At 37.5% G+C, this 105,341-nt stretch overlaps 2 protein-coding genes and 1 pseudogene across 6 annotated transcripts; all 3 read right to left on the reverse strand.

Moving 5' to 3' along the window:
- Positions 1 to 1,081: 1,081 nt before the first annotated feature.
- On the reverse strand, positions 1,082 to 21,977 carry LOC115424712 (nuclear body protein SP140-like protein). Of its 5 annotated transcripts, XM_030142115.1 has the most exons (17): positions 21,480 to 21,614; positions 20,888 to 20,924; positions 13,438 to 13,612; positions 13,128 to 13,352; positions 12,909 to 13,028; positions 9,502 to 9,635; positions 9,366 to 9,407; positions 9,215 to 9,251; positions 8,862 to 8,945; positions 8,592 to 8,720; positions 8,361 to 8,503; positions 7,085 to 7,153; positions 6,536 to 6,663; positions 3,692 to 3,806; positions 3,538 to 3,612; positions 1,456 to 1,599; positions 1,082 to 1,331 (listed from the first exon to the last, which is right to left on the reverse strand). In XM_030142115.1, exons 2-17 carry the CDS (start codon positions 20,900 to 20,902, stop codon positions 1,230 to 1,232), a joined length of 1,737 nt encoding a protein of 578 aa, XP_029997975.1. In that variant the 5' UTR covers positions 20,903 to 20,924; positions 21,480 to 21,614; the 3' UTR covers positions 1,082 to 1,229. The 5 variants fall into 5 exon arrangements, with proteins under 5 accessions (XP_029997975.1, XP_029997973.1, XP_029997971.1 ...); XM_030142113.1 differs by lacking the exon at positions 20,888 to 20,924 and having other exon boundaries at positions 8,862 to 8,936; positions 21,480 to 21,977; XM_030142111.1 differs by lacking the exon at positions 20,888 to 20,924 and having other exon boundaries at positions 21,480 to 21,975.
- A 7,103-nt stretch (positions 21,978 to 29,080) lies between these two features.
- On the reverse strand, positions 29,081 to 54,395 carry LOC115424711 (nuclear body protein SP140-like protein). The gene is given in 18 exon segments (XM_030142110.1): positions 29,081 to 29,382; positions 29,507 to 29,650; positions 31,413 to 31,487; positions 31,567 to 31,681; positions 34,250 to 34,383; positions 34,805 to 34,873; positions 36,046 to 36,185; positions 36,277 to 36,405; positions 36,547 to 36,630; positions 36,901 to 36,937; positions 37,052 to 37,093; positions 37,188 to 37,321; positions 38,343 to 38,462; positions 38,562 to 38,792; positions 38,880 to 39,054; positions 54,254 to 54,294; positions 54,297 to 54,356; positions 54,359 to 54,395. Coding segments are annotated over 18 exon segments (1,869 nt in total). The 3' UTR covers positions 29,081 to 29,280.
- A 13,651-nt stretch (positions 54,396 to 68,046) lies between these two features.
- LOC115424845 (extracellular serine/threonine protein kinase FAM20C-like) lies at positions 68,047 to 82,357 on the reverse strand (annotated as a pseudogene).
- Between the last annotated feature and the right edge of the window lie 22,984 nt (positions 82,358 to 105,341).

The raw sequence follows: 105,341 nt of genomic DNA on the forward strand, positions 1-105,341 counted from the left end.
TGATCTACATGAAGGAAAGAATATACAGGGTACCCCAATTTACCTATGCCCACAACCATCAGATAAATACAATAAAACTGTGCCTAATCTGGTCCTACCCTTAAAACAGAACTCAAACAAAAACCTGACTCCTATCTAAAAAAAAAAAAAAAGAAAAAATTAACCAAAAGATAAATACAGAAGTGGAACCAACCCTATAACCTGATGTGTCTAGACAATAGTGATCTACATGAAGGAAAGAATATACAGGGTACCCCAATTTACCTATGCCCACAACCTCACTCCTCAAATGACTGACATTAACTCAGAGTGTGACAAGCTGAACACAACGACCAGCAGCTCCGACAGACAGAAACAGAAACCCATCACTGCAAGCATGGTCCTTTTATAGGAGGGCCCTAGGATGTGATTGGCCACCACCACTTTCCACAGGTACAGGCCAATCAGTCTGATGTTACCTGGAGAGCAGACAGATTAGGGGAGAGAAAGGACCAGGAGGGAAAAACACCCACAAACACCCCTGCACTGCATTACTGCCTGGCATGTAACAAATACATAAGAGGAAAGTGAGATAATAACAGTGAGCAGAAGTAACTCTTACTATGAACACTGTACTAATTCATAAGACCTGCTGAATATTACGAACAATGTAAATGCTCATACGTAACCTTCACATTCTGCTGCTCAAATGAGTTTCCATAGGACACGACCATCACAAAATGACACATCCAGTTCATTAACAATAGTACCAATATAAAAAAAAAATGCAAATAATGTTAGAAGTGTGACTCAGGAGATAAAGTTCACTTGTCTCTTTGTTATTTTACATTATAGATAGAAAAGAAACATAAAAACTCAACCATAAAGCTGTGACAGTAGTTCCCACTTGATTTTCAATAATATTTCAAGGACTCACCACATATAAGCATTAACCCCACCCCCCATCTCTGTCTGCCTCACAACATTCTTCTTCTCTTCCTGTCCCCCTCCCACAACCAAATCCACTGGAAAAGTTCCACCACATGTACTGTGTTTATAATGTCTTATGTATGTGCTTGCATTATCTCCACTGGAATTTTTTCAAAGGATTTGTGTTGGGTGCATGCGCACGCAGCGACCGGCAGTGAGTGAAAGCTTGCTGCAAAACAAATCTGCCCAAGGGTACAAATAAAGTCACCTTGAACCTTGAACTATTTCCTCTCATCTTCCAAGTGTGAAAACTGAAGTCTCTATGAGTCAGCGGTCTCTTCTTGGATCTTGAAAGCGTTCTCAAATTCTCTGTCAAAAAACTCCTTCACGGTGACACCCATGGCAGTGAATTCAGGATTATCCTGCAAAAGAAGACAACAGTCCTAGTCACTAGTCACACATAAATGAGATCTCCTAAAACTCAGACATTTCACTCATGATAAACTGCTCAGTTTGACGTGTACAAATTGAATAAGATGGTCTTACTCGGTTGTATGAAGCACAGTTGGTGAAAATGAGGTGGACATCAGACACAAAGTCTCCAACAGTTTGGTACTGTTTCTCCTGGAGTTTTTCTGCTACACGTCCAAACCACATGGGAGTCGTGACCACAGTGGTTTGGTCGCTCAGCTGTGTGTGATGAGAAGAAACGACTGACATGCTCAACACCTGTGCACTGAAATGATTTTTAACAAATGTGTGTACTATTTGCATAAGTTTAGCCCATGAAGACCCAGAGGTACTTTTGTGGCACTTCCCAAATGTTTTTTGTTCTCTATATTTAACCTTTCTTAAGTGATTTATCACCATTTATTGCCCCGCCCCCTGAAGGGGAGGCAAGGGGTATTATTTTTGGTTCAGTTTGTTTGTTTCTTTGCTTGTTTGTTAACACTACAGCAGCAAAACTATTGGTTGCATTCATACCAAACTGGGTTTATAGATTGTCAGTGACTCAGAATAGATCTGACTATATTTTGGGAACAGTAGGTCAAAGTTAAAATTTTTTTTTAATGAATTTTTAAAATGTGTTTTTTCCCATTTACTTATAATGGGTGACAATTCACATTTGTAGCAGCAAAACTATTGGTTGCATTCATACCAAATTGGGTTTATAGATTGCCAGTGACCCAGTATACATGTGATTACATTTTGGGAAAAGTAGGTCAAAGTTCAAAAAATTTTCTTAATGAATTTTTAAAATCTTTTTCTTTTCCATTTACTTATAATGGGTGGAATTTCAAATGTCTGTAGCAGCAAAACTATTAGCTGAATTCAAACCAATTTGGGTTTATACATTGCCAGTGACTCAGAACAGATGTGGCTACATTTTGGGAAGAGTAGGTCAAAGTTCCAATTTTTAATGAATTTTTAAAATCTTTTTTTCCTCCTATTTACTTATAATGAGCAAAATTTCAAATGTCTATGAAAACATCAATTTTGTTTCAATACACTTCAAACTTGGCACATATATAGAGGCAACTGATATGCGGACATCAGTACATGCATAGACATGATAACAACTGGATCGATGCCAAAATAAGCTACAATACTTGCAGAGGACTGGATTTGTTGTGCCTCGCACCACTTGTTATAATATTACCCTCTGTATTTTGAGTTTTGTTTTTTTCAGTTAAAATCAAGTATTTTCTGATATTTAATTTACTGACCTTGTAGATGTTCATAAAAGCTCAGTTTAAGGTTGAGGGCTTTTATCTCAAAAACAAAGAAAACTGAAGAAAAAATTACTTTTTCAGTAAAGATATCAATAACAGAATGTAAAAACAAGTGTCTCCAACCAGTCATTTTTCAAACTCTATGGATTTTATTGGTGAATCAGTGTTGTAGAAGATGACGGTGTTTCTATGTTCACTACTTAGCCTCTGAACTAGCCTGGCCAGCCATCCGGTGTTCTCAGTGTATTCAATACTGAGAAAACAGTCTGGAATTGGGCCGGTCGCTGTGAAATCTGCACGATCTATTCTATCCTGAACCAATCACAAGTCTGGGGGGCGGGTGTTTCACAATGCATCATACGAACCGACTTCTTTCTGTCATGAGACAAAGTCAGTTCCAAGTCCGCAAATCTCTTTACAACTGTTGGCGGTTGTTTACTTGATTCAAAAATAAGGATGGAATTACAGATTACATCCTGTATTCTTAAATTTCTCTGACAAAAGTGTCATGTCCGTCTTATCTGTGATTGGTTTACTCTGCGCCTGTTAGTCCCGCCTTCATATTTGGATTGAAGCCCCGCGATTACAGGTAGATTTCTCATTGAGAAAGACGGATAGCTGGCTAGGCTACCTCTGAAGGTCCAAATGGGTCAGTTCTGATGACCATGAAAAGATGACAAACTGCAATTTACACCAATTATTTACATGCATTGATAGAATTAGTGGATCAACAGGAATTAAATATTTTATATCAGTAGATGCTTTTGGCCAAAGGTGGATGTTTGGGTCTTTATGGGTTAAAGCTACTATAACTAAATATGTGTTTTATTTGCAGTAAACTGAATTCTAGTTCTTATTTTTATCATGTGACTGAGAACTGCAGAGGGATACTCACATAAAGGGTTGGGTTTGTTGCAAATATCTGTTGCTGATCAGTATTGTAGAGATACAGGAGAAGATACTGGCATTGCTGTTGAAGTCAGAAAACAGGCATGAAGGACAGCAGCTCAGATATTAAACAGACAGAAGGACTGACACACTGAACTCACCTGCATGTGTTCTGATATATTACAGGACAAAGCAGCTGCTGTAGTTTCCATGGAGGAGAAGGACTCTTTATATTTTGTGAAAACACAAAACGTGCACGCCCAAAGACTTTCATCCCTGCACACAAGAAGATCAGTGATTCCCATTCAGTAATAGACTAATTTGGTCCAACACTGTCTTGTAACAAACCAAAAATATTACAATGACAGGACTTATTCTTAACAATTTAGAGCAAAGCCTCACCCTGTTTATCATTTATTCACATTCTAACTGTACTAACACAGGGATGCATTTTCAGAAAAGCACTTATGGTGTTAGAACTTAATAAATCCAACAAAAAAAATAAGTAACATATTTTATGATACACTGATATGTCTATATGATAGAAAAGAACATAGACAATGTAAAAAATAAAAATAAAAACGTGGAATACTTGCAGAGTTAGAAAGGTACAAAGCTGCATGCAGTGTTGCATTCAGGTACACCTTGTAAGAATATGATTAACTCTAAAGAATCACAAGTGTTTGCTCCTGGAGGATTCTGTTGGGTCTCTGTAAACTTGATTTGATTCTGATTTGACTTGATAAAGCACTTTGTGACTCTGTCTGTGAAAAGTGGTCTATAAATAAAATTTACTTACTTACTTCAACTGACTTAAATACACTCCTTACAATGACTAATGAGGCAACACACACTGTAAAGTACCCTACATATGATATTAAATACAGTCATTAACCCATAAAGACTCAAACATCCACCACAGACCAAAAGCATCTACTGATCTAAAATGTTTAATACCTGTTGAACCACTAATCCAGTGGTTCTCAAACTTTTTACAGTGGACTACCCCCTGAAATATGTATTTTTAGCCAAGTACCCCCAAGTCTCGCTTCAGCATGTTTGATTGAAGTAAATTAGGCAAAATTTGTTCCAGTGCCAAAGGTGTCTGTTTTAATTTTCAAAACTTTGTTACCAAACAACACATATTTAACTGTAATATATCAGATAAAATTTACCTAGGTGGTCAAAAGAGTGGCCATTTTTGTCAAAAAAAAAAGTTGTAAGAAATGCATAGAACTGTGTTGAAATAATGCTAATACATTTGTGCACAGACTACTGATATTATTTGACAGTGGAAGCTATATTTTCAGAAATATTGGATTTTGAATAGCACGTGTATGTGTAAACTTTTGCTGGTGGACGGACGTGACATTACCCATGATGCTCTGGTCAGTACCAGTACTTTATTAGGAATAAACTTATATACTTACTATTGCTAATTCTCCTCTTATTCATAAATGTTAGTATTGTGGATCTAAAACAATAACAGCTGACACAAAAGCACAAAATGTGGCAGTGGACGGATGTGACATGGTTGTTGTGAATCCCATCATACTGATGCTCGGCAGCCATGTCACTGTTTCCACAAATGATCCCTGTGCAAAAACTAGTATCAGAATTATTTATTGTATAGTTTATCATCATACTAAAGAGTAAATAACAATATAGAATTATTATTTCTTTATAAAAATGCTTATTATTAGAAAACTGTTGATTTAAAAACTGACGTGTGACATTCTTAATGTATGTATTGGTGTAACATAAGCAGGATGGATCAGCACCATACTCCATATTGAACCTGTAAAAATAAAACATGTGATATGTAGGATATAATCTTGTAAAAAATTGGGGAATCTAAAAGAATAGAATATTTGTTTTTCAGGTGAATTCAGTTCAAATATAACTTGGCCATTTGTGACATGAAAATATAGCATTAATTGTGATGAAATTGGACATTTTTGAGCTGAAAACATAGTTCATATGAGCATCAACATGTTGCAACAGAGCTGAAATCCTGTAAATTTGCATTAATTGCATTTACCAGCACAAAGTTGCTTCGGGGATTCACTTATATTGATTTCTTATGCACAAAGACAAATAATACCTCTAAGCAAATTTTAGCCAATATAAAAAATAAATCTTTTAAGTAAATTTTGTCTGCAAAATATAAACTGAAAAGTGCCCTCTTTCATTGAGAAGAAAAAATAAATAAATTGGTCATTAATTAATAAATGAACCTTTCATCAACAAAAAATAGTTACTTAGCTACTCAAATAAACTCATTTTTATTAATATAAAATAGAAATGTTCCTGAAATGTTACCAAAGCTTAAAGAAGATGATTGACAAAAGTATTATATGAATGTATTTATTGTGTTTTCTATTTCATTAATTGTCATTATTTATTTTGTATTCAGTACATGATGAGTTATTTAATGTATTTTTCCAAAAAAAATTTGAAGTACCCCCTGGGCTTCTTCCAAGTACCCCTGGGGGTATGTGTATCCCATTTTGGGAACCCCAGTACTAATCTTATCAATAAATGTGAATAATTGGTGTAAATACAGTTCGTCATCTTTTCATGGTCATCAGATATGACCTATTTGCATGTTCAGAGGCTCTGTAGTGAATGTGGAAACACTGTCATCTTCTACAACACTGATTCACCAGTAAAACCCATGGAGTTGGATCAATGACAGTGGATGGACACATTTGGTTTATGTTCAGTTAATGATATATTTACTGAAAACGTCACATTTTCTTCAGTTTTCTCTATTTTTGTTTAATAACCTTCTACTGTATTCTTAGTAATTATGAACATCTACATAATCAGTAAATTAAATGTTAGAAAACACCTGATTTTCACTGAAAAATGCAAAATACAGAGGATAATATTCTAATAAATGGTGATAAATCACTTACACACAGTCGATGTCTGAGGGAAACACAAGTAATACATATAAAACAGTACATATGAATAAAAGAAAAGTATTAATTGGTGCTTACTCTAAAATGGCGTCCTCCACATGAGGCAGGTGACACGTCTGGTGAAAGGAGCGAGGGCAGTAATCACACTCCACCAGCTTTCCTTCACTTCTACAGATCCAACACTCATCATCATTTTTCTGGTTATCCTGCAAAAACATACATGTATTTTGACTTTTATTAATTTCCGTTACAATTTTACATTTTATTTGAGGTCTTTTACTCACAGTAATGTGCAGTAATGTATGTATTCCACTCGGTTTTGACATCTGGTTGCTACATCTCCTACCTCCTGACCTCATATTGCTACAATAATGAAAATTACTGTGATGCATTTAACTTGAAGTACTTTTCTTGTACTTCAGTGTAATACTTAGCTGTTCAGATTTCGGCTAAACGCTTGTACTTTTATAATTATTGATAAATGTATGCATGCTCCTATTGTTGAAAAATTTGTACCAATAATTTTGTTCAGTCCAAATAAATCTTCATACCATTAAATTACCATTTTTTTTGCATACTGTTTGACAGTGTAGTTTACTATTTCATGTTAAAGACCAACACACTTACCAGGTCTTCAGAATCTGGTGCACACAGTCTGCAGTCACAAAACAGGGAATGACATGACAAGATGTTCTTCTGAAATAAACACATTTACAGAGTCTTTCTATTAGTTTTAAAGCTGCCGTCACAAATCCGGTTTCTCTCTCATGACATCCTTTGCATTTGACCTAACTTGTGTCTTTATGTGTTTTTTTCTGTCTCCATCTGAGTCTTTCTATGTCCTCTGATGATCCCCTGATGATCTTAACAGGGTTATGTTGAGTCAGGCTTAGTAGAAAACATGCATGACAAAATGGGAGTGTGACAGTCAGAAGAAAAACTACTACTAATAAAATACTACATTAAAACTCATCTCTGTGACTCTAAGTATTCCACTACAAGTACCTCAGATTGATGGAATTTATTAATAATAATAATAATAATAATAATAAGTGATGCCAGGCACAAAAAAACGTCCCTCACATGCGTTGTAGGTTATTTTGGCATCGATCCAGCTGATGTTATCATGTCTATGCGTGTGCTGATGTCAGCAAATCCATTGCCTCTATATATTTGGCAAGTCTGAAGTAAACTGAAACAAAATTGATGTTTTTATAGACATTTGAAATTTCGCCCATTACAAGTAAATGGGAGAAAAAAAAAGATTTAAAACAATTCATAAAATATTTTAACTTTGACCTACTGTTCCCAAAATGTAATCAGATCTACTGTGGGTCACTGGCAATCTATAAACCCAATTTGGAATGAATTCAACCAATAGTTTTGCTGCTAGAGTGTTAACAAACAAAGAAACAAACTAGAAAAGCACTCTGAGAGCCAAGACCTCCACCAGGGCAGATCAGTCTCCCCCCCGATCATCACAAAAATTTTATCATTTGTTCCTTGTGCCAGTATCAACATTTCCTGAAAATTTCACCAAAATCCGTCCATAATTTTTTGAGTTATCTTGCTAACAAACGAACAGACAAACACACAAACAAACCAACAAACAAGCCCAGATGAAAACACAACCTCCTTGGTGGAGGTAACAAACAAACACACAAACAGAAAGAAAAACAATACCCCTTGCCTCCCCTTTGAGGGGGCGGAGTAATAATAATAATAATAATAATAATAATGATGATGATGTGGGTGAGCTAAAGCTAAACGCTATCTTACTTCATCAAGCACTAAATAGCTCCATATGTGTGAAACTTATTTACTATTTCACTATTTTTCTGTCAAGCCATTTCATCACAACCTAGTCAGTACACACATATAACATCACCCAGACCATAGTTACCTCTATGAGATCACCAAGTGGTTTTCCTTCACATGTGATGTCTTTCTTCCAGGACACATCCGTCTCACACAACACCTCCTTCACAAAGTCCACTGGGGTCATCCAGCTCTTCTCAGTGCGAATACACTTCCCCAAGATCCCTGCTGGTGAAGAAAGGTTTAGAAAACATACATCTCCACAACTTCAGTGAATGCAGCTACTTTGTTACATGAAGTAGTGGCAGAAAGTTACCGGACACAAAACGCTTTTTGTGTAATGTTGCAGCTACATCTCCACATGTGACTTTGAACACTGTCTTGTGAACGTCTTCCCTGTCGTCTGACTGTTCCTCAGTCTGTTCTCCAGCGTCGTCTTCTTCCTCTGGAATCGACAGAAGGAAGTCATGTTTCTCTACATCAAACTGATGAGGATCTGAGTCAAATGACCACTGCTACCGTAACTTCTGTTGTTATTGGTAAAAACAAGTTTCAGTCTTAAATTCTACTTTATATAAAGCAGCACCTGTGGTGTTTGTGGAACTCTGTCTGTCACTTGATGAATCCTGCTCTTCCTCATCAAAGTCATCATCACCCTCACCTGCAGACACTACAAAAACATTAACTATAGCAACACTTTCTTTTACAGTCATATCATATCATTTCATACATTATAACGTATGATGCACATTCTTCCTATGAGAAATTCTAATGTTTCATCACTGTATTTGATGTAACGGAGTTTCTTCTAATAGTCACAGGAATTCCTTGTTCACATATTAGCTATAAAATATATTTTACTCATATTTCTGGGCTTTCATAAGAAACAGTATTTGCAGAATTGTTGAAGATCTTTAGCCTTGTCTGAAATGAACAAACCTGTGGGGACCCGATCAGACAAGAGTGACTTCTTTGCCTGGCAGGAAGAAAAACGATACAACTCTTTAGTAATTTGAAATAATCATATTTAGTAAAAGGGAAGATATATTTAGACAGAATTTAATCATTTTGACCAAAATTTTGTGTTTACCTTTGTACTCCGTTTATAGCTCTTTACTTTCAGGTGCCCTTCCTGCAGGAAGAAACAGACAGAATGTAATTAAAGAAAACCTTTGTGAAGTTATGTTGTGAATCAAGCTGTGTCACATATTAAAATGTAAGATGACCTGTATAAGTTTTCCCAGCGTAGTTCCCTTACAGCGGATACTCAGCTTCCAATTTCTACAGCTCGCCTTCCCTGCAAACTTCTCAAACTCACCAGGAGTGTACCACTGTTTTTCCACCACAATGCACTTCTCCCCTGAAACATGCAGACAAATGGGAAAGTACTTATTAGGGACCGAGCCGAAAGGTAAGGCCCTCTCACACAGTGAGAGGCCTTGCCTGCAAGCAAGGCCCTATTGTTTTTCGTTCGTTATGATATTATTATTATTATTCACACACCACTTTGACCTTGATTTTGACCCCCTAAACATGCTCGAAAACTCACCAAATTTGGCACACATGTCAGGCCTGGCGAAAAATTTGATAAAATGAAAAAATTAACCCAGTAGGTGCCAAAATGGGCTCTCTAGCGCCACCTATGTGAAAAAAAAACGGAAACAGGCCTAGTGGCCAGTAGGAATGTTGTAGAGACATGAAACCACTGCCATAATATTTGTTGGATCAAGCACTACAAATGATACACAGATGCCTCTATCCTAACTCCAACAGGAAGTTCGCAATTTGCCTCCGATGACACCGTTTGTCGTATTGACTTCTAAATAGCGCCAAAAGATACAGTGAAATGTCCTTAATAAAACGATTTCAACCTTTTCCATAACTGTCTTAGTTTTTTTTTTTAGAAGCCTGCAAAGTTGCGATGTTTGGAACTCATTTTTCACTTTGGAGTTTTTCCCCACATGTGACATATCTACGCGTTCACGGGACTCAGCACAACTCTCACATCCAAAAATTTTTGAGATAGGATGTACAGTTATTGATTTATAACAATTTGTTTCTTTTCATACTTTTTCCACTTTAGATTGCCATTTGACCCCCTTCACATGCTCCAAAACTCACCAAATTTGCCACGTATGTCATGGCTGGTGAACACTTTCATACAATATCAAAATTAACCCCTTGCGTGCCAAAATGGACTCTGTAGCGCCACCTATGTACTAAAAAACACACAAAATCGGCCCTAGCGGCCAGTAGGAATGTCACAGAAACATGAAACAAATGCCAAAATGTTGGTCTGATTGAGCCGACAAATCATACACTGACACTCATGAGCTAACTCCAACAGGAAGTTGGCAATCTGCCTTTGAAAGTTACTCTACGTTTCTGCAATTACTACTCAGTCATTCCAGACTTTTGAATAAAAAGTTATACCTCACTCAATTCCCACAAGTCTGCAGAATCCAAAAGTGAAAGAATTTTTCAGATACGACCTACGGTTATGGAATTATGGCGATTTTTTGAAGACTATATTTACTTTCACTTTTAACAATGACAAAGTCCCTATAAAACTCTTCCTGGTGCACAGATGTATGTGTCTGTCCTTAGTGCAGTGGTTCATGTAGCTGCCTATGGAACAAGAGGGCATGGGTTCAAGTCCCAGACAATCCAAACTTTTTTTTTTTTTCTTTCTCCATCTTAAAACAGGTTTTATTGCATTGTGTTTTGGATATTGGAAATTTTGCACACATTCAAAAGTACACGGAGTACATTTTTTCAAAATAAAACCCCAAATACCAATAATACAAAATTTCTATTACATAACTTCTTTTCATTTTTATGATCAAACGCTCAACTGTTTGTACAATGTTTCTTCATTCAAAAGTACTCTTTCTCACAGACACACATGCTCACACAATAGGGTTTTTCCAAAATAAAAGCCTTAAATGTGGTAAATCATCACTTTAATGCTCAATTATTCATACAATTTCAATTCATTTTTCTAACTGATTCTTTCTCTCACATACAAAACAAATGCACATACACACAGTAGGGTTTCCAAAATAAAAGTCTCATTTTAAAGGTGATGGTGGTTTCAGCAGAGGGTCGCTGGTGTTCTGTACAGATGTAAGGAGGACGGACACTAAAGGGTGGGAACTGGTATGGGGACGGAGAGGTGTGAGTGGAGCTGAGATGTGGACGGTCATGGGAGGCGGATAGCGGGGGAGGCGGATCGCCCGGTGCGAGGTCCCGCCCAATGCTGCTTGCAGCTTTAATTTGTCTTTTGTTTTTCTCAGTAGTTTCCTTTCTTTTTATCACAGTGACAACACCCTGCCTTCACCTAGTGGTAGCTTACGAGGGCTGTTCAATAAGTTCATGGCCTCCCCCAGAAATACTGGTTGTTATAATACAGGATGTTACATTCTTTCGTGATGGGATAGTGATGCTTGAACATCGATGGACCAAGTGCATTGCTGTAAATGGAGATTATGTTGAAAAATAAAATATAAATTATCAGTCTGTGTTGTTCTGTTCTGGGTGAGGCCATGAACTTATTGAACAGCCCTCGTAGATAGCAGGGTTCCTACAGGTTTCTACAAGTTAAATTTATGACTTTTTAAAGACCTTTTTAAGACTACTTAGTACAGAATTCACAGTGTATTTCACACCCATACTGGCAAAAATTTGACTCCTAGAATTTAGGAAAATGTATTGATTTACTCCAATGACTTGATTCCCACCGTTCTGAGTCATTTCTCACTGGGGGCTGTAAAGAGCGATAATTGGTTTCCAATTTCAATATTAATTGTCAGGTTGGAACGGGTGGAACTGAGTAGACTAAAGTTACTTTCTTTGCAGCTTGGACACATTTACCAGACACATTTAAACACAATACTGCCAACAGGTTTATGGCAACATATGAAGATAATTTTGTGTCTTTATTATGCAAGCAAAGGGGAAAGGGGAAAAAAGGCAAACAAAAAATATAATTTTGAAACAAAAAAATCCAGATTTCAAAATAAAAATGAAGGTTTCAAAATTTTTAAGCTTCACAAAATCAATTGTGTTCTCATTTTCTTTCATTTCAAATCCGAAAACTTCTGCTTGCAGGTAAAAATGTTTTGTCATTTTAAAAGTTTAATTTGCAAGTCCAAAGGTCTTGCAGGTCTAAATCTTTTGCAAATAAAGGAGTTTTGATTGCAAGTTCAAGTGGTACTTACTTCAGGGTCAAAATCGTTTGCGAGTAGAAAAGTTTTGCATGTCAAAATCTTCTGCAAAGCAAAAACTTTTGTATGCAAGTTCAACTGAATGTGATGGGAGGGATCTACATGAGCAGAAGGGGTGGATTTCTATTGGTAGCTTGCTACAGACTGACAGTATGGCAGGTGCCTGGTCCTCCTGCCCACTTGAACATGGTAAGCAACATAACTTAACCTGTTTTTAAGCTATGAAAACCAAAAGCACATTTGGAAATTCAAGACTTTGAAGACTTTTTAAGACCCCACAGGAACCCTGAGATAGGCTCCAGCACCCCCCTGACCCCCTCATGGAATAAATATGGATGAAAAAGTGGACAGTAACAACTTCAAAATACGTTACATGAGTCATTTCATGTTCCTTTTCGTCCTCTGACCTTTCGCCAGTCTCTGTCTGTTGAGAAACCCCTCCTTGTCTCCACAGGTCACCGGGATCTGGTTTTTGAAGATGCCCCATGTCCAGATGTTCCCCTTCTCTCCCCTCTTAAGTGGAGACGCTGGACATTTAAAAGGCATTTAGAATTCAACCATGACACAGTCGTCTATGAATTAGTGAAGTATTACAGTAACTAAAGCATAAGTTAGAGCTGACTCACAGAAGCATAATTTCTTTGACTTTTTCTTTTGAGTCGCCTGACCAGACGGACCAGCCTGCTCTTCATCATCATCCTCTTCACCTACACCCCTCGTTTTCTTTTTCTTCTTCTTTTTTACTGAGTTTCCTTTTCCATTCTCCTCTTCTGAAGGCTCCTTCCTTTTTCTTTTCTCTGTCTCTTCCTTTTCCAATTTCTCAGGTAGATTTGGCTCGAACTGGAAAGACCCTGAAATTGAATTCAAATCCAGTAAAATTACAAAAAATACAAGAGAGTCGAGTGGAGAATACTAGCAGTTTCTTTTGGGCCTTACCATCTAGAAGGCTGATGTGTAGCTTTTGTAGGGTGACGTATTGGTTACGGATGCTGTCCTTAAAGACGCACTTCCAGAACAGGCCAATGTGGTCTGATCGCTCTCTTTCCAACCAGTCCAGAAGGTCATACATGCCGTTCTTCATGTTAGCTTTACTCCTCATGCGACTTACTTTCTGCACACACACAAGGATTGATACTGTTGTAAATTAACTGTTCAAAAAATACACAAATATGTTCATGAAAAGTCTGATTGCAGCTTTTTTCATCCTGTGTCCTTGATTGACATGTTTCATCCAGTCTGAAAGGTTTGAGACTGAGCTTTTTAAACCAGACTAAGGTTGCACCAATCCAATATTAGGATCGGATATCAGCCCCAATATCAACATTTTAGCTGGATCGAGGATCTGTAAAAGCAACCAATCTATAAGACCGAACTTTCCCCTTAAAGGGGTCATACTTTGCTAAATCCACTTTTATTAGTCTTTGGTACATTTATTTGTGTACCTGGACCCTAATAGTTCAAAAAAGTTTGAATTTGAACCTTCCAGGTGCTGCAAAACTATCATTATTTGATATTTTATTTTGGCAAAAATTGAGTGGATTTCTACAACCCGTCTAAATTCCTTCTTGATTTGTTACATTTTTAAATTTTTTTTTTTTTATTTTATGGGCTTAGCTGGCTGACAGGGAGCTGTCTGTACCGATAAGGCAGCAGCTGACACCAACTGTACTCCCAGTCATCATTGCCCATTTTTCTAACACCTTTGCTTGTGTATCCTCTTTTATTTGGACATTTTACCAGGGAGTATCTCACACTACTTTTTTTTTTTGCTACTTGTCTTGTCCAGTGTTCTAACAGTAGAATGGTAGTCTGGTTCCTTTTGGTGCTGAACAAATTTGCTTTGCCAAGGGTAACTTCATAAAGTATATGAAGCGCCCTTTGATATTCTACTGTGTTTATTATGAGTTTTGTTGAACCACATTTCGATGCCAGACCTGACATGGGGGGTGGGGGTGGGGGGGTAGAAGAAGGGGAGAGAACAAGAGAGAAGAAGGTGGCGAAGACCCTCACAAGAAAGTATCAACAATACAAACAGCAACAACCATGGAGACAATTATAATGGTGACAATAACTACAACCAGAACTGAGTAAACTGGGCAGAAGAGAGAGAAAAAAACAAAACAAACAAAACTACAAACCCCCCCCCCCCAAAAAAAAAAAAAAAACACAACAATGAGATACATAAGACCTATGAAATGAAGAATATAAGAAAGCATGAACAAAATGTCGTATACCACATTCGCACAAATTATACCTATAACAAATAATACCAGAAACAAATCCACACAACATCAGTTGTTCACATTCATCTGCTGTGACAGAGTGAACCAGGCAAACTGACTGAGGTGAAGAACACAGACATGCAACCGCAACCGCACTCCCTCCAAGGATCAGGGACCGACCAAGAAGGCCCCAAGGCCCGGCCATCCAGCAGACACCACAGAGAGGGGCGATCCAGCCCCCCCCCCGAGAGGCAACAGTGTGCCCGCCCCGAAGATGGTCGAGGGAGGTCCCCACCAGAGGCCCCACAGCAGCTGAGCACAGGCCCCAGGAGGCCAGGGACGCCAGGCGATCTATAAGACCGGCGATCTATAAGACCGAACTTTCCCCTTAAAGGGGTCTTACTTTGCTAAACCCACTTTTATTAGTCTTTGGTACATTTATTTGTGTATCTGGACCCTAATAGTTCAAAAAGTTTGAATTTGAACCTTCCAGGTGCTGCAAAACTATCATTATTTGATATTTTATTTTGGCAAAAATTGAGTGGATTTCTACAACCCGTTTCAATTCCTTCTTGATTCGTTACATTTTATAACTAGTTATGTCACGACATTTGCACATATAAGGTCAAGACTTCCAAATGACATTTCTTTGAGTACGCCATAATTGTTTGTCAGCAGCAGCGGTTGTAGTCCATACTGAAAACTTATCCAAACTTTGAGCCGATTACCTAAAATGTTCAGTTGTTGGTTGAACGGGACAGAGCACCCTGTCTGTCTCCTCTGACCTCCTCTCTGCTTCTCCTCTTCTCTGACCTTTTCTCTCCTAATTTTCTCTTCTATTTACGCCCCAGCGAACACATGTTATGGACTTGACTTCTTCCCTGGAGTTTCTGTGCTTTATCGCCTCACAGGTTTTCCCAGGATTGTCACAGGTTTTCCATGGACCAATTCTGGACCTGCTGCTGTGGTCCTTCTTCTCTCCTGCCTTCATCGTCATCACTCACTTATCCATATAGTTGTGATAGTGTTTATTATATAGTTCCACAGATGGTAGAAGTTTCTATTATTTGTACTAACTGTTGTAGTAGTAGTAGTACATCCACTGTTAATACTTGTTATGTAGTAGTACTATTAACAGTCATGGTCCTTTGTTCTGGTCTCTGGTAATTATACTAACACCAGCTGATCTACTTTTGACAGTTCTGGTTCAGTTATCTGTGCATCAACTGCATCCATGTGTCTCCCCCTACTTCCCCTCTCCCCCAGTCTCTCTCTCTCTCTCTCTGTCTCTCTCTCTTTTTCTCCTCCTTTACTCTCTCTCTTTAACCCTAACTGGTAAAGGCAGACGTCCATCCTCCAGCAGTCTGGGTCTGCTCCAGGTTTCTGCTCAGAACACTGAGTGGTGGACTAGACTGGCAGCATTTCCACATTCTGTTCAGCCACCAATATTTAACTCATTTAATTTCCACAAGCTTTGTATTTTGATAATTCGGAAAATGGACCAAAAGAGAAGCAACAACAAGTGGACGGACGATGAAGAAATTCAGACAGACTTTGAATCGCTGACACGAAATGAGCGAGTAAAAGCTGTCTGAGCCAAATATAAGACACAAGCCTAAAGAAATATGAGAAAAGCTGAAGAAATTTGTGCAGGATTAAAAGAAACTAAAGGACCACAACGGTCGCAGTGGATCTGACTGTCGAACAAACCAATGGTATGTATATGACAGAAATATTCACTGTTTAGTTGGTTCATGCTGCAATAGTATCAGAGGCACATCAGCTGTTTAGTCAGAAGTGAAGTCCAGTTAACCTAATACTAACTGGTCAACAGTCTGACACTAAACCTAAATCACAGAACTGGATGTATTCGTGTTGTCGCTGTTTGCTGAACACTGATTTATTCTGTATGTTTGTGATTTCCACCTGAAATGGACCGGACGGACTCTCCTCTTTTTCTGAACCTGTGGCTTGTTTGTGTCCTGGTCCAACATCTACTGCTGTTTACAACAGCCCAGGTCAGACAGGTCACATCATAGTAGTAGGAATCTGTCATCATGTGTTCTGTGATTCATTTTAGCATTTTATTACTTTTCCAGTAAGAAAGTGAAAAAGGGACCGGGACCATTGAGTTCCAGACTGGCTGTCCTGGACCAGCTGGACCAGACCCTGGTCCAAAAGCCTGAACCTTTCACACATGTGTTTATTTCCCTTTTAATCTCAAGGCACCTTTGTTTTGTTTCAATTTTTAATAATAAAAAAAGCCTAATATTGCTTGTTCATTTACAAGACATAAAAATATGAGTAGAGTATAAGTACTTTTATCTAGGGCTGCTCCGATACCGAAACCAGTATCGGATATCGGCTCCGATACTCAGTGTGTGTACTCGTACTCGTAAAAGTAATCCGATACAAATGCACCGATACCACTTATGGCCGTGTGACATTCCCAGTTCAGTGCAGCAGGTACGAGGAGGAGGAATAATGTGTGTGGAGTGTGAAGAGTGTGGAGATTTTTCAAAATAAGCGACGGTGATAAAAGTAACGCTGACTGACAGTAATGTTACAGACACAGACAGATACGAAAACAGCATTCTGACCGTCCTCTGCGTACATTCCATCCATTTACTAGGTGCTGGCGGAGACAGAGAATACCACCGGGAGTACGAAGCGGTGCGGACTGCCGCCTGTGGAAGTGAAAACGAAACTTATCCCTCATTTCTCTTTTCTCTACCTGCTGAAGCTAAACTTTTAAACCTTACCAGTGAAAACGCTGCAACATCAGTATCACATTAGTGTTACCTCTGTCGTCTCCATGTTTGTTATTACTGACTTTCTTCTTCTTCTTCATTAAACTTTCCTCTTCTTCGTGGTATTTGTCCAGTTTGGTTAATTCAGAGCGGCGCCCCCTGGTGGATTAATTGACAAACGCTCATTCGAACACATTAAATGTCAGTAGCAGCACTTGGTTCCAGTCAGAATGATGACAACGACAATAAAGCACATTTACAAAAAGAACTAAGAACTGTAATGGGATTATTAAGTACTCGTATCGGTACTCGTTATCGGCAAGTACTCAAATGTAAGTACTCGTACTCGTACTCGGTCTGGAAAAAAGTGGTATCGGTGCATCCCTACTTTTATCAGTAATATGCAGTCAAATTCAATGCAAGCATTTGAGTAAATCTGTCTGACTTTAGGGTTGAACCTGGACTATATCTATAAACAATAGAAATGAAACAGAACCATCCATCACACTTAAAGTTAGACCTGATTTAGTTTAAGGAAAGACAAGATGAAAATACATGTTCTACCATTTTGAAATACAAATTAAGGATATGTAATGATGGTTAACTTCATTTAAAATGTTTTCCAGATGGATTAAGTGATTCAACAACCAGTAAAATGTTAAACCCAAACTGTCCACTTCAGTACTGTGTTATTTTATTACACTAAAGGTTAGTTTGTGAATGGACATGACCTGGACTACAGGTTCTTTTACTGCTCCCTCATACATCATCAACCTGATTTGAATAAACTACCCTGAACTTCCGGGTGTGGTGGAAACGCAGTTACCAGGAACTCTTTTACCCCAAAAAGTTCCTGGTAAATAAGTTCCTGGTAAATAAGTTCCTGGTAATAAAGTTCCTGGGCCTTTTGGTGGAAAAGGGTCTATTATCATAATGTAATTGGACTTTTTTCACTGGTATTATTTTACTGGTCCGGCCCACTTGAGATCATATTGGGGTGAATGTGGCCCCTGAACTAAAATGAGTTTGACACCCCTGTTCTATGGTAAAACCGAGACCTGGGTGAGTACATTTCGTTCTAACATGCAGGGCCGGACTGAGACTCATTTTCAGCCCTGGAGTTTCATACCTCAGACCGGCCCACTTTACATCACGACCTATTATTATTAAAATCATGGAATTATAACCTTATATGTTAGGTCTACACACTGTTCTGCAAAGCCTTCTAATTCAGTGTATTTTCTAAAATATTTCCAATTCAGTGCAAGTAAAGGTTGCTTCACAATGTGGATTTATTTCAACAGTGAGTGCACGTAGACATCTCCAACATTATTATTCCTCACAACACAACAATAACAGAATCTATATTTTTGTTCTTATAAGTGTTAACATTTTTCAAACCTTTAAAATGTTTGAAATGAAATGAAAGAATATAAAAAAAAATATTAAATTAAAAAAAAAAAAAAATAATAATAAAAAAAAAAAAAAAGCTTGCTGCACTTTCTAATAACTATTATTTTTGTATCCTCTGCAACAAAAGATTTCCATCACAACTTACTTGCGGTTTGTTCCATCGATGCTATTAAAAACTTTTGGTATAGTGATTTTAGGGGTTTGATGAGGATGATAAGAAAAAACTGTCTGTATATCCTGTGACTGAGGGCGAGCAGAGGAACCAAAGCTAACAACAGACTCCTCTTCATCTGTCTCATTTGTGCCTAGTGGTTCAGGGTTGTGCTGCTGAGCTGCTCCTCTGTCATCAGTAGACTCTGCTCTCCCTTTCACACTTCCTTCAGTTTCTCTAGACTCACCTGTATCACAATAAAAAATAATATCTACAGACATTTGGACTTACTTTACTAATTAAGATATTTACATTGGCAAAATATGCAGCTTTATTTAATATTACTTTGTGCTATTGCCTTTCAGTTGTGGGCTTTGTGTATTTACTGTCTCACTTTTAATAATAAAAAATAAAATAGGTCAGGACTATCATTTGGGTCTAGAAAGTGGTTTTACTGGAACTAATGCTTGTTCACACAGTCTGTTCCAACAGCTCACCTTTTCCTTCCATCCTGACAGGAACAATCCCCTCATCACTACTGCCTCCTGGCTCTGCTTCTGACACTAAAGCACATTTTAAAAATGCTCAGAATTCTCAGCACAAATCTTCTATTTTCAAAGCCTTGGTGTCAGTTTCATTCATGTAGTGCTGAATCATCTAGTATCTCAGAGCACCTTTCATACTGAACAGGCCTACACCATACTCTTCATTGGAGCCTATTTATTCTAATCCTCTTCCCTCCATGAGCAGTCCTACCTGCCTACTCTGGACTTGTGGGCTCATGGCTGGTGCTGAATGTTCTTTCTGACTCTGAGGAGCTACAAGACAAAGTTTCCCAGTTCTGTGGCGTCGCATCATACTATTATTTAACCTTTGTCTTGTGTTAGCTTTCTGTTACCATCTCTTATGTTAACAGGTCAGTTTTGACCCATGTCTTAAATCAGCTGTAAAATACACTAAAAACTATTATCTATCATCCAGTTTGTTTCTCATCTCTTGGTTACCTTGTTAGGCTTCCTTATCCATGAAAATATTGGTTTTAATATTTTTGGTATGGGCCTCTGGGCCTTTTTTTTTGTCAGTATACCCCTCCATGTGCTCTTTGCAAGTCACCAACTCTAAACTGAATTGACCTCACATGTCTGGACAGGCCTGCCGTAGCTTGTTTTGTTTTTGTGCAGGTATACTGGATAACAAGGCAAAATGAGAATCCCCAAAAATTCACATGATTGGGAGAGGAGCTGGCTGTCAGTGTGTTGGCTGACAGTGCACTTATGATTTCAGTTTTGGCTCTAATTATTGCTTTATAATCTTATTTTTTATAACTGGGTCAAAACCGACCCTAACAGCACAAAGGTCATAATTTCAACCAGAGCATTTCATAATTTGGTGAAAAAAAAAGTTTGTATTATTTTGTTAAAATAGAGGTTCCTGACAAAGTCAAAAAGCCTTGATGAAATAAACAAATTTTATGTGGTTCATTTATGCATTTAAAACCTAAAATGGGTCAGTGGCGACCCTAACACCAGAGGAAGGTTAAACTGCATGACGTTATGTTCCACACCACAATGCCACACAATTCACTGACTCGATAATTAACTAACTTGAAAGGTGGTTCATCGTCCTCATTAGTTGTTTCCAACCGGAGGTCGTTTTTGTGACAAAGTTGCAGATTTTGTCACATTTGGATGCGTTTGCTTCCAGAGCTTTCCTCCTTTTAATTCTTCCTTCTCCACAACACCCTTGCTCTTTCTATTATCCATGTTTCAAACAGCAAACACAGCTGACCATCCACAGCCTACAGAGCACAGATGGTATATGCTCCACAGCTACAGTACACAGCTACTAACCGTATGCACGGACATGTTAGGCCAGGTCACGGTGCGTCTGCAAAAAAAGAAGAAAACAAACAGTTTGCTTGTAGATGGGGTGTGGCCCAGGAACAGCGGCTGCAGATTACGTGATCAACTCAGTGCTATGACTGAACACCGGCCCCCCAAAAATAAATAAATAAAATATTAAATACATATTTAAAGTGAACTCCAGCCCTCGCGGCCCAAATATTATACCGGCCCACCAGGAATTGTCCCGGTCCTCCCGATTAGCCAGTCCGGGCCTGCATGTACCACTGACTGAACCACAACAAAGCTGAGTCTGATTCTGATTCTATGTCTTTCCTACTTTTTGTAATTTCTCAACATAATGTGGTGGACTATACCATGGAAACTGTCCACTGATGTCATCTTGAAGAATTCTTCACTATCATTTCAGTTTTAATGAAACCATGTCGTTACTTTGGCTTTTACGCATGTGTGCGTAATGAAGGCGCACCTTCTCCACTTTCCCACTGGTGCGTTTTTCATTACGATGCATATTTATGTGAGGAGGAGGAAGAGGAGGAAGAGGAGGGTAGTGTACTGCGTGTCTCCTGTAGACCCCCACCTTGTATCGGTCCTCTGGGATGAGGTTGTGATCCCTCAGCTGGTTCAGGAGGATTTGCGGGTTCTCCATCAGGGACATCTCTGTTTTGTGGCGGTGGAAAAAGCGCAGCAGCTCCTCATGTTCCACGGATTCCATCCCGACCCAGTGTAGGTTGTTACAGTAAAACAGACCCAGTGGCAAACTAAAACCTCTGCAAATACTGATCCACAGTACCGTTCACACTACTGCCCACAGTGGAGTACTTCAGGGGCTGCTTCCTGCTCCTGTTCTGCACCAGGGTCCTTCAGTGCAGTTGGAACCTCTGCAGACTACATGCAAAGGCCCATATGTGAGCTCTATTAGGGCAGAAAAGAAAATCAATAAAATTCAAACAGATTCGCAAAATCCCCGGAAAACTTCTCAGGTGTGTTCAGAGCTATTTTTGGTGAAGTGCTTCCTGGGATCCTCCCCTAGTGACGTTTGGAAAGTGAAACTCAAACTTCTATGTGCCAGTTGTCCATTTTTTTGGTGTGATATCCATCTTTTTTTTTTTTTTTTTAACCCTTTCATGCAGGAATTATGAGAACCTTAGTCGAGATTTTTTTTCCCTGAGTGTTTTTATTTCTCTTTAGGCATGAAAAAACAATGCAATTGAATTTTTGTAATAAACCTGTTTTTTTTTATGAAGGTAGATTTGTTTCTTTATTGCTTTAACAAAAAAAAAAAAAAAAAAAAAAAAAAAAGTGTTTGAATGAAAAAAAAAATTACAACCCAAAAATTTGCATTTGAACACTTTTTTTCTTTAAAGATAATTTTTTTTTATTTATTTGTTTATTTTTTTTAATGGAAAGATTTTTTGGTTAAAGCAATAAAGAAACAAATCTACCTTCATAATTTTTTGTGGAGTCCAAAAATGTCCACTCTGCTGGACACCATGTGTTTAATTTTTGAAGGAAGGAATGCAATATCAGAAAGTGATATACTGTGTAAAAACTATAAAATCAAAACATTTTTAATGCAGCTCTGATGTTTTCTCACATTTTATCATATTCCCAATTTTTATTAGCAATTGATTTACACTCAAACATGTCACTGCAGATCAGGTCTATCAAGTAAAGTAGTAAAGTAAAGTAGTGGTTTTCCCCTGTAAGTCACTTTGGAAAAAAGCGTCTGCCAAATGCGTAAACATAAACATAAAGCAAAGTTATAGTAATGGTATGAATGTCAGTGTATGGGATGGTGCACAAGTGTCCACTGTGTTGGCTGATATGGAACTAAAACAACAAAACCCATGAATATATTAGAGAACAGATGTAGAATAACTGTCCACTGTAGTGACCAGTTTGCATGAAAGGGTTAAATAGAAAGCTGGATATTTCTTTTAACTTCAAAATTGAAGATATTTTATTTGGTTTCTTTATTACTGATTTGCCAATTCGGAAATTGTTTATTCTTAATCTCATTTCCTTATTAGCTAAATTTCATGTACATACAATCAAATTTGCCAGTCAGAAACCCAGCTTTGTGGTCTTTAAATCTTATTTGAAATCCTATTTAGACACACTTAACTTTTGCACTAACCCTAAAGCTGTGAAGACTAAAGCCTTATGTGACGAATTTAAGTTGTAATTTATTTATTTTTATTTTATTATTTTATTTTATTATTTTTTTTGTTTGTTGTTTTTTCTCTTCTTGTTTATTCCTTTACTTTTATTTTATTTAATTTTCTTACCTATTTATGTAATTGTATTTAATTTCTTCCTGCCTCACCTGGAGCATTATGTTTTTTTCTCCATGCCATGTTCTGGCCTATGTGTATACGGTATTTTGTAAATAAAGTATGAAAAAAAAAAAAAGTGTCAGTTGGTGATGGGACTTTTGGCTCTTTGAAGGGAGCCATTCAATCAGGAGCCATTCAAAGACTGGCTCTTCTATGTTTTTTACATTATTTTGAAACACCAATGTTTTAATGACTAAATAGGCTACATGTGATGATTGACAGTACATTTTAAAGGTGTTTAATTGGCACGGCTGCAAATATGATCTTACCGTAAAAAAGAATAGTTAGTTCAAATGTGTGGCTAAATCCATGACATGAGAGGTGACATTAGGCAAATGCTGGAATTTGACAAAAAACATCACGGTACATTATGTGGACTAGTCTGTAGCCTAAAACTGAAGAAGAAAATAAAACATTTTCTTATGAAATAAAAGTTTTTTCTCCTCAAAACAAGAATAAATGTGTGTAAACATACGGAAAAAATTGCACAAACCACAACAGTGATTAATAACTGCAGTTACACTACTTAAATACCACATCAGGGGTTCTCTCACTTCTACTTTGTATATAAAGATAAGGGATTGTACAGGGTGAGTCAGAAAAAACGCTCTTTCCATTTAAAGAAATTGTACTGCTAAAACGGAAACACTGATTTTTCTTTTGACCATACAGTCATATTGATGTGGTTATTGAGCATGTCAGGTGATGTAGTCATAGATTTATTGCATTGCATAAGAGAGAGAAGGTCCATTGTTTATTGGGCACTGAAATACCTGCCAACACAATGTATGCCACAGTGAACAAACTTGAAATTGACAACAATTACAGGTGTCGGGGCTTTGCTTTCACACTCAGGACATAGGCCTACATGACAGTGCCCAGGGAGTTTTCAACATGGCAAGACCACAGTTTACGGATGTGCAGAGAGCTTTCATGGTGACAAAATTCTGCGAAACTGGTAGCGTCCAAGAAACCATCCGGCAGTTTCAAGACCGCTTCCCTGATGTCCGTGCCCCAGCTGCCTCATCAGTGAGGAGAAATGTGATCAAGTATCGCCTAACTGGTACCAGCAGAAACCTTAATAAAGAAAGGTCAGGGACGACGAACACGAATGGCGAGAAGAGCTGTGTTAGAGATGCGACAACGAGCACAGATTTGCATCAATCTGAATGGTAGCCAGGTTGAAGGTCGTGCCGGACGACTTCGTTGAGACAAAACATTTTGATGGCGAGTAAACATGCTGTAATGGTTGACAATTTCCATTTCATTCACGGTGGCATAAACTGTGTTGGCAGATATTTTGGTGCACAATAAACAATGGACATTCCCTCTGTTATGCTATGCCATAAATCAATGATTCAATCGCCAGACATGCTCAATAACCACATCAATATGACTGTATAATCAAAAGAAAAATAAGCATTTCCATTTCAGTGGTACAATTTCTTTAAATGAAAAGAGCGTTTTTTCTGACTCACCCTGTAGAAAAACAAATAATATAAATAATGTTTTTACATCTTTTGAACATTATAAAAAGCTGTATATGTGTAACTCCGGCAACATGAACAACACTATATGTAAATACTAGACAGCTGCACAATGCACAAATATCTTCAAACGGTTGTTCTTCAAAGTTTTTCTGCTCGAACATTCTCCTCCTGCCCAATGCCTCCCCAGTGACACTAAACTGACAGGCAATCGGACACTCCCTCCTTAAAAAAAAAAAAAAAAAAAAAAGTACGGGTCTTTACAAAGACTCGGTTCCCATCGTTCATTTCAAAGAGCCGTTCAAAAGATTCGATTCGTTCATGAACGTCACATCACTAGTGTCAGTTCTGGTCAGCTGCAGCAGGGGGCAAGAGTGGACCAAACATCCTCAGTTTACACTTACACTTTACAACTATCTATTTATTTATTTACTCTAGAGTTCCCTGCAGACGCACCCATGCACACACTGAACCACTGAACACGTGTCGACTTCTAAAGGGGTTTTTCACTACATGTACATTTAACCTTTCTTGTCTGATTTATCATCATGTATTACAGTTTTTCCCAATTGCTAAAACACAAAAGCCAATTCTCTAAACCAAATGACCAGTCCTCTAAACACATTCAATAAAAGTAGCCCCTGTTTGCCAAAACCATAAACACATTTCACATGAAGACACAGTTCACAAAACACATCCTCCTTTTTTCATAAATCTAAACACACTGTCTTGCTAAAACAAAGGTTGCAAAAAACTCTGCTCAAATTCTCAAATTAAAGACTCGTGATGCAAAATACTTGCCACAGTCGGCAAAATTTGAACACAATGAACACACCTGGCTTCATTCATTAAACACAACGACTCAAAATTGTAGATACTTGTTGCAAATGATGTGATTACACCTGTAAAAGCCAGTTCAGAGTGCATAGTTTACTGAAGGTTCAAACAAACACAGTGGACAGAGTCAGAGGAAGAGGAGCTTCAGTGAGAGGAGGAAGAGGAGCAGGCCCGGGAGGGAGAGGAGGACAAACTCACACCACCATTACAGACGAGATGTGAGCAACAGTCATTGATCATGTCATTGTCCATGGCATAACAATGACTGAAGCAGGACTAAGAGCTGGTCCAAACCTGAGTAGGTTCTCAGTGGACCACCATTATCTGTGCATTCAGAGAACACAACAGGTATTGGACTGTATTGCTGTGTTGGTCACTGCAATACATTTTTACAGTATAGTGGAGTACAACTGGTTTCATCTCAGTTGTTATATTGCAGAGCATGTCCATTGATGCTTCTACTGATGTAGATGCATGTTTTTTACAGTAGAGTACATACCAGTCAGTACTGGAATGCATGTTTGTTTCTCTAGAGTTGAAAGAATGCCACATGGAGGTGGAAGGTATATGACCGCCAACCTTACACAAGAGAGAACCTTCTCAGGGCTATGGACCTGGCCTGTGCTAACGTGCCCGTGGAGGCCTTCCGAGGCTGGATCCGCCACGCCAAGGTGTTTTTCCCACGTTGCCTGGCAAGGGCCAATATTGCCTGTGATGTAGATGAGGTCCTGTGGCCTGACCCAGTGCAACGACATAATGCTGCATAATATGTGTGTGTGTGTGTGTGTGTGTGTGTGTGTGTGTGTGATAAACACTGTAAATAAAAAATATCACACCCTGAACATTGTTTTCAGTGAGTATTGTTGTGTGTACTGGATCCTCTGTACTGTTTGCATAGAGTTGTGATCCAGTACAGTAGTGTACAGACTGTGTTTTCTGTAGATTTCCATACTGTTCATATGAAACACACATCTATGAAGGCCCAATACTTTACAGTGATATATTCTGAGAACAGATGCTGTAAGGTTTCTAAAAATATGCTTTGGTAGTGTGGAAAAAAGAACATTCTCACACACTGAACACTGTGTTTTCAGTTGTTTTTTTTGTAGTGTGTAATGATGTGTATAGTGTTTAAATTTTTGCAGGCTTTGAGCAGCTGTTTTGGAGTGAAAGTTTGAATTTTGAAGAGAGAAGGTGTAGTTTTGTTTATGTAGCTTTAGAAAAGTGTGCTGTGTTTAGAGTTTTGGAAAAATGGAGGAAAATTTTATGAAATGTGTTTTAGCAGTTGAGAAAAACTGTAACATACTGACAAAAATATTTAAAGTGAAACAGGGTACTACATAAATCCTGGTCACAAAGAACTCACTACTAACATAATCACATAATATCATAATAATAACGTAATCACATCATTTGCAACAAGTGTCTTCAATTTTGAGTCGTGTTTAATGAATGAAGCCAGGTGTGTTCACTGTGTTCAAATTTTGCTGACTGTGGCAAGTATTTTGCATCACGAGTCTAATTTGAGAATTTGAGCAGAGTTTTTTTGCAACTTGTGTTTTAGCAAGACAAAATGTGTTTAGATTGATGAAAAAAGGAGGACTGTTTTTGTGAATTGTGTCTTCATGTGAAATGTGTTTATGGTTTTAGCAAACGGGGGCTACTTTTATTAAAATGTGTTTATAGGACTGGTCATTTGGTTTAGAGAAATGGCTTTTGTGTTTTAGCAATTGGGAAAAACTGTAACAATTTTATTCCTCGGTTTATCAGTTTATCATGTACACATGTGCATTACAATTGCACAAAACATGTAGTAACAGGCAGAATATTGGTAAAATTAAATTTACTTTTCTTAAGACATTTCTGTTTGTTCATATTTGTTCAGGTTATTCACATTTTTTGTAAATGTATAGTTTGGTAATGTAAATATTTTGATGTAATTTAATTTTTTTACACCAAAAAACAAAGAGAAAATTTGGGATTGTCATTATTTATAGGTTATTATGATAATATTTTACTGGTCTGACCCACTTAAAATGTAATTAGACTGTATGTGTCTGTACGTGGAACCTGAAATAAAAGGATTTTGACACCATTGATTGTGAATATCTTCAGTGTAATTTTTGCATTTCACAAATTCATTCCGTGGGCCAGACTGGACCCTTTGGTGGGCCGGATTTGGCCCCCGGGCTGCATGTTTGACACCTGTGCTACAGGGGATGATGCTCTTTATCAACTGTGCAAAACTGGGAAGCTGAATTCAAGAGGGGTAGGAAGAACGAGGGAGGGGTGAAAAAGCAAGCACTTTCATCAAGTGTCTGTAGTACTACTTTTCAAAGTCCTAAATTATTTATCCAATGTGGGTTTATCTGGAAGGAAACCATGCAGTTAGTATCAGGAAAGATTGAATTTAATGTATGCTAAGTTTCATTGCTGTGGAATAACTTCTTCTTAGTCAGGCTATGAACTTTTCAGCCCCCCCTCCCCCTCGTACATCATTGTCATTTTACTTCCATGCATCCATTTATTTGTACATCTTATTCATGTCTTTATGCTTATTTGTATATACTTGTACTAAACCTGTGTTTGTGGAGACCTGGTATCGCCACAGCAAATCAGCTGATTCCATGTGACTTTGTCTCCTGCATCTTCTTGCACACTAACACCTGCACCACATCCATAAATCTGGTCTTTGCCTCCTCCCTGATAGCTCCATCTTCACTATATTCTCTTCTCTTCTTTCTCCTCTGCACATGTCTGAAACTAATTCCATCTGGCCTCTCTCAAAACATCCAACCTGAGCTGTCCCTCTGATGTGCTCGTTCCTAATCCTGTCCATCCTTGTCAGTCCCAAAGAAGATATCGTGTTCAGCTCTGCCTTCTGTCTTTTCATCAGTGCAGTCGTCTCTGAACTGTACAAACATCATTACTGCAAAACATTTTTGCCTTTTAAAAAACCTTATGAATGAAATCTACCAACTAAAACACTTTATTTTAAGACACTTTTCCACAATCAATACATAAGAGAAAAGTGAGATAACAGTAAGCAGAAGTAACTCTTGCTATGAATACTGTGCTAATTCAGAAGACCTGCTGAATATTACGTGCAATGTAAATGCTCATACATAACATTCATTCTGCTGCTCAAGTGAGTTTCCATAGGATTCAACCATCACAAAATGGCACATCCAGTTCATTAACAATGGTACCAATACATTTCGAAATACATTTTTTTAAAAAAAGTACAAATAATGCTAGAAGTGTGACTTAGGAGATAAAGTTCACTGTCTCTTCTTTGTTATTTTACATTAGATAGAAAAGAAACATGTCATAAAAATAGGACCGATGGCCCTGTAGCTTACCGACACTTCCTATCTCTTATAATGGGGAAATTTTTCAAAGTCGCATCCAATCCAGAATCAGAGCCGGATCCAAATAATTTCACTAACTTTTGTTGACATCATCATAAAGAAGCTGTGTACCAAGTTTGAAGTCAGTTGGAACTGTAGTTTCAGAGAAGAAGACGATTGAAAGTTTTGTAACGGACGACAGACGACGACAACAGATGCTGCCGCCGCCGCCAGAGGCCACATGACGACAATAGCTTACAGCCTATCGGCCGGTAAGCTAAGAACTCAACCATAAAGCTGTGAAGGTAGTTCCCACTAGATTTTCAATAATATTTCCTATCATCTTCCAAGTCTGAAAACTGAAGTCTCTATGAGTCAGCGGTCTCTTCTTGGATCTTGAAAGCATTCTTAAATTCTCTGTCAAAAACCTCCTTCACGGTGACACCCATGGCAGTGAATTCAGGATTATCCTGCAAAAGAAGACAACAGTCCTAGTCACTAGTCACACATAAATGAGATCTCCTAAAACTCAGACATTTCACTCATGATAAACTGCTCAGTTTGACGTGTACAAATTGAATAAGATGGTCTTACTCGGTTGTATGAAGCACAGTTGGTGAAAATGAGGTGGACATCAGACACAAAGTCTCCAACAGTTTGGTACTGTTTCTCCTGGAGTTTTTCTGCTACACGACCAAACCACATGGGAGTCGTGACCACAGTGGTGTAGTCACTCAGCTGTGTGTGATGAGAAGAAACGACTGACATGCTCAACACCTGTGCACTGAAATGATTTTTAACAAATGTGTGTACTATTTGCATAAGTTTAGCCCATGAAGACCCAGAGGTACTTTTGTGGCACTTCCCAAATGTTTTTTTTTCTCTATATTTAACCTTTCTTAAGTGATTTATCACCATTTATTGCCCCGCCCCCTGAAGGGGAGGCAAGGGGTATTGTTTTTGGTTCAGTTTGTTTGTTTCTTTGCTTGTTTGTTAACACTACAGCAGCAAAACTATTGGTTGCATTCATACCAAACTGGGTTTGTAGATTGCCAGTGACCCAGTATACATGTGATTACATTTTGGGAAAAGTAGGTCAAAGTTCAATTTTTTTTAATGAATTTTTAAAATCTTTTTCTTTTCCATTTACTTATAATGGGTGGAATTTCAAATGTCTGTAGCAGCAAAACTATTAGCTGAATTCAAACCAATTTGGGTTTATAGATTGCCAGTGACTCAGAATAGATGTGATTATATTTTGGGAAGAGTAGGTCAAAGTTCAAATTATTTATTTATTTATTTTAATCTTTTTCTTCCTCCTATTTACTTATAATAGGCAAAATTTCAAATGTCTATGAAAACATCAATTTTGTTTCAATTCACTTCAAACTTGGCACATACTTAGAGGCAATTGATATGCTGACATCAGTGCACGCATAGACATGATAACAACTGGATCGATGCCAAAATAAGCTACAATACTTGCAGGGGACTGGATTTGTTGTGCCTGGCACCACTTATTATAATATTATCCTCTGTATTTTGCATTTTGTTTTTTTTCAGTGAACATCAAGTATTTTCTGATATTTAATTTACTGACCTTGTAGATGTTCATAAAAGCTCAGTTTAAGGTTGAGGGATATTATCTCAAAAACAAAGAACACGGAAGAAAAAACTTTTTCAGTAAAGATATCAATAACAGAATGTAAAAACAAGTGTCTCCAACCACTGTCATTTTTCAAACTCTATGGATTTTATTGGTGAATCAGTGTTGTAGAAGATGACGGTGTTTCTATGTTCACTACTTAGCCTCTGACCTAGCCTGGCCAGCCATCCAGTTTTCTCAGTGTATTCAATACTGAGAAAACAGTCTGGAATTGGGCCGGTCGCTGTGAAATCTGCACGATCTATTCTATCCTGAACCAATCACAAGTCTGGGGGGCGGGAGTTTCACAATGCATCATATGAACTGACTTCTTTTTGTCATGAGACAAAGTCAGTTCCAAGTCTGCAAATCTCTTTACAACTGTTGGTGGTTGTTTACTTGATTCAAAAATAAGGATGGAATTACAGATTACATCCTGTATTCTTAAATTTCTCTGACAAAAGTGTCACGTCCGCCTTATCTGTGATTGGTTTACTCGGCGCCTGTTAGTCCCGCCTTCATATTTGGATTGAAGCCCTGCGATTCCAGGTGGATTTCTCATTGAGAAAGATGGATAGCTGGCTAGGCTACCTCTGAACGTCCAAATGGGTCAGTTCTGATGACCATGAAAAGATGACAAACTGCAATTTACACCAATTATTTACATGCATTGATAGAATTAGTGGATCAACAGGAATTAAATATTTTATATCAGTAGAGGCTTTTGGCCAAAGGTGGATGTTTGGGTCTTTATGGGTTAAAGCTACTATAACCAAATATGTGTTTTATTTGCAGTAAACTGAATTCTAGTTCCTATTTTTATCATGTGACTGAGAGCTGCAGAGGGATACTCACATAAAGGGTTGGGTTTGTTGCAAATATCTGTTGCTGATCAGTATTGTAGAGATACAGGAGAAGATACTGGCATTGCTGTTGAAGTCAGAAAACAGGCATGAAGGACAGCAGCTCAGATATTAAACAGACAGAAGGACTGACACACTGAACTCACCAGCATGTGTTCTGATATATTACAGGACAAAGCAGCTGCTGTAGTTTCCACAGAGGAGAAGAGCTCTTTAGTGTTTGTGAAAACACAAAATGTGCACATCCAAGGTCTATCATCCCTGCACACAAGAAGATCAGTGATTCCCATTCAGTAATAGACTAATTTGGTCCAACACTGTCTTGTAACAAACCAAAAATATTACAATGACAGGACTTATTCTTAACAATTTAGAGCAAAGCCTCACCCTGTTTATCATTTACTCACATTCTAACTGTACTAACACAGGGATGCATTTTCAGAAAAGCACTTATGGTGTTAGAACTTAATAAATCCAACAAAAAAATTAAGTAACATATTTTATGATACACTGATATGTCTATATGATAGAAAAGAACATAGACAATGTAAAAAAAAACAAACAAAAAAAACATGCGGAGTACTCGCAGAGTTATAATATACAAAGCTGCATGCAGTGTTGCATTCAGGTACACCTTGTAAGAATATGATTAACTCTATAGAATCACTTCAGCTGACTTAAATACACTCCTTACAATGACCAATGAGGCAACACACACTGTAAAATACCCTACATGTTATAAAATACAGTCATTAACCCATAAAGACCCAAACATCCATCGCAAACCAAAGGCATCTACTGATCTAAAATGTTTAATACCTGTTGAACCACTGATCCAGTGGTTCTCAAACTTTTTACAGTGGAGTACCCCCTGAAATATGTATTTTTAGCCAAGTACCCCCAAGTCTCACTTCAGCATGTTTGATTGAAGTAAATTAGGCTAAATTTGTTCCTGTGCCAAAGGTATCTGTTTTTATTTTCAAAACTTTGTTATCAAACAACACATATTTAACTGTAATATATAAAAAATACATTTTTAAAATAAATTTTGTCTGCAAAATATAAACTGAAAAGTGCCCTCTTTCATTGAGAAGAAAAGTAAATAAATTGGTCATTAATTAATAAATGAACCTTCCATCAACAAAAATAATTACTTAGCTACTCAAATAAACTCATTTTTATTAATATAAAATAGAAATGTTCTTAAAATGTTACCAAAGCTTAAACAAGATGATTGACAAAACTATTATATGAATGTATTTATTGTGTGTTGTATTTCATTAATTGTCATTATTTATTTTGGAATCAGTACATGATCACTTATGTAATGTATTTTTCCAAAAAAATTTCAAGTACCCCCAGGGCTTCTTCCAAGTACCCCTGGGGGTATGCGTACCCCACTTTGGGAACCCCTGTAGTAATCCTATCAATAAATGTGAATAATTGGTGTAAGTACAGTGTGTCATCTTTTCATGGTCATCAGATATGACCCATTTGGACATTCAGAGGCTCTGTAGTAGGGATGTAAATTATCGATTATGTAAGTAATGATCAACTGATAAGTGGCGATTTTCCTGAGAACCTGAATTTCTTTTTCAATACGGTCTAGAAGAATAAGAGCTAAATACTGTTTATACACATCATGATAAAAACATGTCATATTCCTTAATGATTGATTTATTGAACCATTGGATACAGTCAGTGTTTCCTGTAGAATTCATCTGTTGGTGTGTAATGGGGGGTTGCATGCACATGCGTTTCGTCGGGGGGGGGGGGGGTACTCACACACGCGCAGTACGGCCGGGGGATGCGTGTGTGTTGGTTGGTAACCGCGCATGTGCCTGCATCACTTTCCATCCAACTTCTAATACTATGGGGGTACGGGGCAGCCCGTGCCCCCGCAAAAATGAAAGTGAAACTTTTCGCTCATTTATCTTTTTCTCCTGAAGCTTCGCAAATGCTCGACATACCTGTTGCCCGAATCAGGAGCCTGGAGGATGTTTTCAACTTCTGTCTTACTACCGTGGACTAGACCAGCCTCCAGGGAAAACGTTCTGATACTGACCCCACATTTGTGCGTGTATTTACTCGGGGGTGCACTGCTCCCACAAACAGACGGGCTGGTCTGTGTTTGTCTCCACCTTGTCCATAAAGACATTCTAACTCATCAACACCATGATCCGGTTTGATGACCGGCTATCCCAGCCGCGGCGCCGCAGCGCGGACACACCATCAGCCTTCGAACAGGTGTGGACGGGCGGAAAAGGGCAATTAAGCGACAATTAATAATTTAATTGAGCAAATTCTTATCGACAATTAATCATTAGTCGATTAATTGTTTACATCCCTACTCCGTAGTGAACGTGGAAACACTGTCATCTTCTACAGCATTGATTGACCTGTAAAACCCACAGAGCTGGATCAATGACAGTGGATGGAGACACTTGGTTTACGTTCACTTAATGATATCTTTACTGAAAAAGTCACATTTTCTTTAGTTTTCTCTATTTTTGTTTAATAACCCTCTACTGTATTCTTAGCAATTATGAACATCTACATAATCGGTAAATTAAATATTAGAAAACACCTGATTTTCACTGAAAAATGCAAAATACAGAGGATAATATTCTAATAAATGGTGATAAATCACTTAAGAAAGGTTAAATAGAGAGAAAAATTCATTAGGGGACTGTCATAAAAGTACCAGTGGGTCTTTATGGGCTAAATAAAATATTAATGGTACAGATACAGTCGATGTCTGAGGGAAACACAAGTAATACATATAAAACAGTACATATGAATAAAAGAAAAGTATTAATTGGTGCTTACTCTAAAATGGCGTCCTCCACATGAGGCAGGTGACACGTCTGGTGAAAGGAGCGAGGGCAGTAATCACACTGCACCAGCTCTGCTTCTTCTTCACTTCTACAGATCCAACACTCATCATCGTTTTTCTGGTTATCCTGCAAAAACGTACAAGCATTTTGACTCTTATTAATTTCCGTTATAATTTTTCATTTTATTTGAGGTCTTTTACTCACAGTAATGTGCAGTAATGTGTGTATTCCACTCAGTTTTGACATCTGGTTGCTACATCTCCTACCTCCTGACCTCATATTACTACAATAATGAAAATTACTGTGATACATTTAACTTGAAGTACTTTTCTTGTACTTCAGTGTAATACTTAGCTGTTCAGATTTCAGCTAAACATTTGTACTCTTACAATTATTGATAAATGTATGCATGCTCCTGTTGTTGAAAAATTTGTACCAATAATTTTGTTCAGTCCAAATAAATCTTCATACCATTCAATTACCATTTTTTTTGCATACTGTTTGACAGTGTAGTTTACTATTTCACGTTAAAGACCAACACACTTACCAGGTCTTCAGAATCTGGTGCACACAGTCTGCAGGTGCACAACAGGGAATGACATGACAAGATGTTCTTCTGAAATAAACACATTTACAGAGTCTTTCTATTAGTTTTAAAGCTGCCGTCACAAATCCGGTTTCTCTCTCATGACATCCTTTGCATTTGACCTAACTTGTGTCTTTATGTGTTTTTTTCTGTCTCCATCTGAGCCTTTCTATGTCCTCTGATGATCCCCTGATGATCTTAACAGGGTTATGTTGAGTCAGGCTTAGTAGAAAACATGCATGACAAAATGGGAGTGTGACAGTCAGAAGAAAAACTACTACTAATAAAACATTACATTAAAACTCATCTCTATGACTCTAAGTATTCCACTACAAGTACCTCAGATTGATGGAATTTAATAATTCCACAAAAAAAGGCACAAAAAAACGTCCCTCACATGCGTTGTAGGTTATTTTGGCATCGATCCAGCTGATGTTATCATGTATATGCGTGTGCTGATGTCAGCATATCAATTGCCTCTATATATTTGGCAAGTCTGAAGTAAATTGAAACAAAATTGATGTTTTTATAGGCATTTGAAATTTCAAACATTATAAGTAAATGGGAGAAAAAAAAAGATTTAAAACAATTCATAAAAAATTTAAACTTTGACCTACTGTTCCCAAAATGTAATCAGATCTACTGTGGGTCACTGGCAATCTATAAACCCAATTTGGAATGAATTCAACCAATAGTTTTGCTGCTAGAGTGTTAACAAACAAAGAAACAAACTAGAAAAGCACTCTGAGAGCCAAGACCTCCACCAGGGCAGATCAGTCTCCCCCCCGATCATCATGAAAATTTTATCATTTGTTCCTTGTGCCAGTATCAACATTTCCTGAAAATTTCACCCAAATCCGTCCGTAACTTTTTGACTTATCTTGCTAACAAACAAACACACAAACAAACAAACAAGCCCAGATGAAAACATAACCTCCTTGGTGGAGGTAACAAACAAACAAACAAACCGAAAGAAAAGCAATACCCCTTGCCTCCCCTTTGAGGGGGCGGAGTAATAATAATAATAATAATAATAATAATAATAATGTGGGTGAGCTAAAGCTAAACGCTATCTTACTTCATCAAGCACTGCATTTCTCCATATGTGTGAAACTTATTTACTATTTCACTATTTTTCTGTCAAGCCATTTCATCACAACCTAGTCAGTACACACATATAACACCACCCAGACCATAGTTACCTCTATGAGATCACTAAGTGGTTTTCCTTCCCATGTGATGTCTTTCTTCCAGGACACATCCGTCTCACACAACACCTCCTTCACAAAGTCCACTGGGGTCATCCAGCTCTTCTCAGTGCGAATACACTTCCCCAAGGTCCCTGGTGGTGAAGAAAGGTTTAGAAAACATGCATCTCCACAACTTCAGTGAATGCAGCTACTTTGTTACATGAAGTAGTGGCAGAAAGTTACCGGACGCAAAACGCTTTTTGTGTAACATTGCAGCTACATCTCCACATGTGACTTTGAACACTGTCTTGTGAACGTCTTCCCTGTCGTCTGACTGTTCCTCAGTCTGTTCTCCAGCGTCGTCTTCTTCCTCTGGAATCGACAGAAGGAAGTCATGTTTCTCTACATCAAACTGATGAGGATTTGAGTCAAATGACCTCTGCTACCGTAGCTTCTATTGTTATTGGTAAAAACAAGTTTCAGTCTTAAATTCTACTTTATATAAAGCAGCACCTGTGGTGTTTGTGGAACTCTGTCTGTCACTTGATGAATCCTGCTCTTCCTCATCAAAGTCATCATCACCCTCACCTGCAGACACTACAAAAACATTAACTATAGCAACACTTTCTTTTACAGTTATATCATATAATTTCATACATTCCAACATATGATGCACATTCTTCCTATGAGAAATTCTAATGTTTCATCACTGTATTTGATGTAACAGAGGTTCTTCTAATAGTCACAAGGAATTCCTTGTTCACATATTAGCTATAAAATATATTTTACTCATATTTCTGGGCTTTCATAAGAAACAGTATTTGCAGAATTGTTGAAGATCTTTAGCCTTGTCTGAAATGAACAAACCTGTGAGGACCCGATCAGAGAAGAGTGACTTCTTTGCCTGGCAGGAAGAAAAATGATACAACTCTTTAGTAATTTGAAATAATCATATTTAGTAAAAGGGAAGATATATTGAGACAGAATTTAATCATTTTGACCAAAATTTTGTGTTTACCTTTGTACTCCGTTTATAGCTCTTTACTTTCAGGTGCCCTTCCTGCAGGAAGAAACAGACAGAATGTAATTAAAGAAAACCTTTGTGAAGTTATGTTGTGAATCAAGCTGTGTCACATATTAAAATGTAAGATGACCTGTATAAGTTTTCCCAGCGTAGTTCCCTCACAGCGGATACTCTGCTTCCAGTTTCTACAGCTTGCCTTCCCTGCAAACTTCTCAAACTCACCAGGAGTGTACCACTGTCTTCCCACTGCAATGCACTCCTCCCCTGAAACATGCAGACAAATGGGAAAGTACTTATTTTAGCCATGATATCTTGTGTTTTTCTCTTTATTTTCCTTTCTTTTTATCACAGTGACAACACCCTGCCTTCGCCCAGTTGTAGCTTAGATAGCAGGGTTCCTACAGGTTTCTACAAGTTAAATTTATGACTTTTTAAGACCTTTTTAAGACTACTTAGAACAGAATTCACAGTGTATTTCACACCCATACTGGCAAAAATTTGTGACTCCTAGAATTTGGAAAATGTATTGATTTACTCCAATGACTTGATTCCTACCGTTCCCAGTCATTTCTCACTGGGGGCTGTAAAGAGCGATAACTGGTTTCTAATTTCAATATTAATTGTCAGGTTGGAACAGGTGGAACTGAGTAGACTAAAGTTACTTTCTTTGCAGCTTGGACACATTTACCCGACACATTTAAACACAATACTGCCAACAGGTTTATGGCAACATATGAAGAAAATTTTGTGTCTTTATTGTGCAAGTAAAAAGGGAAAAAAAAAAGCAAACAAAAAATATAATTTTGAAACAAAAAATCAAGATTTCAAAATAAAAATGAAGGTTTCAAAATGTTTAAGCTTAACAAAATCAATTGTGTTCTCATTTTCTTTCATTTCAAATCTGAAAACTTCTGCTTGCAGGTAAAAATGTTTTGTCATTTTAAAAGTTTTGTTTGCAAGTCCAAAGGTCTTGTACTTCTAAATCTTTTGCAAATAAAACATTTTTGCTTTCAAGTTCAAGTGGTACTTTCTGCCTGCCTGGTCCTCCTACCCACTTGAACATGGTAAGCAACATAACTTGACCTGTTAAAGACTTTTTAAGCTATTAAATGCACATGTGGAAATTCAAGACTTTGAAGACTTTTTAAGACCCCACAGGAACCCTGAGGTAGGCTCCAGCACCCCCCCTGACCCCCTCATGGAATAAATATGGATGAAAAAGTGGACAGTAACAACTTCAAAATACGTTACATCAGACATTTCATGTTCCTTTTCGTCCTCTGACCTTTCGCCAGTCTCTGTCTGTTGAGAAACCCCTCCTTGTCTCCACAGGTCACCGGGATCTGGTTTTTGAAGATGCCCCATGTCCAGATGTTCCCCTTCTCTCCCCTCTTAAGTGGAGACGCTGGACATTTAAAAGGCATTTAGAATTCAACCATGACACAGTCGTCTATGAATTAGTGAAGTATTACAGTAACTAAAGCATAAGTTAGAGCTGACTCACAGAAGCATAATTTCTTTGACTTTTTCTTTTGAGCTGGAGCCGCCTGACCAGACGGACCAGCCTGCTCTTCATCATCATCCTCTTCACCTACACTCCTCGTTTTCTTTTTCTTCTTCTTTTTTACTGAGTTTCCTTCTCCATTCTCCTCTTCTGAAGGCTCCTTCCTTTTTTTTCCCTCTGTCTCTTCCTTTTCCAATTTCTCAGGTAGTTTTGGCTCGAACTGGAAAGACCCTGAAATTGAATTCAAATCCAGCAAAATTACAAAAAATACAAGAGAGTCGAGTGGAGAATACTAGCACAGTTTCTTTTGGGCCTTACCATCTAGAAGGCTGTTGCGTAGCTTTTGTAGGGTGACGTATTGGTTAAGGATGCTTTCCTCAAAGACGCACCTCCAGAACAGGTCAATGTGGTCTGATCGCTCTCTTTCCAACCAGTCCAGAAGGTCATACATGCCGTTCTTCACGTTAACTTTACTCTTCATGCGACTTACTTTCTGCACACACACAAGGATTGAAATATTGTTGTAAATTAACTGTTCAAAAAATACACAAATACATTCATGAAATGGCTGATTGCAGCTTTTTTCATCCTATGTCCTTGATTGACATGTTTCATCCAGTCTGAAAGGTTTGAGACTGAGCTTTTTAAACCAGACTAAGGTTGCACCAATCCAATATCAGGATCGGATATCAGCCCCAATATCAACATTTTAGCTGGATCGAGGATCTGTAAAAGCAACCAATCTATAAGACCGAGCTTTCCCCTTAAAGGGGTCATACTTTGCTAAACCCACTTTTATTAGTCTTTGGTACATTTATTTGTGTACCTGGACCCTAATAGTTCAAAAAAGTTTGAATTTGAACCTTCCAGGTGCTGCAAAACTATCATTATTTAATATTTTATTTTGGTAAAAATTGAGTGGATTTCTACAACCCGTTTAAATTCCTTCTTGATTTGTTACATTTTATAACTAGTTATGTTATGACATTTGCACATAAAAGGTCAAGACTTCCAACTGACATTTCTTTGAGTACGCCATAATTGTTTGTCAGCAGCAGCGGTTGTAGTCCATACTAAAAACTTATCCAAACTTTGAGCCGATTACCTAAAATGTTCAGTTGTTGGTTGAATGGGACAGAGCAGCACAGCCAACTAGACAATTTCCACACATGGACATCGTGAGAGGGGCTCGGGGGTCGGGGGGGGGGGGCACGCTGTCAGTTCCATTCTGAGGTCGTTCACGACAACAGGTCCCGCTCGCGATCGCAAGGTCGCGTCCACGTCCAGGCCCAAGCGGCGCACAGCTGAGGCAAATTTCCGGGACCGCTAGATGGCGCTATGAATCGGATTCAATATCGCTGTGTCATTTTGTTCGAGGCAAGAACAACATCAACCAGGTCAAGTTTGGTGGAGATCGGATAAAAAATGACAGAGTTACCACAGGGGACCACTAGGTGGCAGTATCAGTCTAATTTAGTATCATTTCATTCAATGCTTGACTAACATCAGCCAGGACAACTTTGGTGCTGATTGGACCAAAATGACAGAGTTACCGTGCAGGACCAGTAGGTGGCAGCATCAGTCTAATTTAGTATTATTTCATTCAGTCAGTATTTACAGCTGCCCCCCCCTTCTTAAATTCTACTTCTACCCCTGCACCAATGTAATGTGACTCCAATGACCCTTAATGACCTGTCGTTGCCACGGTGACGTTCAGGCTGTTAGGGGGAGTGTGCTTGGAGTGTGCTCAGACTGCAGAGAGAAAGGCAGAAAGAGCTGTGGAATAGGTCCGAAACATCTGCTCATTACGGAAAAACCGTCAAAGATAGGTGAAAACTAAAATGATCATGACTGGCACGAAGAGCTCTTGAACACACAGATGTGGTTTTCTTCCTTGTACTGCAATGCATTTTTGTCCTCTGTAGGGGACAAAAGTTTTACAGTTTTACTTGCTGTCCATTGCAAAGAACATTCCATTAAAATCAATCAATACATAAAAATAATTTTTAAAAAAAAGTATCTGAAAAACAAACAAAGACACACAAAAAACTGTTGCAGAATGCAGTTTCCAATCAAGACATGTTTAATGGAAAAAAGCTAATTTTTTTATTTCCCTGGGTCTCAGGAGGTTAATTCTGCTAATCTGATTTTTTTTTTTTTTTAACATTTTAGCATACTATAATACTAGTTATTACTCACTCAGATAATATGCAAAAAAAACAACTTTAAAAACTCTGTTAATTACAGTCTAATAACAATTAGTAATTGATTTAGATAAAAGAACAGGAAAATAACAGGAATGTCAGTGTATGGGATGATGCATAAGCGTCCACTGTGTTGGTTGATATGGAACTAAAACAACAAAACCCATGAACATACAAAAGAAAATCTATAGAATAACTGTCAACTGTAGTGACCACTATGCATGAAAGGGTTAATAACTAAAGCCTCATTTGAAAGTGTTGCTCTTGCTTTGGATTGCCTCTGTTTATATTAGCAATGATAACGGAGGAGTTAACGGCACCTAATAATGCCATTTCATCTTGTGTGTTTAAAAGTTTGTGTTCACCTTTCTTTGAAAAGAAGTTGGTCAGAACTTGACTTCCTTCATTTTGCCTTCTCTCCCTTTCTTTTCTTTCCTTTCTTTTCTGAAATCCTGACTTATTTTTTTTAAAACTGTGACATCATTATAAGATTTCTTCTACCATAGAGATGCAGAATACAATAATGTACCAATTTATAAAATCTAATGTGTGAAGCTTGCATATAGGTCCATATTTGTCATATAATTTAGTTGAACAACAGGAAAAAAAAAACTTTAACAAAAAATCTTAACTTCCCATGGGCCCCTTTCTCCCTTGGGCCCCCCCACAGTTGGGTAGGTTAACAGCCCTGATCAATGGCCGTGCCAGTGACCCTTAATAGACCTGTCGTTGCCACAGTGACGTTCAGGCTGTTAGGGGGAAGTGGGCTCAGAAGACATAGAGACAGACAGAAAGAGCTCTGGAATAGGTCTGAAACATCTGCTCATTACGGAAAAACCCTAAAAGATAGGTGAAAACTAAAATGATCATGACTGGCACGAAGAGCTCTGGAACACACAGATGTGTTTTTCTTCTTTGTACTGTGAGAAATGTCAGAGTTACAGCAGTGTAAAAACAGTCAACTTATCAGGAAAACAATCTGTTTGTACTGATTTGAATAGGGGAAGAGGAGTGGAAAGCCTCCATTCTTCTGCCTGCCATTTCACTTTAGAAAGAGCTAGGTCTTCAAACTTAGGTTCATATGAAGCCCAGGAAGTGTGACTACATTTTTGGAAAGAATCATTTGTCTCCTATGTATTGTTTGGCCGGGAGGACGAGTCATCTTCTGGACAAGATTTCGCCGATTAATTCAGCCTAATCCGCTGGGAGTAGCCCTGCAATTAATATATCAAAATGTGTGGTTTCATCAGGAATAGTGTGCTATGACTCAAGGTAGAGATTCATTCATTTTTCGCAGTTATAGGCAAAAAACATGCAAAAAAAGTCCCATAGAAATGAATGGGGAGAGGAAAAATCAGCCACAAAAATCCACTTGTTTCTGACTGCTACTGCTTCGCCATACTTTGACCTACAGACTTCATTTAAACTTTAAAACGCAGGCATTTTGTCGTCTCCACAGAAATGTACCTTGTTTGAGGATGAGGTTTACGGTTTTTGATAGATGGGTCTTAGAAAAGTGTCAGATTTGTCAGAAAACACCAAAACAGAGCACACATTCCTGGCATACCAATCTCATTAGTGTGAAAACAGCTGAAAATCACCTCAAAATTTAGTGGATAACTCGTCCTCCCGGCCAAACGATACATAGGAGGCAAATGATTCTTTCCAAAAATGTAGTCACAGTTCCTGGGCTTCATATGAACCTAAGTTTGAAGACCTAGCTCTTTCTAAAGTGAAATGGCAGGCAGTAGAATGGAGGCTTCCCCCTCCTCTTCCCCTATTCAAATCAATACAAACAGATTGTTGTTTTCCTGATAAGTTGACTGTTTTTACACTGCTGTAACTCTGACATTCTTCACAGTACAAGGAAGAAAAACACATCTTTGTGTTCCAGAGCTCTTCGTGCCAGTCATGATCATTTTAGTTTTCACCTATCTTTTAGGGTTTTTCCCGTAATGAGCAGATGTTTTGGACCTATTCCAGAGCTCTTTCTGCCTGTCTCTGTGTCTTCTGAGCCCATTTCCCCCTAACAGCCTGAACGTCACTGTGGCAATGACAGGTCTATTAAAGGCCATTGGCACGGCCATTGATCAGGGCTGTTAACCTACACAGCTGTGGGGGGGCCCAAGGGGGAGGGGGGGCCCATGGGAAGTTAAGATTTTTTTGTTAAAGTTTTTTTTTTTTTTCCTGTATTTCAACTAAATTATGATAAATACCAACTTATATGGAAGCTTCACACATTAGATTTTATAAATTGGTATATTATTGTATTCCATAAAAGTACAGACTGCTGTCACTACTCTGTGAACACCCATTGAGAAAAGCACAAAATGGTTCACTTCACACAGAGTTTAAGAAACACACTTTGCTTGTTAGGCTACGGTGACTCGTTGCATCTCTATGATAGAAGAAATCTTATCATGATGTCACAGTTTTGAAAAAATAACTCAGGATTTCAGAAAAGAAAGGAAAGAAAAGAAAGGGAGAGAAGGCAAAATGAAGGAAGTCAAGTTCTGACCAACTTCTTTCAAAGAAAGGTGAACACAAACTTTTAAACACACAGATGAAATGGCATTATTAGGTGCCGTGTTGTTTTCCTGATAAGTTGACTGTTTTTACACTGCTGTAACTCTGACATTCTCCACAGTACAAGGAAGGAAAAACACATCTTTGTTGTTCCAGAGCTCTTCGTGCCAGTCATGATCATTTTAGTTTTCTCCTATCTTTTACAGTTTTTCCGTAATGAGCAGATGTTTCGGACCTATTCCAGAGCTCTTTCTGCCTGTCTCTGTGTCTTCTGAGCCCACTTCCCCCTAACAGCCTGAACGTCACTGTGGCAACGACAGGTCTGTTAAGGGTCATTGGCACGGCCCATTGATCAGGGCTGTTAACCTACACAGCTGTGGGGGGGGGCAAGGGAGAGGGGGGGCCCCATGGGAAGTTAAGATTTTCTTGTTAAGTATTTTTTTTTTCTTGTTGTTCAACTAAATTATATGATAAATATGGACCTATATGCAAGCTTCACACATTAGATTTTATAAATTGGTATATTATGTATTCCATAAAAGTACAGACTGCTGTCACTACTCTGTGAACACCCATTGAGAAAAGCACAAAATGGTTCACTTCACACAGAGTTTAGAAACACACTTTGCTTGTTAGGCTACGGTGACTCATTGCATCTCTATGATAGAAGAAATCTTATCATGATGTCACAGTTTAAAAAAATAAGTCAGGATTTCAGAAAAGAAAGGAAAGAAAAGGGAGAGAAGGCCAAAACGAAGGAAGACAAGTTCTGACCAACTTCTTTTCAAAGACAGATGAACACAAACTTTTAAACACACAAAATGAAATGGCATTTATATATATATATATATATATATATATATATATATATACACAGTACAGGCCAAAAGTTTGGACACACCTTCTCATTCTTCACATTTTCTTTATTTTCATGACTATTTTCATTGTAGATCCTCACTGAAGGCATCAAAACTATTGAATGAAACACATATGGAATTATGTACTTAACAAAAAAGTGTGAAATAACTGAAAACATCTCTTATATCTAGTCTCTTCAAAGTAGCCCCCTAGCTCTGATGACTGTTTTGCACACTCTTGACATTCTCTTGATGAGCTTCCAGAGGTAGTCACCTGAAGTGGTTTCCCAACAGTCTTGAAGAAGTTCCCAGAGATGCTTAGCACTTGTTGGTCCTTTTGCCTTCACTCTGCGGTCCAGCTCAACCAAACCATCTCGGTTGGGTTCAAGTCCGGTGACCTGTGGAGGCCAGGTCATCTGGCGCAGCAACTCCAATCACTCTCCTTCTTGGTCAAATATCCCTTACACAGCCTGGAGGTGTGGTTGGGGTTCATTGTCCTGTTGAAAAATAAATGATGGTCCAACTAAACGCAGACCGGATGGAATGGCATGTCGCTGCACGATGCTGTGGTAGCCATGCTGCTTCAGGTTGCCTTTAATCTTGAATAAATCCCCAACAGTGTCACCAGCAAAGCACCCCCACCCATCACACCTCCTCCTCCATGCTTCACGGTGGGAACCAGCATGTAGCATCCATCCGTTCACCTTTTCTGCGTCGCACAAAGACACGGCGGTTGATCCAAAGATCTGAAATTTGGGATCTCATCAGACCAAAGCCAGATTCCACTGGTCTAATGTCCATTCCTTGGGTTTCTTGGCCCAAATAAATCTCTTGTGTTTTGTTGCCTCCTCCTTAGCAGTGGTTTCCTAGCAGCTGTTTGACCATGAAGGCCTGATTGGCGCAGTCTCCTCTTAACAGTTGTTGTAGAGATGTTGTATGCTGCTAGAGCTCTGTGTGGTATTCATCTGGTCTTTAATCTGAGCTGCTGGTTATTTGCGATTTCTGAGGCTGGTGACTCGCATGAACTTATCTTCAGCATCAGAGGTGACTCTTGGTCTTCCTTCTGGGGCGGGCGGTCCTCATGTGAGCCAGTTTCGTTGGAGCGCTTGATGGTTTTTGCGACTGCACTTGGGGACACATTCAAGGTTTTGCAATTTTCCGGGACTGGACTGACCTTCATTTCTTAAGTAATGATGGCCACTCGTTCTCTTTACTTAGGCTGATTGGTTCTCGCCATAATAGTATTCTACAGTTGTCCAGTAGGGCTGTCAGCTGTGCATCAACCTGACTTCTGTACAACACAACTGATGGTCCCAACCCCATCAATAAGGCAAGAAATTCCACGAAGAAACCCTGATGAGGCACACCTGTGAAGTGGAAACCATTTCAGGTGACTACCTCTGGAAGCTCCTCAAGGAGAATGCCAAGGGTGTGCAAAGCAGTCATCAGAGCTAATGGTGGCTACTTTGAAGAACTAGAATATAAGAGATGTCAGTTATTTCACACTTTTTTGGTAGTAATAATTCCACATGTGTTCATTCATAGTTTTGATGCCTTCAGTGAGGCTCTACAATGAAAATAGTCATGAAATAAAGAAAATGCGAAGAATGAGAAGGTGGTCCAAACTTTTGGCCTGTACTGTATATATATACAGGGTGGGGAAGCCAAATTTACAATATTTTGATTGAAAGGGATTGAAGAGACAGTATATGACCAATTAGTTTATGAAAGTCATGAGAATTTATTTGCCACAAGAAAATGGACATAATAGAAAATGTTTTTATTCTATGTGTCCTCCTCCTTTCTCAATAACTGCCTTCACACGCTTCCTGAAACTTGTGGCAAGTGTTCCTCAAATATTCGGGTGACAACTTCTCCCATTCTTCTTTAATAGTATCTTCCAGACTTTCTCGTAATAGTTTTGCTCATAGTCATCTCTTCTTTACATTATAAACAGTCTTTATGGACACTCCAACTATTTTTGAAATCTCCTTTGGTGTGACGAGTGCAATCAGCAAATCCCACACCTCTTGACATTTGCTTTCCTGATTACTCATATGGCAAAAGTTTCTGAAAAGGTATGGATAATAGTGTTAGGTATGATTATGACATCAATATAGGTTTGGTTTCAAAACAATTGACGTAGTGCCTGCTGAGAAAAAACAACTAAATGTTCATTGTAAATTTGCTTCCCCCACCCCTGTGGTGTATACATATATATATATATATATATATATATATATATGTCAGATCGAAAATGTTGTATTTATGCTCACAGAAATTCTAATCATAAAAGATGAGGTCAAGGGCGTCACAGATGGACAGCCCCACTACTTCTTCATTCATAACTTTTGAACCAGACAAGTTTAAGACAAATATTACACATAATTGGAAAGGTCTAAATGCCATCTTAAACATACTCAAAGGGCCAAATTTAGTTTCAAATATTTCTAAATAAAAAACATCAATAACTACTGTGTCCACGAATGGACAAAAAATTTATATCTATTTTTTGCAAGGAATAACAAAGTTCTCAGAAGTTTCTACGACATTATCATCCTAAAGTATATTCAGTGTAAACCCAGGGGTGTCCAAACTTTTTTTCAAGAGGGCCAGATCTGATAATGTGGACCATTGCCAGGGGCCAGTGGTCCCTTCAGACATTTTTTAAACAGTAAAAATTACATATAAATGCTGTTCTACAACAATTTATTTTCCATTGTCACAACTATCATTTTTTTAAATGGCAATGTAACCAAATCTAGGCCACTCAGGTCTGAACAAATTTTAAAAAAAACAAACAAAAAAAACTCCAATTCTGCCTTCCTTTCACATCTGGAGTCAGATAACATAGAACAAACTGTATGGAGTATCTTCAATTCCAAGTTGATAAAAATCTTAACCCCCATTCATTTTTAAACATGACTTATATGAGTAAATCATTACTCATATATTACTCAGTAATGCAAAGTCTGTTAACGTTTAAGACAGGGGTTGTCCAAACTTTTTTTCAAGAGGGCCAGAATCTGATGATGTGGAGATTGCCAGGGGCCAGTGGTCCCTTGGATGTTTTTTAAACAGTAAAAATTACATATAAAAACGCTGTTCTACACAATTTAATTTTCATTGTCACATATCATTTTTTAAATGGCAGTGTACACTAAATCTAGGCCACTCAGGTTCTGAACAAATTAAAAAAAACAAACAAACAAAAACAATTCTGCCTCTCCTTTCACATCTGGAGTCAGATAAATAGAACAAAATGTATGAGTATCTTCAACTTCCCAAGTTGATAAAAAATCTTAACCCCCACATTCATTTTAAACATGACTTTAATGAGTAATCCATTACTCATATATTACTCAGTAATGCAAAGTCTGTTAACGTTTAAGGACAGGGGTGTCCAAACTTTTTTTCAAAGAGGGCCAGATCTGATGTCTGGGAGATTGCCAGGGGCCAGTGGTCCCTTTGGATGTTTTTTAAACAGTAAAATTACATATAAAACGCTGTTCTACAACAATTTACTTTTCATGTCACAATATCATTTTTTAAATGGCAGTGTAACTAAATCTAGGCCAATCATGTCTGAACAAATTAAAAAAAAACAACAAAAAAAAACAATTCTGCCTTCCTTCTACATCTGGAGTCAGATAACATAGAACAAACTGTATGGGAGTATCTAAACTTCCAAGGTTGGTAAAAATCTTAACCACATCTCATTTTTAAACATTAATTATATGAGTACTCATACTCATATATTATCAGTAATGCAACGTCTGTAACATTTAAGATGAAAACCTATGACTCTTACTCTTGTCTTTCACAAAATCATTCAGAAAGTAATATTTGTGTCACATCTACAAGTACATAACACCAGCAGTTAGAGGCAACTAACCTGGCAAATTGGTTAGCTTGCCTTGGTGGCGAATTCATCGAACTCCAGGTTCACATGAAGAGTCACTGTTGAGTTTAAAGCAGCTTGAATTTGCTTCACTCCCTGCTAGCTTGTCGTATGTGTTAGCATGTTTTGTCTGCTCGTGTCTCTTTACATTGAATCCTTAAACAAGGCAACAGTTCTCTTGAAAAATTAGGCAAACACAATCGCCTTGATTTCAGTGAAAAAATATAAGTCCCATCTCTCCTGGAAGCCGGCGGCCCTCACTGTCAACTTTGTTTTTTTATTTACAGGTGCCGTGGTTAGAAATTAGCGAAAAGGGTTCATGACGAGGTCACAGAGCCAGGTAGAGTTAGAGTGGTGCTGCCACCATGAGGTGAAGGAGAAACTGCATTTTGAACCTTTTATGATTCATGTACTCGGTTCAACAGTCCAAGCGGGCCGTAAATAATACATTCTAAAACCCAAGCTGTGGGCCGTATTAAATCTGACCGCGGGCCGTGATTGGCCCCCGGGCCGGACTTTGGACATGCCTGGTTTAAGATGAAAACATATGACTTACTTCTGTCTTTCACAAAATCATTCAGAAAGTAATATTTGTGTCACATCTACAAGTACATAACACCAGCAGTTAGAGGCAACTAACCTGGCAACTTGGTAGCCTGCTTTGGTGGTGAATTCATTGAACTCCCAGGTTCACATGAAGAGTCACTGTTGTGAGTTTAAAGCAGCTTGAATTTGCTTCACTTTTCAGAGCGCTCACTCCCTGCTAGCTTGTCGTATGCGTTAGCATGTTTTGTCTGCTCGTGTCTCTTTACATTGAATTCCTTAAACAAGGCAACAGTCTCTTGACAAATTAGGCAAACATAATTGCCTCAATTTTCAGTGAAAAAAAATTGTAATTCCCATCTCTCCTGGAAGCGGCGGTCCTCACTGTCAACTTTTGTTTTTTTATTTACAAGCGCCGTGGTTAGAAATTAGTGAAAAAGGTTCATGGCGAAGTCACAGAGCCAGTAGAGTTAGAGTGGTGCTGCCACCATGAGGTGAAAGGAGAAACTGCATTTTGAACCTTTTATGATTCATGTACTCAGTTCAACAGTCCAAGTGGGCCATAAATAATATAATATAAAACCCAAGCTGTGGGCCGTATAAAATCTGACGCGGGCCGTGATTGGCCCCCGGGCCAGACTTTGGACATGCCTGGTGTAAACCTTTATTCCCTCTATTTTACAACCTAATAATTGGTTAGAGGAAAAAAATATTTTATCATACCTAATAAGCAAGAGTTTTGACAAACATCAACTTGCAAATGGCAGCAAATGGCAACGTCACAGATGGACAACAAAAGTAAATATCAAACTAAATAAATAATATTTAATAAAAATTAAATATCAAATAATTTTTAAAATTGCAATTATCAATATCATACACTTTTTTTACAATATATACAACATACAAATACATACACATAAACATTATATTAAAATGTATTTGCATAGATGTTATTGATTGATTGATTGATGATTAATTGATTGATTTGATGAAGAAAACTTTACACCATAGTATGGCTCTCCCAATATGGTTAAATCCAGTGGCGATTTCTCATAGACTGCAAGGGAAGCCCGGCTTCCCCTACAATTACAAAATTTAAATGGTTAAATATGTACAGTTGTGTTGACATTTCATTGACTGCAAATGTGTTAGAACACGTTCATCTCAAAGACGAGTTTGTTCAGAATCAGCTTTATCACAAACCAACAGACTGGATGTTGTTCACTTCTCATCCTTTCCCGTGTCTCTGTTTTCTCATACATCTCTGCTCAGTGCATTTGTCCGTAGACTCCGGGCGTCTCTGGGCTTCAATGGGACTGAGTGGAACAGTTTTTTTCATTGCCTAAAAACTGGACGGTAATTGAATAAATGCCACGATGTTGTCCCGCCCCCGGACGCCGGCGTCTCTGGGGGTGAATGGAGCTGTGGGCGGAGCTCGGCCGGGCCGGACGCCAGAATCCCACGTGCTGATTGGAGGATCATTCGAAAGGCTGAATCCCATTTGATTGACAGCTAGTTTGAGATCTCCTCCTTCACTGACACAGTTCAGTTTAATACCGTTGCGCATTCTGCTGTGAAATCGAGACAGAAACCACTGCGAAATTACTCGTTCATTTCTTGCACTGTAAATAAAACACACTCATTGGACTTCCTTGTTTCAATTTAACATAATTTCAGCATTTTCTTGTTTCAGTTACATAATTTAATCATTTGTTGTTTGAGTTTAATATCGTTTTGTAGATAGTTAAATCAAACAAACTGTCGGCTAGGTCGGAGTGAAAGGAGCATCTTGTTTAAAAAGGCTGAAGTCTTACACTCCAACACAATGGGCCGAGGCAATCTAAGCAGCCTAGCTCTGCTGGACACTGAGAGGACACTGGTCCAGTCCCTGGAAAAGACGCCTACTGGTACAATAAGGTCACTGAGCATTTTCTTAAAAAGGAACGGAGGGCCAAATTTATGTTTAAATAACTTGACTTTTTTTTTTTTTTGGATGTAAGCTGACAATGAGCTTCCCCTGTCTGAAAGACGAGCAGCCGCCACTGGTTAAATCATGATGTTAGCCCTGTGATATAGCCATTGTGTTGGTGGGTAAGGCCCTTGACAGATGTCAAATTACATTGGTGCAGGGGTATAAGTAGAATTTAAGAAGGGGGGAGGGGGCAAGGTGTAAATACTGACTGAATGAAATGATACTGAATTAGACTCATACTGCCACCTAGTGGTCCCCTATGGTAACTCTGTCATTTTTTGTCCGATCTCCACCAAACTTGACCTGGTTGATGTTACGACTTCCCTGAATGAAATAATACTGACTCTGGCTGAGCACTGCCACCTAGCGGTCCTGCACGGTAACTCAGTAATTTTTGATCCGATCAGCACCAAACTTGACCTGGTTGATGTTGTTCCTGCCTCGAACAAAATGACACAGCGATACTGAATCCGATTCATACCGCCATCTAGCGGTCCCGGAAATTTGCCTTGGCTGTGCGCCGCTTGGGCCTGGACGTGGACGCGACCTTGCAATTGCGAGTGGGACCTGTTGTCGTTAACGACCTCAGAATGGAACCGACGGCGTGTACTTGTTTTTCTTAAGACATTTCAAGTTGTTCACGTTATTCAGATTTTTAAGGAAACAATGTAGATATAAACATTATCATAATGTAATTTTACTTTTTCACTGGTATTATTTTACTGGTCCGGCCCACTTGAGATCATATTGGGGTGAATGTGGCCCCTGAACTAAAATGAGTTTGACCCCTGTTCTATGCTAAAACCGAGACCTGGGTAACTACAATTCGTTATAACACGTACCACTGATTGAACGACAATAAAGCTGAGTCTGATTCTGATAATATGTCTTTCATACTTCTTGTTATTCTTGACATAATGTGGTGGACTATACCATGGAAACTGTCCACTAGTGATGTGACGTTCACGAATGAATCAAATCTTTTGAACGGCTCTTTGAAATGAATGATGCGAACCGAGTCTTTGCAAAGAGCCATTCATTTTTTTTGGGGGGGGGGGTCCGATTGCCTGTCAATTTAGCGTCACTGGGGAGGCAATGGGCAGGAGGAGAATGTTGTGTTTTGTGCAGTTTTTTCCGTATGTTTACACCAAGGTTAAAATAGTTTTGGATTTTTAATTAGTTTAGTTTAATTAGTTTTGACTTTTTTTTCTCAAATTCAGTTAGTTTTCATTAGTTTTTAGAGCAGGTTTGCTAATTTTTATTAGTTATCATTTTTTTCTGAATCCTTAGTTTTAGTTTAGTTTTAGTATTAGTTTTAGTTATTTCATATATTTTATCTTCCTCACCATCCTATTCAAAGAAATTAGTGAGGTGCGAATTAGCAGGTTACTCTGGACGCTTTATTTGGGGGTCGGGTTAGGGGGCTCATTGACTGAGCAGAGACACAAACACATGTGCATTATGATGTATAAATTCCCTATGACAGGTTGGGGAGGGTGCGATCCATACACAACATCACTTACGTGAAAACAATGCGAAGATGTGCAAAGCGTGAGAGGAGATGCACAAAGCAGCCAGCAGTTAAACCAGATAGAAACGTATAAACCAGGTAACCAGCAGTTAAAGCAGATAGAAACATATATAAACCAGGTAACCAGCAGTTAAAGCAGATAAACATATTAACCCAGCTAACCAGCAGTTAAACCAGATAGAAACATTTATAAACAGCTAACCAGCAGTTAAACCAGATAAAAACATTTATAAACCAGCTAACCAGCAGTTAAACCAGATAAAAACATTTATAAACCAGCTAACCAGCAGTTAAACCAGATAAAAACATTATAAACAGCTAACCAGCAGTTAAACCAGATAAAAACATTTATAAACCAGCTAACCAGCAGTTAAACCAGATAAAAACTTTATAAACAGCTAACCAGCAGTTAAACCAGATAAAAACATTTATAAACAGCTAAGCAGCAGTTAAACCAGATAGAAACATTTATAAACCAGCTAACCAGCAGTTAAACCAGAAGAACATTTATAAACCAGCTAACCAGCAGTTGAACCAGATAAAAACATTTATAAACTGCTACCAGCAGTTAAACCAGATAAAAACATTTATAAACAGCTAACCAGCAGTTAAACCAGATAAAAACATTTATAAACCAGCTAACCAGCAGTTAAACCATATAGAAAAATATATAAAACCACTAAACTATATAACCCAGTCCTCATCAGTAAACCACACCTTAGCAGATCTCTCATCTCTTAATCATCTCCAGTTCCATTATTTGCCAACTTTGCTTCATTTCAGTTCAGCTAGCTGCTAGAACGTCTAAACGTTTTTTTTAACATTCTAACAGGTTCCATACCTCTGTAATTGGATTAGTTTTCCTCCTCCTCTTCTCTCCTCTTCTAAACTGTGCAGTTAAGCCCTTGGAAGGCTTTTTCATGGTGATAAACTCTCCAGTTTTTACCTGGATGCTAGTTCAACACTGACCTGCCTCTGCTCTGCTCTGTCACTCACGCGCAACAAGGTGCGCAAAAAACAAAAAAAAAAAACCCTGACCCCACTCATCACTACAGTAAACCCCAGACAGGACTGCGCTGCTGAGTCCCAGCTTTAGTCTGTATGTTCCAGGTGGAGTGGGGACCAGAAGACGACTGGAAACCACAGTGACCAGACATGACAGACTGGAGTGTCCTATGGTGCTGCAGCTAAAACTGTTGGAGCCAAATAAAAGAATTTGATATCAATCCGACATTGACAAAGACGAAAACGAAGGGAATTTTATCCATAATTTTTATACGTTTTAGTTAGTTTTGTAAGCTCACAATACAGTTTCAGTTAGTTATCGTCTTTTTCTTTAATTAGAGTTTATTATTTCAGTTAACGAAAAGTTTTTTCAATTTTAGTTTTCGTCATTTCGTGCGTTTTCGTTAATGATAATAACCTTGGTTTACACACATTCATTGTTCTTGTTCTGAGGAAAAGTGCACTACAGTTGTTAAAGTATTTAAGTAATTGCAATGATAAGTCACCTTTGTGTTTTGTGCATTTTTTCTGTATGTTTACCAACATACTGTTCTTGTTCTGAGAACTGCACTGTAGTTCAGGTATTTCAGTAACTGCAGTGATTCATCACTGTTGTGTTTTGTGCAATTTTTTCCAGTATTACACACATTTATTGTTCTTGTTTTGAGGAGAATAAAATGTTATTTCATAAGAAAATGTTTTATTTTTTCTTCATTTTTAGGCTACAGACTAGTCCACACAATGTACCGTGATTTTTGGTCCAATTCCAGCATTTGCCTAATGTCACCTCTCATGTCATGGATTTACCCACACATCTGAACTATTCTTTTTTACGGTAAGATCATATTTACTACCGCGCCAATTAAACACCTTTCAAATGTAATGACAATCATCACATGTAGCCTATTTAGTCATTAAACATTGGTGTTTCAAAAAAATGTAAAAAACATAAAAGAGCCAGTCTTTGAACGGCTCCTTTCAAAGAGCCAAAAGTCCCATCATGCGCAGCCATGCCGTTACTTTGGCTTTACGCATGTGTGCGTAATAAAGGCGCGCCTTCTCCACTTTCCACTGGCGCGTTTTTTCATTACTTTGCATATATGTGAGGAGGAGGACGGTAGTGTACTGCGTGTCTCCTGTAGACCCCCACCTTGTATCGGTCCTCTGGGATGAGGTTGTGATCCCTCAGCGGTTCAGGAGGGTTTGCGGGTTCTCCATCAGGGACATCTCTGTTTTGTGGCGGTGGAAAAGCGCAGCAGCTCCTCAGGTTCCAGGAAATCTATCGGATTCATCCCGACCCAGTGTAGGTTGTTACAGTAAAACAGACCCAGTGGCAGACTAAAACCTCTGCAAATACTGATCCCAGTACCGTTCACACTACTGCCCACAGTGGAGTACTTCAGGGGCTGCTTCTGCTCCTGTTCTGCACCAGGGTCCTTCAGTGCAGTTGGAACCTCTGCAGACTACATGCAAAGGCCCATATGTGAGCTCTAACAGGGCGGAAAAGAAAATCAATAAAATTCAAACAGATTTGTAAAATCCCCGGAAGTCTTTTCAGGCGCGCTCAGAGCTATTCTTGGTGAAGTGCTTCCTGGATCCTCCTCCAGTGACGTTTGGAAAGTGAAACTCAAACTCCTGTGCGTCAGTTCTGGTCATCTGCAGCAGGGGCAGGAGTGGACCAAACAGCCTCAGGTTATACTCAGTTCACAACTGCAAATGCAGGATTCTGTTTGGGTTTCTGTAAATTGGCTTAGAGTCTGGTTCTGACCAACTCTATAAGTAAAGTGTCATGAGATCACTTTTGTTATGATTTGGCGCTAGATAAATAAAATTTGATTTGATTTGATCTATCTCTCCTTTATGTGGGGCACTTTGTAACATATTGTTTTAAAAAGTGCTATAGAAATAAAGCTTTACTTACTTACAACAGTGGTCTCAAACTCCTTTTAGTTCAGGGGCCATATTAAGCCAAATTTGATCTGAAATGGGCCAGACCAGTGAAATAATAACATAATAATGTATAAATAATGTCAACTCCAAATTTTCTTCTTTGTTTTCGAGCACAGGTGTCAAAATCTGGCCCGCCAAAGGTTCCATTCCGGCCCGCGGGATGAAAGTGCAAAAATTAACCTGAACAGTCAAGGTTGTCCAAATCATTTTGGTTCAGGTTCCACATACAGACCAATGTGATCTCCAGTAAAAATAACAACACAATAACCTATAAATAATGACAACTACAAATTTTCTTTTTGAAAAATTATGTGCAAAAATTTAAGTGAAAAAAACAAGATTACACTGTGAAAATATTAACATTTACAAAACTATTCTTGCACAATAAAACGCAAATAAATACATAAATAAAAACGGAGATGAACAAGCCGAAATGTGCAATTTGAACAATATTCTTCTGTTACTAAATGTTTTATGCATTTATGGATCCACTGTGATCTGTAGTTGTGTTAATAATAAGAGATGTAATATTGTAGAAATTGTTCAAATTTTAGTTCCAAACTCCAAAATTTTAACAATATTCTGCCTGTTACCAAATATTTATGTAACATTGTGTGTAATGTTAATAAGTCGAGGTATAGTTTTGTTAAAATTGCACTAATTTTTCAAATGAAATTTCTGTTTTTTCAGGTTATTCACATCTTTTTTGTAAAATGTAAATATTTTCATAATTTAACTGGGGTGTTTTGTCCTAAACAAAAAGAAAAACTTGGCTTTGTCATTATTCATAGGTCATTAAGTCATTATTTTCCTGGTCCGGACTGCTTGAGATCAAATTGGGCTAAATGTGGCCCCTGAACCAAAATGAGTTTGACACCCCTTTTTTAGAGCGAAAAAAGTAAAATTATGCGATGACAATGTTTGCATCTACCAACTATCCTTTAAAACAATGTGAATAACATGAACAAACTGAAATTCTTAAGAAAACTAAGTGCAGTTTCAACAATATTATGTCTCAGTTTATCATTTACACATGTAAATTACAACTTACAGATCACAGTGGATCAACAAACAGAACATTAAATAAAGAGGCAGAATATTGGTAAACTTACACTTCAGATATTTAAAATTTTTTCATATTTGTTCAGGTTATTTGTGGGGGTTTTTGTGAAATGATTGTTTGTTTTAGTGTAAATACAGTAAAATGACAAAAATGTTTACATTTAGAAGAGAAACATTTGGAGTTGTGAGTTTATATGTTATTATGATAGTATTTTACTGGTCTGACCCACTTGAGATTAAATTGGTCTGAATGTGGAATCTGAACTCAAATGATTAATATCTTCAGTGCAGTTTTTACATTTCACAAATTAATCCCACGGGCTCGACTGGACCCTTTGGCGGGCCGGATTTGGCCCCCGGGCCGCATGTTTGACACCTGTAGTTTACAACTTTATCTATTTATTATCTACTCCAGAGTTCCCTGCAGACGCACCCATGCACATAATGAACCACTGAACATGTGTCGACTTCTAAAAGGGTTTTTCACTACACTACCAATCAAAACGTTGGACTCACCTGGTTTTTCTTTATTTTCATGATTTATTTACATTGTAGATTCTCACTGAGGGCATCAAAACTATGAATGAACATACATGGAATTATGTAGTTAAGACATAACTCAAAGCATGTTTTATATTTTAGATTATTCAAAATAGCCACATTTTGCTTTTATTCCTGCTTTGCACATTCTTGGCACTCTCTCGATGAGCTTCATGAGGTCGTCACCTGAAATGTTTTCCAAAAGTCTTGAAGGAGTTCCCAGTGATGCTGAGCATTTGTTGGCCATCTGCGGTCCATCTCATGTCATGTAAATGAGAAGGTGAGTCCAAAGTTTTGACTGGTAGTGTACATCTAACCTTTTTTGACTGATTTATCATCATGTATTATACTCTTACCCTCTGCATTTTCTGTAATAGAATAGAATAGAATAGAATAGAATAGAACAGAATAGAATAGAATAGAATAGCCTTATTGTCAATGAAATACAATGAAATTAGGAGTGCAGCTACAGTCAGTGCAGCAATATTTACAAACATCAGTCCTACAGAAATAAGAATAGAGTGAATTTAAAAACTACAAGACTGAAAAATAAGATAATAAAATACAGTATAATAAAAAAAAATAAATAAATAAAAAAAATTACAATTTAACAACTTAATATCTGAATAGAGCTCAGTACAGAGGTGTCAAACTCATTTTAGCTCACGGGCCAGATTCAACTAAATTTAATCTGAAATGGGCTGGACCAGTAAAATAATAACATAATATATAAATCATATATAAATAATGTCAACTCCAAACTTTTCTCTATGTTTTAGAGCAAAAAAAGTTAATTTACATCATGAAAAGGTTTACATCTACTCTACAAAATACTCTTTCAAAAGATGTGAATAACATGAACAAATTGAAAAAATAAGTGTAGTTTTAACAATATTATGCCTCGGTTTATCATTTACACATGTACATTATAACTTACAGATCACAGTGGATCTACAAATACACAAAACATTTAGTAACAGGCAGAATATTGTTAAAATTGTACGTACTTCTCTCAAGAAATTTCAGGTTATTTGCTTTTTTTTTTTTTTTTTCAAAATTATACTTTGTTTTAGTGTAAATACATGAAAATATTTACATTTACAAAGAGAAACATTTGGAGTTGTCATTATTTTTATGTTATTATGGTAGTATTTTACTGGTCACTTGAAATTGAATTGGTTCGAATGTGGAACCTGAACTAAAATGATTGTTAATATTTTAGTGTCATTTTTGCATTTCACAAATTCATCCCAAGGGCCGGACTAGACCCTTTGGCGGGCCGGATTTGGCCCCAGGCCGCATGTATGAACACCTGTGGATTAGTAGAATAAAAATAAAACTGGACAAAATATGAATAGATGAAGATTTCTTTTTCTTTTTTTGTCAGACAGATTGAAAAAGTAAATTTTTTTACTTTGACATGTTTCGGGTACAACCTGCCTTCCTCAGAGGGGTCACTTCATGTTACTGTGACGTTTCATTGTCAGCTGTTTTATCCAGGTTTCCCAGACAACAGGGGACGATTATGCCCCCTGCTGCCTGGCATCCCCCAGAGGACAGCATCCAGGTGTAGGATCCCTCATCCCTGTTCATGGTCCTCCTGGCCTGTTTTCTGGTTTCTATGCCTCCCTGATCCAGCGGTGGTACTTGTTGGTTTCTGAGCAGATGACCGTGGCATCTTCCCAGTCCATAAAATGGTTTTCCCTCTTGGTCTGTTATTGGGTCAAAACACGGTATTCAAAATCTCTCTGATGGGACATTTTAGAGACAATTAGACAGATTAGTGTCACTAAATGACCCATATTTTTTACTTTTAAATTCATTTTTGCTTTAGTTGGACTACAAGGGATTATCCGAAACAAGGAGCTACTTTTGTACTGATTTCATGTTCTGTTGTTCTGCCTTTTCTTTGGTTTTGCATGTGTGTTTTGCTGATGTCTCTTTTTCACATTCTTTCCTCCCCGTTCTCTCAGGTCAGCTGATCAGCTGTTCCTGAGAATACCAAAAACTAAGCACAAGTTCAGGGGGGACCGTGCCTTTGCTGCAGCAGCTCCTAAACTATGGAGCAAATGGTCTGCCTCTCCATATCAGACAGGCCACCTCTCTGTTTTTAAATCCCTTCTTAAAACCCATCTTTTCTCCTAGGCTTTTGAAACCATGTGAGATGTGTAAAATGTAGAATTTTTATCCAGTTGTTTTTTTTGGTATTGGCTTATTGTTCTTATTTTTTGTTGTTTTTAATTGTACTGCTTTTTATGTTTGTAATCTATTCTTGTATTTTATCCTTTTATTTAGGTTTTATTTATTCTTCTATATTATTTATTTATTTATTTTTACAGTTGTTCTATGCCTTTTAATCTATTCTTGTATTTTAGTCTTTTATTTATGTTTTATTCATTCTTCTGTATTATATATATATATATATATATATATATATATATATATATATATATATATATATATATATATATATATATATATATATATTTATTTTTGCAGTTGTTCCATGCCTTTTAATATATTCTTGTATTTTATTCTTTTATTTAGGTTTTATTTATTCTTCTGTATAATTCTTATTCTTATTCTTATTCTTATTCTTATTCTTATTCTTATTCTTATTCTTATTATTTACATATTTATTTATTTATTTTTTACAGTTGTTCTATGCCTTTTAATATATTCTTGTATTTTATTTTTTAATTTATGCTTTATTTAGTCTTCTGCATTATTATTGTTATTATTATTATTATTATTATTATTATTATTATTATTATTATTATATTTTATTTTTTTTAATTTTTTTAAAAATTTATTTTTACAGTTGTTCTATGCCTTTTAATCTAGTCTTGTATTTTATTCTTTTATTTAGGTTTTATTTATTCTTCTGTATTATTATTATTTATTTATTTATTTATTTATTTATTTATTTATTTATTTTTACAGTTCTATGTCTTTTAATCTATTCTTGTATTTTACTCTGTTATTTTAGTTTTTATTTATTTTTCTGTACAGCACTGTGGTCCACTGTAGCTGTTTTAAAGTGCTTTACAAATAAAGTTGGATTGGATTTCCTGTGCTCATTTTTCCTTGTGCCAAAAGCTCTTCCTGTTTCGCCAATGTAGGTTTTATTGCATTACAGGCAAGATATTTCACAGATGACATTGTGTTTGTTTTTCTGTGGGTAGTTTGTCTTTTGGATGGACCAGTAGTTGTCTCAGTGTGATATGTGCTTTCACTGGGGGGTTTTCTCACTGCTCTTTGGATACGTTCTGTGGTGCCTCTGATGCATGGGAGTACGACCACACTGGTGTTTTGGTTTTCTGTGTATATTAACAGTAAGTGCGTCTGTGAACGATATTAACAGTATGTATTGCTATGAATAACAGTATGTATATATCTATGAAACAGTAGGAATCTATCTTAACAGTATTAACAGTATGTATTTCCTATAAAAACAGTTTATCTACTATATGTAAAACAGCATGTATACCTATGAGCCAGGTCTATATAAAAACGGTGCATTGTTATTACAGGACAGAAGATTATTGTATGGATATCCTTTTTGAACATGAAATCAGGTGAAATCAGGTACCTTCCTATATTTCATTTACTGATCATGAAGATGCCTGTCAAAGCTCAGAGTAAATTCAAAGATTATCATATCAAAACTGAGGAAAATTTACTTATTTTTAGCAAAACATATTAACTGAATGAAAAAACAAGCATCGATATCTACTGACATTTGTTCAACTACATGTTTTTTTTTGGAGAATGTTGCAGAAGATCATTATGGATCATATTTGATGATGTTGAAAAGCTGAGAAACTGCATTTTTTATTTCGCTGTATTGATAAGATTAGTGGTTCAAGAGTTATTAAACATTTTAGGCCAGTAGATGCTTTTGGTCCATGGCAGCTGTTTAGATGTTTGAAAGTTAACACATCAGTAAACAAAATTCAAAAGGCATCATTAACCCTTTCATGCATGGTGGTCACTACAGTGGACACCTATTCTCCAGCTGTTCTCTTGTATATTCATGGTTTAGTTGTTTTGGTTTCATGTCTTCCTGAGACCCAGCAATGCATTTTTGTCCTTTGTAGGGGGGATGTAGGGGGAAAAAGTTTGACAGTTTTACTAAAAAAAAAAAGAAGCTGTTCATTGCAAAGGACATTCCGTTAAAAAATAAACAAATAAAAATGATTTTAAAAATGTATCTGAAAAAACTGTTGCATTATGCAGTTTCCAATCAAGACGACTGTTTAATGTAAAAAAGCAAAAAACTTTCACTTTCCTGGGTCTGAGGAGGATATCAACCAACACAGTGGACGCTCATGCATCATCTCCACTGACATTCAGACCATTACTGTAACTTTGCTGTTGTTGATAAACCTGATCTGCACTAACATGTTTGAGTGTAAATCAACTGCTAATTTTCTCAAACAAAAAGGTTTTTGTTTTTTTTTTTTTTTTGCGTACTATCTCCGTAACTAGTATTAGAATATAATAAAATGTGAGAAAACATCAGATTAGCTGCATTAACAATGTTTTTATTTCATAGTTTTCACACAATATATCACTTTATGATGATGAGTTTTAAATATATGTGTCTTTGCTTCAAAAATTTAACGCATGCTGTCCAGCTGAGTAGACATTTTTGTTATTTAATGAAAAATAGGTTCATAAAAATAATTCTATCTCATCGGGTTTTTTCTTCATGCCCAAAGAGGAATAAAAACACTCAGGAAAAATATCTTGATTAAGGTTCTCATAATTCATGCATGAAAGGGTTAATAACTGACTCCTATTGTATTACAGGAGGTTTAATGTCACAGACTGGGAAGTTTTCACAGAAGACTTTGGGAATGATATTAAGGCCTCTCTCATTCCATAACAGACTCTATAAAATCCTGCAAGAACAGCACTGTCCCAACAAAAAAGGTTCCCTGCTTTTCGAATAACAAGCCATGGATCCACAAAGACATTAAAGGCCTTCTTAATATGAAGACGAGGGTGTTCATGACCAAAGAACATGAGGTGGTCAGGGCTGTTCAAAAGGAGCTGAAGAGGAAAATGAGGGAACCCCAAAACAAGAATACCGAGGCCGAGATGGGTCAGAATAACACAAAAGAGGTGTGGAATGAGATGAAGAACAAAACAGAACAAAACAGGCTGTGAGGAAGCACACCTGGAGAGACCCGGATTTTGGAACAGAGCTAAACCTGTTCTTCAGTAGGTTTGACACTGGTGGGACCTCTGTCTGTGGATCTGTGTCTCCACCCACCATCACTGCAAACATTCACACCTCCACTGTAAGGCTTTGATCCCCTCCCCAGCAGCGACTTGCCTCCCTCCCCCTCCCCCGGTTGGCATCTCCAGTTGACAGCCCCCCCACCTCACAGACCCCCTTCACACCACAGTCCCCCTCCTTCGGACATTAGCCCATTTTACACAACACAATTTTTCATCTTTATTCCATAACGAGGTCTGCACTGTAAATCCCCCCCCCCCCCCCCCCCCCCGTAAAAAATGAAGTATGAGCTGCTCAGAGGAACACGGACCACCTCAGATTTCACAGACTGTGACTTCAAACTAGACCCAGTTCATCTGGAGAGGCTTCATTTGTCATTTCTATCTGTGTGCTCTTTCAGCTTCTGCATCTTCTCATTATATGCAATCAGAGCATTTCATTATTGGTTTTTCCTCATTGCTCTGTGTTGTACCTCCTCAGGTAACACCTTAAATTAAGGCACTAGTAATAACTTTTACTAGTCTAGAAATAGTTCATAGATAATAAGGCAGTTAAGTCTATTACTATTATATGATGCTTATTAGCATTCTTATTGGTGTATTTAAATGACACATTTGTAGCATATAATGTGTGTGAAGTCCACTGTGGTGAGATAATAGAAACAAATGAAAACTAGAAGCATATGCTTTTGACTTCTTTGTTTTAACATATGACACACCTGAGTTATGTTATGGTTTGTTGCACTTTGACTGTATACCATAGATTTATTGTAGGCCAACAGCATATGTAGTTTGTCCCTCTGACTGCCAGCTGTTGGCTGATTACTGTGCATTTATTCACAATGATTTTCTAAACACTGGAGTGAAATCCAAATTTATACATTTTTTGTCAACTTGTTTATAACTTGTTTTTTTCTTGCTTTTTCGAACTGAATGGTGTAGACATTAGAGTGGATGCACTGATGAACCCTTGTGCACCAGTACCCACAAAGCTTGGTGTGTTTGTATTTCACTATACACAGACAGTCTATTGACTCTTGGTTGTTTTCTTGGTATTTGAAGGATATTGCCATCCTCTGTTTGTTCCAAGGCCTGAAAGCGACTACAGATCCAAGGCTCCCTCTTTTATATTGTACCGTCACATTCTGTTGTGTTGTATGTCTGTGCTGGAAGAAAGACACATGATTATACACGGTGTAGTGTGGTATTTGCTTTCTCCTCTTTTAACACCAGCTCATAAAAAGTTTACTGAGCCCTCCCTTCTGCTTCATCAGTATATCACTTTGAGCTCCTATTATGCAAATGTAATCACAGCTCTATAAACCATATGTAAATGGAAAACACAAGCATGTCCAGACAAAATTACGGTCATAAATTTGATCAACAGTGCTCTGATAATCAGAGGAGTAAGGGAAGTTTTCCTGTTCTGTGCTGTTTGTCAAGGTTCTTTCTATTCATCTGTGTGATTCACCAGCCGAGATGAGTCAAATTGCCAAAACTTTGAGGGTTCAGTGTGGGGAAGTTTGCTTGAAGCTTCAATAATTGCACTCTGTGTTCCAACCATCTTTTCAGGACGCTCAAAGTAGTCTTTAAATACAGACAAAATGACCGAAATCCCATGTCCTTCAAATTAACTGATGCATACATGATGGAATTCCCATGCAATTTCATTTAAACTCAATGCATCTACTGCACCTTACATGATGTAGAGATCAGCCAGAAACAAAATCTACCTAAATTCCTATATAAAATATTTATACTTGAAAGTAGTGAGTTGAAAAACCAACACATCAAGCAGCTGTGAACGGAGATGCAGAACCAAATTTAAAGACCAAATGGAGCGAATGGATCCCATAAGCTACTGGATGCCCAACAACATTAATAATAAATACAGCAATGCAGTAATGCAGTCATTAGTCCTGTGAAGCCCGTGAAGCAACACTTTGACACAGGGAATATAAAACTGATTCATCATTATGGATAAGAGCAGATAGAACCTGCAGCATCTGCCTCTGAAAAGGCATCTAACAAACTTCCTCTGAAACACTGTCAGTTTGAGTAAAAGCTACTGAGTGAAACCAAATGTTCCTGTGCACCTCTACGCCCTCGTCAAATCTATTAAATTTGATAAAGTGACAATGATTTATGTATTTCTTCTATTTGGCAGTGATTTAACCTTAATCTCAGCGTTAAATAATGTAACGCTACTCTGAGATATGATGTAAACTGTTGAAATAAGAAAAATACAATTGTAAAAAGCAGTTCAGAGTCAAATGTCCATTAGACCACACTCTGGAACAGTGGTTCTCAAACTATTTACAGTGGAGTACCCCCTGAAGTATATTTTTCAGCCAAGTACCCCCAACTCTCACTTCAGCATTTTTGTGCTAAAGGTCTGTTTTTATTTTCAAAACTTTGTAAACAAGCAACATATATTTAACTTTAATATATTAAAAATAACAAATCGTTATAAGCAAATTTTGTGTGAAAAATATAAACTGAAAAGTGCCCTCTGTCATTGATAAGAAAAAAAAATTAATTGGTCATTAATGAATAAATGAACCTTTCATCAACAAAAATAATTACTTAATACTCAAATGAACTCATCTTGAATAATATAAAATAAAAATACTCTTAAAATGTTACCAAATCTTAAACAAGATGACTGACAATAATAATATAAAAAATAAAAACATTGAAGTGAAATAAGGTCTGAAATGTCAGTTATATTATATGAATGTATTAATTGTATTTTATATTTCAGCATTAATTGTCATGGTAACACTTCATAACAAATACACACTATGAAGCTTTAGTTAAGCATGAACAAATACTGAATTCATCATTTATAAAGCATATTTCTGACATGAATACTCATTAGTAGGTAGTTTACAAGCACAGTTATAAATGTTTTAGTCATCATTCATAAGCACATTAGTTAAGCATTAACAAATACTGAATTCATCATTTATAAAGCATATTTCTGACATTAATATTCATTAGTATATGGTTTATAAACAGTTATAAATGATTTACTAATCATCCATAAGCACATTTATTAAGCATGAACAAATACTGAATTTATCATATATAAAGCATATTTCTGACATGAATACTCATTAGTAGATACTTTACAAACATTTACGAATACTTTACTCTTCAGTGTTACCATTGTCATTATTACCCCGCCCCCGAAAAGGAGGCAAGGGCTATTGTTTTTGGTTCAGTTTGTTAGTTTGTTAACACTCTAACAGTAAAAATATTGGTTGAATTCATACCAAATTGGGTTTATAGATTGCCAGTGATGCAACATAGATGTCATTACATTTTGGGAAAAGTAGGTCAAAGTTCAAATTTTTATGAATGTTTTAAAGTCTTTTTTCTTCCCCCATTTACTTATAATTAAATTTCAAATGTCTATAAAATCATCAATTTTGTTTCAATTTACTTCAAACTTAGCACATATATAGAGGCAATTGATATGGTGACATCAGCACATGCACAGACATGATGACATCAGCTGGATCGATGCCAAAATAAACTGCAATATGTGTGAGTGGTGGGGTTTGTTGCACCTGGTATTACTTGTTTATTTTGTATTCAGTACATGATGACTTATTTCACGTATTTTTCCCCCGGGCTTCTTCCAAGTACCCCTGGGGGTACACGTTCCATTTGACAAAGACTACACTCGAACCCTTTTGACGGTTGGAGCAAAGGCAACTAACGGCGGCCATACACTGTGCGATTTTAGAGACAATTTCTCACTCGTGTGACTGTCCGGGATTGGGCCAGATGTGCCTCTAATCGTGTGTCGTGTGTCGTGTGTCGTGCAGTGTACATGGGGTAAGGAGAAATGATTAACACCTCATGACCACCTCATGATCAGCAATCGTGTGTTTGCAAGGAAAACAGAGCTGTTTGAAATCCTGCTTGCTCCTCGTGAAGGTATCATACTGTCAAAGCAGTGCCACGAGCCCATGGGCCTCAAATTCTCACACTGTGCATGCGTGAACACAGAAGCGTACTGTAGCGTACAAGCTTACAGTAGCTGGCTATCGGCCGAGTGCAGTTTAGCTGTTGCAGCTTACCTCTAGTTCCCTTTGCTGTAGGATTGACAGCCCATACTGTCCACGTCTGGACAACCAATTCCTGCACCAAACACGTCGTCGTCTTTTCTTCTTTTTTAATTCCCCGCAGATAATGGCACATATTGCCAAAGCAGCTCGTTGGTTTTTGTTTAGCACTACCATTTCGTGACTCACGCCAATACACAATCGTCTATGCCCTTTTACGGATTCCTTGGTGTTTTAACGTTGTATTTCCAGATACAACACTGGAACATGTGGTGCGTCCTCTGGTGTATGGTCCTACAGTGTGAGCAGTCAGGTCGCGTACAAGCATCGGTCCGTACAGTGTGAGAACATGAATCGTGAGCCTGACTTTACGATTGATTCGCACAGTTTGAGATGGAGCTGCGTGCAACAATCGAAATAATCGCACATTGTATGGCCGCCTTTAGGAAAACTCTATGTTTCTCACATTTGTATGTTTGCCAAATGTTACACACTGAGTCTCAACTGACATACGTCCATACGTGCACAAATGATTATGAGTCCATTCACCCTGTCTATTAGAACAAAATGCAATGCTCTGTAGGTTCACAGATATACACTGTGGAAATTGGTCAGTGGTGCCAAAAAGGTGGGCTCACCATTTCACCTTTTTTCCCGGATCTCTGTGTAAAAGTGGCTACTGACCCAACCACTGACTCCCCCCTCCTCTGATCCACTGATTCTGGATCCTGTCACCAAAGGTTTTCCAACTCTTCTATAGTTGGATGCATCAGCAACACTGATGAGGAGGAGTTCAGAGGACTGGTGGAGGGCTTTGTTGGAGCAGTTGGAACCACCTACAGCTCAACATCAGCAAGACTCATTAGGTGGTGGTGGGCTTCAGGAGAAACCAGGGTCAACCTGTCCAAATCACAATCTGGGGAGATTGAGATTGGACAAATGATTGATTTATCACAATAGTTGTAAATATTTAACTGTTGCTGCTCCAGTTATCACATAACAATACAAAGACATGATGATCTTATAGAATATGATGCATTGCTGTGGATTAAACCACACAACAGGATGATACATGCTCCACATTATTTTCACAGTGGAAGAGTTTGCGGAAATGTAGACATTATCTACACTTTGTAAAGTTGGGTCCCAAGGAGATATAATATTAGAAAATTTGGGAACGTTAACATACAACATTGAAGATTAAATGCAGACAATCAGCTTTCTCCATAAAGCGCTGTCAACTCTGGAAAACATGAGTAACAGAAATCCTACTATACAATACACATTCTGTGTCCCATCAATGTTGCAGCACAGGAGGGTGTTTGTGCAGATTTTCCTCAGCCTTCACAGGCCCAATCACCGCCAAACTTGCCAAATGAATAGAAACATTATCTGACTATCTCCTGGGCACAATTTTATGTCCATATTCAAATGTTGTGAGGTATACTGGGTGATTATAGCCTCTCTCTACTTTGAATTCTTTATCCCTGCCGCCATACTCCATTTTTGGACGTGGTTATGCTGACGTTCATGAAATTTCTACTGCTAGCAGATGATGCTACAATGTGAAGGCTGCAGTTCACTACTGCTGTATGAATTTAATCATGCTTGACAGGCCAAACAAATACATGCTCTTCCCTTCATGCCTCACATGTTGGCTCAAATTATTACCTGCACAATGCATGATTAAATGGTAGTTTACAAACGGATAGAGGTGGCAGACAAGTTCTACTTATCATGCTATCGTACAATGGCACCATGGGTACAATGCTGCTAGATAATTACAGATATCAGATGTGTAACAACAAAGGATAAGGGCTGGACAAGAGTAAATCAGAGATGTCCTGTTTTATGTCTTTTTTTGGCCCATTGGTAGGTGGGATTGGCTCCAACTCCCCACAACCCTCACAAGGGCTATGGATGGATGGACAGATGTCTTTTTTATTGTTCTGCTCTCTATGGCCAGCTAAAAACTCTTTGTGCAGCACATCACACTCTGGAATCAGATCATCTGAAAGGTCCCCATTAAATGAAATAAATTCAAATAATTCCAGGAAGCAAATATACTTTATTCCTTTAACAGTTGATCATATTCTCCCATGTCGTTGTAAATGACGTCCTTGTGGAGGTCCTGACACTTCTGCACCACCTGCAGGACAGCAGCGAGGCGTCGGTCCAAAGCATGCAGGTGTGGTTCAGAGAGGAGAGAGGCCACTGTGGACAGAGGGTCCTCAGCCAACGACTCCCGCATGACGTCACTCAAACGGAAGCTCGGACTGGACAAAAGGTGCAGGCGGAGGAGGGTGGAGCGACGGATCCTATACAGGAAACAAGGTGGAACACAAGTTTTCAGACAGTCTTTCTGATCTCTTTGGGTGAACTTAATTGTAAGCACAATATTCTACAAATCGTTAGCATCATGGCATAATTGCCAAGGTCATACACTTTATGGACAAAAGTATTGGGACACGCTGAATTCAGATGTTTCTGTTCAAACAGGGGTCTGGGCTACAAAACAATAATGACAAATGTCATAATATGGCTTTATATTGTGATTAATATTATACTGATCATTAATATTGACATTTATGTCTCAAATCAGCATGAACAGGACATCTTACGAACTGTGGCCATGATGTGTCCCAATATTTTTGTCCATATACTTTACAAACATCAATATTCCTTAGAGTTTAATGTGAGATTTTTCTTCCTAAGTGAGATGTGAAGAAAGTAGAAAATTATTATTTACAGTCAGAGCATGACAAATATCTTGGAAATTTATGCCGCATTTCCACTACATGGAACCAGCGCGACTTGACTCAACTCAATTCAACTTGAGTATCAGGTACTATTTCTGGAGACTGTTTCCATTACAGGATACTACCCACTTTAAAGTACCTGGATGTCATAACGACGCGGCACGTAACTTCCATGACGTCTGCTCAGAGAGTTGCTGATAAACTCGGTCATTGCCTGTTGCTCCGTCTAGCTCACAGGTGTCAAACATGCGGCTCGGGGGCCAAATCCGGCCCACCAAAGGGTCCAGTCCGGCCCTTGGGATGAATTTGTGAAATGCCCAAATTACACTGAAGATATTAACAATCATTTTAGTTCAGGTTCCACATTCGAACCAATTCATTCTCAAATGGGTCAGATCAGTAAAATACTACCCAATAACCTATAAATACTCATAACTCCAAATATTTCTCTTTGTAAATGTAAATATTTGCATGTATTTATACTAAAACAAAGTATGATTTTGCAAAAAATGTGAACAACCTGAAATGTCTTAAGAGAAGTGCAATTTTAATGATATTCCACCTGTTAATAAATGTTTTGTGTATTTGTAGACCTACTGTGATCTGTAAGTTGTATATAATGTACATATGTAAATGATCAACCGAAGCATGATATTGTTAAAATTACACTTATTTTTTTTTTCAGTTTGTTCATGTTATTCACAATGTTTGAAAGGATTGTTTGTAGATTTTCATAATGTAATTTTACTTTTTTCACTCTAAAGCATAGAGGAAGGTTTGGAGTTGACATTATTTATAAATTATTTTTACCTCCGCCAAGGAGGTTATGTTTTTGCCAGGGTTTGTTTGTTTGTTTGTCTGTCTGTTTGTTTGTCTGTCCGTTAGTGTGCAACATAACTCAAAAAGTTATGGACAGATTTGGATGAAATTTTCAGGGTTTGTTGGAAATGGGATAAGGAAGAAATGATTAAATTTTGGTGGTGATCGGGGGTAGGGGGGCCCATGGGGGGGGGCACTGATCGTTTGTGTGCAACATAACTCAAAAAGTTATGGACAGATTTTGATGAAATTTTCAGGGTTTGTTGGACATGGGATAAGGAAGAAATGATTAAATTTTGGTGGTGATCGGGGGTGGGGGGGCCCACAGGGGGGGCCACTGATCAGCCTTGGCGGAGGTCTGCGCTCTCCGAGTGCTTCTAGTGTTATTATTTTACTGCTTTGGTCCACATCAGATCAAATTTAGCTGAATGTGGCCCCTGAACTGGAATGAGTTTGACACCCCTAGTCTAACTCATCCTGAATTTTTTCGTCGGCACCAAAGAAAGAAATGTCTGAATCTCCTCAACTGACCACAGTGTAGTTTTGTGGGCTGGCATCATTTGGATAAACCTACTGCTATATTTAGTGTAAACTTCCGCATTTGTTTTCTTTAAAATGGCAGGTCGCACATTGTTAATACAATGAGGCAGAGACAACTCTCTGACCAATCAGTGGTCTGTAGCATTTACACAAGATGTTTTAGTATCTCTTCCCCTGATGTGGAACCTTGGCAGAGTGGATACCAAAAAGTAGTACCGGGTACCAGATTCCAGGTTCTTTTATGTAATGGAAACACAAAAAGGCAGAGTCGAATCAAGTCGAGTTGAGCCAGTACCACATAGTTAGACCACGCAATAGACAGTAGTAGAACATTTCAAATCACAGTCATGAATAAAAACAAAAACAAAATCAATGTTGAGAGAAATTAAGTAAAAAAAAAAAAAAAACATTTCTGAGGCATTTTGGAAGCAAAGATAACAATTTAAACAAAACTAACCAATGCAATGCAATGATATTTATCCCAATATCATGACATTAGTCATTATTATTTTGTATCCCAGACCCCTGTTTAAAAAGAAACACCTGAATTCAACATGTCCCTATACTTTTGTCCACATGGTGCATGACTCAGGCAATTATGCTATGAGGCTAACAAAGTATTTTCTGTCACAGACCTTCTCCTTTGAGCTTCTATGTTTCACACTTAACATTAGCTTAGTGTAAGGAGGTTTATATTGTTTTTTTTTTTTTTTTTTTTTTTTACCTGCAGCACTGTTGTAAAGGAGCTAGAATAGACGGCTCATCCCGAGAGTGACGCCCAAACCTGGAACATATTTTACACAACATTTCACATGTAAGAGACAAGAAATATACAATAATCATAATAAAAATTGAATCTAAGTTGTTTAATTTCTGTTTCCTCTGAATGAAGAGTCTAATTAGTATCTGACTAAAACACATTTTTCCCAGGAGCACTTGTAACACAAGGTAAAATATTTGTACATAAAGACTTTTGCAGTTATCTCCACAGTATTAAATGGATTATAACCTGTGAGCTGTTAATGGTACTCACGCCCGCCCGTTATCCAAATGCAGCAGAAAAGTCTCATTTCCGAATTTCTCGAACGTCTCATAGTGATGTCTGTCCATGTTACCTTTGCAGAAACAAAATGATGAGCATTCAGTTCAAAGTAAAAGTAGAGTGTGAAGGTTTTCTTGTCTTTTTAAAGGTCAAATGGGTTGTATATAGGGGGATTATAGGAGGATCTGATCATAAAATCTTACCTTATACATATCCTATATGGCCTGTATAGTATATCCTTATTTGTTGTACATATTTTTCATCTGTAGTATAGAGTTAGCATTATATTTCAGTAGCTTTAGTAGTACTTTAGCAGCATATTTGATCCTGTGGCTTAATGCACAGTCCTATATTTTTCAGTATTTTGTGTGATATTTTTTATACTTTTTTTTTGCACTGTTTTTGCTGCTAAACAGAACAGAGCTGCTAAATACATTTTCATTGTTCCTGTGACTGTGACAATAAAGATCTATTCTATTCTATTCTATTCTATTCTATTCTATTCTATTCTATTCTATTCTATTCTATTTAGAATTATGTTTTCTTTTGTGCATAATCACCTGAAAATAAGAATTTCACTTATTTTACCTTAGAATGGGCTGTATGTTTATGGAGGGAGCAGGTTGCCTTTAGCTGTGTTACTGTCATCTACATAGTTTGAGGAGGGGTCAGACTTATTATCCCTTGAACTAAAATGCCCCAAACTGACAAACTGAAGGTTCACCACTAAATGTCACTAAATATTACACACTGAATTTTAACCCATAAAGACCCAGTGCTACATTCATGGCAGGTCCAAAATTGTTTTTTCTTTATAGTTAACTTTTCTTAATTGATTTATCACCATTTCTTATAATATTATCATCTGCATTCTGTGTTTTTTCAGTGAAAATCAGGCATTTTCCTGTATTTAATTAATGATCATGTAGATGTTCAATAAAGCTCAGATTAAAGTTGAGGAATATTATATCAGAAACGGAGAAAACTCAAGAAAATGGGACTTTTTCAGTGAACATATCAATAACTGAACATAAAAACAAGTGTCTCCATCCACTGCCATTAATCCAACTCCATGGGATTTACAGGTGAATCAATGTTGTAGAAGATGACGGTGTTTCCATGTTCACTATGGAGCCTCTGAACATCCAAATGGGTCATATCTGATGACCATGAAAAGACGACAAACTGTATTTCACACCAATTATTTACATGCATTGATAGGTTTAGTGGCTCAGAAGTTTTTAAACATTTTAGATCAGTAGATGCTTTTGGTCGTCAGTGTCTTTTTGGGTCTTTATGGGTTAAAGAAAAAGATAAAGGCTTCTATGACATTTTCTCCTTAAATGATCAACTACTGATTTGAGGTAATATTGTAAAGTCTTACTCATTAGAAAGTCCAGAATAGCCATATCTATCAGATCCACCAATCTGGTGCCTTGGTTGTAAGGAGGCGTGTCTTTTACTTTGTCGCAGTAGGCTGGGTTCGTCTCCCACCTGAGAACAACAGTGACATCACTGAGAACAATAGAAGAAAATAGGTATACATACTGTTTACATAGATATACATACTGTTTACATAGGTATACATACTGTTTACATAGGTATACATACTGTTTTATAGGCAACATATACAGTTAATACTGTCAATAGGTATACATATTGTTATTATTGATCATAGATATACATACTGTCACATACTATTAATACTGTAAATTGTGCCTATTTATATTTTGTCCAGTTTTATTTTTATTCTACTAACCTCTATTCTTATATTAAGTTTTATTATATTTTCTTATCATATTTTTTGTTTTTGTAATTTTATATTTGCTCTGTTCTTATTTCTGTAGCGCTGGTGTTTTGTTAATTTTATATTTTTTTTATTTTACCTTTTTTTTTTAAAACCAGGATGTCCCATTGAGATTAGGCATCTTTTTTTACAAGGGAGACCTGGCCAAAGTAGCAGCCATACAAAGTCCAAAAAACATAAAACGCATACATGATACACAATGAGCAATAAACCACAATAACAACTATTCAATCATAATGGCAGCAAGAAAAACAGTAACATTCCTCCTTCATTGCATTCTCCAGGATATTTTTAAAATCATTAATAGAAATGAGGGTGTGTAGTTTTACAGTTTTTTGAAGATTATTCCACGACCATGGTGCATAGTAGGAAAATGCTGTTTTTCCAAAGTCTGTCAAAACTTGGGGAACAGTCAAAAGCAACCACTTGGAGGACTGTGAATGAAAACTACCAGTATTGCTGCACTGATTGAAGCAGCACTCCTAATTTCAATGTACACACAATGACAGTAAAGGCTTTCCTATTCTATTCTACTGGGTGGGGAAGCAAAATTTACAATGAACATTTAGTTGTTTTTTCTCAGCAGGCACTACGTCAATTGTTTTGAAACCAAACATATATTGATGTCATAATCATACCTAACACTATTATCCATACCTTTTCAGAAACTTTTGCCCATGTGAGTAATCAGGAAAGCAAACGTCAAAGAGTGTGTGATTTGCTGAATGCACTCGTCACACCAAAGGAGATTTCAAAAATAGTTGGAGTGTCCATAAAGACTGTTTATAATGGAAAGAAGAGAATGACTATGAGCAAAACTATTACGAGAAAGTCTGGAAGATACTATTAAAGAAGAATGGGAGAAGTTGTCACCCCAATATTTGAGGAACACTTGCACAAGTTTCAGGAAGCGTGTGAAGGCAGTTATTGAGAAAGAAGGAGGACACATAGAATAAAAACATTTTCTATTATGTACATTTTCTTGTGGCAAATAAATTCTCATGACTTTCAATAAACTAATTGGTCATACACTGTCTTTCAATCCCTGCCTCAAAATATTGTAAATTTTGCTTCCCCACCCTGTGTTCTATTCTATTCTATTCTATTCTATTCTATTCTATTCTATTCTATTCTATTCTATTCTATTCTGACCAAAATCAAATTTGTTGCTTGTTATGCAGTACACCAAATGCAATAACCAAAGATGCAGCACATTAAGGTGAGAAACTGGAGTTTCAGGATCAACGACAGGAATATTTTGTGCAGAATGTGAAAGAAAAAAATAAAATACACAAACCCATGCACACATGAACTGAACAGAAAAAAATTAGATTAATGTACTGACAAAAATCTGAAGAATACTACTACTTTTACAAGTAAACGCTGGTTATGTAGCTGCACTGCTTTGTTTAGCTTAATGGCCAAAAAAAGAGGAAACACACTTTGTAATATCACCCAGAGCACTACAGCTCTTGTTTGTGTAATTTACTCAAAAGGTGAAATGCAAAAACAGCAGATCTCATTCTTACTCGGGGGGCTAAGAAACCTTATTCATCTTCTTGCCTTTGTCTCAGTAAGACAGTGGATAAGCATCTGGAACATATGAATATCTTCTGAGACAATCAGATCTTAGATTTGTCCTAGTATTAAGTTTATTCATGAAAGGTAATTCTCTGTACATTGCACTGACATTAACAGTATGTTCATTTTTTAATGTTGAAATGTGATTCCTCATTTTGGCCACTGGAGGGCATTGCATGTTCATGATCCTAACAAGATCACCAACAGTTACAATGAGGACATGCAACAAAAGGCAGAAAATAAACAAAACATTTTTAGTGGAAACACATTCTCCCAGGATTTGACCTTTAAAGGCCTTCATTTAATTTTCATTTTTTTTGTTTTTTTTAATATAAATTGTGGCTACTGGGAAATAATCTGGCATTTACATGTTTATTGTGAGGCAAACACAGACTGGGTACCCACTGTGCCTGCTTGGTGCGACTGTAGGACCTTCTCCATGGTGACCTCCAGGACCTGCGCGGAGCGAGGGTGAGGTCAGGGAGCATGGCAGCCAGGGGACACCTCCAGTGCATGAGGCCGCCCACACACAGGATGCTCAGTTGTGCAGTAGTAGTCACACACACCGTGGAAACACACATTGCCCACTAGGGGGAGATGGAGAGACATGACTTAAACTGTGATGGTTTGCATAGACCAGGGGTGTCAAACATGAGGCCTGGGGGCCAAATCCGGCCCGCCAAAGGATCCATTCCGGCCCGAGGGATGAATTTGTGAAATGGAAAAATTACACTGAAGATATTAATCCTTTTAGTTCAGGCTCCACATTCAGACCAATTCAATCTCAAGTGGGTCAGACCAGTAAAATATGATTATAATAACCTGTAAATAATGACAACTCGAACATTTTCTCTTTGTAAATGTAAACATTTTTATGTAATTTTACTGTATTTATACTAAAACAAACTATCATTTCTCGTAAAAAAAAAAAAAGAATAACCTGAACAAATATGAACCTGAAATCTTTTAAGTGCAATTTTACCAATATTCTGTCTGTTATTAAATGTTTTGTGTATTTGTAGATCCACCTTGATCTGTAAGTTATAATGTACATGTGTAAAGGATAAATTGAAGCCTAAAACTGTTAAAATTGCAGTTATTTTTCTTATGAAAATTTCAGTTTGTTTCTGTTATTCACATTGCTTTAAAGGATAGTTTGTAGATGTAAAAATTTTTATAATGTAATTTGACTTTTTTCATTCTAAAACATGTAGAAAAGTTTGGAGTAGACATTGTCTGTATATTATTATGTTATTATTTTACTGGTCCAGCCCACTTCAGATCAAATTTGGCTAAATGTGGCCCCTGAACTAGACTGGCATAGACTGTATAAAGTAACACATGGTAATGGTCATTAAAATGCATGCAGTGTTGGTGAATTAATGCCATTTAATACGTGCCAGGGGAAATGAAGAAAGTTCGAGACAACTTGTGGTCTGTGGTGATGTCTCTGATCTCTCTGGTGACATTGATTAGCCGGCCGACCACTGGAGGGATTCTGTTAAAGCCCAGCACTCTGCAGTGGAAAAACAGACAGATCAAGGCATAAGAAACAAATACCAAGCAGAAGCTCACACTCAGAACACAAGGAAACATGAGGAACATAAGAATGATCATCGGCTCATCAGGGTTTGGCAGATGGGTTTATATTTGAGGATGGCTCACCGCCTACAACCACTGATATTGTCAGATTTTTCTTTGCAGAGACAAGCAGGGCGGTGTGTTAAAGAATGAATTACAGCAGTTTTGAAGCAGTGAAGTGATCTGACCCATCAGGCTGCTGCCGGATGACAGGGTGTATAACCATCTGTACCTGTCAAGGTGAAAGGCTGCGATCTCTGCATTGTGTCTTTCAAAGTCAGAGAAGTAGAAGAGGTTGACATCTGTCTCTGCATCTCTGGATTGTCTGTGAAACAAAACCACACACAAAGTTTACAGTTACCCTGAAAACAGGAACATTGTTTTTACATTTGTAATAGGGATGCACCGATACCGATACCAGTATCGGGCATCGGCTCCAATACTCAGTGTGTGTACTTGTATTCGTACTAGTAAAAGTAATCTGATACAAATGCACCGATACCACTTATGGCCATGGAGTAATGTGTGGGGAGTGTGAAGAGTGTGGAGATTTTTCAAAATAAATGACGGTGATAAAAGTAACGCTGACTGCAAGTAACGTTAAAGACACAGGCAGATACAGACGCAGTGTTCTGTCCGTCCTCTGTGTACATTCCATCCGTTTTCCAGGTGCTGGCGGATGAGTACTCAGACAGAGAATACCACCGGGGGTTTGGAGCGGTGTGGACCACCGCCAGCGGAAGTGAAAACGAAACTTATCGCTCATTTGTCTTTTCTCTACCTGCTGAAGCTTCGCTTTTAAACCTTACCAGTGAAAACGCTGCAATATTAGTATCACATTAGTGTTACCTCTGTTGTCTCCATGTTTATTATTACTGACTTTCTTCTTCTCATAAAACTTTATTCTTCTTCGTGGTATTTGTCCAGTATGGTTAATTAAGAGTGGCGCCCCCTAGTGGATTAATTGAGAAACGCTCATTCCAACACATTAAATGTCAGTAGCAGCACTTTTTTTCCAGTCAGACTAATGACAACGACAATAAAGCAGATTTACAAAAGGAACTAAGAACTGGAAAGGGGTTATTAAATACTCGTATCGGTACTCGGTATCGGCAAGTACTCAAATGTAAGTACTCGTACTCGTACTCGGTCTGGAAAAAGTGGTATCGGTGCATCCCTAATTTGTAAGTATGAGGACAGTGTGGTCTTACTTCATTGGTTTGGCCAGAGCTTCTCCATAGTTTGGAAAGGATATGAGCAGTTTGAGCTGGGTGCCTCCTGTTTTCTGAACTGAAAGACGTGTGAAAATGGAGAGTGAAGATCATTTTTATTTCACAGTTGACAGGGGTATTTTGTCAGAACAGTCTTTCCACATGGTGGCTTATAACACTATTACACAATTGACCCTCCATTTTGTGCTTTGCTGCAGTAACACATAGACATAATGCTGTTTATAACTGCTTTGATTTGTTTTATAGCAGCATTTAGTACTTTTATGTTCAATGTTATGCATTATTCATGCAAAAAGGCCTTTTTGTCGTTTTACATGTGGAGTTGATGAATGACTGTTTGCGCCTACGGCTCATAAACATGGAAATGAGTGTATCATTAACTGTTTGAGCTGCAAAATGATTATTGTAACATGACAAAGACAAATCATTTTGACTCATGCACACTTTTCATCTAAACAAGTGTGATCTCATGCAAAAATATGTATGTATGTATGTATGTATGTATGTATCTATTTGTCTGTCTGTCTGACCCATGCATATCTGTCTACTTAGATTGTAGCATATGTCTATAATAAAACTTTATCATATAGATAATGTACGTACATACACAGATTTTACTGAGCATGCTTCATTCATAAATGTTCATCTATCCAGAGGACGTATGCCGGCGATAATGATGTAACACCTTCCAGAAAACTCATACGATATTACACTTGATATAAGGAAATAAATGCAGAAATATTCCTTTTCTGTATGGGTTCTCCTCTGCACACATTTCACACCTGGGCCATATGGATGCTGAAGTCGCAGTAAAGCATGTGCTCATTTAAGTGACATTAAGGTCTCTCACATCCAGAGAAACAGAAAACACTTTAATGTTGCATGCCAAGCTTGTAGCGCTGTAGCTGAGTACAGTAAATAATTCAGAAGAAATAAATCCAAAGATATTAGTCAGATCCTGATTTCTGTCTCATACCTCTGTCTGTGATTAAAGTAAAATTAACCTGAACTTAAATCTTTAAAGATGCATCCACTGTGCTAAGTGTTAAATATGAAAGAAAAGAGATGACACAGTAACAAAAAATCAGCCTGTAGCGGAGATTAGTGCTTAATCTGCGCTGTAACACAAATCTCAATATATTATTCATTATGCAATGTGCTGAAGACTGGGACAGGGTGTCTGAGATGAGTAAACACCGAATGAGCGCGTATGTGTTTATATAAACATGTACATCCAGAATGATTATGTCTGAGTGCAGTCAGTACATCTACAGTGTGTGTGTGTGTGTGTGTGTGTGTGTGTGTGTGTGTGTGTGTGTGTGTGTGTCGAGACACATATGGTTTGTGGGTGTGTTATGGCACATAAGCAGCAGATCTTAAAGGATTTATGCTTGTTTATTTTAATTCAAATATATGTATTTATGTGTGTATATGTCAACATTATGTGTTTATCCTCTCGTAGTACATATGTGATTTTAGGGGAAGTTGTGTTTGTGTTTCAGAAAATGTGGGCATGTGCAGTTTTCAATGTTTGGCTCAGTTTACAGTTTTCTCCAAGTGAAAACTTCAGTGAATGCTTTGTTGCTTCTGGTTTTCTTTGTTTGAAGGGATTAGAAATTAAAAAGCAGAAGGATTTGTGCTTTGTGAATATGTTTAACTGAGATGAATCTGTATTTGACCATCCTAAACCCTACACAGGGGATGACTCAGGGCAGTGAGGTGTACGCAGCAGCAGAGCCTCTAAACTGAAGTGTAGTGTTTTGGCTAAATCTGCACTTTAATCTGGATTTAATCTGGATTTAGTCTGGTTTTAAACGCAAAAACAAATAAAACATTCTCAAAAAAAGAAATAAAATGATGATGAACATAGAAGTGTCCCCTGCACTGGAAAAAATCTAACTCTTACCAGGCGTATTTTTCTCATTTCTAGTCAAAATATCTCATCACACTTAAAATAAGACATAATCACCTAAAGAGTAACTTTTCAGTGAGATATAAGAATTTATTTTTAGACAATAGATCCTGAAAATCTCATTTCAAGAAATCTTACCAAGATAATTTTCACTTGTTCCATTGGCAGATTATTTTTGATTGAATTAAGCAAAAAAAAAAAAAAAAAAAAAAAAATCTTGAATTAAACAAAAAAATCTGCCAGTGGAACAAATGAAAATTATCTTGGTAAGATTTTCTTTTTTTTTTATTTTTTTTATTAGTGATAAGACAAGACAGTGTGGACAGAAAAACAACAACACATAAAGGGGAACTCAAACAAATAAACAAACAAACCAAAAACAACAACAACGACAGAGTATAGACAAACAACAATGACAACATCATATTACAATGAAAAGGATCATAAATGTAAATAGCAACTAAACAATATAGCTTGGCTAGGGGTGATAGGGAAAATGGGAAGGGGGGGGTGTGAATGAAAGTGAGAAAGAGAGAGGTGGGAGTGAGGGGGGAAATAAGAATTGTTGTAATAATACAAAAATCTGTAATAATTATACCAGTAGCCTAATTTGCTAGTATTACTGTGGCGGTGGTAGTGGTGGAGGCATTCACAATACAACAGTGAGTTAAATAATTTAATATTTGTGATAATGTATTTGAATCAGTTACTATCTGTTTTAATTTTATATGAATTTATATGGAGGTTATGGAGAATGGGAGTGATGTGTTCCTGTTTATGGGTCTGTTTGAGGATTCTGGCAGCACTTTTTTGAATGGACTGGAGTTGACAAGTGAACAAGTGAAAATTATCATGGTAAGATTTCTTGAAATGAGATTTTCAGGATCTATTGTCTAAAAATAAATTCTTATGTCTCACTGAAAAGTTACTCTTTAGGTGATTATGCCTTATTTTAAGTGTGATGAGATATCTTGACTAGAAATGAGAAAAACACACTTGGTAAGATTTAAATTTTTTGCAGTGTGGCCTTAACCTCTCTCTGCTCCGTCACTCACCAGTGCTGAGGATCCGCTGTGTTGCCATGTAGTCCATCACCTGGACCAGGGTGGGGTCCTTCCTGTCGTATAGCTCCCAGCGAGTGATGCCCAGGTGAAATCGAAGCCAAGGTGGGTGGGTGTCCATGTCCCGTGTCCATGTGACTTTGTCGTAGCCTTTCTCCTCGTTTATACTCTTCCTTCAGGAGGGGAAGTGGGATTGAAGTCAGTGGTTTAAGGTAGTTAAAATAGAGCTCAAAACCACTTATTTTGTGCATTAGTTTGTTACTATAATGCACCGTCTCATAACAGAGAGAATCGTTGACAGCATCAACATTCATGTTAACCTGCTATCATGATTGCTTATATGTATATGACAAAAAACATAAAAATAACAAATTATTCATGTGATTTTAAATTATTTTATAGTTTTTTTGGTTAATATTCTACCTGGTTTTTAATATTTTACGTTCTTTAAGTTTTTTCTCAGTACTCCCCCCATATCACACCATGTGCATGTGCAACCACAATGTAAATATGAAAATAATATTTCATTTTAATTCTAATCCTAATTCTCTATTTATATCAATATTTAAATAAATACAGAATTTCTTTTTTTTTTTTTCTCTTTACATTTCAATTTTCACTCATTTGTGGTTTCTCTATTGGTCTTTTTCTCTTATCTTATATCAGTGGTTCCCAGCCTTTTTTGGCTTGTCACCCCATTTCAACATCACAAATTTCTGGCGACCCCAGACATTCAAAATGGAGACATTTTTTTGCTAAAATTAATTTGTTTTTGATCATGTAATACTTTGCTTTACTATGTTGCAAATAAATGTTAATTTCAGATGACATTTAATCTATATAATGTATATTATTATGGGCAGAGGCAGAAAAGCCAGGTGTAGATTACTGCACAAGGTGAGAATTTGATTTTCCTTGGTCAGGATATGTACAGTCAGTCCAGCTTGGATTTACAAGGCTGACAATTAATACTGAACAAACAAGAACTCAAACTATAAATTATGAAAGAGCTGCAGCATCTGAAACCGACCACAATGAACCTTTGAAAGATCAACAGTACCACAGTGCTTCAGTTTCAGCCTCACAGTTTGTCATGTCTTTTATTGATTGGGATTGTCTCTGTCAACTCACCATATATTTTTTATTGGTAAGTTTGTTTTTTAAAAAAATATTTTATCAATTACTGGAAATTCCAGGCAACCTCGTGTGGAGTCCGGACCCCTAGGTTGAAAAACATTATCTTATCTTATCTTATCTTATCTTTGAAAAAGGTGTGTATTTTCAAAGTGACCTGAATCTCTCACATAGACCCTTTCTACACTCAACGGAGTCTGCTCAGAACCCCCACTTCAAGGGCCACATAAACCACTTTTAGCTGAAAAGACAAAAGGATGGAATGTAAAGTGCTGACATTCAGTTCATGATGCTTATAAAGACATAAGTGTCTGTTATGTCAGGGTACTGCTGTTTATCTCCACTCACCACTCACTGTCAGAAGTGAAACCGTCCTCTTCTTCCTTCTCTTCTTCCTCCTCCTCCTCCTCCTCCTCCTTTTCCTCACTCTTTGTCTCTTTTACCTCATCATCTGTCTTCACCCTTAGCAGCCAATCATCTTCTTGCAGCTCTGGATGTGGCAGATTGTATAAAGGGTGCTTGAACAGCGCCTCAAGCTTCGACTGATCCCTGACCTTTTGAATCCCATTTCCACCTCTGCTTGGTTTCTTTTCTCCCTCTTTTTCTTCACCGAATCTCGAGTCTTTCCATTTGTGACGTAATGTGCTGGCATTCAGTTTGTGCTGCTCTTCATGTGAGGAGGGGGAGGGTTTCAAAGAGGAGGAAGAGTTGGACACCAGCTGATGGTGGTGAGTGTCTTTTCTCGGAATGGAGGAAGAGGCCGAGGAGGAGGAGGAGGAGGTGGGAGGGACACAGGCTGTCTGCAGGACAGAAAGACAGAAAAACGCCAGAAGGATGTGGAGGGCAAGGGACAGACATGCCAGACTGAGGTAGATGGAGCGAGTGGATCTGCCCATGACGCGTCTCACCATGCTGCAGGAAACAAAGTTAAAAACAGACATTTGAAATCCTAACACCCTGCAGAGCCAACACTGCCAACACTACAAACCTGTGTGATGAAACATTTGCTGTGCATTGCATTATATGTGCATGCAGTGGAATCGCTGAAAAAGACAATGTAGGTAAAGGCAAACGCCAACGACATGATGCAACTACAGCTGAAACAATTAGTCCATCCATATATGAATTAATGAACAGAAAAAAACGACTGCAACGTTCACAATGATTAATTGTTTAGGAATTTTCTCTAAGCCTCAGTGTGTAAGAGGATAGGAGGATCTAATTGCAGAAACAGTTTAATATTCTTAATTAGGATTTCATTAATGTATTATCACGCGGAGAATCACTTTAAAATAAATCATTTATTTTTACAGAGGAAGTTTTATGCCATTTTTCCACTGGAGCTCAGAATATACTTATGAACTATTTCCATCTTTTTTCCATTTTCCAGCAGGTGACATTCAATGTTAAAGGAGTGATAGTTTGCTTTTTTTTATGGAATTATGCATTTAAAACATTTCCCTGTGGTCTACATAAACTGTAAATGCTATGTTTGGGTCTGAATTCTACATTAATTCAACTCCATCCATCCATCCATCCATCCATCCATCCATCCATTATCCACCGCTTATCCGGGGCCGGGTCGCGGGGGTAACAGTCTAACCAGGGATGCCCAGACTTCCCTCTCCCCAGACACCTCCTCCAGCTCTTCCAGGGGGACCCCGAGGCGTTCCCGGGCCAGCCGAGAGACATAGTCTCTCCAACGTGTCCTGGGTCTTCCCCGAGGTCTCCTCCCGGTGGGACATGACCCAGGGAGGTGTCCAGGAGGCATCCGAAACAGATGCCCGAGCCGCCTCAGCTGGCCCCTCTTGACGCGGAGGAGCAGCGGCTCTACTCCAAGCTCCTCCCTGGTGACTGAGCTCCTCACCCTATCCCTAAGGGTGCGCCCAGCCACCCTGCGGAGGAAACTCATTTCGACCGCTTGTATCCAGGATCTTGTCCTTTCGGTCATGACACAAAGCTCATGACCATATGTGAGGGTTAATTCAACTCCACAGGTCCATCTTCAACACTATTTCTGAGTAATGACACCAGAAAGTTTGTTTTGAGCGCTGGCCCTTTAAATGCAAATGAGCCACTTCATGCTCCACCCCCTCCAGGCTGTTGACCGTGTTGCTCAGTCCCGTTCAACCACTTGTGTTTGTTAATACAACCAACAACTGAACATTTTAGGTAATCGGCTCAAAGTTTGTACATATTTTCAGTATGGACTATGTTAGTGTGTTCTTTTGTTGGCAGTTCCAAGAAAAAGTCTGGATTCTTTGAGGTCTCATTTTTATAAATTTTTTGTTGACTTGATCTGATCACAAAAAATAGAACTCAGCTGAGGATCCACACCCCAAGCGAGGAAATGGACCCCGAACATTGCAATGCACATCACTTTTATATCCTTGTAAACTGATCTTCAAACTATGGGCTGACCCCCTTGTGCTATAGGTGGGCTGGGTCACAGAAAATGGACTGGTGTCATCTGACTCTAAAGTCCAGCAGATGGAATTCCTCAACTCAATGCAAAACCCCATAATGACTGTGTTTACCTCTTATCTCTTGTTGTTTACGATCAGCTGGGGGCATGTGAATTTAAATGTGCGCCTAAGATAAAACCTAAGTCCTGTGATCATATATCTGTCAGTTTAGTATGTGACCAAGATGTGACCTATCCTAACAAATTTACAACTGACCAGTGAAACAAAGAAAATCTAGTGACACAAAGGAGTCCTAACTAATACTGACTAATACTAATACTGACTAATATGTGATTAAACTTAAGAATTCAACTATCTAAATTAAAATAATATTTCAACTACAACCACTGCTGCTGATGAACAATTATGGCGTATTTGGAGAAATGTTCATTGGAAGTCTCGACCTTATATGTGCACATGTATTGATGTAACTAGTTACTAAATGTAACAAATTAAGCAGGAATTAAAACAGGTTGTAGAAATCCACTCGATTTTTGCCAAAATGAATATAAGATTGCTTTGCAGCACCTGGAGGGTTCAAACTCAAACTTTTTGAACTATTAGGGTCCAAATACACAAATAAATGTACCAAAGACTAATAAAAATGGGTTTAGCAAAATATGACCCCTTTAAAGCACATTTCTGCCACCTACTATGTCTGAGTGTAAACCAGGGTTAAAAAAAAACACAACTGAAGAGTCCAGGGTGAATAAAACAAACACTGTCTATAACAGGGGTGTGTTTTGTGACTGTTATAGAAGAGAGAAGGGTTTGTTAAAAATGACTGTAGAATTAACACCAAAAAGCTGTAAAATTGCAACATAAAAAAACTGTAAGTGACAATACAATGCAAAGTTGTTTATTTGAAAAGATTTTTGTGTTAATGATTGAATCAAATATAGCTGTAGTTTTTACAGGAAGAGTATGTGAACAAAACCAGATTTGTATGTAGAAATGATGTATTTCTATTGTTTTTAGGAAATAAAACTGTAAATTGAAATACAATGTGGTGCCGTTTAAATTGTAAGACCATAATGTTGAAATAATGGTGTATTAGCTTTTATACACAGGGTGGGGAAGCAAAATTTACAATATTTTGAGGCAGGGATTGAAAGACAGTGTATGACCAATTAGTTTATTGAAAGTCATGAGAATTTATTTGTCACAAGAAAATTTACATAATAGAAAATGTTTTTATTCTATGTGTCCTCCTCCTTTCTCAATAACTGCCTTCACACGCTTCCTGAAACTTGCGCCAGTGTTCCTCAAATATTGGGGTGACAACTTCTCCCATTCTTCTTTAATAGTATCTTCCAGACTTTCTCCTAATAGTTTTGCTCATAGTCATTCTCTTCTTTCCATTATAAACAGTCTTTATGGACACTCCAACTATTTTTGAAATCTCCTTTGGTGTGACGAGTGCATTCAGCAAATCACACACTCTTTGACGTTTGCTTTCCTGATTACTCATATGGGCAAAAGTTTCTGAAAAGGTATGGATAATAGTGTGAGGTATGATTATGACATCAATATATGTTTGGTTTCAAAACAATTGATGTGGTGCCTGCTGAGAAAAAACAACTAAATATTCATTGTGAATTTTGCTTCCCCACCCTGTATATAAGTTATAAAAAAGTTTAGAACAAAGTTAAAAGTTTTAACAATGTAACATTTTAAATTTGTAAATTAATGGGTTGGTAGAGTTGGTAGAGTGGCTCGTCCAATAACCAAAGGGTTGGTGGTTCGAATCCTGGCTGTGACTTTCCATATGTTAAAGTGTCCATGGAAGACATTGAAGCCTAAATTGTTCCCAGTTGGACCTGGTGGATTTGGAAAGTGCTTTGGACACCATGAAGGTGGAGAAAATGTGCTAAAATAAGTGCAGTCCATTTAAATCCAGTGTTAAATCTACATGTTTAAACTGTTAAATCTACATGTTACTCCGTAAATATGTTTACAGTTGGATATGTTTTTTACAGTATTGTTCTGGAAACCACAGATGCCAGTTTTTTTCTGTCAAAACAACAGAATTCTTTTACAGTGTGGTTACAATCTGCAACATCCAGATGTGTCAAAATAACACACACTCATCCTGTAACTGGCACTGCCTCGACCCCAGTATTTAACCCATAAAGACCCAGTGCTACTTTTGTGGCAGTTACCAAATTAATTTTTCTCTAGATTGAACCTATAATTAAGTGGTTTTTCATCATTTATTATAAAATTACCCTCAGTGTTTTGTATTCATCATTGTAAATCATGTATTTTGTTATATTTAATTCCCCATAGTTTTTTAGATGTTCATGAAAACTCAGAGTAAATTCAAAGGTTATTATATCAAATACATTTATCACCATTTATTACAATATTATCCTCTGTTTTGACTAATCATGTAGATATTATAAAAGCTCAGATTAAAGGTGAGGGATATTGTATCAGAAACAGAGAAAACTCAAGAAAAGGTGACTTTTTCAGCAGAGATATCAGTGACTACATGCAAAAACAAGTGTTTCCATCCACTGTCATTTATCACATTCCATGGATTTTATGGATGAATCAATGTTATAGAAGATGATGGTGTTTCCATGGTAACTACAGAGCCTCTGAACGTCCAAATGGGTCATATCTGATGACCATGAAACTGAATTCCTACAGTGTCAAAAATCTCATTATGACTGCTGCTACCCAACAACAAATAGGAATGCATTGTGAAGCTACAACCACGAACCACAGACTTTCTTGGTAAAATTCTCATCCCAGGTTGTCTTATCTTCCTGAGTCATGACTGGGTTCACGTTCCCCTCCTTCCTCTTGACTGGATGTTTTTCACATAAATACCACTGACACAGGGTGATCAATAGCTTTCCTTTACTGTTTACAACTACTGCAGCACAGGTAAGTGATGTGTGCTGATAATGTTTAACTTTTTAATCTGTACAGTAGAGTCTGTCATCACACAGTCTGGATATATTTATACTTTGAACCCAAGTTTATTACATCCCTGTCGTACGCCGTCGCTGTGGATAAACTGCTGAAATTGCACAGTATGTGGGTGCCTCGGAAGGGACACCCCGTAAATCTTAGACTGTGAACCTCTGAATTCACCGGTTGCACCTTCTAAAGTATGCATATGTTCATTGTCTTGCGCTGTAAAAAGTGATCATAGATTTAACACCAAAAAGTTGTAAAACAGCAACATAAAAAAACTGTAAGTGAAATTACAATGCAAAGTTGTTCTTTTGAAAAGATTTTTGTATTAATAATTAAATCAAATGTAGCTGTAGCTTTTACAGGAAGAGTATTTTAACAAAACCAGATTTGTGTGTAGAAATTATGTGTTTCTATTGTTTACTGAGAAAATAAAACTGTAAATTGAAAAACAATATGGTGCCGTTTAACCCTATAACACCAACGTATCATATTTGATACATGAGTTTTGAAGCCCTCTGCATGATCAGTGTGATTTTTTTTTTTTGTTGAAAAACCTGATGTACACAATTAGATACATGCAATACACAGATAATCCACCAGGGGGAGGAATTCGTTCACCAGAGGCCTTTCCAGTGACACTACAAGATTGTCATTAATGACATTAAGGAGGCAGAACTTTGCCAATTTTGAAAAGGAATTACCAATTTGTTAGACATGTTTGTGTTATATTATGTTTTTGTTTGTTCAAAAATAATAATATTTGAGCATTGAGACCCGATGTATCAAATATGATACAAAATTGAAACTTGAAACAAAGTTTTTGGTTGTTCAGAAGGACCAATAAAGGCTCCACTTTCAAAGAACTGGAGTTTTCTGTCTATGATTTAATGGTTCAGGCTGTACAGGGTTAAATTGCAAGACCACAGTGTTGAAATAACAGCTCATTCTCATCCTTTTTTTAAAATAAAAAAGTAAATGTAACATTTTATATATGTAAATATCACTGAAATCCAATGTTGAATTCACATGTTTAAAATGTTAAGTCTACATGTTACTCCGTAAATATGTTTACAGTTTGATGTGTTTTTACAGTATTGTGTTGATAACCACAGCTGCCAGTTTTTTTTTTTCGTAAAAACAACAGGATTTCTTTTACAGTGTGTAAGATCTTTGGAAGTAAATGGAGCCACTGTCAGATAAAACAAGGCATTTGGAGGACAAAAATAAGGTAATATTTGCTCTCCTAGATGCTACTAAGTGTTATGATCCCCATGTCCATCCAGTATTACTAACTGATTTTGCCAAATACTATTCCAAATGCCAAGTTGAGCAACAACACGAAAGCTCAGGGAATTGAAAAATGAGATACATTTCACACAACAGCTGTTGTCACTGATTAAATGTGTTAGTATGGGAGCCACGTTGGCTGTGTCATTTAGTCTGCATGTTTGTGTAGATTAAATGACACAAAAATGCTAGCAGAAATTCCGTTGCCTCATCATACTACACCCTAGCACCACAGTAACTTTACATAACATTCTACACATACCCCAAGAAATGTGGCAGCTGTTTAATGATCACTGTGATGCAGTTTAACACCTGCTTTTGTCTACCCAGTTCAATCATAAAGGAATTATGGGTCATTTAACACTTTCTAAGTTCACTTCTCACTCCTTAAAGACAAAAAAAACATCCCTCTTCTCTGAATCCCTGCTCACCCTATTTGCAGAGGTGCTTTGTTGCCGTCTGTATAATTTTCTCTATAACTGTGTATACACAGCAAAAGAATCCTTTAACAGTCTGGTAAGCTCTCCTCATTCTGCAAATACGAGACAGATGCCCATGAATACATGCATTCATCGAACTGCAAACTGTCAGATAATCATTGACATGAAATGCTCAAAGAAAGAAAATCTTGCAAACGAAAATCAATACATTATTGAACAACTTCCTGGTTCCATATTCCCTGTGTGGACCAGTGGGCTGGAAGGCTGAAGGAATTACTTACATCTCTTTCTCTTCAAGTCCTTTTTCAACCTTTTTTCTTTCTGTTCCTCTCACCCTCCTCTGAGTGGGTTAATGAGATGGTTATTCAGAGTTCTGCTGTGGCATCTACCCTCCTGTTTTGCCCTGTTCCTTTGTGTTCTTTGTGCTTGTTATCATGCTGTCACTGCAGTCCAAACAGAAGTAAGTGGATGGGCATCGTGCAGTTGTGGTGACCTGTGTCGACGTGACCCACAGTTTAAAGAAAGGGAATCACAATATGCTGCCAAGTGATCTTTTAGTCTGTGTGGATCAATGCAGGGTCACTGATAAAGCCAGTGTTAAACAGTACCCACAGACTGAGGAAGACTGATGCAATGGTTTAAAAAAAAAAAAGGCGTCTTCAACAGATAACTTTGCTCCTTAATTTCCCTCAGATTTCCTGTCCCTAAACCCTTGTAGTCCCCAATGGAGTCCAGGGATAATTTCAGCCTCTGTTTGTTTCTTCTAAAAGGAGACAAGGCTTGTTTTGTGTTCACTTTGAGCCTCTTTTTTAATTTAGTACAACGCTTTGCTTTAACGCTCAATGAAAATGTAGTAGATGTCAGAAGCAGTGTGCTTGATCATCTGTTCTAAACAGTTGATTCTGACAGCACATTAAGGTGCAAATGCACACGCACACGCAGAGGAAAGTGCAGAGTAATGAATTAATATTCTAGAGGTGCCCATTTGGAATCAATATTCATCTCTTTTGCTCGGTCTCTCTTTTGTCTTACTTTGAACCTGTCCCCGCCAACCTTTCTTTTATCATAAAAACATCTATTATATCTCCAGCTGTGGCTTTAAATCCTCCACTCCTGCCTTCAGTGTTTTCTTATCTCTGGGGGTTGCAAAGTCTCTTTCCTTCATACACTACTAATTAGGAAGCTATATGTTTCAGTTAATTAGCTAACTGTACTTTGAGAGAGAATGTTTTATGTATGTTGCTGTACGTCCCAATAGGGTAGGCTCATGTTTTTCAAACCTGAGGCAGTATGCAGGGGCATTATATCGAGTTAGAACGCTTTAATGCTGTGTAAACACATGTTAAAATAAGACATATTAAAAGATAGATAGATAGATAGATAGATAGATAGATAGATAGATAGATAGATAGATAGATAGATAGATAGATAGATAGATAGATAGATAGATAGATAGATAGATAGATAGATAGATAGATAGATAGATGGATGGATGGATGGATGGATGATGGATGGATGGATGATGATGGATGGATGGGTGATGGACAGATGGACGGATGGATGGACGGATGGATGAATAGATTGATGGATGAATGGATAGATAGATGGATCAATGGTTGATAGACAGACAGACAGACAGACAGACAGACAGACAGACAGACAGACAGACAGACAGATAGATAGATAGATAGATAGATAGATAGATAGATAGATAGATAGATAGATAGATAGATAGATAGATAGATAGATAGATAGATAGATAGATAGATAGATAGATAGATAGATAGATAGATAGATAGATAGATAGATAGGTGTGATATGTTGTTCAGATGTTGTGTTAAAAACAGAAGTATAGATCTCAGTCCAAGCTCACAGCAGTGCACCGTTCATAAATAAACCACAGAAGTCACTGGGTTCAGGATATTACACAATCCCATCCATATCACACTGTAATAACATGAGTCATGAGAATCTCTCCACAATAATCTACTTTGAACCCACTAGTACCCTCTAAATGTTCCAAAACAGGTACAGTTTTATTAGTTAAATGTGGATGGATCATTTTGTCAAACATTAGGACTCTGTAGTTACAGCAGGACGAAGGATACATGGTGTATTTGGCACAGACTATTTTCAGACAAGAATAAAATAGTTGTGGGCGGCTCTGTCTTCAGGATGATGCTTGTAAGTGATGCAAAGCAGGTTCTGATCACTCTGAAGGGCTTCATTTTGCCATAATGATCAGCTCACTGTCCGTTATCTGGATGATCTCCAGAGTCTATGATCAGAAGTGCACCCAGAGCAGTGGTTAATCTGTTATTCATAGGAATAGACGTTATCTCAGAAATAACACAGCACGGAACTGGAATTGATTATGAAACAAAGGTTTCAACTGTTTTAACTGACACCAATACTCTTACAGGGCCCATATTTGTGGTTATAAAGAAACAAAGAACTGGATTTAGATGTAGACATGCTAAAAAAATAGTAGTAGTTTTGGTGAATATAATTTATTTTATTAACATTTTATCGATGTTTTGGTAAATATTGATGATTGTGCTTGAGATGATATATATCAGGGTCTCAAACATGTGGCCCGGGGGCCAAATGCAGCCCACCAAAGGTTATAATGCAGCCTGTGGAACTCATTTTAGTTCAGGTTCCATATACAGACCAATATGATCTACAGTTAAATAATAACAGCAATAATAACCTACAAAAAATATTGACTCCATATTTTCTTCTCAGTTTGATGTGAAAAAATAATATTACACCATGCCTATAAATGAATGAATGAATGAATGAATGAATGAATTTATTTTTGGTTTTACATCAATCATTGTACTCAGTACATCAATTATAATAAACATAAAAAAACAAAAAAGGAATAGGCTAGAAGCAAAAGCTTATTTTTTTTGCCTATCCTTTTCAACTAATACACTGCTTACATCACCTTAAATGTGTACAGCATCGCGCATTCACACCATAATAATAACAAAATAAAATAATAATAATAATAAAAAAAAAGTCAACAACAAAAACACATCTACCATCTCAATTCAATATTCTGAATAATTTAAACTTAAAGTACTTTTTTTTTTTTTTACTTCGCCAAAGGAGTGGATAACTTAAACAAGGACAACTTCAAATTTTTGTCTTTATTTTAGTGCAAAAATATTAAATTATGAAAATATTTACATTTACAAACTATCCTGTAACAATAAAATGTGAATAACCTGAACAACTATGAACAACCTGAAATGTGTAAAGAAAATGAAGCACAATTTTAGCAGTTTTCAGCCCGTTACTAAGTGTTTAGTGCCTTTGTAAATTCAATCCATAATGCATATGTAGAAATGATAAGTTGAGGCAGAATATTGTTAAAATTGCACTTATTTTTCTTAAGAAATATCAGTTTTTTTTTTTCAGGTTATTCACATCTTTTTTGTTTGGATAGTTTATAAAAGTAAGTATTTTCATAATTTAATAACAAAGACAAAAAATTGGAGTTGTCATTATTCATAGGTTCTTATGCTAGTATTTTACTGGTCCAGCCCACTTGAGATCAAATCAGGCTGAGTGTGGCCCTGAAAGAGCATGAGTTTGAGACCTCTGATGTATATGGTGCAGCTGTGGTTGTAGTAAAAGGAGACCTGCTGGGCTCCGTTCATTGGGTTCTTGCTTTAGAAATGGCATTCATTCTTGATTTGAGAGTTTGTGATGCAGCTGCCTGTTATATTATGTTTTTTGTGTTGTATTTACGGTACAGTATTGATATTAAAAGGTGGATTAACCCATAAAGACCCAAACATCCACTGTCAACCAAAACTATCTGCTGATGTAAACTGTTTAATACCTGTTGATCCAATAATCCTATCAATGCATGTAAATAATTGGTGTAAAATACAGTTTGCCATCTTTTCATGGTCATCTGATATGACCCCTGTGGAGGCTGTCAGAGGCTCCGTACTGAACATGGAAACACCGTCATCTTCTACAACATTGATTCACCAGTAAAACCCATGGAGTTTGATCAATGACAGTGGATGGACACACTTGTTTTTATGTTCAGTTATTTATATCTTTGCTGAAAAAGTCACTTTTTTGTTCAGTTTTCTCTGTTTCTGACACAATATCACAATATCCCTCAACTTTAATCTGAGCTTTTATGAACATCTACATCACAGGTGTCAAACATGCGGCCCGGGGGCCAAATCCGGCCCGCCAAACAGCCCAGTCCGGCCTTGGAATGAATTTGTGAAATGCAAAAATGACACTAAGATATTAACAATCATATTAGTTCAGGTTCCACATTCAGACCAATTCAATCTCAAGTGGATCAAACCAGTAAAATACTATCATAATAACATAGAAATAATGACAACTCCACATGTTTCTCTTTGTAAATGTAAATATTTTCATGTATTTACACTAAAATAAAGTATAATTTTGCCAAAAAATGTGAATAACCTGAAATGTCTTAAGAGAAGTAAATACAATTTTACCAATATTCTGCCTGTTATTAAATGTCCTGTGTGTTTGTAGATCCACTGTGATCTGTAAGTTATAATGTGCATGTGTAAATGATAAACTGAGGCAGAATATTGTTAAAATTACACTTATTTTTTCAGTTTGTTCATGTTATTCACATATTTTGAAAGAATAGTTTGTAGATGTAAACCTTTTCCTAATATAATTACCTTTTTTCACTCTAGAACATAGAGAAAATTTTGGAGTTGACATTATTTACTTATTATTATGTTATTATTTTACTGGTTCGGTCCTCTTCAGATCAAATTTAGCTGAATCTGGCCCCTGAACTAAAATGAGTTTGACACCCCTGATCTACATAATCAGTGAATGAAATGTAGGAAAACACATAATTTTCACTGAAAAACCACAAAATGCAGAGGATAATATTGTAATAAATGGCAATCAATCAATTAAGAAAAGTTAAATATACCGTCAAGAAAAAACAATTTGGACCTGCCATGAATGTAGTGCTGGATCTTTATGAGTTAAGGTTCAGTGTGTAATATTTAATGACATCCAGTGGTGAAACTTAGATTTGTCAGTTTGGGGCATTTTAGTTTAAGGGGTCATATTTTGCTAAACCCACTTTTATTTGTCTTTGGTACCTTTATTTGTGTATTTGGACCCTAATAGTTCATGAAGTTTGAATTTGAACCCTCCACGTGCTGCAAAGCTATCTTTATATTCATTCTGGCAAAATCGAGTGGATTTCTACAACCTGTTTTAATCCCGTCTTAATTTGTTGCCTCTATAACTAGTTACGTTACGACATTTGCACAAATAAGGTCAAGACTTCCGATGAACATTTCTCCCAGTACGCCATAATTGTTTATCAGCAGCAGTGGTTGTAGTCCATACTCAGTAACATCTTTTAAATCACTTCTTAAAACACATTTTTATAGACTTGCCTTTATGTGATGTTCCTTTTTAATGTTGAATATTTAATTTTACCCTGTTTTGGTTATTCATTTATATTAACATCCATGATGTGGTTTTATTCTATTCCTTCATTTTTGCATTGATTTAACAGCATCATGTTTCGTTATTTCTGCCCTCTCTGCTTTGATACACTCAAATTCACGAGTGTCATGTTTTTGCATTTGCTGTACATATGTCTTTTTTTGGGTTGTTTTCTATCTTTTATTGTTTTTGCTTGCATCTTGTATTCTGGTGTTGTGCCATTCTGCTTAACTCAGTTTTTAAAGGTACTATATAAATAAAGTTATTATTATTATTATTATTATTATTATTATTATTATTATTATTATTATTATTAATAAACTGAAAATATGTCCAAACTTCAAGCCGATTACCTAAAATGTTCAGTTGTATTAACATACACAAGTGGGTGAACGGGACAGAGCAGCACAGTCAACAACCTGGAGGGGGTGGGGAGTGAAGTGGTTCATTTACATTTAAAGGGCCAGTGCTCAAAACGACCTTTCTGGTGTCATTACTCAGAAATAGGGTTGAAGATGGACCTGTGGAGTTGAATGAATGAAGAATTCAGACCCAAGCATAGCATTTACATTTTATGTAGACCACAAGGAAATGTTTTAAAATGCATAATTCCATTTTAAAAAAGCAAAATATCACTCCTTTAAGGGGATAATAACTCTGGCTCATCCTCAAAGTAAGTAGGTGACAGTAACTCACCTGAAGGTAACCTGCTCCCTCTGTAAACATACAGTTTATTCTAAGGTAAAATAAATACCTGTGGATAAATGACAGTGGATAGAGACACTTGTTTTATATGTTCACTTATTGATATCTTTGCTGAAAAAGTCAGTTTTTTTTTTCAGGTTTCTCTGTTTCTGATATAGTAACCCTCAACTTGAATCTGAGCTTTTATGAACATCTATATCAGGTGTGTCAAACTCATTTTCTTTCAGGGGCCATATTCAGCCCAATTTGATCTCCAGTGGGCCGGACCAGTAAAATAATAGCATAATAGCCGATAAATAATGACAACTCCAAATTTTTTTGTGCCAAAAAATAACATTAAATGATGAAATTATTTCTATCCAAAACAAAAAAGATGTGAATAACTGAAAAAAAGAAATTTCTGAAGAAAAACAAGTAAAATTTTTTCAATATTATGCCTCAACTTATGATTTATTCATGTGCATTACAGATCAGGTCTACTAAGGCACAAACAGGCAGAATATTGTTAAAATTACACTTCTTTTTCTTTAGACATTCCAGGTTGTTCACATTTGTTCAGGTTATTGACATTTTATTGTTAAAGGATCTCAGAATTTAATGTTCTTTGCAATAAATCAAAGAGAAAAAATTGGTGTTGCCATTATTTAAAGGCATAATATCATATTGTTTTTCTCACATTAAACCAAGAAGAACATTTGGAGTCATTATTTCTAGGTCATTATGTTATTATTTTTGAGTTTGATGCCTTTGACTGTTAATATCTTCAGGGTAATTTTTGCATTTTGCATTTTGTAAATTTATCCCGTAGGCCGGATTGGAACCTTTGGCGGGCTGGTTTTGGCCCCTGGACCACATGTTTGACACCTGTGATCTATATGATCAGTAGGGATGGGAATCAAGAACCGGTTCTTTTGAGAACCAGTTCCCAGTAGCTCGATTCCTTGGAATCATTTGCCTTCCTGCTTAACAATTCTGCTTATCGATTCCGCCTTAGTTGCGCATGACATCACGCATACGCTGCATATTTATGGTCAGAACGTAGGCAACATGGTGTTGAGGCAGAAATGGTCTAAACAGACGACACTAGGTCCACTTACTTGGAACACTTGCAAAGCTTCCATGTCTTCAAAAGGGTGGAATCCCTCCAATATGTTCAAACATTTGTACGCAGCATGTGATTCATTTACAGGAATGTCACGTATTTGGTAAGCTACTTAGTGACGCTAGTGAATGTAGCGGCAGAGTGAACACTGCGCCCAGTTCCAGTTCCGGTGCGGGCAACAAACGTCGTACCCAAATACAAGTTTCTGAAGGTAGGGGAAAGGAAATGAGGTGCACAACAACAGGAGACGGGCCAAGCCTAGTTTAACCAGTTCCACGTAGTAGAAATGCAGCATTATTAGTTATTAGTAAAGCGTCTTAAGTTTCGCTTTCACTGCATGCTGCCGCCGCCGCTGCAATATAAAAGACAGTTAATGCAAACACACCCATTTGTATTCTTTTATTTCCTCACCCAATGGGAACCGATAAGAGAATCGATAAGGAATTGGATCGATAAGCAAAATCGATAATGGAATTGGAATCGTTAAATTCTTGACTTAAACATAGGAAAATACCAGATTTTCACTGAAAAAATGAAAAAAACAGAAGATAATAAATGTAAGAAATAGTGATAAATTAATTTATTATTATTATTATTATTATTATTATTATTATTATTATTTAAGAAAGAAGAAAAATTCATCTGGGCACGGACACAACAGCAGCCCTGGGTCTCTAAGGGTTAAGTCAGGTAGAACATGACTGAAGGGTTAGGTGTGAAACATACAGGCCCCACTGCTTCAGGTATCAGGATGTGTTGAACAGATGTAACTGTAGAGTAGACTCATGTTATGTAATGTGAAACCTTATGGATCCTGTTCTTTTTACATTTCCCTTCTCCACGGGGAGATCACAGGTCACTTCATGGTCAGCCGCTGAAAAAAGGCTGTATTTTATTCGGTGCTGCTGTGATCAGTGCAGACAGTGGTACATGTACTGCATCTCCTCTATCTGCGCCTTGATCTTATTACATCATGTCAGGAAGCCAAGTATAAAAAGATAATTTAAATTTGTGTTGCTTTCAATTTCTTTATAGCCTTTTCTCTGTCGTTATTGCCTTTCTCATATCCACACGCACTCACGTAAAAACACACTGAAAGCCTCACATTCAAACAGCGAAAGCATCCTTCAAAGCTTTGAAGCCCCGTTTCCCTCACAGCGGTTGCAGCTTAATGTAGGTTGCTTGGAAACAACCCAGAATTTGGCACTTAATTGGAGCGTGCGTGTGCTTTATCCACCAGGCAGGCAGACGGCGACTCTGTTGTGCAAACTCAGGATAATAAGACAAAGTGAATTCAAGATCACATCTGGCACATTGGAGGGAGCGGAGGACCTATTGGATCATGTGGAGGCTTGACGGCTGAAATCTTCAGAGACCGAGCGTTGGTTTGTGTGTGTACGCACGCTCGCAAGACAACTTTGTTTGCTCGCTTATGTTCTAAAAAAGAGCTTGTGTGTTGCAGAGAAATAGTAAGATGATAAAGTATGTTTTCCTGGTTGTAAAAACGGCTCAAATGGCCCTGCGAGCACCCAGGGGTCCTGGAGTTTTTAGATGCGTGAGTGTGGAATACAAAGAGAGCGAGGTGTTTAATCATGTGTCGGCCAATGTTTGAAGTGCTTCAGGCAGTGTATGATCTCTTTCTCTCTGCGGCTTTCTTTCCTTTTGTGTTTAACCTACACTTTCTGTCCGCACGAGTGTGTATGTGTGTGTTTACGGGTGTGTCAAATGGAAAAGGGAGCGTTTCATCATGTGCTGCCTGTTGTTTGATGTGATGGTAGGGCTTCTTGGTTTTTTTTCTCTCCACATGACGTTCATCCTCCTACTCTTTCTCTTGCTTTTTCCCTGTTTCATGGTTACCTCTGTATTTCTCTCTCACCTTCTCTTCTTTTTATCCACCTGCACCCTCTTTTTCCTCCCCCATCTCCTCTCTCTCTCCTTCTATTTTTCTGTCTGTAAGCTCAGAGGCCTGAAGTCTTTGAAAGCATTGACTCCTGTGGCTCCTGCTGCTGCTGCTACACTCCCAGTATGGATGGGCATGAATATTTCATCTGGGGGGAGAGAAAGAGAGAGAGAGGGAGGGAGAGAGAGGGAGGGAGGCGGGGATTGAAAGATGAGGGAGAGGAAGGAGAGAGAAGGAGAAGGAGAAGTGATGGGACAAAATAGGGGGAGCGCAAAGGGTACAAATAGAGAGGGACGAATGCAAATGGAGACGAGAAGGAAACAGCCCAGAGGAAGAGCGAGTTACACACTGAAAAAGATGGAGGGGAGGAGAGGAAAGATGGATGATGATGAGGAGGGTGAGACCAGGACGAGGGAACTCGGGTGGAATACCAACTAGACCTAGAGCAACAATGTGTTTGATACACCAGATTATCGGGAGAGGACAGATTTACCTCACATACACACAAAAACAAAATATGAAATCCTACCAGTCCATCCAGCCTTTCTCTTATCCTCACAAGAGTCATTCTAATATTTTTCATCACCTTCATTTCATCTTCCCACCCATCTTTCATCCCCTCTTGAGCATCTCTCCCTCTCTCTCTCTGTCTTGCTCATTTCTCTTTCCCGTCCTGTCTCTTGCTCTCGTCCATTTCGAGATGACAGCTTGTAGGATAATCTAATCCTGCATCTCCCACATAGGACAATCTGTCAGGGGCTGGAGCTGAAAGAGAGAGGAGTGAAGAAAGAAATGTGTAAATAAAACAGTGTTGTACAATGTCTGGAAAGACAAAAAGACTCTCATGAGACGGACATATTATGTACATAATTATGTGTGAAACCGTTCTGTAAAAAATACATGATGCATTTAAACATCAGCAGATGGACATACACTGACTTGTACCTCCTAGCATTAATTAGGCGTCATTAACCCCTTTACTGGACACCTATTGAGGACTTGCAGCTGATATCACTGGTCATGTGATTGTTGTTTACGCCGCCATATTGGTAGGCACGCTATCTGGATCCAGAAAGACAGGAACTGTTGCTTTATATTGTGTTTTTCTTTGGACACGTGTTTGCGTGTTTTGTTATTTGCGAGTATGTCTGCTTGTGATAAAGGCACCATAGATGAGTTTCAATGTTTATAAACAACAGTGATGCACGGGCAACTCGGAGGCAAAAACACGAGTACCAGCTACCAGCCGGCTCACATCAGCTGTACACCTCCAGGCTCTGCCCCAGAACTCGTGAACCAGCCGATATGTTAGCTCTAAAACGGTCCATTAACTGTTTCTGTCCAAAAGCCCATCCCATCTTCTCTTTCACGGCCGCATAATTTGACTTGACCGCATCGGGAAGGCTGTCCCATAGTAGAAAAGCAGACTTGCACAACGGGTGGGGAGTATTCTCACCAGCTCCCCGCTGAACTCAGCGGTGTCGCCCGCCGTAGCTCCGACTGCCACGTCCAGCTGAGGAAACTCTGGCTGCCATCACTGGCAAAGGGAGCAGGTAGACCCCCAATCACTCTGTCTCTATAGGGTGATAGGCCAGGGGAAGCCCTCCTGGTAGGTTTTAAAGGGGTCTTCATCACCGTACCACATGATGACAATTCTTTTTTTTCCACGCTGCTAAGCACGGACAGGCATGCAGGCTAACTATACTGAGAAGCTACGCTGACCGCGGTAATAACTATAAACAGCGGTGGCAGAACAGAGGGACCGCTGCCACCAATGGAACCGAGTGGTCTTTATGCCTAATTTATAATTGGTGAAAGCTAAGTGATAAACGGCACACAGGAGTTTAGCAGGTTCCATCGTTTAACATGTTGTACGATCCAAAGGAAAGCTTGCCTACCAATATGGTGTCGTAAACAGAAAACCACGTGATCATGTGACATTTATGCAAAACCTCAAAGAAACACTCAAATCTCAACCTTACAAGACTTTATACTTTAGTGAAATTTAAATATATATATATATATATATAATATATATATATATATATATATATATATATATATATAGTCATGTAGAAAATCAAGGTCAGTGAAGTTACCACATTTGGTTCCTTGCCCATAAGTGGCAAAAAAAGAAAGAAAAAAATCCAAGAAATAAACATAAACAAGTGGTGCCAGGCACAACAAACCCCACCCCTCGCACATATTGAAGTTTATTTTGGCATCGATCCAACTGCTGTCATCATGTCTATGCGTGTGCTGATGTCAGCAAATCAATTGCCTCTGTATATGTGCCAAGTTTGAAGTAAATTGAAACAAAATTGATTTTTTTTATAGACATTTGAAATTTCATCCATTATAAGAAAATGGGAGGAGAAAAAAGATTTTAAAAATTCATAAAAAAAAATTGAACTTTGATCTACTTTTGCCAAAATGTAATGACATTTGTTCTGGATCGCTGGCAATCTCTAAACCCAGTTTGGCATGAATTCAACCAATAGTTTTACTGCTACAGACATGTGAAATTTTGCCCGTTGTAAGTGAATGGGAGAAGAAAGAAGATTTTTAAAATTCATAACCTACTGTTGCCAAAATTTAATGAGAGTTTGTAATTTTGCAGCTATAGTGTTTACAAACAAACAAACAAACTTAACCAAAAACAATACCCCTTGCCTCCCCTTCAGGGGGCGGGGTAAAAATACATACAAACACATGTAAGGTGAAAGGACCATGTATTTTAGAACATTAGACCAACATAAGTGCTGATCCAGACACCTGTCCACATCCACATTCTCCCTTTGAACATCATTCCTTACATTAGTACCATTACTTCATGGTACCTAACAAAGCAGGTCCACTCACTGTTCATGCAGAGGTGGACCTTACAGACCCTGTAGACCACATTGGACCTGAGATTGTTGACTCACTGTCCTCACTGCAACTGTTGCTGTCACTGTCTTGTAATGTTTGTGGAAATTACCAAAAATAGTCACTTGTCGATAAAGGGTTAATACATCTTCCTAGCATTTCCCTTTGTTTTCAACATTTACTTCAGTTTTCAACCTCATCTAAAACCTTCTGTATTACAATCTGTTTTCACCTTGAATGACTCTGACGACATCTTAACAAACCCCTAAATTCACAGAATGTATCAACCTCCACATGAGCAGTTAAAGGTCCAATGTGTAAGATTTATTCATTCATTTTCTGAACCCGCTTTATCCTCACTTAGGGTCACGGGGGTCGCTTGGAGCCTATCCCAGTAACATAGGGGCGAAGGGGGGTACACCTTGGACATTTCGCCAGTCATCACAGGGCTGAACATACAGAGACAAACAATCACTCTACATTCACACCTGATGGGCAATTTAGATAACCAATTAACCTATCAGTGCATGTCTTTGGATGGTGGGAGGAAGCCGGAGTACCCGGAGGAGAACCCACGCAGACACGGGGGAGAACATGCAAACTCCACACAGAAAGGTCCCACTGCCCGGTCAACTGGTGTTGGAATCGAACCAGGACCTTCTTGACCTTTCTTGCTGTGAGGCACGAGTGCTAACCACTGCACCACCTCTGCACCACTGCACAGACTCTGATGACTTAACAAACCCCTAAATTCACAGAATGTATCATCCTCCACATGAGCAGTTAAAGGTCCAAAGATTTAGAAGGATTTAATCATAGAAATGGAAAACAACATTCATAACTATGATAAATTAAGAATCATTTTGTTTTGGTTGGTGTTGAATAAGTTGTTTATATCCACAGAAGAAGCAGATCCCTTCTACAAAGATCACCATGTTCCACTGCTAGGTTTCTACAGGAGCTCAGAATGGATTTCTTCTTCTTCTTTTTTTTTTAAAATTCTTTTATAGCAGGTGGTACCCACTGTTAAAGTGCTGAAAAAGAAACTACCACGTACAAATATTATTGTTGGTTCAGCAGCCAACAATGGGGAGGGTGATGCATAAGCTGTGCCATCTTTAACAACACATTTTAAAGGAGTTTATGTAGTTTATTCTGGACTCCATCGAGGAGGTGGTGGACAGACGGATGTTGGCAAAGCTGACATCCATCATGGATAACCCCTCCCACCCCTGCACCACACTGTAGAGGCCCTGAGCAGCTCCTGCAGAACCTAGACTTTTACATCCTCTGTGCAAGACAGGACAGACTCTGCAGGTCATTCCTCCCACAGCCATCAGACTATACAAACAGCTCACAGTAACCCTCCCCCCCACCCCCCCATCACACCATGTACATGTGCAACACACTGTAAATAAGTAAATAACTAAATAATAGTAAAATATCATTTAATTTTAAGTTTTAAGAATGTTTAATTCTAATTCTCCCTATATATAAATATTTATATAAACACCAAATTTCACATTTTCCTTTATATTTCACTCTCACTTGTTTTTTTTTTTTTTCTGCCTGTCTTTCTCTTGCACTGGTTTGTTGTATGTTGTTACTGTCAACTGTGAAATTTCCCCATGGTGGGATCAATAAAGTCTTATCTCATCTCATCTCATCTCATCTCATCTCATCTTATCTTATCTTATCTTATCTTATGTTATCTTATCTTATCTCATCTTATCTTATCCTACTTTCAAACATTAAAATAATCTGGCTTTAAAGTGACTGTCATTAGGGTATTTAGAATACAGAACTCTGAAGATACCAGTTTATTGGATTGTAAAGATATGAACTTAATATTTTCACTCTGACAGGCTGAGGGATTTATGTGACCACTAGAGAGAGTACTGAATTGCTCCTTTAACTAAAGTTTGGCAAAATGATGAGATTGGATGGAATCTGCTGAGAAAGAGTCAAAGAAAATAACAAAGTGATAAAAGCTAGAAGTACTGTTGTTGTTTTCTCCACTGGACTCAGCTCTAAATGAAAAGAATGGAGTTTGATGCTGAAATCACAGCGTTTCTTCTACAGGGGTGAGTTTGACTATGAGGCTTATGAACACGGTTCCTGCGGGGTCTTAGAAAGTCTTAAAAGTCTTGAATTTACAAATCTGCATTGAATACCTTAAAAAAGTCTTTAAAATACATTACATTTGATATGGTTGGTCTTAAGTTATGTTGCCATAAACTTGTGTTGTGTTTAAATGTGTCTATTAAATGTCCAAACTGCTAAGTAACATTAGTCTACTCAGTTCCACCCGTTCCAACCTGACAATTTATATTGAAATCAGGAACAATTTTTCACTAACTTTGCAGACCCTGGAGAGAAATGATTCAAAAGAAGATTCTGGTCTATGTACAGTATGTATGTAATATTCAATCTTTGCTGATGTAGATAAATGCATTTTCCTAAATTCCAGGAGTCACAAATTTTGTGCCAGTATGGCTGTGAAATAGGTTGTGAAATGGGCATTAAATCTGATTCTAGTAGTCTTAAAAAGATCTTAAAAAATCTTAAAGGAGTGATATTTGGCTTTTTTAAATTGAATTATGCATTTTAAAACATTTCCCTGTGGTCTAAATAAACTGTAAATGCTCTGCTTGAGTCTGAATTCTTCATTAATTCAACTCCACGGGTCCATCTTCAACCCTATTTCTGAGTAATGACACCAGAAAGGTCGTTTTGAGCACTGGCCCTTTAAATGCAAATGAACCACTTTATGCCCCGCCCCCTCCAGGTTGTTGGCTGTGCTGTTCTGTCCTATTCAACCAACAACTGAACATTTTAGGTAATCTACTCGAAGTTTAGACATATTTTCCGTATAGACTACTACCACTGCTGCTGACAAACAATTATGGTGTATTCGGAGAAATGTTCATTGGAAGTCTTGACCTTATTTGTGCAAATGTCGTGATGTAACTACTTATAAAACGTAACAAATTAAGAAGGAATTTAATTAAACAGGTTGTAGAAATCCACTCGATTTTCGCCAAAATGAATATAAAGATAGCTTTGCAGCACCTGGAGGGTTCATTTTCAAACTTTATGAACTATTAGAGTCCAAATACACAAATAAAGGTACCAAAGACAAATAAAAGTGGGTTTAACAAAATATGACCCCTTTAAAATCAACTTGTAGAAACCTGTAGGAACCCTGTATGAAAATATAAAGTTATTATGGGATGTCATTATCTTTGCTAAGTTGCCGTTTGTTGATCCACAGTTTTGACCTTGATTCCCAACAGATCATTAGCTCAGCTGACAACACAAACCATACAGAAAACTGAGGTGATTTGTGGTGTCAAACATGCGGCCTGTGGGCCAGATTTTCTTCTTGGTTTAATGTGAAAAAAATAAGAATAATTGCATTATGCCTATAAATAAATATAAATATAAATAATGACAAGTAAAGATATTTCTCTTTGTTTTAGTGGAAAAAATAACATTACTTTATGAAAATATTTTCATTAAAAAAACTATCCTTTAACAATAAAATGTGAATAACCTGAACAAATATGAACAACCTCAAATGTCTAAAGAGAATTAAGTACAATTCTAACAATACTAGTGCACTGACCGATGGGGAACCAGGGGTTATATTAATACCGATATCTAGGGACTGAAACTAGTTAATGTGTCATTCCTGTTTTTAACTTCATTTCCCATCATGCAGCGTGGTCCTGTGTTTCCTATGCAATGTGATTGTAAAGCTATTGTATTCCAAAATTACTATTTCCCAAAATATTGGTCCTATCAACTTACCAACATATTTAATGTGGGAATGGGACTATTCCTCAATTCTAGGTACTAAAACGGCCAGTTAAAAACATCCCAATTTCTCAGGACTGTGCAGATACACACACCCACACACAGACACTCTGAGACCTTCCAGTGTTATGATATAGATTCTGTCTGTTGCTAAGTGTTTGGTGCCTTCATAGATCTGCTCCATAATGCACATGTATAAATGATAAGTTGAGGCATAATATTGTAAATGTCCATATTTTCATAATTTAGTGTTATGTTTTTACACTAAAACAAAGAGAAACATCTGGAGTTGTCATTATTTATAGGCATAATGTTCATTCATTCATTCATTCATTCACTTATTTGTTTTGAGCAGAAGAAAAAACATCTTTTGTGTACAAGGAACTAATGGCAGAGCAAATACATTAATAAACAAAGGTGATCAAGACAAAGTAGCAACTGCCATGTACACTAGCAATAACAAAATAAATTCAATAAGTATTGCTCAAGAAGGAGTGGGAAGAAGAAAACTTAATAGATCCCATCCCATCTCACATTTAAACAACATAACACATTACTGTTGCTTTCTAAATGATATAATAACATCTGTTTAGAGTCCTAATCATGTAAATAACATAGTAAACAGATTAGGAAAACTGAAGTATATTATGCTTAGTAACTATCTAAATGATAGTCTGCAGAACTTATAATACAATATATTTCAACAATAATCACATACCAACAATGGTAAACAATGATAAGCACAAACCTACAAAGGTAAGAAAGAGCCAAGGATGGAATGGCCCAGCAATTAACACTGTGACCAGACCATCCGTTTGTAAAGTGCTTTAAAACTGTGGATATTTTGGCGTTGTTTGTAATATGTAATATTAAGTAATATTATTT

Source organism: Sphaeramia orbicularis, chromosome 8, assembly GCF_902148855.1.
Source record: "Sphaeramia orbicularis chromosome 8, fSphaOr1.1, whole genome shotgun sequence".
NCBI lineage: Eukaryota > Metazoa > Chordata > Actinopteri > Kurtiformes > Apogonidae > Sphaeramia > Sphaeramia orbicularis.

What these genes read in the sequence shown, in the direction of transcription:
- LOC115424712 (XM_030142111.1), bottom strand. Translation starts at nt 21,614, where the DNA reads ATGGAATCCGTGGAACATGAGGAGCTGCTGCGCTTTTTCCACCGCCAC. An exon ending in GCTATAAACGGAGTACAAAG is followed by an intron (nt 9,252 to 9,365) that starts GTAAACACAAAA and finishes TCTTCCTGCCAG; the next exon opens with GCAAAGAAGTCACTCTTGTC. An exon ending in ATATATCAGAACACATGCAG is followed by an intron (nt 3,613 to 3,691) that starts GTGAGTTCAGTG and finishes TGACTTCAACAG; the next exon opens with CAATGCCAGTATCTTCTCCT.